Raw genomic sequence first — 143,554 nt, forward strand, 5'->3', positions numbered from 1 at the left:
TCTTCTTGACTTCAGTGTGCTTGATGTTGTCAGCCTGAAGGATGCCCAGGTATTTGTAGTGATCTTCTTCATCCGGACTCCATTGGGTATCTTAATTCCTTCAGTTTTCACTATTTTTCCCCTGTTGAAAGTAAAGGGGACACATTTGTCCAGTCCAAACTCCATTGCAATATCTTGGCTGTATATTTGGACAGTGTTGAGCAGCGATTCCATTTCAGATGGTATTTTTCCATACAGCTTCAGATTGTCTATGTAAAGGAGATGCGATAACCTGGCAGATGTTTTTGCTTTTTGATAGCCATGGCCTGACTTGTTCAGTATTGTTGACAGAGGAATCAATGCAATGACAAACAGTAGTGGTGATAGTGAGTCTCCTTGAAAGATTCCTCTCTTGATGTTAATCTCTCCCAGTCTTTCACCCTTGACAGCAACTTGTCTTCCATTGTGCCATTAATCTTTGCACAAAGCTTCTGATGTTTCTACTGACTCCTGTTATTTCTAAGCATTTGATTATCCAGACATGTGACAGGGAGTCAAATGCCTTCTTGTAATCAATCCAAGCTACGTTCAAGTTGGTTTTCCTTCTTCCTTCTCTTACTGTTTTCCAAAATCATCTTGTCAATTAGAAGCTGATCCTTTGTCCCACTGCTGTTTGGGCAGTGTCTATCTACTGAGATGGAAAGACCCTGTTTTCAGCTAGGTGCAGGTGTTTCAACCAAAAACCATGGAGTTCATCTTCACCTGGTGCTGATCAATACTTGATCTTCCTTGTCCTTTTCTCCACCATTTCTGCTGTTATTACAAGTTCTTTCATTTCAGCTTCTCTTTTATTCTTATCCACCTCTTTTATCCAAGCTGCATTCTTGTTGTATTTCTTTGGGTTGTCCCAAAACTGTGCCCAGAACTGCACTGTTTCTTCTTTGTCAGGCGTTGACTGGTTCATTGCAGACTCTCCATTGATGGATTGGTAAAACTGTTTCTGATTCGACTGAAATTTGCAAATCTGCCTTTAGTGTGCAATTCAAGCTTCGTATCTGCTGATCTTTTTGGCTATGGCTGCTTTATTATTTCCAGTGTTTCCTTTATCTTCCTTGTTTCTAGGTGGTATTTGTTGATCAGGTATTCTTTGGTCTTTTTGTTCTTCAGCTTCGTTTCTTTCATCTGTTGTAGCTTACTTGCATCTGATGTTAGCATGCTGATCTTATTTTCCAACCTGATTTTCCATTTTGGTTAGGGTCTACTGTCTGAGATACTTCTGGCAAGGCTATGATTTCTTTGCCCTGCGTAGACCTTTGCAGTTTTCCAATTCTACTTCTGTGAATATTTTATTTTGTATTATAAATCTACATTGATCTGTTAGACTCTGTTCTGTTATTTCTGATTCTGGATGTTGTTCTTTCCAGAACTGCTGTATTCTTTTCAAATATCCTGTTCTCATTGGAATACCAGATCCTGTTCTCATTTGTAATACCAGATCATTATTTCTTTGTCTTCAGTCTTTGTATATTTGTGATGGGTAAACAACTTTTCTTTCAGTAGTTCTGTAGCTGCTGGCCCTGATTGCTCAGCCAACAGTCCTAAGTCATGTAGCCCATTTGTCACCAGATGTCCAGGAACTGGAACACCTAGCACAATCCTTGTTAACACTGGTGATGACTGATCCAATATGGATTTCTGTAAATTACGTCTCATCATATTGTTTATGGGAGAGACACTCTTTGTCTGGATCCTCTGATGAGGCCTGTCCAGTATGGTTGAAACTGTGGCATAGTTCTCATCCTTCTCGGAGCACACAATCCCCACAATCACATTAAGGTAGTGCCTCACTGGGGATGATGATGATGATGATGATGATGATGATGATGATGATGATGGTGATGATTTGTTTGCATGATGTATATCATTATTTCAAAATAAAAAATAATAAAAATAACTCCAAAATATGTATGCTTTCAAACATGTAACATAATGACCATGCCACATTCCTAAAGAACCTGAAACAATTCTTACTATCTTGAATTCCCACTGAAAATCTCTTGGCGAACTGACAACTTTCTAGATTTTATTAATGTGTCTGCTAACCATTTCAGACTGCTAAACTGCTTGTCTTCAGGTTTTATTTACACATTCATAACTGTTAACCTTGGCTAAGAGTTTTATTCTTTCTGTCTCTGTTGCTCTTGCTCTCACACTCACTCTTGCTCTCTCCCTTACTTTTGGAGAATTGTAGTAAGGATTGGAAACAAACATTTTGGTGCTGGACATGAAGTTTTAACATTAGAACATTTACTGTTGTATTGTCTCAACTTATCCTACTATTGCCATATTTTAGGATAAAGTCCATAATTTAATTGACTTTAAATCACCCATTCTATTAAAGAGGTATATATTTTAACATTGCCAGATCCTTAGTCAAGAAAAGCAAATATTTTAAGCACAGGAGTTGGCTGAAAAAAATCATCAGCTGACATCATCTGTACTTAAAGTAATGTGTTACTGATATGCAAAATCTATAAACATTTAATTGGGACTTCTTCAGTTGAACTTGCATCCTTACCTCCTAATTACTTACTAATTTGACGAAGGATCAAGAAATTCCATGTTTTAGCCAAATTTTTTTGGAATGCTTATACAGGAGACAGATTCCAAGGGCACATGTTTCTGCTTCTTTATTTTTTAACAAAACTATTTTTTCTTTGTATTGTCGAAGGCTTTCATGGCCGGAATATGATGGCTGGTGTGGGTCTTCTGGGCTGTGTGGCCGTGTTCTGGAAGTTTTGTTTCCTAACATTTCACCAGCATCTGTGACCGGCATCTTCAGAGAGCAGGAGCACAGACAGGAACAGTTCTCTCTGTGCCCAGGATGATGTGACCCTTTTGTGGGTATTTTTTCTTTGTGAGCATGAAGTAAAAGAAGAAATGCACATTTCAATCTGTGACACCTAAACTGATTCAAAGAGTTGTCTTGATTCAAAGTATTAAAATAATTGTGCTGAACATCCCAATAAAATTCACTGCATTGTCCCTGATTCTTGAAATAGGTTGAATTAATAGAGTTTACCAAATAGTGTGGCTGCTTCAATCTAACAGATTAAAAAAAACAAACATTTCAACTAATGATAGAAAGATTATCATTTTCTTACAGATATCTGGCTGCAAATCAGAAAGAAGTTGCAAGAAATGAACCAAAATCACACTGACATAGTCTTTCATTGTCTTTCATGAAAGTCAGGATTTTATTCCATTTCAATTTTAGAGGAGGGAAATTACAAAATAGGAAAACAAAAACCAACCAGTTCAAAATACAAAGTTGTTAGTTATAAATGAAAATGTTTTAGTACAACATATTTACTTATGGCTAACTTTAACTTTTCCAATTATTCTTAGCTGTCCCTTGTTATTTAAATCAGGCCTCACCACAATAATGTAACATTTTGGGAAGAAGATAAAAGCCAGTAACCCAACACTGGAGCACAAAATGGAGAAGATATCCACGGCCACCATATATTTCCCCTTTGTGCTTAAGTATGTTGGAACAAAAGACAGCCAGACGCTGCAAAAGACCAACATGCTGAAGGTAATAAATTTGGCTTCATTAAATGTGTCAGGTAACCTCCTGGCTAGGAAAGCCACCATGAAGCTGAAAATTGCCAGGAAGCCCATAAAACCAAGGACACAGTAGAACATGATGGTTGACCCTTCATTACATATCAATACAATTTCCTTTGGCATGGAATACATGTCAACATCTAGGAATGGGGGAGAGGTTGACAGCCATACAATACAGATAATGGCTTGAATAAAGGAACAAGAAAGGACAATAGAAATGGCCAGTCTCTTCCCCATCCATTTTCTAATTCTGGAGCCTGGCTTGGTAGCCATGAAAGCTAGAATTACAATAATAGTCTTTGCCAAAATGCTAGAAACTGCCACAGAGAAAATGATGCCAAAGGTAACTTGCCGAAGAAGGCATGTCCACTGATGAGGCCGGCCAATAAATAGCAAAGCACAAAGAAAGGAGAGCAGGAGGGAGATGAGAAGGATGTAAGTGAGGGTCTCGTTGTTGGCTTTCACAATAGGGGTGTCATTGTGTTTAATGAAGAGCCAGAGCAGCAAAATAGTAGTGAGGGAAAAAGAAAGAATAAAACTGGTGAAGATGGTCCCCAAAGATTCTTCATAGGACAAATATGCTATATATTTTGGAATGCAGAAATCTTGGGCCTTGTTTGAATAGTGATCTTCTGAACATTGAAAGCAGTTGTCCATGTCTGGAGGGAAAGAAAATCAGGGGTTTATTCTATATATAGCTGTCCTAGGAAATGAGACTGAAATAATCAGATCTAATTTAGCTGTTTATCCATAAAGACATTTGCATGATGGACAACCTGAGTATCTCTGCAGATCATCAGTCATGATCACAGACCATAAGTTAGTAACCATTCCTCTACATATTATCACTCACCCTTATGATTAGAAATCTTCCCTTCCGGACAAGGAAGGCAATCATAGCAGCAAAATGGTTTCCCTTCCTTTTTGGCCTTCCTGTAACCTGGATGGCAATTGGCATTGCAAAGAGAAAGAGGCTTTGTCTACAGATAGAAGAAAGAGAAGGATGTTTTCCTTCTTGCAAAACCCACATATCTGCAAACATCCACAGCTGCTTCTCCCTTCATATATGAATCATTCATAAATGATTCATAAATGATAACTTATAATGCAGAATCCTTTAGGGAACATTGTTTTTCAGTTTTGTCTGTGTGCATCTAGAAGTTCATACACAGAGCAATACACAGATAAGCAGTGAGTCAGAGAAAAAAAAAAGTCACCTGACTTATGTAAGCACCAATTAAATGCCATTTATATGTGGTGTTTTTAATGCATTTTATTAGCATTCCTTGGTAATATTTTGTTTATTATTGATTTTCCTCTCATAATTGTACAATTAGAAATTCTTCAGTTTTGTTAGTATGATAATGAATGATACTGATATGAATAAGTATAGCTTCCAACTATTTCTAAGTCATGATTTTGGATAGAAATCATGGTTTAAATGAATGCAATCTAACAAGCATGACATCTCTGCATGGGCATATTAAGCAAGCAGAGGTCACATGTTGGTCCCGAAGTACCCAATTCCTCCATACTGGTATTCTATGTAAAAGGAAACATGTTAAATTCATATTGTTAAATTCTTTCTCCTGTGTCTTGTGATCTGACATTTCTTTCTACCTTTTCTCTGTATTTTCAGATGACTGCCTAAGATGGTTGAAGAAGAGGTATTTCGACAAATCATTCTTTTTCAACCTTCATAACTCCTGAATAGAAGAGTTACAGAGCCCTACCTGGTTAAACCAGTTTGGCCAGATTATGGTCTCCTCTGAAATGGTGAACATTTTTTCTGTGAAAGACAAGGGTTGCATGTCTCCAACTCTGACTCTAAGGAAGGAAAGGTTTGGGAATACTACCCGGTTGATAATATCAAATCCAGTTTCCATTTCTCCATTTTGATTGAAGAAAACTGTTTCCCCAACACTGTTGTTAAATGAGATGCTTCTCACAAAATGGTTGAGCTGAAGAGAGGAGATGAGATTTCAATTCATCAGGATATATTTAAGGAGATTGTTTTTTTCCGTTTAAGTTTGATCTTCCTGAAAGAGGGAGATCTGTTTCATATATAAGAAAATGACACAGGCAGAAAACAGGAATTAGAATAGTGTTCTAGTGAAAAAGGAGATTAGGATGAATAAATTCATTTTTTGAGAAGGCCTCAAGTTTTTCTTTGCTTGACATATTTGCTATGCAAGTTCACACACATCTCTAAATGGGTGTGAACTGTGCCTGTATAGTTAGGTCTCAATTCATAGGAACTCTGAGGCAAATGTCTTATTAGAGCTTTCAGTGAAGCTCTTTCTACAGCTGATCCAGCAGATTTCTACATGTAAAAATTGTTTGGCACCTACCAGAATCACTATTACAATCTCTATAGACCAACCATGGAAGAATTAAATAAAAATGCATTCTATTTAGAAACTACATCATAAGCTATGAGAAAGGGGTTCACCTGACTATCTGTAAACCAATATACTGGTGTAGGCTTTCACGGCTGGTAGATGTTGGGCAGTATTGGGTTTCAGGGTTTAGTGACCATGGTATAGTCAAGAGATTTCCTGATGTTTCACTGGCAACTGCTAGATAGCACATCATCTTGCTTCTGAAGAGTCTAGCCACAGTTATGAACCAGCTTCCCATACTGACTCAGCCCACATATACTTTTGAAATATTAAACCACATGAGCAATTTTATGAAATGATCCTCAAATACAAAGGAAGTATGGGACAAAACAAAGGAGAAAACCTTAGTCTAGAATCTCTCCCCTGAGACCCATTGACCTAACTGAAATCAGTTTGTCCAAGACATTACCTCCCACAGGTGTTGAGCCAGAAGGCTTTGGGTTGCTTCATGGACATTTGCTGTCTTTTTCAATTTAAATGAAAGCATGTCATGCAAAGCATATGCCACAGCATGTACTGCATTGTAGATGCTATAGCTGTGGGAAGTCATGCTCATTTCAAACACAGATGCTGGAAGGTTCTCCAATTTCTCCCCACCAGTGCAGGGGACCCTTGCTTGCCTGTCTCTCATGGACCCGGACAAGAAACATCCAAAGGCCTCTTCCCAGAAAATCTGAATGAAGCCATCTTCTATTTCAAAGGTAAAATTTGTCAACTGAAGAAATTCAGTAAATCTCAGTACCTCCTTTGAATGAATTGCTAAGGACAGGGCACCATGAAGGAAGTCTATGTCTTCATTCTTTTGAAAGGGGAATGATGTGAAATCCATCTGAGCTGTCATAAAGAAAACCCTTCCTTTTTCCTTTGTTGATACAGCTTCATATTTTAATATGGTGGGAAACATTCTGAGAAATATCATGGTCTCAATTTCACCATAAACAATGGATATATTAGCAATGCTTTCAATTACAACGTCATACACGTTTAACCCCTCTGCCACCATCTTATCAATGTCACTTACAGAGGTAATTACAGGAAATTTTTCAATATAATCAAAGCAGATTCCTCCCTGAGAAAATATAGGAAGTGCATCCTGAACAAATCTCTCTCCATTGTTATCATTGTCATATAATACCCCAATCCATGTCCACTGGAAATGCAACAGTAACTGGAGAATCCCATTATATTGTCTGTGTACATCTGGAAACATCTGGTGATAGAAAATAGTCTGAGTTTTCCTACTCATCTCAGAAGCTGAACCATAAGTGAACTGTAGCAAATAAAGAAAAAATGTGTTAGATAATTAATAGCTAGATAAATCTTTATTCTTTTTTTTTTCAGTGAGTGTGACTAAAATACCATTTCTTTCTTACATGAAAAAGACTACAAAATCAGCTTCACTAAACCTGTAGACTAAATGTGCTGAGAATCAGAGCTCTTGCTATTGGTGGTGTTGAACAATGAATGAAAACACTAATATAGTGCTTGAATAAACAAGGGACATTATTCCCCTTGATGTTATATCATTCATTACACATGCCATAGGAGAACATTACCTGTTTATGTTTTTAGAAAACATGCCCAAATCAAAATGCTTAATTACAGTAGAATTTAATGAAATGTGCTTTATCCTGATTAAAAAAAACAAGCACCCCAAATATGCATTGATTAACTAAAGCCAACAGTGATCAATATCTGTAGGACCATCTTGTGATGATCATAGCACATAGAAGATTAGAGCTCGGAATGTAAGAGTAGCTCATCATAAAGAGTATGAATTAATATATGAAATAAATAAATAGGTTGTTTATCACTGAAACTAAAAGAAAAAAGAATGGAGCTGAATGAGAATAGACTGATTTTATGAAATTGATGGATACGTTTGGGGAAATGAAAGTATAAATTTAACTATGAATGGAAAGGATAAAATATATGTCAAAACATATAAATTGGTGTCTTTGAGGATATTGCTCACATATACCAGAAAGCAATCCATAAATTGGTGATAATTGCATGTTATCCACCAGTGAATAATCATAATATAAGAACCAGACTTATGTTTTGCAAAACATTGTGCAACATTTTGATAGACTGAAATATAAGGAAAGAAGTTATTCTGCCAGGTGATAAGTATGGATGGGTGAGCACAAGATTAGAGAGTACAGAAAAAGTTATTTATGATGCTCTTCTATTGATAATATTGATAAAATTAAAATTCTATTGATAATATTGATAAAACGATTCTCTTCTAGTGATAAAAAGTGATTTAGTCATGCAGAGACTCAAGAACAAATGATAAATTATAGTGGTGATTGTTTGAATGTAATCAATGAGAACATACAACAGAAATGTTAAGAAAAAAATGCTTTGGAAGTAGATAAAGAGGGACAAAAAGTCTCCAACAGACTGAACTGAATTAAAATGGAAGTCATGAAATTATTTGGGATGGAGTTCAGTTGGTATAACAATGCATATGCTGAAAAGCAATAATGCCATGTTTTTGTTTGCATGTATGTATATAAAAACAAAAATATCCCCCCATTGTTTTACAGATTTGCTCATTTCTCACTAAAGGAAAATCTATGTTCTTTAGAGGTCTTCATAGTAAGTTCATAGTAAAGAGAAAGGGAGTTGCTGCATCCTTTCCTCTCCTATTTGTTCCAGATGGGGGAGAATTTGCACTTAAAGGAAAGGCATCCTTGTCACACAACTCTGCTCAAAAGAAAGTACATTTATTTGAAAACAATTTGTCCTTAACTTAAAACATGATGTTCCTCTTTATTTCTATGAAAACACTTATTCAAACATTTAATTTCTTAAATTTCCAATTCACAAAATTACCTCTCTTTTTGTATATGTCTATGCATGCTTCAATGTGAGATAGACAGACAGACAGACAGACAGTTACAGAGTTAAAACATGGGAGGAAAATCTTACTTGTGGAATCTTGTAAATGGACAGGATAGGTGCCATGTGGATACAGATTTCTGAATTAGGTCCTCCAATGACTGACACTGGATTGTTCTCTGTATCACACTTGTAGTTAGCGATGAACTTGCCTTGTGTTGAGAAGAGTTCCATCGAGGCATGATATGTCCAGCTTGCTATAAAATGACTGTTATAGATATGGAAGCCCAGAGTGAGATTGGGCAGAATCTGGGGATTTTCATTGATCTCCTTTACAGCAAATACCAAAGACAAAATGTGTTGGTAGAGCTGAGTCACCACCCTGAAATGAAAACTACATGCTGATTTGAACACATTGGTTTCAGAAAAAGAGCTGCAAGACACTTTAGTTTAACTCATAGCTTTAAATATATTGTATTCATTTCTACCATCAGATGATTACTAATGAATGTTGCTGGATACGTCTATATCGGTCTTCCCAATAATAATACTACTTTAAAGGCCACTATTTAACATCAGAAATTGCCAAGAATGCAAGTGTACTAAGTTCCATACACAATTTAGTATCAATCCTGTTATTGTCTTTGTACCTCCTGCTACAATTACATCTACATTCTATAGCTTCATCCTGTAAATGTGAAAAACACTGTATATCAGTGATAAATTCACAGGTCACCTCCACCAGGTTGTTCTCCCCCTCCCTGCCTTAATTAAGCTCATCAGTTAAAATTTAGTATCATCATCATCAGGACTGCATCTAAACAATGTTTCTCCTGGCCACAGAAGTCTTGCAAGACTGAAATAACTAAGCAATATATTATTATGATTTATTTATTTCTTAAATTTGTATGCCACCCATCTCCCCCACTGGGTGACTCTGGGTGGCTCACAATGAAAGTAAAAGCCACAAACAGTTAAAAAATAAATAATAGAAGTTCCAGGACATTATTGGTAATAAATTCAATATGTTGATGTTCATTTTAGAAAGAGTAAAAATCAGAACAACTTTAAGTCTCAGCATAAATGACTAGATGAAAGTTTAAAAAAAAATAGGGAAATTATTATTCTCCACAAACATACAGGCTTTTCATTACTTAGTAACAGATTTATTTAGCCATGCAACTGAATTACTCCAATTATTTTTAAGGAACAGGGAACCCTGAAGTAAAAAGGGATGCTTCATTAGTGAAAATGAAAATTGCTGCAAAAAACTTTTCAATCCAAAAAATTAGGAAATGGATTTATGACTACCCTTGATGAAACTTTATCAAAAATTATTATTTCATTAATATCTCATCCTCATGCAACAGGAAAGGAATACAGTAGAAAATGTGATTTTATTATGTGTGATAAGATTCCTCCAATATAATGTACATATAACAATTAATAAACTGCAGAAAAAATTATACATGTAAAACATCTGAATTTCTTCCACAGAATTAACTGAGAATTTGACCTGCTAAATCATACTAAATATGAGAATTATGAACTCATCCATATGAATGAGATTGAATAGAATGGTTTATTCCCAACCCATTATTGAATTGAAGTTTACATGCAAAACATTTTTAAACAATTTCAGTATTTATGGAAAAAGGGATAGTACAATATATCTCTGGAGAAGGAAGGAAGGAAGGAAGGAAGGAAGGAAGGAAGGAAGGAAGGAAGGAAGGAAGGAAGGAAGGAAGGAAGGAAGGAAGGAAGGAAGGAAGGAAGGAAGGAAGGAGAGTTAGTATGACATAAGACAAAATATTCTTTGTCCATCCATAGACAAAACCAACACCAATCCACAGAACTCAACTTCTGAATAATTAAAGTTTTAGATACATGAGCATCTTACTCAGCATCATAGAATAGGTCAGTAGAAGGCTTTTCATGAAAGTTTATTGTGTTTGAAAATATATAGATCTGAGACAAAATACCAGCAACAATGACATCTCCTGATTGATAGTATTTATGAAGAATTGGAACAGGATCACCAACAATGCAGTTCATGTCAGGAATCTCACAGAGTACCCAGGACAACAATATTAAGACCAATACAGAAAGCATTGTTAATTTGCATGATATAATTCCTTCTTTGCAGTCTTTCATCTGTCCTCTTTTTTCCTTTAATAAATCCTTGGCTGAATAGCCCAGCCTGACTTGAATGACCACTTGGTTGGTTTATGACACCCTTATAATGCATTAAAGAGCAACACCAACAAATATATATATACACCTTTTCTACATTATAGAGCAAATAATGACATTGTTCTTCTGTGGTAGGTTTCAGTTTTGCCGATGGTTACTGAAGCTCCCTTGAGACTTAGAGATGAAGCAAAAGTAATTGGGGTTAATTTGATAATTGCCAGAAAAATAAACACCTGTTCAGGATTACAGGTCCTATGAGATGTCACAGGAATATATTCATCATCTTTCATCAAAAGTCATCTCCATCCACATTCCCTGGATTAGGAAAAGGCCCAAAGGTCTTTAGAAATGAATGAATGAATGAATGAATGAATGAATGAATGAATGAATGAATGAACAATTTATTCCTTAATATTCCAAATGGAAATTTGGGGGTTTTCATTTTGTTTTCATTGGGATTGGGGTGAAATGAATCTCTCATCATCTGAAGTGTGACAGAAATGAGACATTAAGCAGTAACTCAGTTGGGTATACACAGTAGTGAATCAAGCATATAGTCTACAAGAAATTATAGAATATGGCCAAGCAGAACTTATTTGCTCTTGTTAGTTTGTTTTAGATGCACCATCTAAACAGACTGCATTATAGTTTATTGGTAATCTGATCCTCAGTTTATATTATAGCTTTTTATTTTTGATACTGCTTTTAGTTAAAGGGAAGGAAATACTTTATGGAGAATATATGCATCTCAGGATTAAATTTTGGGATTCTTGATATTCTATCTACAGTACATTTATTGGTGACTAGAAGCCTCTTATGGACCTTTTGAGTAAAAAATGAAAAAAAATGAACTTGTGATTTATGGTTTTGATGATTAGACAGGATAGATTATAGAAGAGTAATATGATGTAATTTGAGAGAGAGAGGTTAAACAATATTTGTATTTATTAACTGCTATGAAGAATATTGGAAGCTACTTCTTTATATCCTTTTTCTTTCTTTTCTATCTTTCTTCAACTTCTTTTTCTTTTCCTTTCTTTCTTGGCAATTTTTGCTTTTTCTTTGATTTCTTTCTTTTTCTTTTTCTTTTTCCTTTTCCTTCCTTACTTTATATTAGTTTGTATTAGTTTTTATCTTCCTGTTTAAAAGTTCTAATAAAAATGTTTGTGTGTTTGTGTCTGTGTGTATAAAGACTGGATATGGGTACAAGTTCAAGAGTGGAATCACCATCAGCCACCTCCTCTACATGGATGGCATCAACTTGTATGCTAAAATTGAACAAGACATCGACTCACTGATCCACCTACATGGATCTACAGTAAGGGCGTTGGGATGTCATTCGGACTGGAGAAGTATAGTAAGGCAAGGGTGTTAGGATTTTCTCATGGGAAGAAGTGCATCTCATCATCTTCAAAAATGGATTGTTATGGCTAAGCAAGTCATGTGAAAATTTTTATTGTCATTGTTATTGTAATTGTGCACGTATACTACTATTTACTGCCACCTATTGGCGTATGTATGCTAGTTACTCAAGGGGTGGCAATAAAATGGGAGGATTATATGCCCAGCCTCTCAGTAGAGTTTTAGCCACCATGTAGTCAGTTTTTATGGGTTATGTAGTAGTAACTAATAACCAAGTAGTGTACCTCTTCTCTGAGAGTTTGTTTAGCTAGAGACTTTGTTGTACCTGTGTGGTTGTTAAGTCTTGGATGCTAAATACATGAGAAGAAGTGTTTGTCCCTATATTTTGTATGAGACTTGTATTTTATGGAGTTTTGCATTTTTATCAATAAACAACCAGATGTTTTATATTTTCTGGCTGGATTTCTTTGGAGAACAAGAAATGGACATTGCATTTTGTAAATCCCTCATGCTGATGTGTATTTTTGGTAATTTCTGGGAGTAACAGAGGGAAGGTAGTTGAGACTGATGGGGTGGAACTACCAGGGGGCCACATAGCAGAGGCCACATAGCAGACATAGAGACCAGCTACAAATACCTCGGTATCCCACAGTCACATGGGAACCACAATGAGGAGGCAAGGAAGACAGCAACATTCAAGTACCACCAAAGCATACGACAGGTCCTGAAGAGCCAGCTTAATGGGAAAAACAACATCAATGCCATTAACACGTACGTCCTGCCAGTATAATGAGCTGGCCAAAGGGGACGTGCAGACTGCTGATGTGAAGACCCAGAAGCTCCTCATAATGTACGGAGGTTTCCACCCCAAGTCCAATACCCAGAGATTGTACACCAGCCACAAAGAGGGCGGGTGGGGTCTGATGAGTGTCAAAGCCACTGTCCTGGATGAAACCCGAAGCATCCAGGAGTACATCAGGAAGATGGCACCCAAAGATGAGCTGCTGATAGAATGCCTCAGGCAGCAGCAGACATGGGAGGAAGTTCAAGCAGAGGAAGACAACCCCTTGAATGGGATGTACCATCAACAGATAGCTGAGGTGGCTGACACTGGGGAATCCTATCAGTGGCTGGAAAGGGCTGGACTAAAAGAAGCACTGAGGCACTGATCAAAGCAACCCAAAAAGAAAGCACTAAGCACCAGATCCACAGAAGCAGGGGTCTACCACAGTAGACGGGACTCAAGGTGCAGAGTGTACAAAGAGGCCTCAAAGACATCCAACACATAGTGGCAGGGTGTAAGATGCAGGCAAGGACAGCATATACTGAACAGCACAACCAAATAGCTGGCATATGGAAACATCTGTACAGTATATGGACTAGATGCTCCCAAATCAAGATGGGAGATTCCACAGAAGGTCATGGAGAATAACAAAGCTAAGATCCTGTGGGACATCCAGATCCAGATGGACAGGCAGGTACTGGCCAATCAACCAGACATCATGGTAGTAGGCAAGGACCAGAAGACAGTGGTGTTGATAGATGTATCAGTGCCAAGTGAAGGAAGGAGTATCAGGAAGAAGGAGTATGAGAAGCTGGAGAAGTACCAGGGTCTGAAGGAGGAACTAGAGAGGATGTGGAAAGTCAAGGCCAAAGTGATCTCAGTGGTGGTAGGGGCACTTGGGGCTGTGACTCCTAAGCTGGGAGAGTGGCTCCAACAGATCCCAGGAACATCAGAGCTCTCTGTCCAGAAGAGTACAGTGCTGGAAACAGCTAAGATACGTAGAAGATAGATTGTGGAAAATGGAATGTGAGATTGTTTTCAAAATCATGGTTTGAAGCCTTCCCTGAGTGAGAGAATACTCAGGACCCATGAGAAGTTCTTTATGACCATGCAGATTTCAGCAACATCTCAAGTGACAATTTAGGAGGAGGGCAACTCACCTGGTCACCAATGTGTCTATTCACCAAAGTGAATAAATTGTGTACAATAGAGACTTATGTTTTCCAAAGAATTAAACACTCAATTCTCAGATACAGAGTAGAAGCTAGAAGAAGGAAAAAACAAAATAATGCTCTCTTCACTACATGTCCACACCTCACTGCACATTTTTGAGATTTGCTCAATACCCAAAGAGCTAGGTTAATGGAATCAGACTCTCAGGCATCTTGGCTAGGTAAGTAGCTTTACTGCAGGCAAAATTACAATAATGTAACACAGATGATTTTCCAGCTGCACTGCACAAATGTCAAAGGCTTTGTGCATGTCTCACACTGGAATTCTAAACTAAGTCCTCTGATATTTCAGAGAGCAATAGACAATAGTTACTTAGACAATATTTTAGACTATTTTAGTATTAGACAATACTTAGACAATATTTCGATGCCTTTGGGAGGCACACAATTAGAGTTCTATCAGACCTGGAAAATGCCTTATTATCTTCATTAACTGAAATATTGAAAATAAATGTGAACATTTTTGGAGCATTCATATCATTCTGCAAAATAATAAATATAATAAAGATTACCTATATTGTACAAAAAGAACTTTGATTTGTCTTGGTGAGATGCTATGTGCCATAATGATGAGGTGATGGACTTTGAGGAGTTGTTTCATAATGTCTCATTTCCTCTTGCCCCGTTTCCAAGGGGACCTGCATTTGCTATTGGTAAAAGCTATTCAGCATATAACCATTATCTCTTCATGAGCAAATGCTTGCTGTTCAGTTCAGGTATAAGCAGGATGATAAAACATTTGGGGACAAAGATGCAACCCAATAAGCCAGCACTGGAAGATAAGATGGAGAAGATCTCCACAGCCACCATATATTTTCCTTTGGTACTCAAGTAGCTGGGAACAAAGGACAGCCAAACACTGCAGAAGACAAACATGCTGAAGGTGATGAATTTGGCTTCATTGAAACTGTCAGGGAGTTTCCGAGCTAGAAAAGCGGCAGAGAAGCTGATAATGGACAATAAGCCCATAAAGCCCAAGACAGAGTAAAACATGGTCACCGATCCTTCATTGCATTCTAGTACAATCTCCTGAGACATTGAGTGCTTATCAAGGTCTGGGTATGGTGGGAATGTCATTAGCCATGAGGCACAAATGGTGGCTTGAACTAGAGAGCAGGAAAGAACAATGGAGCTCACCATTCTTTTCCCCACCCATCTCCTCAGTTTAGACCCAGGCTTGGTGGCCATGAATGCTAGGACCACCACAATGGTTTTCGCCAGCAAACCAGAAACCGCCACTGAGAAGATCATGCCAAAGGCTGGTTGTCGAATAAGACACACAACATGATTGGGTCTCCCAATAAATAGTAAAACAGAAAGGAAAGAGAGCATAAGGAAGATGAGGATAATGTAGGTGAGGTTCCTGTTGTTGGCTTTGACAATGGGAGTGTTCCTGTGTTGAATGAAGGTCTTGAGTACTAAAATTGTGATCAAAGAACAAGAAAGAGCACAAACAGCCAAACTCATCCCCAGTGGTTCTTCATATGATAAGAAAGTTATAATTTTGGGCAGGCATGAATCTTTGTTGTCATTTGGGTATTGATCTTCAGGACATGGAGAACAATCTTGTGTATCTAAAAGCAACCATCCAAAATATGTTTATAATCTGTTACACTACTCAACACATGGCTCTATTTATAGAATATGGCCATGAGGTCCTTAGTCTGAGATATGAATATGAAAATGAAAATGAAATCAAAGAAACAAATCAGTTAACATGAGCGAATTTTATTTTGCCAAAGACAATTACTACCTACTAAAGTGGGTCAGCTTATGGCCCACTTTCTTTCATCCAGAAGGAAAAAAAATACCCATGCTAAATTATCCCATCATCCCAAATTGTCTATCCCTCCAAGAGAGGTACCGAGGGCGTATTGGAAAGCTCTGGTGCAGAGGCCTTACAATTAAGCTCAGATCCAAACTTATTCTCTCAATACTAAATGGTGTTTGGCATCATATCCATTGTCAGGTAGTGGTTAAAGACTTTCAACTAGGAATTTGGACACTGTGAGTTCAGACTGATTGGAGTAACCTGATCTGTAATAAGAAGTGGCATTTATATGAAGATTTATTCCATTCTGGGTAGAAAAATTTAAGCTTTGAGATTTCACCATTGTCTTCTCAGGGTTCTCTACTGGCTACCCTTCAAGGTAGATCAGAAAAGGAAACCAATGCCATGTAGCTCAGTAGTAATTTTACTATAAAACTATAATAACAGAATCTCTCAAACCTGAATGTACTTCCCCCTCCCTCTCTTTATCTTTGTGAACTAGGAAGAGGCTGGTCTTAGACATTTACTCAAATTAGTTTCTTGCCCCTGACTCAGGCCCCTTTTATCTGGCCATTGTCTTGATAGCAGCTCTTCGTCCTGTCCCTCAAGACCCTTCCCTATGCCCTCTACACCTGATAAGACTTTTTCCTACATCTCTCCTCCCCCCATGTTTATAGCTAAATTCAGAATGTCTTTCTGAACTCATATTACTTTTGCCTTATGAAAACCTGCACAACTGAAGAGATTACATATCAAGGCACACGTCTGTTCACAAGTTGATCCACTCCCATTACTTTTTTTTCTTTCTAAAGCCTCTGGTATCTCTTACCCTCTTCAGTTGAAATCTTCCCTTCTGGACATGGACGGCAATCGTAACAACAAAATGGCTTCCCTTCCTTCTTCGTCTTCCTATACCCTCTCTGACAATGATCATTGCACAAGGAAATAGGATGTACCTATTTCAAAAAGAATAAGAATAATGCTTTACCATTCAGATGGAGGGATAGGTAGATGGATAGACAGACAGAGAGAACTGTGAATTACATGATGCTGGAGAATCAACATTTCAGAGTGGATAAATGACAAGTGCTGACAACACGTACTACTTAAATCATGCAAGAGTAATTATTTGGCAACTGACTATTGGAATTCCAATATTTTTGGAATATTTTAAATGTATGATCAATATTTTGGTCAGATCTAAGTATTTGCAGCTTTTGTCTTGAATACATTTCTCTCATACTACCTTCCAATTGCTCAAAAGTAACATGCCGCCCCTCCCCAGCAAATCTACCACAAAGAAATAAAAGAGTAAAGTTGTCAAGGGTCATAGGACAGGGCACTGGAATATTCAAAATTCAGTGTAGTTTACCATATGACGTACACAGAGTGTTTCAGATCAGTGAAAATTTACAACACAGTTTGATACTCATCAACTCAAGTGCTATAGACATCAGGATCTGGTCATGATGGCTAGGGCAAGATGCGAACTATAGTTGCGGACTTGCATTACTGGAAGATAGCACAGAATAGGAAAAAAGGGCATAAGATCTTTATTCTTTATTCCAAAATCATGGCTACAATGGCCCTGATATGATTTGCAGAGTATAGTTCAGCTCAAGAATTTAAGGCACAAGTCCAAGTCTATAACCTGATTAAACCTTTCAGGCCACGTGATGAAATTCAGATGGATATTGAAAGCTTTGTCTGGAGGAGCAAAAGGGTCTATCCTTCCTACTTTCACCTTAGAAAATGACTGGTTCGGAAAAGTAACCCAGTTGATAATATCAAGTCCACCAATAAATTCTCCATGGCTATCAAAGGAGATCTTTTCACCCACACTATTGTTGAAGGAGACACTTCTCAGAAAAGAGTGAAACTACATTGGGGAGAGACAGAAAGACAGAAATCATAAAGGGTGGATAAATTTATTGTATTTCCAGTAAGACTCAATTTGATAGGTAGGAACTAATAAGATTGCTCTATCCTATTTTTTCTCTAGTTGCTTAAACAGTAACCACAAAGCAATCCACATTTCACCTGAAATGAATTGTGTTATTTCAAATGTGAGATGATGAAAACCAGAATTTTAGCCTGGGTGAAGTGAATCTCCTGATTGCCCTTTCAAGGAGTCTTTTCCTCCATGGATGAGTTTTCAGTCCTTGTTTACGAAGTCTCTATGCTTCTTCTAGCCTTTCTGCCTAGGAAATATTGTGACATGATGGTCCTTCTTTATTTTGTTGACATATTTTAAAAGTGTTCTGGTGAGAAATATGTTGCAATGTGAATCACTGATTGTAGGAATCCTGGAAATCCTCCGTAGACATATGTTAATGCTTGTGCTATCCAGTCTAAAGGAATCAGAGCATTGCCCCATGAATTTGAATGTTCTTTGTAAGGATACTCAGAGGGCAGTGGACCTCCTGTTTCCTAGCAGGTGGCATATGGGATATCTTTTTCACCTTGGATTGTTCTTCAGTCTTTGCTCAGGTGTTGTGTGTCTGTTCCCTGGAAGCATGATTTGTTCATGCAATGTATGTGCCATTTTTTTTCATCTATGTGTAGAGAATTTTATTTATTTATTTGTTTGTATGTTTATTTTACAAATTTATATGGCTGTCCATGTCACAAAAACTGACTCTGGGCAGAGTACACCAATGAATTAAAATAATAGATATATAAAAACAATTATTATTAAAAATATAGAGAGTCATTATATCCTTTTCCTAGAAAGCATTTGGCAGATTCCTGATTGGGAAGTCTGGGACAGGACAGTGAAGAAAGTGTAGGCAATTCAGTGGGACTTTCTGCTGGGCAGGGAATATGCAAGGAATTGTTCTACTCTTCAGCAGGTCTCTGAGAAATGTCTGAATGGGAGGAACAGAGATTATTGGATGTTTCCTGATTCAGAGAAAAGATAATATGAAGTTGGTAGCCCTAAATGAGACATGCAGATGAAAGGTTGAATTTTTATTTCTGAATGCAAAAAGAGAAAGATATGATGGAAGTAAGGGAAGAATGAGAAGAAATGAAGTGATCAGTGATTAATTAACTGATCTGGGAGAAAGGCTAAGACTAAACAATTTTATATTATTTTGTATTGACAGACTCTGTACTGAGAATAATTGCAGTAACATTAGAAATGTACTGGTTCATAATGGGAAAGTGCAGCACTTTTTCCATGCAGATGATGCTGTGTTTTTGAATGAGAGCAAATATTTACAGGAGCTTCAAAGAAGAGAAGACGATGCAATAAGGGATCTGGATGTGAACTTTAATACACCAAGAAACTAGATCAAGTCGATGAATAAATGTAGCTGAGAAGAATGGATACTAAAGAGGAACAAATCATTCAAGACATTAGGATAAAGATACAGTTAAAGGCAAGTGGAATGGGTTATTTACAAAAAGGTACATGGTAGGGTTAAGAATGCATGAGTGCTGAATAAATGTATATTAAATAGAAAGAAGAGGGATAACTGACAAACAAGTACTTTGTCACCTACAAAGAATGAATGAGGAGGGAATGAAAGAGAAGCAGAAGGAAGAGTGAATGAGATCAGTAGAAGGGATAGGCTTCTGAGAAAATCATGGTCGGCTGGACTTGATCAGGTCCACAAAAAGGGCGAGGGGAGAGATTTCCAAGAGTGAATGGCTGTGTAGGGAGAGAGGGATGGATGTAATGGAAGTGACGATGGCTGCTAATAATTTATGGGGTATAGAAAAATATGGAGAGATATAGTTAAAGGTCTAAGGATAAACTAGGTTTAGCTATGTCTGCCTTTCTTTAAATGATGTGGTTTACTAGTGCCTATTCCCATTTCTATTTTTACATTTTCATAACAGTTCTTTCCAAGAGAAGGAAAGGCATGATGGATATGGACAGGACTGTATGTATGCAGTTGTACATAGATACTTCTGCTTGTATGTATGAGTATGTATGTAATTGTATACTGTGTCTTTTAGGATTGTACTGTGAATACTGAGTGTCTTTTGCTGATGGAATAAAAGAAAAGGACTAGATAGATTTCCTTGGGGAGAATTTTTCAAGATTTAAGTGAGAATTTGCAAATACAAATATAGAGTTTTTCTGAAGTTCTCTGTTCTAGACATTACCTGCCATGGTTGTAGGTCCTGAAACTTCTGTTTCCCCAAAGCCATCCAATCTCTTCGCTTGGATTTAGAGGAATGCATTGACTCCAAAGCATGTGCTACAGCATAGACAGCATTGTAGAGATTGTAGCTGTGGCCACTCATGCTAATTTCAAAAATAGAAGTAGGAAGAGTCTTTAATTTCTCTTCTCCAGTACAAATGCTCTCAGATCCTTTATTCTTTTTAGAGTTGAGGAATGAGCAATCAAACACCTGCTCCCAAAAGTCTCTGATGAATCCATCCTGTGGTTCTGTGGTTGGATTTCTGCTTTGAAGAAATTCCTGGAATCCAAACACCTCCTTGGACTGAACGGAGAGCGATAAAGCACCATGGATGAAACTTATATCCCAGGATCTATGAACAGATATTGATGCAAAATCCATTTGTGCTGGCATGACCCAGATTTTTGTCCTCACTGGTATGTCTTCCACTTCTGAAAAACGGAGAAACGATTTTAAAAATACCATAGTCTGAATTTCGCCATACACAATTATCACATTGGCTGTGCTTTTCATGACAACTCTGTATATTTCGAGTCCTTTATCCATCATTTCCATAAAATCACTGTAAAAAGATGTTTTTGGGAACCATTCCATAAAATCAAAGCAGATTCCACGTTGAGAAAACATGGGGAGAACGTCCCATACAAACCTCTCCCCTACTTCATCTTTCACAGAAAGAACTCCAATCCATGTCCATCTAAAATGTAGCAGTAACTGGAGGATTCCTTTGTTTTGTACAGACTCATTGGGGAACATCTGTTGTAAAAATACACCTTGGGTTTCTGTATTCATTACTGGAGCGGAGCCATATGTAAGCTAGAGATTTTTAGCAGAGCAAGACAAGACAAAGCAAAATGTGTTAGTGTGTCCCTCTCTTCGTTGGAATAAAAGTACATTTTGTAAATGTTATTGCTGCTTTCTAAACATCAACCATTGCATATTTCTTCCAGGAGGCAGGTAGATTCAGGAAGATACTGCCTGGAGCAGTTTCTGCAGAAGATTTAAGAGCCTGGAGAAACATGCAACTGTTTCAATATTCATAAATAGGCACTTTTTTCCATTATAATATATATTGTGAACCGCCCCTTTTAAAGGATTCAACAAACCCCTAAAATCTATCCTCATACTGAAATATTTCCTTTGGTACTTGAATGAACCTTTTCCTAACTCCCAAACACAGTGCTTCCAATGAATTGCAAAGGAATATCATGTGAACTAGAGATGATCTATGAACCTGGGAATACCTGTGGAATTTTGTAGATAGACAGTATGTTCAACATGTGGAGACAGATGTCAGGTCCTCCAATTGCTGCTATAGGAATGTTCCCCAAGTCACACTTGTAGTTTGGGATGATTGTACTGTTCATGAAAAGAAGTTTCATTGAGGCAAGGAAGGTCCAGCTTGGACTGAAATTACTATTATAAATCTTGAACCCAAGGGTGACGTTTGGCAAAAGTTGGAGATTTTCATTGATCTGCTTTACCGCAAACACTAGGGCCAGAATATATTGGTAACTCTGAAAAAAAAACCTGTCAAGAAAAATAAATTCTTTGTTCAAGAGTGCAACACATCTTACATTTCATTTCTACATTCTGTTATTTCATAATGTGTATTAGTATATAGCATTTGGCTGTCATTGAAAAATAAAAGAGAAAATAAAATTGGCAAACATGACATTAAATTTCTCTGCATTCCTGAAAAACACTGGCTGTCATTTGGAAGCCATATTTTATTTAAGGTAGAGATGGGTTCAAGTTCCTCAAACCAACCTCAAGCAGTGATTTTCATCCAAGGCAGAGGCGCTATTTTGGTACCCTTGAACTCAGTGCAAACAGTGACTTCTGAATATGGATCTTTAGATTTCAGTGAGAAGGAAACCCAAGTAACTAAATCTTGAGACATATAAAGCTACTCCAGTAAGTCTTGGTTAGGAACAATACATTAGAATTGTTAGAAGTAGATCTTGGCCTTATTCATTCATGGATTTTTGTGGCATTAGCACATCTGTTAGAATGTTGTGTTTGGGAACAAATCACACTGCCAGTTGAACAGCCATAGAAATCAATAGCAGAAGCAATCAATAAAATAGAGATTAACTATCCCATTAATGAAGATGAAGATGTATCTGGATACAAAGTATTCTACTATTTCTAAATAAATTGCCCTTTGTGTCATGTGAATTAATTGTGGGGTAAAAATCTTATGAGGGAAGAAATGAAGAACTTACATCACTTCATCTTGAAGTTCATCAGAAGGGTGACGGTCAAAGAGAATTGGATTGGAAAAAGTATAGACTTGAGAAATAATGCTGGCAATGGTCATATCTCCAGGCTGAGAGTATTTGTGAAGAATAGGAAGAGTATCAGCAACATTGCAATTAATATCAGGAACCTTGCACGCTGCTTGAGGAATTGATCCCAGTACCAACACTAGAAATAACACTAGCTTGCATAAATGTTTTGCCCTGCGTGCCAGTTGGCCATTCTCCATTGTCATGTGGCTGCTTTGAAGCAGCACAGCTGGATGTGATTTGTTCAGCTGTTTTAAAAGCAGAAATCAACAGTTTGATACATCAATAATCGAAATGTCAAGTTCTTTGCCTGTTTGCCTTCTCTCCTTATCATTAAAAAAATTGGTCTGCAGTTTTACCACGCATTGCCTAAAGCCGCTAGAAATTCACTCTAGAATGCAGACAACAGAGTTGGATGGGGAATAATTGAGGAAATCATCCTACAGCCAGAGTGTGAGCATGCCTGGATACCATGTCCTGGTGAAATCATTCGGCTCTATTAAGGCAGGTCTTTATTGTCCATTTAACAGTGATCCAGCTGGCAAAGCACTTGGATTGTCATGAGGAACAGTAATCACATCTTATCCCCTTGGTTTGTCTGTCCTGTGCGATTTGGAGCAGGTGCATGGTGAATCATAGCTAATTTCATAATTGTAGAGGAGATAACCAGATGCCCAACTTTTTCCAACATTCCAACTAATAAAATATTCAATATAATTGTCATTAAAGCTTCTCAGATCAAGAAGCAATGATTCATATCAAGCTAGAATAGTGGTAGAATTGGCTCAGCGCGGCTGGCTGGGTTTCCTAGCAGTGCCGCACTGGCTGAACCTGAGATACAGATTGTTGGTTTTCTTGCTAAGTGATTTTTACCACCTGAAGAGTATGTTGAAAAAGGAGAAACTGTGTTTTTGACTTCTTCTCTACACACATAACTGCCATAGCTGAACACCATCCACAAGCTTTGGAAACCATCAATAAACCAAGATTGTGTTTGCAACAGTGCAAATCAGAACAACCATTACTGGGCAAACATACATACTTTTATAAATGTTTCTGGTGTTTTGTAACTATCAGTTTTCTACATCTCCCTAAGAAGTCATCTCCAGGGTTGGAATCAGGGGATTTTAAAGTGGAGCCATTCACATTATTTAATGAAGTCAAGGACTGTTTCCCGGCATGCAATTGGATCCGATCAGGAACAGGATGAACTTCAAAGAGAGCTCTCAGCCTCTCCCAGAACCCACCAAGGAAAACAGCAAGCCAGTAACATGGGTGGATCATTGTGTCAGAACCAAGAGCTACCTGTGTGCTGTATGTTAAACATTTTCTTACAATCTTTGAGCAGGTAAGGAAGATACTCAAAGATGCTGATAAAATGTTCATACATTTTGGAGGACAGTCCTTCTCCAGTTATGGGATACAAACAAAAATTAATATGAAACCCTCTCTCCCCTAGATAGTAGCACATTAGATGCAGGAATGATAATGCAGGAAAAAAATGAAATATATGAAGACAGGGCTGTGAAAAGCTTCTCTTATTTATGTTTCAAAGATCTAGCGAAAAGGAACATTGTCCAGCACCTACAAAGTCCTATCAACTCATCCTGTTCAAGATGGTACTTTTATTGAGCTTTTTTAAAAATTGAATACATTGAATCCAATTGAATCCTTTGGAAATGTTACCCCACATTGAACCAATTGGGGAAGATGGCACCCAAAGAATCTACCGAGTCCAGGAATTATGTTTCAGAGCCTTCTCTACCTGCAGAGGAGCGGGAATGATGAAATATGGATGTATTGGTCCCATGTCTTGGCTACATTGAAGTTTCCATTTTTTCAGCCTCTGATCTTTTGGGAGCTGGGGCTTTCCTGCAATCCAGACCCATAGCATTTAGGACATCTTTGTCCAAAATTCTGCCCTCCCCCACAACTATGATGGTTTCTAGATTTATAGGAAGAAGGAAAACTTATTAGGTCATTAATGTGTAATGTGGAGAGATGCTAACGATGCAAACCTAGGACTTCTTTAAGCCAGCACAAGAATTAAATTCTGATTTCTCAGATTTAGAGTTTGAGGGTAGACATGGCAGTGAATGAATGAATGAATGAATGAATGAATTAATTAATTAATTAATTAATTAATTAATACTATCTTCCTGTCCCATCCAAATCATGCAACAAATGCTGGAGATTCAATCCTTACTCAAGCAGACATGGATTAATGAAATTAGACTCTTAATTATCTTGCCAAAAAAAGTACTTTTATTGCAGGAAGCACAAGAATTAAACTCTGAATCCTCAGATTTAGAGTTTGAGGCTCGAGATGGCAAGGAAGGAAGGAAGGAAGGAAGGAAGGAAGGAAGGAAGGAAGGAAGGAAGGAAGGAAGGAAGGAAGGAAGGAAGGAAGGAAGGAAGGAAGGAAGGAAGGAAGGAAGGAAGGAAGGAAGGAAGGAAATAATACAATCTCCCTGTCCCATCCAAACTGTGCAACAAATCCTTAAGATTCAATCCTTACCCAAGCAGACCTGGATTAATGGAATTAGACTCTGAACTATGTTGCCTAAATAAGCAGCTTTCCTGCAGGCAGAATAAAACCATACAGGAGTTTTGATTTTTAAAAGGCAGTACATAATATTAACAGCCTTATATAGATGCATCACATTTCAGCTTTTTCCGCCAACATTCTTTCCTCAAGACACATTAGAAATCATTTGAGGGGCTTTTGTGGGACTGGATCTATGAAGTCATAACAGTACTACCTACAAGCTGCCTTAAAGGTGTCCGTTCCTTAAAATATTGAAAAAAACATGAATATATCACAGAGCTATATTCAAAAAATTCACATTATTCACAAAGATAACAAACACAATAGAATTCATCAAAATGTGTGAAGCATTTTGATCTGTCTTGACGAGTTACTTTCTGCCATTATGACGGGGTGATGGACTTTGAGGAGGTGTTTCATGATACCACATTTCCTCTCACCCCACTTCCATTTCCACTGGCATTTGCATTTCCGATTGGTAGCAGTGACTGAGGATTTCAATACTACTTCTTCATGAGCAAATGTTTGCTGTTCAGTTCAGGTCTAAACAGGATGATAAAACATTTGGGGGCAAAGATGCAACCCAATAAGCCAGCACTGGAAGATAAGATGGAGAAGATCTCCACAGCCACCATATATTTTCCTTTGGTACTCAAGTAGCTGGGAACAAAGGACAACCAAACACTGCAGAAGACAAACATGCTGAAGGTGATGAATTTGGCTTCATTGAAACTGTCAGGGAGTTTCCGAGCTAGAAAAGCAGCAGAGAAGCTGACAACAGCCAAAAAGCCCATAAAGCCCAAGACAGAGTAAAACATGATCACCGATCCTTCATTGCATTCTAATACAATCTCCTGAGACACTGAGTGCTTGTCAAAATCCGGGTATGGTGGGAATGTCATCAGCCATGAGGCACAAATGGTGGTTTGAACTAGAGAGCAGGAAAGAACAATGGAGCTCACCATTCTTTTCCCCACCCATCTCCTCATTTTAGACCCAGGCTTGGTGGCCATGAATGCTAGGACCACCACAATGGTTTTGGCCAACAAGCAGGAAACCGCCACTGAGAAGATCATGCCAAAAGCTGGCTGTCGAAGAAGACACACAATTTGATTGGGTCTCCCAATAGATAGCAAAACAGAAAGGAAAGAGAGCAGGAGGGAGGTGAGGATAATGTAGGTGAGGTTCCTGTTGTTGGCTTTGACAATGGGAGTGTCCTTGTGTTGAATGAAGGTCTTGAGCACTAAAATTGTCATCAAAGAAAAGGAAAGAGCGCAAAAAGCTGAGCTCATCCCCAGTGGTTCTTCGTACGATAAGAAAGTTATAACTTTGTGGAGGCATGAATCTTTGTTGTCATTTGGGTATTGATCTTCAGGACATGGAGAACAGTCTTGTGTATCTAAAAGAAATCACCAAAGTTCTGTTTATATTGTGTTACACTAATCAACACATACCTACTATTACATGGCCAGAACGTGGCCGTGAGGGGCCATGAGGGGCTCAGCCTGAGATATGAACATGACAATGAGATCAGACAAACAAATCAGTTAACATGATGAATTTTATTTTGCCAGAAACAATACCCAGAGCACATCGGAATTGAAGGGTCAGCTTATGACCCACTTTGTATCATCCGGAAGTAAAAAAAAATACCCATGCTAAATTATCCCATCATCCCAAATTGTGTGTCCCTGCGACAGAGGTACCTAGGGATAGTTGAACAGAACCAGAGTATTGGAAAGCTCTGGTGCAGAGGCCTTACAATTAAGCTCATATGCAAACTTATTCTCTCAATACTAAATGGTGTTTGGCATCATATCCATTCTAAGGTATTGGTTAAAGCCTTTCAACTAGGAATTTGGAGACTGTGAGTTCAAATTCATTAGAATGACCTGATCTGTAATAAGAAGTGGCATTTATATGAAGACTTATTCCATTCTGGGTAGAAAAATGTAAGCCTTCATATTTCACCATGGTCTTCTTGGATATCACCTACTGGCAACCCTTCAAGGTAGATCAGAAAAGGAAACCAATGCCATGTAGCTCAGTACTACTTTTACTGTAAATCTATAATAACAGACCCTCTCAAACCTGAATGTGCTTCCCCCTCCCTCTCTTTATCTTTGTCAACTAAGAAGAGGCTGGCCTGACACATTTACTTAAATTAGTTTCTTGCCCCTGAATCAGGCCCCTTTTATCTGACCAATGTCTTGGTAGCGGCTCTTCCTCCTGTCCCTCAAGACCCCTTCCTATGCCCTCTACACCTGATAAGACCTTTTCTTACATCCTTCCTCCCCCATGTTTATAGCTGAATTCACAGACTGTATTAAGTCATATTGCTTTTGTCTTATGAAAACCTACACAACTGAAGAGATTACATATTGAGGCACACATCTGTTCACAAGTTGATCCACTCCCATTATTTTTTTCCTTTTTTAAAAGCCTCTCTACATGGTATCTCTTACCCACTTCAGTTGAAATCTTCCCTTCTGGACATGGACGGCAATCATAACAACAAAATGGGTTCCCTTCTTTCTTGGTCTTCCTATACCCTCTCTGACAATGATCATTGCACAAAGAAATAGGGTGTGCCTATTCCAAAAAGAATCAGAATAATACTTTAGCTACAGATGGAGATGGATAGACAGAGACAACTGTGAATCACGTGCTGCTGGAGAGTCAATATTTCAGAGTGGATAATGTCAAGTGCTGACAACCCCTACTACATAAATAATTATTTTTTTAAAGAGTAATTATTTGGCAACTGACTGTTATAATCTCCAATATTCTTGGTATATTTTAAAAGTATGATCAATATTTTCATCATCATACATCACATTAAATATATGATCAATACTTAATACAAAAATTAAGTATTTGCAGGTTTTGTCTTGAACAAATGTCTCTCATTGTAGTTTATAATTGCTCAAAAGTATGATGCAGCCCCTCCACAGCAAATCTACCACACAGAAATTAAAGAATAATGTTTAGTGTCAAGAGTTTGTAGAGCAAGGTGCTGCAATATTAAAATTCAGTGTAGTTTACAATATAAAGTACATGTAGTGTTTCTGATCAGTGAAAATTTACACTGCAGTTTAATACCCATCAGCCCAAGTGCTGTAGAAATCACGGTCTCCTCATCATGGCTAGGGCATGTGGTGAGCAAAAGCTGCAGACTAGCATTACTGGAAGATAGAGGAGTATAGGAAAAAAAGGACTTAAGATCTCTATTCTTTATTGCAAAGTCATGGGTACAATGGCCCTGATATGATTTGCAGATTATAGCTCAGCTCAAAAATTTAAGGCACAAGTCCAAGTCTCTAACCTGATTAAACCTTTCTGGCCACGTGATGAAATCCAGATGGATATTGAAAGCTTCATCTGGAGGAGCAAAGGGGTCTATCCTTCCTACTTTCACCTTAGAAAATGACTGGTTCGGAAAAGTAACCCAGTTGATAATATCAAGTCCACCAATAAATTCTCCATGGCTACCAAAAGAGATCTTTTCACCCACATTATTGTTGAAGGCAACATTTCTCAGAAAAGGGTGAAGCTAAACTGGGGAGAGAAAGAAAGAGAGAAATAATAAAGGGTGGGTAAATTTACTGAATTTCTAGTAAGACTCCATTTGATAGGGAGGAACTGATGAGATTGCTGCATCCTATTTAATCACCAGTTGCTTAAACAGTAACCACACAACCATTCACATTTCAGCTGTAATGAGTTGTGTTATTTCAAATGGGAGAGGATGAGAACATTAATTTTTGCCCGTGTGCTTCTTCTGGCCCATCAGCCTAGGAAATATAGGGTCACTTGATGGTCCTTATTTTCTTTGCTCACATGTTTTAAATGTGTTCTGGTTATGAATATGTTGGAATGTGAATAACTGATTGTAGGAATCCTGGAAATCCACCATGGATATATGTTAAAGGCTGTGCTATCCAATATAAAGAAATGAGAGAATTCAACCATCATCTGTAATGTCCTTTGTAAGGACATTCATTGACCGGAGGGCACTGCACCTCATGTTTCCTTTTTCACCTTGGATTGTTCTTCAGTGCTTGTTCAAGTGTTGTGTGTCTGTTCCCTGGAGGCATGGCTGTTTCAAGCAGTGTAAGTGCCATTTCTTCCATGTAGTGCATGTGTAAGGGATTTTATTTATTTATTTATTTATTTACTTACTTATTTGCTTATTTATTTATTTCTCAAATTTATATGGCTGTCCATCTCATGAAAACTGACTCTGAGCAGCATACAACAATGAATTAAACCAATAGATACATAAAAGCTGTCATTATTAAAAATATAGACAGTCATTCTATCTTTTTCCTAGAAAGCCTTTGGCAGATTCCTGATTGGCAGGTCTGGGACAGGACCGTGAAGAAAGTTTAGGCAATTCAGTGGGACTTTCTGCTGGGCAGAGAATATGCAAGGAATTGTTCTACTCTTCAGCAGAAGAAGAAATGTTGAGAAATGTCTGAATGGGAGGAACAAAGTTTATTCGATGTTTATTGATTCAGAGAAAAGATAATATGAAGTTGGTAGCCCTAAATGAGACATGCAGATGAAAGGTTGAATTTTCACTTCTGAATGCGAAAAGAGAAGGATATGATGGAAGTAAGGGAAGAATGAGAGGAAATGAAGTGATCAGTGATTAATTAAATGATCTGGGAGAACGACTAAGACTTAACTATTTAATATTATTGTGTATTGACAGACTCTGTACACAGAATAATTGCAGTAACATTAGAAATGTGCTGGTTCATAATGGGAAAGTGCAGCCATTTTTTCCCTGCAGATGATGCTTTTCTTGAATGAGAGCAAATATTTGCAGAAGCTGCAAAGAAGAGAAGACGATGCAATCAGGAATCTGGATGTGAACTTTAATAGACCAAGAAACTAGATTGAGTTGAGGACTACATGTAGCTGAGAAGAATGGATACTAAAGAGGAACAAATCATTCAGGACGTTAGGATAGAGATAAAGGTTATATGCAATGAAATGGGCTCTTTAAAAAAAGAGGCACGGTAGGGTTAAGAATGAATGAGTGCTGAATAAATGTGGATTAAATACAAAAGAGAGGAAGAAGTGACAAACAAGTCCTTTGAAATGGTTTGTCACCTAGAAAGAATGAATGAGAAGGGAACGAAAGAGAAGCAGAAGGAAGAGTGAATGAGATCAATAGAAGAGGAAGCCTGAGAAAATCATGGTCGGCTGGACATGATCAAGTCCACAAAAAGAGCGAGTGGAGAGATTTGAAAGAGCAAATGGCTATGTAGGGAGAGAGAGAGGGATGGATGTAGCAGAAGTCAGGATGGTTGGTAATAATTTATTAGGTGCAGAAAAATATGGAGAGGTATTGTTAAAGGTGTTAGTATAAACTAGGTTTAGCCTTGTCTGCCTGTCTTTAAAATGATTTGGTTTACTAGTGCCTATTTCTATTTCTATTTTTATATTTTCATCACAGTGCTTTCCAAGAGAAGGAGAAGCATGGTGGATATGGACAGGACTTTATGTATGTACCAACATACTTCTGCTTGTATGTATCTGTAAGTATGTAATTCTTTACTGTGTCTGTTAGGATTGTACTGTCAATACTGAGTGTCTTTTGCTGATGGAATAAAAGACAAGGACTAGCGAGATTTCCTTGGAGAGAATTTTTCAAGATTTAAGTGAGAATTTGCAAATACAAATACTAGAGTTTTTCTGAAGTTCTCTGCTGTAGACATTACCTGCCATGGTTGTAGATCCTGAAACTTCTGCTTCCCAAAACCCATCCAATCTCTTCGCTTGGATTTAGCGGAATGCATTGACTGCAAAGCATGTGCTACAGCATAGACAGCATTGTACATATTGTAGCTGTGGCCAGCCATTCTAATTTCAAAAGTAGAGGTACGAAGAGTCTCTAATTTCTCTTCTCCAGTACAAATGCTCCCAGTTCCTTTATCCTTTTTTGAGTTGAGGAATGAGCAATCAAACACCTGCTCCCAAAAGTCTCTGATGAATCCATCCTGTGGTGCTGTGGTTGGATTTCTGCTTTGAAGAAATTCATGGAATCCAAACACCTCCTTGGACTGAACCGAGAGCGATAAAGCACCATGGATGAAACTTATATCCCAAGAGATATCAAAAGATACTGATGCAAAATCCATTTGTGCTGGCATGAGCCAGATTTTGGTCCTCACTGGTATGCCTTCCAATTCTGAAAAACGGAGAAATGATTTTAAGAATGTCATAGTCTGAATGTCACCATATACAAGTATCACATTGGCTGTGCTTTTCATGACAACTGTGTATATTTCGAGTCCTTTATCCATCACTTCCATAAAATCACTGTAAAAAGCTGCATTTGGGAACCAATCCATAAAATCAAAGCAGATTCCACATTGAGAAAACCTGGGGAGAACATTCCATACAAACGTCTCTCCTGCTTCATCTTTCACAGAAAGAACTCCAATCCATGTCCACCTGAAATGTAGCAGTAACTGGAGGATTCCTTTGTGTTGTAAGGCCTCATTGGGGAACATCTGTTGTAAAAATATATCTTGGGTTTCTTTATTCATTGCTGGAGCAGAGCCATATGTGAGCTAGGGAATTTTAGCAGAAGAAGACAAAACAAAAGAAAGTGTGTTAGTGTGTCCCTCTCTTGGTTTGTATAAAAGTTCATTTTGCAAATTTTATTGCTGCTTTCTAAACATCAACCAAGCTCAAACCCCATGCTTTCAATTTATGATTTTTGTAGTATGTATGTGTTAAAGTAGTAATAGGATCTGAACATCCATTAGCCAATCAGCAGCTGTTCTCGATGTACTGATGACCTCTGACATATACACTTTTACTTTACTTTCTTCATTCTTTTTTTCCATGTATCTTTGGTATATTCAGTCCCACAGGTATTTTCCTCTTTCATGAGACTTCCTCCTGATATCAACCTCAAACACTTTGTGGACTTATCTCTGCTCAAGAACAGACGAGCCTTTTGAATTGTTAAAAAAAAAAAAAAAAAGCCTGATCTGTTTCAGGAATACTAGGCATTGTTTCTCTGGATTAAGATCAACCAGGTATGTTCCAAGCCACTAGAACGGTCAAAGTCCATTTTACCCATTGTGGCAACTTTCACTACTTTCCTTCACTGCCCTGAACAAGATTCTTCTTTTTAAAATTCTCTCTAGTGTTATTATTTCATGCAAGGTGTTTTACCCATATCTACTCCCTCTCCCTTCTCCTATCAACACTATGTCATAGGAGAATCTACACTATCTTCTATTCCCAGGCCCACAACTGAAAGCACAACACCACAAGTTAATGAAGTGCTTGTGTGAGTGTGTTACAGGGCACACATTTTGTGCAGGAGGCTTCAGCTTGACATGTGAGCCAAATAAGGGTGACTGAGGAAGCAATCAACTGGAACACTGTTTTCTTGACATTTTACATGTATTCTTAATTGATCTTTTGGTAGAGGAACACTCTTGATATTTTCCACTGGCACTTTATCTAAGTTCTTGACTAAAACATTCTTTTATCACCAGCAGACTTTTTCTTCTGTTAAGAAAGCTTCAACTTTGGAGAGTAACAGCTTCAACGTGAACTGGAAGAACAGCTAAGCGATATTATATAAGCCACTGACTGATTCAGAAATAGGGTCATTATATCAGGCCTGCAAAATAGAACATAAGAGAGCAAGAAATCCTTTTGTGGTCCCTACAACTCCTATGATAAGCTAAGAATGAGGATTTGGAGACCCTTTTTGCAAATTATGTATTGGGAGATTACAGATGAAAAATGAGCACCTTCAGGGTTGCAAATGACTAAGGCCATTTTCCTCCAAAGAACCCCTGAACCACCTTTCCCAAATGGAGACTGTCCGACACACACCAGCAGACACAGACATTGATCCAGTGTGTGTTCTTTACCTCTAATTTATATTAATGAAATAACTTGGGAAAATAACGGGTGGTATCCACTTCTGTAAACACTCATTTCTTCCAGGAGGCAGGTACACTCAGGCAGATAGTGCCTGAGGCAGTTTCCACAGGAGCTATAAGAGCCTGGAAAAGGATTCAGCTCTTTTAATGATTCATTGAGAGGCACTTTTGTCCTGTATATTATACATTGTGAACCACCTCTTTTAAAGGATTCAATGGATCCCTAAAGTCTATCCTCATAATAAAATATTTCTCATTTTATTTGAATTAACTTTTTCCTATCTCCCAAACACAGTGCTTCCGATGAATTGCCACAGAATATCATGTGAATGAGAGATGTTTCTGTGATGCTGGGAATACCTCTGGAATTTTGTAAATAGACAAAATGTTCAACATGTGGAGACAGATGTCAGGTCCTCCAATTGCTGCTATAGGAACGTTCCCCAAGTCACACTTGTAATTTGGAATGAATGCGCTGTGCATGAAAAGAAGTTTCATTGAGGCAAGGAAAGTCCAGCTTGGACTTAAATTACTATTATAAATGTTGAACCCGAGGGTCAAGTTGGGCAAAAGTTGGAGATTTTCATTGATCTGCTTTACCGCAAACACGAGAGCCAGAATACATTGGTAACTCTGAAAAAAAACCCTGTCAAGAAAAATAAATTCTTTGTTCAAGAGTGCAACACATCTTACATTTCAATTCTACATTGTGTTATTTCATAAAATATATTAGAATATTTTATTTGCATGTTATTTAAAAAGAAAAGTGAAAAATAAAATAGGCAACACACAACATTGTATTTCTCTGTATTCCTGAAAAACACTGGCTGTCATTGGGAAGCTGAATTTTATTTAGGATACAGATGAGTTTATGTTCCTCTAACCAACCTCAAGCAGTAATTTTTATCAAAGGCAGAGGAGCTATTTTGGTACCCTTGAACTCAGTGCAAAAAGTGATTCCTGAGTATGGATGTTCAGATTTCAGTGAGAACTAAACCCAGGTAACTACATCTTGAGCCATATAAGGCCACTCCAGTAAGTCTTGGTAAGGAACAATACATTAGAATTATTGGAAAAGGATCTTGGCTTTATTCATTCATGGATTTTTGTGGCATTGGCATATCTCTTAGAATGCTGTGTTTGGCAACAAATCACACTGCCAGTTCAACAGCCATAGACATCATTAGCAAAAGCGATCAGTAAGATAGAGATTAACTATCCCATTAATAAAGATGAAGATGTATCTGGATACAAAGTATTCTACCAGTTCTAAGTAAATTGCCCTTTGTGTCATGTGAATTAATGGTCAGGTAAAAATCTTATGAGGGAAGAAATGAAGAACTTACATCACTTCATCCTGAAGTTCATCAGAAGAGTGACGGTCAAAGAGAATTGGATTGGAAAAAGTATAGACTTGAGAAATAATGCTGGCAATGGTCATATCTCCAGGCTGAGAGTATTTGTGAAGAATAGGAAGTGTATCAGCAACATTGCAATTAATATCAGGAACTTTGCAGACTGCTTGAGGAATTGATCCCAGTACCAACACTAGAAATAACACTAGCTTGCATAAATGTTTTGCCCTGCGTGCCAGTTGGCCATTCTCCATTGTCATGTGGCTGCTTTGAAGCAGCACAGCTGGATGTGATTTGTTCAGCTGTTTTAAAAGCAGAAATCAACAGTTTGATACATCAATAATCAAAATGTCAAGTTCTTTGCCTGTTTGCCTTCTCTCCTTATCATTAAAAAAATTGGTCTGTAGTTTTACCACGCATTGCCTAAAGCCGCTAGAAATTCACTCTAGAATGCAGACAACAGAGTTGGATGGGGAATAATTGAGGAAATCATCCTACAGCCAGAGTGTGAGCATGCCTGGATACCATGTCCTGGTGAAATCTTCGGCTCTATTAAGGCAGGTCTTTATTGTCCATTTAACAGCGATCCAGCTGACAAAGAACTTGGATTGTCATGAGGAATGGTAATTGCATCTTACCACATTGGTTTGTGGGTCCTGTGCGATTTGGAGCAGATGCATGGTGAATCAAAGCTAATTTCATAATTGTAGAGGAGATAACCAGATGCCCAACTTTTTCCAACGTTCCAACTAATAAAATATTCAATATAATTGTCATTAAAGCTTCTCAGATCAAGAAGCAATGATTCATATCAAGCTAATATAAAAACTATTTTTTAAAAAGATGTTAAGCACGAATATAGAGAGAACTATCTGAGATATCTTGGTGATTTGTAAAAGAGACATTTTTCATTTCTGCCATGTTAAAAAGAAAATATGGCCATTATTAATTAACTAAAATGTATTTATTTAACCCTATTAACATAACAAATAACCTTGAAAAAAAGTTAAAAATAAAACTACACTAAAACCTAGATGGAAAGGACTCTTTAGAAACAAGGATTTTCTATCCCATCATAAACCTTTGTTAAATGCAAATTAAATCTTTTTGTGTGGATACCATTTTTACGACCTCATCAATCATCCAAACATGGATCATTGTAACAAAAATCTTTAAATGGCAAATCCTTTATTTATTGGATGGTGCATCACTGGTGTTGGATTTGATTTTTTTTAAAAAAAAGAGAAAAGTCCATTATATCTGAAATCTATTCAACCATTAGTCCCTCACATGTAGGCCTTAGTATTCATATCTAAAATAACTTATTTGCAACTTGCTTAAATAATTTGAATGCAGTGGGAATGTTTTGCTAAAGAAATGGTTCCCTGCAATGATGAAAAAAGAGTCAGGAATGAATAATTATGGACAGAACTCCAAAGTGATTGACCACAATGAACGAAGGACATTGAGATTCTTTAGCTATACAGAGCATGAAGCAGGACCAAATTGCGAAGCAAATATGTAAAAGAGGAGCAAATGGGTCAAGAAGAAAGGAAAGATGGAGCTAATGAGGTTCTCAAAATGAGAGAGGAGAGAAGTTTGAAGGACAAAAAGCAGTGTAGGAAACAGTGAATGGATGTGGTGCAAGCAAAACTGCTTTGCTATTGTGGAAGGTACAGAAAGACATAGTGAATGGTGTCCCTGTGAACTCTTTCTCTTACACTAGTTCCAAAAAGATACCCATTGCTTCTAGTTCTCTTGCTTTCTGATCAGTGGAAAAACTTTTTTTTAAAAAAAAACATTGTAACTTAGGCTAGTGTGTCTTCTTATTCAAACTGTTTTGGATCGACTTACTATGTAACATTTGTAAAAGGTTTGGCTTTTGCTCTTTGCATACCTCAAAACCAGGGATTCACTGGAATTTGCCAGCCTTGGAATGATCACATAATTATATGGAACCTCTACAGACTGTTGGTTTTCTTGCTAAGTGATTTTTACCACCTGAGGAGCATGTTGAAAAAGGAGAAACTGTGTTTTTGACCTCTTCTCTACACAGATAACTGCCCTAGCTCAACATCATCCACAAGCTTTTGCAAAGCATCTAATAACCAAGAGTACGCTTGCTAAGGGGCAAATGACCAAACATACAGTATATACTTTGATAAATATGTCTGGTGTTTTGTAACTATCAGTTTTCTCATCTCTGTAGGAAGTCATCTCCAGGGTTCGAATCAGGAGATTTTGAAGTGGAGCCATTCACATTCTCTCATGAAGTAAGGCACTATTTCCAGACATGCAATAGGATCAAATCAGGTAGAGGATGAATTCAAAGAGAGGTTTCAACCTCCCCTAGAGCCCACCAGGGAGAAGGAACCGGCCAATAACATTGGTGGATCATTGTTTTAGAACCAAGAGCTACCTGTGTACTGTATGTTAAAACTTTTCTTACACTCTTTCAGCAGGTAAGGCAGATGCTCAGAGATATTGATAAAAATTTTCATACATTCTGGAGGAGAGTCCTTCTCCAATTGTGGAATCCAAATAAAAAGTGATGTGAAACCCTCTCTCCCCAAGGCACTACCTCATTAGATGCTTGACTGATAATGCAGGAAAAAAGAAATTTATGTAGACAGGGCTGTGAAAAGATTCACTCATTCATGATTCAAAGATCAAATGAAAAGGAACATTGTCCAACACTTAAAAAGTCCTATCTACTCATCCTGTTCATGACAGGTACATTTACTGAGCTTTTTATTGAATTTAAAAATTCAATCAAACTGAAACCTTTGCAAATGTTACCCCACATTGAACCGATTGGGGAAGATGGCACCCAAAGAATCTACTGGGTCCAGCAATCACATTTCAGAGCCTTTTCTATCTGCAGAGGACCGGGAAGGGCTAAATATTGATGCATTGGTCCCATGTCTTGGCTATACTGCATTTTGGATTTTTCCAGCCTCTGACCTTTTGGCAGCTGGAGCTTTCCTTAAACCAGATCCATAGCATTTAGGACATCTTTTTTCCAGAATTCTTCCCTCCCCCAAAACTGGGATGGTTTGCAGATTTATTGGAAGTAGGAAAACCTAATAGGACATTAATGCGTAATGCGGAGAGATTCTAACAAAGCACACATAGGACTTCTTTAAGACAGCACAAGAATTAAATTCTGATTTCTCACATTTAGGGTTTGAGGTTAGAGATGGGGGAAAAAATAAATAAAACAATGCTATCTTCCTGTCCCATCCAAATTGCAGCACAAATCCTTGAGGTTCCATCCTTACCCAAGTAATTCTGGATTAATGGACTTAGACTCTCAATTCTCTTGCCTATATAAGTAGCTTTATTGCAGGCAGAATCAAATCATACAGGAGTGATGATTTTTACAATGCAGTACATAATACTAATATCCTTATATAGATGCATGCTTCACATATAAGCTTTTTCCTCCAACATTCCTCACTCAAGAGAGATTAGAAATCACTTGAGGGGCTTTTGAGGCACTGGATCTATGAAGTCATATTAGTATGAATTCCAGCTACCTTAAACAGCTCCATTCCTTAAAATATTGAAAGAAAATTGAATATATCACACAGCATGAATTCAAAAATTCACATTATTCACAGAGATAACAAATAGAATAGAATTCATCAAAATGTGAGAAGCACTTTGATTTGTCTTGATGAGATACTTTGTGCCATAATGACAGGGTGATGGACTTTGAGGAGGTGTTTCATGATATCACATTTCCTCTCACCCCACTTCCATTTCCACTGGCATTTGCATTTCTGGTTGATAGCAGTAATTAAGGATTACAATACTACTTCTTCATGAGCAAATGCTTGCTGTTCAGTTCAGGTCTAAACAGGATGATAAAACATTTGGGGGCAAAGATACAACCCAATAAGCCAGCATTGGAGGATAAGATGGAGAAGATCTCCACAGCCACCATGTATTTTCCTTTGGTACTCAAGTAGCTGGGAACAAAGGACAACCAAACACTGCAGAAGACAAACATGCTGAAGGTGATGAATTTGGCTTCATTGAAACTGTCAGGGAGTTTCCGAGCTAGAAAAGCAGCAGAGAAGCTGACAATGGCCAAGAAACCCATAAAGCCCAAGACAGAGTAAAACATGGTCACCGATCCTTCATTGCATTCTAGTACAATCTCCTGAGACACTGAGTGCTTATCAAGGTCTGGGTATGGTGGGAATGTCATCAGCCATGAGGCACAAATGGTGGCTTGAACTAGAGAGCAGGAAAGAACGATGGAGCTCACCATTCTTTTCCCCACCCATCTCCTCATTTTAGACCCAGGCTTGGTGGCCATGAATGCTAGGACAACTACAATGGTTTTGGCCAGCAAACAGGAAACCGCCACTGAGAAGATCATGCCAAAAGCTGGCTGTCGAAGAAGACACACAATTTGATTGGGTCTCCCAATAAATAGCAAAACAGAAAGGAAAGAGAGCAGGAGGAAGATGAGGATAATGTAGGTGAGGTTCCTGTTGTTGGCTTTGACAATGGGAGTGTCCCTGTGTTGAATGAAGGTCTTGAGCACTAAAATTGTCATCAAAGAAAAGGAAAGAGCGCAAATCGCCGAGCTCATCCCCAGTGGTTCTTCGTACGATAAGAACGCTATAATTTTGGGCAGGCATGAATCTTTGTTGTCATTTGGGTATTGATCTTCAGGACATGGAGAACAGTCTTGTGTATCTAAAAGAAATCACCAAAGTTCTGTTGATATTGTGTTACACTAATCAACACATACCTACTATTACATGGCCAGAACATGACCATGAGGGTCCATGAGGGGCTCAGCCTGAAATATGAACATGAAAATGAGATCAGACAAACAAATCAGTTAACATCAGCAAATTTTATTTTGCCAGTGACAATTCCCACAGCACTACAGTATTGAAGGCTCAGCTTATGATCCACTTTGTATCATCCAGAAGGAAAAAAAATAGCCATGCTAAATTATCCCATCATCCCAAATTGTGTGTCCCTGCGAGGGAGGTACGAAAGGATAGTTGAACTAGACCAGAGTGTTGGAAAGCTCTGGTGCAGAGGCCTCACAATTAAGCTCATATGCAAAGTTATTCTCTCAAAACTAAATGGTGTTTGGCATCATATCCATTCTAAGGTAGTGGTTAAAGGCTTTCAACTAGGAATTTGGACACTGTGAGTTCAAATTGATTAGAATGACCTGATCTGTAATAAGAAGTGGCATTTATATGAAGATTTATTCCATTCTGGGTAGAAAAATGTAAGCTTTGAGATTTCACCATTGCTCCTTGGATATTGCCTACTGGCAATCCTTCAAGGTAGCTCAGAAAAGGAAACTAATGCTCAGTACCTCTTTTACTGTAAATCTATAACAATGGAATCTCTCAAACCTGAATGTGCTTCCCCCTCCCTCTCTTTATTTTTGTGAACTAGGAAGAGGCTGGTACTCAAATTAGTTTCTTGCCCCTGACTCAGGCTCCTTTTATCTGACCATTGTCTTGAAAGCAGCTCTTCCTTGTGTCCCTGAAGACCCTTCCCTATGCCCTTTACACCTGATAAGACTTTTTCCTACATCCCTCACCCCCCATGTTTATACCTGAATGTATTTCTGAACTCATATTACTTTTGCCTTATGAAAACCTATACAACTGAAGAGATTACATATCAAGGCACACATCTGTTCACAAGTTGATCCACTCCCGTTACATTTTTCCTTTCTAAAAGCCTCTGTACCTGGTATCTCTTACCCTCTTCAGTTGAAATCTTCCCTTCTGGACACGGACGGCAATCGTAACAACAAAACGGCTTCCCTTCCTTCTTGGTCTTCCTATAACCTCTCTGGCAAGGATCATTGCACAAAGAAATAGGGCATGCCTATTTCAAAAACAATAAGAATAATACTTTACCATTCACATGGATGGATGGATGGATGGATGGATGGATGGATGGATGGATGGATGGACAGACATAGAGAACTGTGAATTTGTAGATGCTGGAGAATCAACATTTCAGAGTGGCTAAATGACAAATGCTAACAAAATTTACCTGTTTAATAATCAAAGAGTAATTATTTGGCAACTGACTGTTGGAATCTCCAATATTACTGATATATTTTAAATGTATGATCAATATATTGTTCAAATCTAAATATTTGCATCTTTTGTCTTGAACAAATGTCTCTCATTGTAGCTTACAGTTGCTCAAAAGTACCATGCAGTCCATCCCCAACAAATCTACCTCAAAGAAATAAAAGAGTAAAGTTTACTGTCAAGGGTCCTAGGAGAGGGCACTGGAATATTAAAATTCAGTGTAGCTTACAATAAGAAGTACATGTAGTGTTTCAGATTAGTGAAAATTTACAACACAGTTTGATACCCATCAACCCAAGTGCTACAGATATCAGGATCTGGTCAAGATGGCTCAGCCAAGACTGGAGCTATAGCTGCAGACTAGCATTACTGGAAGATAGCAGAGTATAGGAAAAAAGGGCATAAGATCTTTATTCTTTATTCCAAAATCATGGCTACAATGGCCCTGATATGATTTGCAGAGTATAGTTCAGCTCAAGAATTTAAGGTACAAGTCCAAGTCTCTAACCTGATTAAACCTTTCAGGCCATATGATGAAATCCAGATGGATATTGAAAGCTTTGTCTGGAGGAGCAAAGGGGTCTATCCTTCCTACTTTCACCTTAGAAAATGACTGGTTCGGAAAAGTAACCCAGTTGATAATATCAAGTCCACCATTAAATTCTCCATGACTATCAAAGGAGATCTTTTCACCCACACTATTGTTGAAGGAGACACTTCTCAGAAAAGAATGAAGCTACATTGGGGGAGAGACAGAAAGAGAGAAATCATAAAGGGTGGGTAAATTTATTGTATTTCTAGGAAGACTCAATTTAACACAGAGGAACTGATAAAATTGCTCCATCCTATTTCATCTCTAGTTGCTTAAACAGTAACCACAAGCAATTCCCATTTCAGCTTGAATGAGTTGTGATATTTCAAATGTGAGAGGATGAGAACCTGAATTTTAGCCTGGGTGAAGGGAATCTCCTGATTGCCCTTTCAAGGAGTCTTTTCCTCCATGGATGAGTTTTCAGTCCTTCTTGAGGAAGTCTCTGTGCTTCTTCTGGCCTTTCTGCCTAGGAAATATTGTGACATGATGGTCCTTCTTTTCTTTGCTCACATATTTTAAAAGTGTTCTGGTGAGAAATATGTTGCAATGTGAATCACTGCTTGTAGGAATCCTGGAAATCCTCCGTAGACACATGTTAATGCCTGTGCTATCCACTCTAAAGGAATCAGAGCATTGCCCCATGATCTTGAATGTTTTTTGTAAGGATACTCATTGACCGGAGGGCACTGGACCTTCTCTTTCCTAGCTGGTGGCATAAGGGATATCTTTTTTGCCTTGGATTATTCTTCAGTCCTTCTTCAGGTATTGTGTGTCTCTTCCCTGGAAGCATGGTTTGTTTCTGCAATGTACAGTATGTCCCATTTATTTCATCTTTGTGTAAAGAATATTATTTACTTATTTCTTGATTTATTTTTCAAATTTATATGGCCTCCCGTCTCCCAAAAAGTGACTCTTGGTAATGTACAACAATGAATGAAAAAAATAGACACATAAAAGCAATCATTATTAAAAATATAAACAATCATTATATCTTGCTCCTAGAAAGATTTTGGCAGATTCCTGATTGCCAGGTCTGAGACAGGATAGTGAACAACATGTGGGCAATGCAGTGAGATTTTCTGCTGGGCAGGGTATATTCAGGTTATTGTTCTACTCTTCAGCAGGTCACTGAGAAATGTCTGAATGGAAGGAAGAATGATCATTGCATGTTTACTGATTCAGAGAAAAGATATAATGAAGTTAGTAGGGCTCAATGGGGCATGCAGATAAAAGGTTGAATTTTCATTTCTGAATGTGAAAAGAAAAGTATATGATGGAAGTAAGGGAAGAATGAGAAATACTTTATGTATGTATAAACATACTTCTGCTTGTACCTATGTCTATGTATGTAGTTGTTTACTGTGTCTTTTCGGATTGTACTGTGAATTCTGCGTGCCTTTGCTGATGGAATAAAAGAAAAGCACCAGATAGATTTCCTTGGGGAGAATATTTCAAAATTTAAATGAGAAGTTACAAATATAAGTACTAGAATTTTTCCTGAACTTCTCTGCTTTAGACATTACCTGCCATGAGTGTAGGTCCTGAAACCTCTTTTTCCCAAATGCCATACAATTACTTCGCTTGGATTTAGAGGAATGCATTGACTGCAGAGCATGTACTACAGCATAGACAGCATTGTACATATTGTAGCTGTGGCCAGTCATACTAATTTCAAACATTGAAGTAGGAAGAGTCTCTAATTTCTCTTCTCCAGTACAAATGCTCTCAGATCCTTTATTCTTTTTTGAGTTGAGCAATGAGCAATCAAACACCTGCTCCCAAAAGTCTCTGATGAATCCATCCTGTGGTGCTGTGGTTGGATTTCTGCTTTGAAGAAATTCATGGAATCCAAACACCTCCTTGGACTGAACCGAGAGCGATAAAGCACCATGGATGAAACTTATATCCCAGGAGATATGAAAAGATACTGATGCAAAATCCATTTGTGCTGGCATGAGCCAGATTTTGGTCCTCACTGGTATGTCTTCCACTTCTGAAAAACGCAGAAATGATTTAAAATATGTCATAGTCTGAATGTCACCATACACAAGTATCACATTGGCTGTACTTTTCATGACAACTATGTATATTTCGAGTCCTTTATCCATCACTTCTGTAAAATCACTGTAAACAGTCACACCTGGGAACCATTCCATAAAGTCAAAGCAGATTCCATGTTGAGAAAACATGGGGAGAATGTCCCATACAAACCTCTCCCCTGCTTCATCTTTCACAGAAAGAACTCCAATCCATGTCCACCCAAAATGTAGCAGTAACTTCAGGATTCCTTTGTTTTGTACAGACTCATTGGGGAACATCTGTTGTAAAAATACATCGTGATTTTGTTTATTCACTACTGGAGCAGAGCCATATGTGAGCTGGGGATTTTTAGCAGAACAAGGCAAAACAAAAGAAAGTGTGTTAGTGTGTCCCTCTCTTGGTTTGTATAAAAGTTCATTATGCAAATTTTATTGCTGCTTTCTAAACATCAACCAAGCTCAAATCCCATGCTTTCAATTTATGATTTTTGTAGTATGTATTTGTTAAATTAGTGATAGGATCTGAATATCCATTAGCCAATTAGCAGCTGTTCTGGATGTACTGATGACCTCTGACATATACACTTTTACTTTCCTTTCTTCATTCTCTTTTTCATCTCTGTTTGGTATATTCGGTTCCACAGTTATTTTCCTCTTTCATATGACTTCCTCCTGATCTCACCCTCAAACCCTTTATGGACTTTCCTCTGCTCAGGAACAGATGAGCTTTTTGAATTATAAAAAAAATGCCAAATCTGTTTTAGGAATACTTGGCATTGTTTCCCTGGATTAAGTTAAACCAGGTATGTTCAAAGCCACTAGAACCACCTAAGCCCTTTTTAGCCATTGTAGCAACTTTTCACTGTTTGTCACCACATCTTGACCAAGGTTTTTCTTTTCAAAATTCTCTGTGGAGTTATTATGTCATGCTAAGTGATTTACCCATATTTGCTGCCTCTCCTTTCTCCTATCAACACTATATCATAGGAGAGTCTACACTATTTTCTATTCACAGTTCCTCATCAGAAAGCAAATCACAAGGAATTCAGGCAGAGCTTGTGTGAGTGTGCTACAGTACACACATTTTGTGTAGGAGGCTTCAACAAGACATGTGAGCCAAATAAGGGTGACCCAGGCAGTAATCAAGTAGACAACGGTTATCATGACATTTTACATATGTTCTCAATTGGTCTTTTGATAGAGGAACACTCTTGATGTTTTCCACTGGCACTTTATCTAAGTCCTTAACTTAAACATTCTCTCCAAAATGGATTCTTTCATCACCAGACAGACTGTTTCTTCTGTTAAGAAAGATTCAGCTTTGGAGATTAATAGCTACAACCTGAACTGGAAGAACAGCTAAGTGATATTATATAAGCTACTGGCTGACTCAGAAATGGGGTCATTGCTTCAAGCATGGAAAATATGCCATAAGGGGGCAAGCAATTCTTTTGTGGTCTCCAGAACTCCTATCAGAAGCTAAGATTAAGGATTTGGAGACCCTCTGGCAAAATCCATATGGGGAGATTAAGGATAAAAGATGAGCACCTTCAGGGTTGCAGATGACTAAGGCTGTTTCACTCCAAACAACCCCTGAACCACCTTTTCCAAATGGGGACTGTCTAGAAGACACAGGCAGGCACAGCCATTGACCTAGTGTGTGTCCTTTACCTATGATTTAGATTGATGAAATGACTTGGGGAAAATAACGGGTAATATCCATTCCTGTGAATGAAATTTGTTCCAAGAGGCAGGAACACTCTGGAAGATACTGCCTGCATCAGTTTCCCCAGGAGCTATAAGATCCTGGAGAAAGTTGCAGCTGATTTAATGATTCATAAAGAGGTACTTCTGTCCTTTCTATTAAACATTGTGAACCACCTCTTTGAAAGGATTCATCGAACCCCTAAAGTCTATTCTCATATTAAAATGTTTCCCTTGGTATTTAAATGAACCTTTTTCTAACTCCCAAACACAGTGTTTCAAATGAATTGCAATGGAATATCATGTGAATGAGAGATGATCTATGAACCTGGGAATACCTGTGGAATTTTGTAGATAGACAGCATGTTCAACATGTGGAGGCAGATGTCAGGTCCTCCAATTGCTGCTATAGGAATGTTCCCCAAGTCACACTTGTAGTTTGGGATGATTGTACTGTTCATGAAAAGAAGTTTCATTGAGGCAAGGAAGGTCCAGCTTGGACTGAAATTACTGTTATAGATGTTGAACCCGAGGGTGACATTGGGCAAAAGTTGGAGATTTTCACTGATCTGCTTTACCGCAAACACCAGGGCCAGAACATATTGGTAACTCTGAAATATAACCCTGTCATGAAAATTAAAACCTTTATTAAAGAGTTTCATTTCTACATTCTGTTATTTCATAAAGTGTATTATTATATAGCATTTGGCTGTCATTGAAAAATAAAAGAGAAAATAAAATTGTCAAACATGACATTGAATTTCTCTGTATTCCTGAAAAACACTCGCTGTCTTTTGGGAGCCATATTTTGTTTAAGATAGAGATGGGTTCAAATTCCTCAAACCAATCTCAAGCAGTGATTTTCATCCAAGGCAGAGGAGCTATTTTGGTACCCTTGAACTGAGTGCAAAAACTGATTTCTGACTATGGATGTTCAGAATTCAGTGAGAAGTAGCTAAATATTGAGTCACATAAAGCCACTCCTGTAAGTCTTGCTTAGGAACAATACATTAGAATTATTCGAAAAGGATCTTGGCTTTATTCATTCATGAATTGTTGTGGCATTAGCACATCTCTTAGAAAGTTCAGCTTTGGGAACAAGTCACACTGCGAGTTGAACAGCCATAGAAATAGAATCACAAAGAAATAAGATAAAGATTAACTATCCCATTAATGAAGATGAAGATATACAGTATGTGTATGCAACGTATTCTAGCTGTTCAAAGTAAATTGTCCTTTGTGTCACATGAATTAATGGTGGTGTGGAAATCTTATGAGGGAAGAAATGAAGAACTTACATCCCTTCATCTTGAAGTTCATCAGAAGGGTTACGATCGAAGAGAATTGGACTGGAAAAAGTATAGACTTGAGAAATAATGCTGGCGATGATCACATCTCCAGGCTGAGAGTACTTGTGAAGAATAGGAAGAGCATCAATAACCTTGCAATTAATATCAGGAATCTTGCACACTGCTAGAGGTAATGATCCTAGTAACGACACTAGGAATACCAATGGCTTGCAGAATTTTTTTGCCCTGTGTGCCAGTTGGCCATTCTGCATTGTCATTTGGCTGCTTTGAAGCAGCACCGCTGGCTGTGGTCTGCTCAACTGTTTTAAAAGCAGAGCTCAACAGTTTGGCATATCAATAATCAAAATGACAAGTTGTTTGCCTTCTTTCTTTATCATTCAAAAGTGGATTGTAGTTTTACAACAGATTGCCTAAAGGCCCCAGAAATATCCTGTAGAATGCAGACAACCCAGCTGAATGGAGAATAATCGAGGAACTAATCCTACAGCCAGAGTGTGAGCATGCCTGGATACAATGTCCTGGTGAAATCATTCGGCTCTATTAAGGCAGTTTGTTATTGTCCATTTAACAGTGATCCAGGTGGCAAAGTACTTGGATTGTCATGGGGAACGGTAATCGCATCTTACCACATTGCTTTCTGGGTCCTGTGCGATTTGGAGCAGGTGCATGGGTAATCATAGCTAATTTCATAATTGTAGAGGAGATAACCATATGCCCAACTTTCTCCAACTTTCCAACTAATAAAGTATTCAATGTAATTGTCATTAAACTCTCTCAGATCAAGATTGAATTATTCATATCAAGCTAATATAAAAAATAATTTTAAAAAATGTTAGGCAGTAATATAGAGAGAACTGTTTGACACATCTTAGTAATTTGTAAAAGAGACCTTGAGAATTTTTCATTTCTGCCATGATAAAAGAAAATATAGCTATTACTAAATTAATTAAATGTATTTATTTAACCCTAATAAGATAACAAATAATCTTAGGGAAACATTAAAAATAAAACTACACTAAAACTTAATCGGAAAGGACTCTTATGGGACACTGATTGTCTATCCCTTAACAACTCTAGGAAGGGATGATTTCCAGACATGCAATTGGATCAGATCAGGTACAGGATGAACTTCAAAGAGAGCTGTCAATCTCACCTTAAGCTCACCGGGGAGAAGGAACAAGCCAATAACATCGGTGAATCATTGTTTTAGAACCAAGAGCTACCTGTGTACTGTATGTTAATTTTTTTCTTACACTCTGAGCAGGTAAGAAATAAACTTAGGGAAATGTTAAAAATAAAACTACACTAAAACCTAAGTGGAAAGGACTCTTTAGAAACAAGGATTGTCTATCCCTTCAGAAACCTTAGTTAAATGCAAATTCAATTTTTTGTGTTTATACCATTTTTACAACCACATCCAGTATATATACATGGATCATTCTAAAAAAAAAATCTTTAAATGGCAAATCCTTTATTTAATGGATGGTGGATCACTGGTGTTGGAGCTGGATATTTTTTAAAAAAAGAGAAAAGTCCATTATATCTGAAATCTATTCAACCATTAGTCCCTCACATGTAGGCCTTAGTATTCATATCTAAAATAACTTATTTGCAACTTGCTTAAATAATTTGAATGCAGTGGGAATGTTTTACTAAAGAAATGGTTCCCTGCAATGATGAAAAAAGAGTCAGGAATGAATAACTATGGACAGAACTCCAAAGTGATTGACCACAATGAAGGAAGGACATTGAGATTCTTTAGCTATACAGAGCATGAAGCAGGACCAAATTGCAAAGCAAATATATAAAAGAGGAGTAAATGGGTCAAGAAGAAAGGAAAGATGGAGCTAATAAGGTTCTCAAAATGAGAGAGGAGAGAAGTTTGAAGGACAAAAGGCAGTGTAGGAAACAGTGAATGGATGTGGTGCAAGCAAAACTGCTTTGCTATTGTGGAAGGTACAGAAAGACATAGTGAATGGTGTCCCTGTGAACTCTTTCTCTTACACTAGTTCCAAAAAGATACCCCTTGCTTCTAGTTCTCTTGTTTTCTGATCAGTTGAAAAACTTTAAAAAAAAAACAAAACATTGTAACTTAAGCTAGTGTGTCTTCTTATTCAAACTGTTTTGGATCGACTTACTATGTAACATTTGTAAAAAGTTTGGCTTTTGCTCTTTGCATACCTCAAAACCAGGGATTCACTGGAATTTGCCAGCCTTGGAATGATCACATAATTATATGGAACCTCTACAGAGTGTTGGTTTTCTTGCTAAGTAATTTTTACCACCTGAGGAGTATGTTGAAAAAGGAGAAACTGTGTTTTTGACCTCTTCTCTACACAGATAACTGCCCTAGCTGAACATCATCCACAAGCTTTTGCAAAGCATCTATTAACCAAGATTATGCTTGCTAAGGGGCAAATGACCAAACATACAGTATATACTTTGATAAATATGTCTGGTGTTTTGTAACTATCAGTTTTCTCATCTCTGTAGGAAGTCATCTCCAGGGTTCGAATCAGGAGATTTTGAAGTGGAGCCATTCACATTCTTTCATGAAGTAAGGCACTATTTCCAGACATGCAATAGGATCAAATCAGGTAGAGGATGAATTCAAAGAGAGGTTTCAACCTCCCCTAGAGCCCACCAGGGAGAAGGAACCGGCCAATAACATTGGTGGATCATTGTTTTAGAACCAAGAGCTACCTGTGTACTGTATGTTAAAACTTTTCTTACACTCTTTGAGCAGGTAAGGAAGATGCTCAGAGATATTGATAAAAATTTTCATACATTCTGGAGGAGAGTCCTTCTCCAATTGTGGAATCCAAATAAAAAGTGATGTGAAACCCTCTCTCCCCAAGGCACTACCTCATTAGATGCTTGACTGATAATGCAGGAAAAAAAGAAATTTATGTAGACAGGGCTGTGAAAAGATTCACTCATTCATGATTCAAAGATCAAATGAAAAGGAACATTGTCCAACACTTAAAAAGTCCTATCTACTCATCCTGTTCATGACAGGTACATTTACTGAGCTTTTTATTGAATTTAAAAATTCAATCAAACTGAAACCTTTGCAAATGTTACCCCACATTGAACCGATTGGGGAAGATGGCACCCAAAGAATCTACTGGGTCCAGCAATCACATTTCAGAGCCTTTTCTATCTGCAGAGGACCGGGAAGGGCTAAATATTGATGCATTGGTCCCATGTCTTGGCTATACTGCATTTTGGATTTTTCCAGCCTCTGACCTTTTGGCAGCTGGAGCTTTCCTTAAACCAGATCCATAGCATTTAGGACATCTTTTTTCCAGAATTCTTCCCTCCCCCAAAACTGGGATGGTTTGCAGATTTATTGGAAGTAGGAAAACCTAATAGGACATTAATGCGTAATGCGGAGAGATTCTAACGAAGTACACATAGGACTTCTTTAAGACAGCACAAGAATTAAATTCTGATTTCTCACATTTAGGGTTTGAGGTTAGAGATGGGGGAAAAAATAAATAAAACAATGCTATCTTCCTGTCCCATCCAAATTGCAGCACAAATCCTTGAGGTTCCATCCTTACCCAAGCAATTCTGGATTAATGAACTTAGACTCTCAATTCTCTTGCCTATATAAGTAGCTTTATTGCAGGCAGAATCAAATCATACAGGAGTGATGATTTTTACAATGCAGTACATAATACTAATATCCTTATATAGATGCATGCTTCACATATAAGCTTTTTCCTCCAACATTCCTCACTCAAGAGAGATTAGAAATCACTTGAGGGGCTTTTGAGGCACTGGATCTATGAAGTCATATTAGTATGAATTCCAGCTACCTTAAACAGCTCCATTCCTTAAAATATTGAAAGAAAATTGCATATATCACACAGCATGAATTCAAAAATTCACATTATTCACAGAGATAACAAATAGAATAGAATTCATCAAAATGTGAGAAGCACTTTGATTTGTCTTGATGAGATACTTTGTGCCATAATGACAGGGTGATGGACTTTGAGGAGGTGTTTCATGATATCACATTTCCTCTCACCCCACTTCCATTTCTACTGGCATTTGCATTTCTGGTTGATAGCAGTAATTAAGGATTTCAATACTACTTCTTCATGAGCAAATGCTTGCTGTTCAGTTCAGGTCTAAACAGGATGATAAAACATTTGGGGGCAAAGATACAACCCAATAAGCCAGCACTGGAGGATAAGATGGAGAAGATCTCCACAGCCACCATATATTTTCCTTTGGTACTCAAGTAGCTGGGAACAAAGGACAACCAAACACTGCAGAAGACAAACATGCTGAAGGTGATGAATTTGGCTTCATTGAAACTGTCAGGGAGTTTCCGAGCTAGAAAAGCAGCAAAGAAGCTGACAATGGCCAAGAAGCCCATAAAGCCCAAGACAGAGTAAAACATGGTCACCGATCCTTCATTGCATTCTAGTACAATCTCCTGAGACACTGAGTCCTTATCAAGGTCTGGGTATGGTGGGAATGTCATCAGCCATGAGGCACAAATGGTGGCTTGAACTAGAGAGCAGGAAAGAACGATGGAGCTCACCATTCTTTTCCCCACCCATCTCCTCATTTTAGACCCAGGCTTGGTGGCCATGAATGCTAGGACAACTACAATGGTTTTGGCCAGCAAACAGGAAACCGCCACTGAGAAGATCATGCCAAAAGCTGGCTGTCGAAGAAGACACACAATTTGATTGGGTCTCCCAATAAATAGCAAAACAGAAAGGAAAGAGAGGAGGAGGAAGATGAGGATAATGTAGGTGAGGTTCCTGTTGTTGGCTTTGACAATGGGAGTGTCCCTGTGTTGAATGAAGGTCTTGAGTACTAAAATTGTCATCAAAGAAAAGGAAAGAGCGCAAATCGCCGAGCTCATCCCCAGTGGTTCTTCGTACGTTAAGAACGTTATAATTTTGGGCAGGCATGAATCTTTGTTGTCATTTGGGTATTGATCTTCAGGACATGGAGAACAGTCTTGTGTATCTAAAAGAAATCACCAAAGTTCTGTTGATATTGTGTTACACTAATCAACACATACCTACTATTACATGGCCAGAACATGGCCATGAGGGTCCGTGAGGGGCTCAGCCTGAAATATGAACATGAAAATGAGATCAGACAAACAAATCAGTTAACATCAGCAAATTTTATTTTGCCAGAGACAATTCCCACAGCACTACAGTATTGAAGGCTCAGCTTATGATCCACTTTGTATCATCCAGAAGGAAAAAAAAAAGCCATGCTAAATTATCCCATCATCCCAAATTGTGTGTCCCTGCGAGGGAGGTACGAAAGGATAGTTGAACTAGACCAGAGTATTGGAAAGCTCTGGTGCAGAGGCCTTACAATTAAGCTCATATGCAAAGTTATTCTCTCAAGACTAAATGGTGTTTGGCATCATATCCATTCTAAGGTAGTGGTTAAAGGCTTTCAACTAGGAATTTGGACACTGTGAGTTCAGATTGATTAGAATGACCTGATCTGTAATAAGAAGTGGCATTTATATGAAGATTTATTCCATTCTGGGTAGAAAAATGTAAGCTTTGAGATTTCACCATTGCTCCTTGGATATTGCCTACTGGCAATCCTTCAAGGTAGCTCAGAAAAGGAAACTAATGCTCAGTACCTCTTTTACTGTAAATCTATAACAATGGAATCTCTCAAACCTGAATGTGCTTCCCCCTCCCTCTCTTTATTTTTGTGAACTAGGAAGAGGCTGGTACTCAAATTAGTTTCTTGCCCCTGACTCAGGCCCCTTTTATCTGACCATTGTCTTGAAAGCAGCTCTTCCTTGTGTCCCTGAAGACCCTTCCCTATGCCCTTTACACCTGATAAGACTTTTTCCTACATCCCTCACCCCCCATGTTTATACCTGAATGTATTTCTGAACTCATATTACTTTTGCCTTATGGAAACCTATACAACTGAAGAGATTTCATATCAAGGCACACATCTGTTCACAAGTTGATCCACTCCCGTTACATTTTTCCTTTCTAAAAGCCTCTGTACCTGGTATCTCTTACCCTCTTCAGTTGAAATCTTCCCTTCTGGACACGGACGGCAATTGTCACAACAAAACGGCTTCCCTTCCTTCTTGGTCTTCCTATAACCTCTCTGGCAAGGATCATTGCACAAAGAAATAGGGCATGCCTATTTCAAAAACAATAAGAATAATACTTTACCATTCACATGGATGGATGGATGGATGGATGGATGGATGGATGGATGGATGGACAGACACAGAGAACTGTGAATTTGTAGATGCTGGAGAATCAACATTTCAGAGTGGCTAAATGACAAATGCTAACAAAATTTACCTGTTTAATAATCAAAGAGTAATTATTTGGCAACTGACTGTTGGAATCTCCAATATTACTGATATATTTTAAATGTATGATCAATAAATTGTTCAAATCTAAATATTTGCATCTTTTGTCTTGAACAAATGTCTCTCATTGTAGCTTACAGTTGCTCAAAAGTACCATGCAGTCCATCCCCAACAAATCTACCACAAAGCAATAAAAGAGTAATGTTTAGTCTCAAGGGTTCCTAGGATGGGGCACTGCAATATTAATATTCAGTGTAGTTTACAATATGAAGCACATTTAGTCTTTCAGATCATTGAAAATGTATAATACAGTTTGATACCCATAAATTCAAGTCCTATAGAGATCACGGTCTGCCCATCATGGCTAGGGCAAGATGGGAGATATAGCTGCAACCTAGCATTACTGGAAGATAGCACAATATAGGAAAAAAGACTTAAGATCCTTATTCTTTATTCCAAAATCATGGCTACAATGGCCCTGATATGATTTGCAGATTATAGTTCAGCTCAAGAATTTAAGGCACAAGTCCAAGTCTCTAACCTGATTAAACTTTCAGGCCACGTGATGAAATCCATATGGATATTGAAGGCCTTGTTTGGAGGAGAAAAGGGGTCTATCCTCCCGACTTTCACCTTAGAAAATGACTAATTTGGGAAAGTAACCCAGTTGATAACATCAAGTCCACCAATCAATTCTCCATGGCTATCAAAAGAAATCTTTTCACCCACACTATTGTTGAAGGAGACACTTCTCAGAAAAGGGTGAAGCTACACTGGGGAGGGACAGAAAGAGAGAAATCATAAAGCGAGGGTATATTTGTTATATTTCTAGTAAGATTCAATTTGATATGGAGGAACTGGTAAGATTGCTCCATCCTATTTTATCTTTAGTTGCTTAAACTGTAACCACAGAACAATTCACATTTCAGCTGCAATGAGTTGTGTTATTTCAACTGGGAGAGGATGAGAACCTTTATTTATGCCTGTGTGCTTCTTCTGGCCTTTCAGCCTAGGAAATATTGTCACCTGCTGGTCCTTCTTTTCTTTGCTCACATGTTTTAAAAGTGTTCTGTTGAGGAATATGTTGGAATGTGAGTCACTGATCGTAGGAATCCTGGGAATCATCCATAGACATAGGTTAATGGCTGTGCTATCCAGTGTAAAGAAATGAGAGAATTCAACCATCAACTGTCATGTCCTTTTTAAGGACATTCATTGACCAGAGGGCACTGTACCTCCTGTTTCCTAGCTGGTGGCCTTTGGAATATCTTTTTCACCTTGGATTGTTCTTCAGTCCTTGTTCAGGTGTTCTTTGTCTGTTCCCTGGAGGCATGGCTTGTTCATGAAGTGTAAGTGCCATTTCCTTCATGTATGTGTGAGGAATTTTATTATTTATTTATTTATTTATTTATTTATTTATTTATTTATTTCTCAAATTTATATTGCTGCCCATCTCACAAAAGGTGACTCTGAGCAATGAATTTAACCAATAGCTACATAAAAACAGTCATTATTCAAATATAGACAGTCATTATATCTTATTCCTAGAAATCATTTGGCAGATTCCTGATTAGGAGGTCTGGGGCAGGACAGTGAAGAAAGTGTAGGCAATTCAGTGGGACTTTCTGCTGGGCAGGGAATATGCAAGGAATTGTTCCACTCTTCAGCAGGTCTCTGAGAAAGGTCTGAATGGGAGGAACACAGATTATTGGATGTATTCTGATTCACAGAAAAGATAATATGAAGTTAGTAGCCCTAAATGAGACATGCAGATAAAAGGTTGCATTTTCATTTCTGAATGCGAAAAGAGAAGGATATGATGGAAGTAAGGGAAGAATGAGAAGAAATGAAGTGATCAGTGATTAATTAAATGATCTGGGAGAATGACTAAGACTAAACTATTTAATATTATTGTGTATTGAGAGACTCTGTACACAGAATAATTGCAGTAACATTAGAAATGTGCTGGTTCATAATGGAAAAGTGCAGCCACTTTTTCCATGCAGATGACGCTGTATTTTTGAATGAGAGCAAATATTTACAGGAGCTTCAAAGAAGAGAAGACGATGCAATCAGGAATCTGGATGTGAACTTTAATAGACCAAGAAACTAGATTGAGTTGAGGACTACATGTAGCTGAGAAGAATGGGTACTAAAGAGGAACAAATCATTCAGGATGTTAGGATAGAGATAAAGGTTATATGCAAGTGAAATGGGCTATTTAAAAAAAGAGGCATGGTAGGGTTAAGAATGAATGAGTGCTGAATAAATGTGGATTAAATACAAAAGAGAGGGACAAGTGAAAAACAAGTACTTTGAAATGGTTTGTCACCTAGAAAGAATGAATGAGGATGGAAGGAAAGAGAAGCAGAAGGAAGAGTGAATGGGATCAGTAGAAGGGATAGCCTTCTGAGAAAATCATGGGTGGCTGGACTTGATCAAGTCCACAAAAAGAGCGAGGGAAGAGATTTCAAAGGGAAAATGGCTGTGTAGGGAGAGAGGGATGGATGTAATGGAATTGATGATGCTGGCTGATAATTTATTGGGTATAGAAAAACATGGAGAGGTATAGTTAAAGGTCTAAGTATAAACCAGATTTAGCTATGTCTGCCTTTCTTTAAGTGATGTGATTTACTAGTGCCTATTTCGATTTGCATTTTTATATTTTTGTGACAGTGCTTTTCCAGAGATGGAGAGGCATGATGGATATGGACAGGGCTGTATGTACAGTATGTACCAGCATACTTCTGCTTGTATGTATGAGTATGTATGTAATTGTTTATGGTGTCTGTTAGGACCGTACTGCGAATGCTGAGAGTCTTTTGCTGATGGAATAAAAGACAAGGACTATTTCTAGGAAGACTCAATTTAACACAGAGGAACTGATAAAATTGCTCCATCCTATTTCATCTCTAGTTGCTTAAACAGTAACCACAAGCAATTCCCATTTCAGCTTGAATGAGTTGTGATATTTCAAACGTGAGAGGATGAGAACCTGAATTTTAGCCTGGGTGAAGGGAAACTCCTGATTGCCCTTTCAAGGAGTCTTTTCCTCCATGGATGAGTTTTCAGTCCTTCTTGAGGAAGTCTCTGTGCTTCTTCTGGCCTTTCTGCCTAGGAAATATTGTGACATGATGGTCCTTCTTTTCTTTGCTCACATATTTTAAAAGTGTTCTGGTGAGAAATATGTTGCAATGTGAATCACTGCTTGTAGGAATCCTGGAAATCCTCCGTAGACATATGTTAATGCCTGTGCTATCCACTCAAAAGGAATCAGAGCATTGCCCCATGATCTTGAATGTTTTTTGTAAGGATACTCATTGACCGGAGGGCACTGGACCTTCTCTTTCCTAGCTGGTGGCATAAGGGATATCTTTTTTGCCTTGGATTATTCTTCAGTCCTTCTTCAGGTATTGTGTGTCTCTTCCCTGGAAGCATGGTTTGTTTCTGCAATGTACAGTATGTCCCATTTATTTCATCTTTGTCTAAAGAATATTATTTACTTATTTCTTGATTTATTTTTCAAATTTATATGGCCTCCCGTCTCCCAAAAAGTGACTCTTGGTAATGTACAACAATGAATTTAAAAAATAGACACATAAAAGCAATCATTATTAAAAATATAAACAATCATTATATCTTGCTCCTAGAAAGATTTTGGCAGATTCCTGATTGCCAGGTCTGAGACAGGATAGTGAACAACATGTGGGCAATGCAGTGAGATTTTCTGCTGGGCAGGGTATATTCAGGTTATTGTTCTACTCTTCAGCAGGTCACTGAGAAATGTCTGAATGGAAGGAAGAATGATCATTGCATATTTACTGATTCAGAGAAAAGATATAATGAAGTTAGTAGGGCTCAATGGGGCATGCAGATAAAAGGTTGAATTTTCATTTCTGAATGTGAAAAGTATATGATGGAAGTAAGGGAAGAATGAGAAATACTTTATGTATGTATAAACATACTTCTGCTTGTACCTATGTCTATGTATGTAGTTGTTTACTGTGTCTTTTCGGATTGTACTGTGAATTCTGCGTGCCTTTGCTGATGGAATAAAAGAAAAGCCCCAGATAGATTTCCTTGGGGAGAATATTTCAAAATTTAAATGAGAAGTTGCAAATACAAGTACTAGAATTTTTCCTGAACTTCTCTGCTTTAGACATTACCTGCCATGAGTGTAGGTCCTGAAACTTCTTTTTCCCAAAAGCCATACAATTACTTCGCTTGGATTTAGAGGAATGCATTGACTGCAGAGCATGTACTACAGCATAGACAGCATTGTACATATTGTAGCTGTGGCCAGTCATGCTAATTTCAAACATTGAAGTAGGAAGAGTCTCTAATTTCTCTTCTCCAGTACAAATGCTCTCAGATCCTTTATTCCTTTTTGAGTTGAGCAATGAGCAATCAAACACCTGCTCCCAAAAGTCTCTGATGAATCCATCCTGTGGTTCTGTGGTTGGATTTCTGCTTTGAAGAAATTCCTGGAATCCAAACACCTCCTTGGACTGAACCGAGAGCGATAAAGCACCATGGATGAAACTTATATCCCAGGAGATATGAACAGATACTGATGCAAAATCCATTTGTGCTGGCATGAGCCAGATTTTGGTCCTCACTGGTATGTCTTCCACTTCTGAAAAACGGAGAAATGATTTTAAGAATGTCATAGTCTGAATGTCACCATACACGAGTATCACATTGGCTGTACTTTTCATGACAACTATGTATATTTCGAGTCCTTTATCCATCACTTCTGTAAAATCACTGTAAACAGTCACACCTGGGAACCATTCCATAAAATCAAAGCAGATTCCATGTTGAGAAAACATGGGGAGAATGTCCCATACAAACCTCTCCCCTGCTTCATCTTTCACAGAAAGAACTCCAATCCATGTCCACCCAAAATGTAGCAGTAACTTCAGGATTCCTTTGTTTTGTACAGACTCATTGGGGAACATCTGTTGTAAAAATACATCTTGATTTTGTTTATTCACTACTGGAGCAGAGCCATATGTGAGCTGGGGATTTTTAGCAGAACAAGGCAAAACAAAAGAAAGTGTGTTAGTGTGTCCCTCTCTTGGTTTGTATAAAGTTCATTATGCAAATTTTATTGCTGCTTTCTAAACATCAACCAAGCTCAAATCCCATGCTTTCAATTTATGATTTTTGTAGTATGTATTTGTTAAATTAGTGATAGGATCTGAATATCCATTAGCCAATTAGCAGCTGTTCTGGATGTACTGATGACCTCTGACATATACACTTTTACTTTCCTTTCTTCATTCTCTTTTTCATCTCTGTTTGGTATATTCGGTTCCACAGTTATTTTCCTCTTTCATATGACTTCCTCCTGATCTCACCCTCAAACCCTTTATGGACTTTCCTCTGCTCAGGAAAAGATGAGCTTTTGAATTATAAAAAAAATGCCAGATCTGTTTTAGGAATACTTGGCATTGTTTCCCTGGATTAAGTTAAACCAGGTATGTTCAAAGCCACTAGAACCACCTAAGCCCTTTTTAGCCATTGTAGCAACTTTTCACTGTTTGTCACCACATCTTGACCAAGGTTTTTCTTTTCAAAATTCTCTGTGGAGTTATTATGTCATGCTAAGTGTTTTACCCATATTTGCTGCCTCTCCTTTCTCCTATCAACACTATATCATAGGAGAGTCTACACTATTTTCTATTCACAGTTCCTCATCAGAAAGCAAATCACAAGGAATTCAGGCAGAGCTTGTGTGAGTGTGCTACAGTACACACATTTTGTGCAGGAGGCTTCAACAAGACATGTGAGCCAAATAAGGGTGACCCAGGCAGTAATCAAGTAGACAACGGTTATCATGACATTTTACATATGTTCTCAATTGGTCTTTTGATAGAGGAACACTCTTGATGTTTTCCACTGGCACTTTATCTAAGTCCTTAACTTAAACATTCTCTCCAAAATGGATTCTTTCATCACCAGACAGACTGTTTCTTCTGTTAAGAAAGATTCAGCTTTGGAGATTAATAGCTACAACTTGAACTGGAAGAACAGCTAAGTGATATTATATAAGCTACTGGCTGACTCAGAAATGGGGTCATTGCTTCAAGCATGGAAAATATGCCATAAGGGGGCAAGCAATTCTTTTGTGGTCTCCAGAACTCCTATCAGAAGCTAAGATTAAGGATTTGGAGACCCTCTGGCAAAATCCATATGGGGAGATTAAGGATAAAAGATGAGCACCTTCAGGGTTGCAGATTACTAAGGCCGTTTCACTCCAAACAACCCCTGAACCACCTTTTCCAAATGGGGACTGTCTAGAAGACACAGGCAGGCACAGCCATTGACCTAGTGTGTGTCCTTTACCTATGATTTAGATTGATGAAATGACTTGGGGAAAATAACGGGTAATATCCATTCCTGTGAATGAAATTTGTTCCAAGAGGCAGGAACACTCTGGAAGATACTGCCTGCATCAGTTTCCCCAGGAGCTATAAGATCCTGGAGAAAGTTGCAGCTGATTTAATGATTCATAAAGAGGTACTTCTGTCCTTTCTATTAAACATTGTGAACCACCTCTTTGAAAGGATTCATCGAACCCCTGAAGTCTATTCTCATATTAAAATGTTTCCCTTGGTATTTAAATGAACCTTTTTCTAACTCCCAAACACAGTGTTTCAAATGAATTGCAATGGAATATCATGTGAATGAGAGATGATCTATGAACCTGGGAATACCTGTGGAATTTTGTAGATAGACAGCATGTTCAACATGTGGAGGCAGATGTCAGGTCCTCCAATTGCTGCTATAGGAATGTTCCCCAAGTCACACTTGTAGTTTGGGATGATTGTACTGTTCATGAAAAGAAGTTTCATTGAGGCAAGGAAGGTCCAGCTTGGACTGAAATTACTGTTATAGATGTTGAACCCGAGGGTGACATTGGGCAAAAGTTGGAGATTTTCACTGATCTGCTTTACCGCAAACACCAGGGCCAGAACATATTGGTAACTCTGAAATATTACCCTGTCATGAAAATTAAAAACTTTATTAAAGAGTTTCATTTCTACATTCTGTTATTTCATAAAGTGTATTATTATATAGCATTTGGCTGTCATTGAAAAATAAAAGAGAAAATAAAATTGTCAAACATGACATTGAATTTCTCTGTATTCCTGAAAAACACTCGCTGTCTTTTGGGAGCCAAATTTCATTTAAGATAGAGATGGGTTCAAATTCCTCAAACCAATCTCAAGCAGTGATTTTCATCCAAGGCAGAGGAGCTATTTTGGTACCCTTGAACTGAGTGCAAAAACTGATTTCTGACTATGGATGTTCAGAATTCAGTGAGAAGTAGCTAAATATTGAGTCACATAAAGCCACTCCTGTAAGTCTTGCTTAGGAACAATACATTAGAATTATTTGAAAACGATATTGGCTTTATTCATTCATGAAATGTTGTGGCATTAGCACATCTCTTAGAAAGTTCAGCTTTGGGAACAAGTCACACTGCGAGTTGAACAGCCATAGAAATAGTATCACAAAGAAATAAGATAAAGATTAACTATCCCATTAATGAAGATGAAGATATATGTGTATGCAATGTATTCTAGCTGTTCAAAGTAAATTGTCCTTTGTGTCACATGAATTAATGGTGGTGTGCAAATCTTATGAGGGAAGAAATGAAGAACTTACATCCCTTCATCTTGAAGTTCATCAGAAGGGTGACGATCGAAGAGAATTGGACTGGAAAAAGTATAGACGTGAGAAATAATGCTGGCGATGATCACATCTCCAGGCTGAGAGTACTTGTGAAGAATAGGAAGAGCATCAATAACGTTGCAATTAATATCAGGAATCTTGCACACTGCTAGAGGTAATGATCCTAGTAACGACACTAGGAATACCAATGGCTTGCAGAATTTTTTGCCCTGTGTGCCAGTTGGCCATTCTGCATTGTCATTTGGCTGCTTTGAAGCAGCACCGCTGGCTGTGGTCTGCTCAACTGTTTTAAAAGCAGAGCTCAACAGTTTGGCATATCAATAATCAAAATGACAAGTTGTTTGCCTTCTTTCTTTATCATTCAAAAGTGGATTGTAGTTTTACAACAGATTGCCTAAAGGCCCCAGAAACATCCTGTAGAATGCAGACAACCCAGCTGAATGGAGAATAATTGAGGAACTAATCCTACAGCCAGAGTGTGAGCATGCCTGGATACAATGTCCTGGTGAAATCATTCGGCTCTATTAAGGCAGTTTGTTATTGTCCATTTAACAGTGATCCAGGTGGCAAAGTACTTGGATTGTCATGGGGAACAGTAATCGCATCTTACCACATTGCTTTCTGGGTCCTGTGCGATTTGGAGCAGGTGCATGGGTAATCATAGCTAATTTCATAATTGTAGAGGAGATAACCATATGCCCAACTTTCTCCAACTTTCCAACTAATAAAGTATTCAATGTAATTGTCATTAAACTCTCTCAGATCAAGATTGAATTATTCATATCAAGCTAATATAAAAAATAATTTTAAAAAATGTTAGGCAGTAATATAGAGAGAACTGTTTGACACATCTTAATAATTTGTAAAAGAGACCTTGAGAATTTTTCATTTCTGCCATGATAAAAGAAAATATAGCTATTACTAAATTAATTAAATGTATTTATTTAACCCTAATAAGATAACAAATAATCTTAGGAAAACATTAAAAATAAAACTACACTAAAACTTAATCGGAAAGGACTCTTATGGGACACTGATTGTCTATCCCTTAACAACTCTAGGAAGGGATGATTTCCAGACATGCAATTGGATCAGATCAGGTACAGGATGAACTTCAAAGAGAGCTGTCAATCTCACCTTAAGCTCACCGGGGAGAAGGAACAAGCCAATAACATCGGTGAATCATTGTTTTAGAACCAAGAGCTACCTGTGTACTGTATGTTAATTTTTTTCTTACACTCTGAGCAGGTAAGAAATAAACTTAGGGAAATGTTAAAAATAAAACTACACTAAAACCTAAGTGGAAAGGACTCTTTAGAAACAAGGATTGTCTATCCCTTCAGAACTCTTAGTTAAATGCAAATTTAATTTTTTGTGTTTATACCATTTTTACAACCACATCCAGTATATATACATGGATCATTCTAAAAAAAAAATCTTTAAATGGCAAATCCTTTATTTAATGGATGGTGGATCACTAGTGTTGGAACTGGATTTTTTTTAAAAAAGAGAAAAGTCCATTATATCTGAAATCTATTCAACCATTAGTCCCTCACATGTAGGCCTTAGTATTCATATCTAAAATAACTTATTTGCAACTTGCTTAAATAATTTGAATGCAGTGGGAATGTTTTACTAAAGAAATGGTTCCCTGCAATGATGAAAAAAGAGTCAGGAATGAATAATTATGGACAGAACTCCAAAGTGATTGACCACAATGAAGGAAGGACATTGAGATTCTTTAGCTATACAGAGCATGAAGCAGGACCAAATTGCAAAGCAAATATGTAAAAGAGGAGTAAATGGGTCAAGAAGAAAGGAAAGATGGAGCTAATGAGGTTCTCAGAATGAGAGAGGAGAGAAGTTTGAAGGACAAAAGGCAGTGTAGGAAACAGTGAATGGATGTGGTGCAAGCAAAACTGCTTTGCTATTGTGGAAGGTACAGAAAGACATAGTGAATGGTGTCCCTGTGAACTCTTTCTCTTACACTAGTTCCAAAAAGATACCCCTTGCTTCTAGTTCTCTTGTTTTCTGATCAGTTGAAAAACTTAAAAAAAAAAAAAAACATTGTAACTTAAGCTAGTGTGTCTTCTTATTCAAACTGTTTTGGATCGACTTACTATGTAACATTTGTAAAAAGTTTGGCTTTTGCTCTTTGCATACCTCAAAACCAGGGATTCACTGGAATTTGCCAGCCTTGGAATGATCACATAATTATATGGAACCTCTACAGACTGTTGGTTTTCTTGCTAAGTAATTTTTACCACCTGAGGAGTATGTTGAAAAAGGAGAAACTGTGTTTTTGACCTCTTCTCTACACAGATAACTGCCCTAGCTGAACATCATCCACAAGCTTTTGCAAAGCATCTATTAACCAAGATTATGCTTGCTAAGGGGCAAATGACCAAACATACAGTATATACTTTGATAAATATGTCTGGTGTTTTGTAACTATCAGTTTTCTCATCTCTGTAGGAAGTCATCTCCAGGGTTCGAATCAGGAGATTTTGAAGTGGAGCCATTCACATTCTTTCATGAAGTAAGGCACTATTTCCAGACATGCAATAGGATCAAATCAGGTAGAGGATGAATTCAAAGAGAGGTTTCAACCTCCCCTAGAGCCCACCAGGGAGAAGGAACCGGCCAATAACATTGGTGGATCATTGTTTTAGAACCAAGAGCTACCTGTGTACTGTATGTTAAAACTTTTCTTACACTCTTTGAGCAGGTAAGGAAGATGCTCAGAGATATTGATAAAAATTTTCATACATTCTGGAGGAGAGTCCTTCTCCAATTGTGGAATCCAAATAAAAAGTGATGTGAAACCCTCTCTCCCCAAGGCACTACCTCATTAGATGCTTGACTGATAATGCAGGAAAAAAAGAAATTTATGTAGACAGGGCTGTGAAAAGATTCACTCATTCATGATTCAAAGATCAAATGAAAAGGAACATTGTCCAACACTTAAAAAGTCCTATCTACTCATCCTGTTCATGACAGGTACATTTACTGAGCTTTTTATTGAATTTAAAAATTCAATCAAACTGAAACCTTTGCAAATGTTACCCCACATTGAACCGATTGGGGAAGATGGCACCCAAAGAATCTACTGGGTCCAGCAATCACATTTCAGAGCCTTTTCTATCTGCAGAGGACCGGGAAGGGCTAAATATTGATGCATTGGTCCCATGTCTTGGCTATACTGCATTTTGGATTTTTCCAGCCTCTGACCTTTTGGCAGCTGGAGCTTTCCTTAAACCAGATCCATAGCATTTAGGACATCTTTTTTCCAGAATTCTTCCCTCCCCCAAAACTGGGATGGTTTGCAGATTTATTGGAAGTAGGAAAACCTAATAGGACATTAATGCGTAATGCGGAGAGATTCTAACGAAGTACACATAGGACTTCTTTAAGACAGCACAAGAATTAAATTCTGATTTCTCACATTTAGGGTTTGAGGTTAGAGATGGGGGAAAAAATAAATAAAACAATGCTATCTTCCTGTCCCATCCAAATTGCAGCACAAATCCTTGAGGTTCCATCCTTACCCAAGCAATTCTGGATTAATGAACTTAGACTCTCAATTCTCTTGCCTATATAAGTAGCTTTATTGCAGGCAGAATCAAATCATACAGGAGTGATGATTTTTACAATGCAGTACATAATACTAATATCCTTATATAGATGCATGCTTCACATATAAGCTTTTTCCTCCAACATTCCTCACTCAAGAGAGATTAGAAATCACTTGAGGGGCTTTTGAGGCACTGGATCTATGAAGTCATATTAGTATGAATTCCAGCTACCTTAAACAGCTCCATTCCTTAAAATATTGAAAGAAAATTGCATATATCACACAGCATGAATTCAAAAATTCACATTATTCACAGAGATAACAAATAGAATAGAATTCATCAAAATGTGAGAAGCACTTTGATTTGTCTTGATGAGATACTTTGTGCCATAATGACAGGGTGATGGACTTTGAGGAGGTGTTTCATGATATCACATTTCCTCTCACCCCACTTCCATTTCTACTGGCATTTGCATTTCTGGTTGATAGCAGTAATTAAGGATTTCAATACTACTTCTTCATGAGCAAATGCTTGCTGTTCAGTTCAGGTCTAAACAGGATGATAAAACATTTGGGGGCAAAGATACAACCCAATAAGCCAGCACTGGAGGATAAGATGGAGAAGATCTCCACAGCCACCATATATTTTCCTTTGGTACTCAAGTAGCTGGGAACAAAGGACAACCAAACACTGCAGAAGACAAACATGCTGAAGGTGATGAATTTGGCTTCATTGAAACTGTCAGGGAGTTTCCGAGCTAGAAAAGCAGCAAAGAAGCTGACAATGGCCAAGAAGCCCATAAAGCCCAAGACAGAGTAAAACATGGTCACCGATCCTTCATTGCATTCTAGTACAATCTCCTGAGACACTGAGTCCTTATCAAGGTCTGGGTATGGTGGGAATGTCATCAGCCATGAGGCACAAATGGTGGCTTGAACTAGAGAGCAGGAAAGAACGATGGAGCTCACCATTCTTTTCCCCACCCATCTCCTCATTTTAGACCCAGGCTTGGTGGCCATGAATGCTAGGACAACTACAATGGTTTTGGCCAGCAAACAGGAAACCGCCACTGAGAAGATCATGCCAAAAGCTGGCTGTCGAAGAAGACACACAATTTGATTGGGTCTCCCAATAAATAGCAAAACAGAAAGGAAAGAGAGGAGGAGGAAGATGAGGATAATGTAGGTGAGGTTCCTGTTGTTGGCTTTGACAATGGGAGTGTCCCTGTGTTGAATGAAGGTCTTGAGTACTAAAATTGTCATCAAAGAAAAGGAAAGAGCGCAAATCGCCGAGCTCATCCCCAGTGGTTCTTCGTACGTTAAGAACGTTATAATTTTGGGCAGGCATGAATCTTTGTTGTCATTTGGGTATTGATCTTCAGGACATGGAGAACAGTCTTGTGTATCTAAAAGAAATCACCAAAGTTCTGTTGATATTGTGTTACACTAATCAACACATACCTACTATTACATGGCCAGAACATGGCCATGAGGGTCCGTGAGGGGCTCAGCCTGAAATATGAACATGAAAATGAGATCAGACAAACAAATCAGTTAACATCAGCAAATTTTATTTTGCCAGAGACAATTCCCACAGCACTACAGTATTGAAGGCTCAGCTTATGATCCACTTTGTATCATCCAGAAGGAAAAAAAAAAGCCATGCTAAATTATCCCATCATCCCAAATTGTGTGTCCCTGCGAGGGAGGTACGAAAGGATAGTTGAACTAGACCAGAGTATTGGAAAGCTCTGGTGCAGAGGCCTTACAATTAAGCTCATATGCAAAGTTATTCTCTCAAGACTAAATGGTGTTTGGCATCATATCCATTCTAAGGTAGTGGTTAAAGGCTTTCAACTAGGAATTTGGACACTGTGAGTTCAGATTGATTAGAATGACCTGATCTGTAATAAGAAGTGGCATTTATATGAAGATTTATTCCATTCTGGGTAGAAAAATGTAAGCTTTGAGATTTCACCATTGCTCCTTGGATATTGCCTACTGGCAATCCTTCAAGGTAGCTCAGAAAAGGAAACTAATGCTCAGTACCTCTTTTACTGTAAATCTATAACAATGGAATCTCTCAAACCTGAATGTGCTTCCCCCTCCCTCTCTTTATTTTTGTGAACTAGGAAGAGGCTGGTACTCAAATTAGTTTCTTGCCCCTGACTCAGGCCCCTTTTATCTGACCATTGTCTTGAAAGCAGCTCTTCCTTGTGTCCCTGAAGACCCTTCCCTATGCCCTTTACACCTGATAAGACTTTTTCCTACATCCCTCACCCCCCATGTTTATACCTGAATGTATTTCTGAACTCATATTACTTTTGCCTTATGGCTGTACGATGCCAACGCGGCGGAACTACGGAGTTTCCCGGACTTCATGCAGGCGCTCCGGGACAGATTCGAGGACACATTGAGCGCCAAGCGGGCGGAGGACGACATCCTACAGTTCAGACAGCGGGGCAAATCGGTATCGGAATATGCCCTGGAGTTCCGGAGGTTGGCCGAGAAGCTCGCGGACTGGCCGGAGTCCCTGAAGGTGAAGTATTTTAAGAGGGGACTCAACCCAGAGATCCTGGAACGGGCACTGGGGCGGGACGACCCGTCCACAGTGAAGGATTGGATCTGGCTTGCCGGAACGGCAGAATCGGCGTGGCGGCAGATCCAACAGAGCACAAGACGACGGGACCAGACGAGGGACCGGCCGAGGGAGAGGACCCCCGAGGAGAGACGGAGCGGTCGACGGCAGTCCACCGGGAGGCGAGAGGCGACCAGAGCCCCGAATCTGTGCTTCCGATGCGGAGGCAGAGGCCACCGAGCGGCGCAGTGCCCGACGGAGTGGGAAGGCGCCCCACCACGGCCCGAAGTCAAAACCCCGCGTGCGAACGGGAAAAGGACCGGTGACCGACCGCGGAAGGGGGCAGTGGCGGCGGTGACCGAGAAAGGACGCGGGGGGTGGTCGACCCCGGAGACAGCATCCTCCGGAGAGGACTCGGAGCCGGCGGGAAACGAGGCGCGCTCACACTGAACGGCGTCCCAGTGCGAGCAGGGGAGTCGAGGCGCGCGGACCCAATAGGAGACGAGGACTGCCCACCGTTCCGGGTGAGGATACACGTCCGGGGGTGAGATCCAGATGGGAGGCGCAGCTACGGGCGCTACTGGACTCGGGCTGCACCCACTGCTTGATGCACCCAGCGGTGGTCTCGGGGCTCGGGCTACAGCTGAGGCGCCTCCGGGAGCCCATTTCATTCAGCCAGTTAGATGGCACGCTGGCAGGGGGGGGGCCAGCTCAGTATTACACCAAGCCGGTCCAGATGACGATCGGGAGTCACCGGGAAGAACTGAGGTTCGTGGTGGTCCCGGTGGCCGACTACGCGGTGGTACTCGGCTTGGCGTGGCTGCGGCGGCGGAACCCACGAGTCGACTGGACGGCAGAGGCAGTGCGGTTCGGGGTCGACAGACCGGCGAGGGGCGAGAGCAGAGGGGACCGAGCCGTGGAGACGGAGGCAGCCGCAACCACCGGCGGACCAGAGGAGGGTCCGGGACACCGGGAGACGGGGCGAGAGCAGATGGGGCCCGAGACCCGGGCGGCAACAGCAGCAGCAGCAGCGCCGGGACCCCGGAGACCCGCCACGATCCCGAGGCGAGGGGAGGCAGCGGCGACTGGCGAGGCGACCGCAAAGCGAGGGGCCGGACCCGGGAACCCCCGACGGGCGGCGGAATCCCGAGGCAGTATCGAGACCTGGCGGCAGCGTTCGGGGAGAAGGAGTCCGACCAGCTCCCACCACACCGGCCCAGTGATTGCGCCATCGAGCTAGAGCCAGGAGCGACCCTGCCTAAGCCGAAAATGTACTCCCTGTCGAGGAGGGAGATGGGGGCCCTGCGCGAGTTCATAGACAAGAACCTAGCGCGGGGATTCATCCAACCCGCGAAGTCACCATTAGCGGCCCCGGTGTTATTCCGGGAGAAGAAGGACGGCTCGCTCCGTATGTGCGTAGACTACCGGGGGCTGAACGCAATCAGCACGGAGTACAAATACCCCCTCCCCCTGATGAAGGACTTGATGTCGCATCTGTCGAAGGGGAGGGTGTTCACAAAACTGGACTTGCGCGAAGCCTACTTCAGAGTTAGGATCCGCGCAAAAGATGAGTGGAAGACGGCGTTCAACACCCCGCTCGGAAGCTACCAGTTTTCCGTGATGCCGTTCGGATTAAAAGGGGCCCCGGGGGTATTTATGCAGCTAATAAATGAGGTGCTGCACGACCTACTCTACCGGGGCGTCCTGGTCTACCTGGACGACATCCTCATCTACACCGAGACCCTGGCGGAGCACGTGAGCCTGGTGCGCACGGTGCTCCAGAGACTGCTGAAGGCACAGCTGTACGCAAAGCTCTCGAAATGCGAGTTCCATCGAGAGCAACTAGACTACCTCGGCTACCGAATATCCAGCCGGGGAATTGAGATGGACCCGGCGAAAGTAAGGGATGTCCTGGGCTGGGAAGCGCCGCGAACCCGGAGGCAACTCCAAAGCTTCCTAGGGTTTGCGAACTTCTATCGTCAGTTCATCCCGAACTTCGCCCAAATCGCCCTTCCCCTAACCGACCTGCTAAAAACCAAGGGCACTGGGAAACCCCCCAAGCCCAGCATGGCACTCGCGTGGACTGCAGAATGCCAGGGGGCGTTTGAGGAACTAAAACAGCGGTTCACTGCGGAGCCGATCCTGCGCCATCCCGACCCAGACCGGCGGTTTATAATCCAAGTGGATGCATCAGACGTGGCAACGGGAGCAGTCCTGCTCCAACCCAGCCCGGAGGGGGCCATCCACCCGTGCGCCTACGCCTCCCGCAAATTCACCGAGATGGAGAGGAGGTGGATGGTGTGGGAGAAAGAGGCGTACGCGGTCAAGTGGGCGCTGGCCACGTGGAGGCATCTACTGGAGGGGGCAACTGAACCGTTCGAGGTGTGGACGGACCATAAGAACCTCGAGGCCCTGAAGACCCCGCGTAAGCTATCCCCCAAACAGGCACGGTGGTCCCAATACTTCGGGAGGTTCAGGTTCACACTGAAACACATCCCCGGGAAGCGCAACTTCTTAGCGGATGGACTGTCTCGCATGCCCCAACACGCCAGCCTACGGGAGGAGATCGTGGACTCCGTCATCCCCGCCAGCAGGCTGGCTGCAAAGGCGGTGACCCGAAGCCAGACCAAGGGGGAGCGACGGGACGCGGCGTCTGAAGTAAGGCAAGGGTTCGCGGAGGCGGCGGAGCGGGACGATTGGCTCAAGCAGAACCGAGAGGCGCTAACCGGCCAAGAGGGGTTGTGGTGGCACGAAGGAAAGCTGTACGTGCCCGAGGGTTGCCGACGGGAGGTCATGGAGAGAGCCCACGACAGCCGGAGCGCGGGGCATTACGGCTTCGTAAAGACACTCCACTTAATCCGGCGGCAGTTTTGGTGGCCCACGCTCCGGAAGGACGTGGAGGCGTACTCGGGGGTTGCCCGGTGTGCGCAACAGCGAAAGGAGCCAAAGGCAAACCTAGAGGCCTACTCCAGCCGGTAGCGGAACCCGACGGCCCTTGGCAAGAGGTCGCCATGGACTTCATAGTGGAGCTCCCGGAGAGTAAGGGGAAGACCGCCATTTGGGTGGTCACGGACTTATTCTCCAAACAAGCGCACTTTGTAGCGTGCCGGCGAGTCCCCACGGCCGAGGGGCTGGCGAGACTGTTCGTGCAACATGTCTACCGACTCCACGGCGCACCTCGACGTATCGTCAGCGATCGGGGCGGCAACTTCATCGCGCGGTTCTGGCGGGAGTTCCTGAAGCGGGTGGGGACGAAACAAGCCCTATCCTCCGTGGCGCACCCGCAGACGGACGGAGCCACGGAACGCCTGAACGGGGGGCTCGAACAGTACCTGCGCTGCTACGTGGGGCACCAACAGGACGATTGGGCGGAGCTACTACCATTCGCGGAGGTGGCATACAACAACGCCGTCCACAAGAGCACCGGGTTCTCTCCGTTCAAAGTAGCCACCGGGAGAGATTTCGTCCCCATGCCGGAGCTGCCTCAGCCGGAATCCCAGATCAACTCCCTGGACGCCTGGTTCGCCCAAATCGACGAGACCCGGCGAGCGGCGCACGCGGCATTGCAAAGAGCCAAAGCCGACTACAAGAAGCACGCGGACCGCAAGAGGCTCCCCGAGGAAAAGTGGAAAGTGGGGGACCAGGTGTATCTGTCAACCAAAAACCTAAAGACGCACCAGGCATCGAAAAAACTCAGCCCGAGGTTTGTGGGGCCGTTCCCCATTTCGGAGGTCATCAATCCGGTGACCGTCAAGCTGACGCTCCCGAAAAGCCTCGGGAAGATCCACCCGGTGTTCCATTGCAGCCTGCTAAAGTTGCACCAGCCGGGGAACGCCTGGCACAAGGCGGAGGGAGTACCACCACCCATCATGGTCGGGGGGGAGCAGCATTTCGAAATCAACCGGATACTGGACGCCCGGAGGCACAAGGGGCAGACCCAGCTCCTAGTGCAATGGAAACATTTCCCCAAGTCCCACAGCGAATGGGTGAGTAAAACCCACATAAGGGCGCCGGACCTAGTGCGGGACTTTTACAGTAAATACCCCGGGAAGCCGAAATAGGACCGAGGGGGGGGAGTTGTCGTCAGGGGGGCGGCATGTCAGGTTCGGTCAGCACGAGGCTTCAGGGAAGCACGGGGTTGCAGGGAAGCTCGCAACCAGACCACGCGGAATCCACCGGCGGTAGCTAGCGGGGAAAAGAGGAACCGAAAGCGCCGCTAATTAACGAGCCACCTGCGGCCAGCTAAACAGGAAAACCGCAGCGGAAGCTTTTAACTATGAACTGATAACGGCGCGAGCAAGCAAGGAACGGGGCCGCAGGGCAGCGAAACAAGATCGCAATGCAGCATAGAACCCGCGGGTCTGCACGTAGCAGGGAGGGACCAACCCAGCCGGAGGGGGACTGGCAATCAAGGACAATGGACTCTGACCGACCCTGCCATCATGAACGATCAGGGGGGACATTGGGGGGCCTAATAGCCCACAGCCGCAACGCGATCACGAGGCGGGAAAAAGCGCGGGAAGGGGGGAATATAACAAGTGATGCAATTGTACCAAGCCAGTCCTGGCTTTGCTTGTGACTACTACGTTACGCATGAGTAAACCTTCTTTGTGAACCACACGTGTCACGAGAGTTTCTCTGTCGAACGGGGCAAATCTCACAATGGAAACCTATACAACTGAAGAGATTTCATATCAAGGCACACATCTGTTCACAAGTTGATCCACTCCCGTTACATTTTTCCTTTCTAAAAGCCTCTGTACCTGGTATCTCTTACCCTCTTCAGTTGAAATCTTCCCTTCTGGACATGGACGGCAATCGTAACAACAAAACGGCTTCCCTTCCTTCTTGGTCTTCCTATAACCTCTCTGGCAAGGATCATTGCACAAAGAAATAGGGCATGCCTATTTCAAAAACAATAAGAATAATACTTTACCATTCACATGGATGGATGGATGGATGGATGGATGGATGGATGGATGGATGGACAGACACAGAGAACTGTGAATTTGTAGATGCTGGAGAATCAACATTTCAGAGTGGCTAAATGACAAATGCTAACAAAATTTACCTGTTTAATAATCAAAGAGTAATTATTTGGCAACTGACTGTTGGAATCTCCAATATTACTGATATATTTTAAATGTATGATCAATAAATTGTTCAAATCTAAATATTTGCATCTTTTGTCTTGAACAAATGTCTCTCATTGTAGCTTACAGTTACTCAAAAGTACCATGCAGTCCATCCCCAACAAATCTACCGCAAAGAAATAAAACAGTAAAGTTTACTGTCAAGGGTCCTAGGAGAGAGCACTGGAATATTAAAATTCAGTGTAGCTTACAATAAGAAGTACATGTAGTGTTTCAGATTAGTGAAAATTTACAACACACTTTGATACCCATCAACCCAAGTGCTACAGATATCAGGATCTGGTCAAGATGGCTCAGCCAAGACTGGAGCTATAGCTGCAGACTAGCATTACTGGAAGGTAGCAGAGTATAGGAAAAAAGGGCATAAGATCTTTATTCTTTATTCCAAAATCATGGCTACAATGGCCCTGATATGATTTGCAGAGTATAGTTCAGCTCAAGAATTTAAGGTACAAGTCCAAGTCTCTAACCTGATTAAACCTTTCAGGCCATATGATGAAATCCAGATGGATATTGAAAGCTTTGTCTGGAGGAGCAAAGGGGTCTATCCTTCCTACTTTCACCTTAGAAAATGACTGGTTCGGAAAAGTAACCCAGTTGATAATATCAAGTCCACCATTAAATTCTCCATGACTATCAAAGGAGATCTTTTCACCCACACTATTGTTGAAGGAGACACTTCTCAGAAAAGAATGAAGCTACATTGGGGGAGAGACAGAAAGAGAGAAATCATAAAGGGTGGGTAAATTTATTGTATTTCTAGGAAGACTCAATTTAACACAGAGGAACTGATAAAATTGCTCCATCCTATTTCATCTCTAGTTGCTTAAACAGTAACCACAAGCAATTCCCATTTCAGCTTGAATGAGTTGTGATATTTCAAACGTGAGAGGATGAGAACCTGAATTTTAGCCTGGGTGAAGGGAAACTCCTGATTGCCCTTTCAAGGAGTCTTTTCCTCCATGGATGAGTTTTCAGTCCTTCTTGAGGAAGTCTCTGTGCTTCTTCTGGCCTTTCTGCCTAGGAAATATTGTGACATGATGGTCCTTCTTTTCTTTGCTCACATATTTTAAAAGTGTTCTGGTGAGAAATATGTTGCAATGTGAATCACTGCTTGTAGGAATCCTGGAAATCCTCCGTAGACATATGTTAATGCCTGTGCTATCCACTCAAAAGGAATCAGAGCATTGCCCCATGATCTTGAATGTTTTTTGTAAGGATACTCATTGACCGGAGGGCACTGGACCTTCTCTTTCCTAGCTGGTGGCATAAGGGATATCTTTTTTGCCTTGGATTATTCTTCAGTCCTTCTTCAGGTATTGTGTGTCTCTTCCCTGGAAGCATGGTTTGTTTCTGCAATGTACAGTATGTCCCATTTATTTCATCTTTGTCTAAAGAATATTATTTACTTATTTCTTGATTTATTTTTCAAATTTATATGGCCTCCCGTCTCCCAAAAAGTGACTCTTGGTAATGTACAACAATGAATTTAAAAAATAGACACATAAAAGCAATCATTATTAAAAATATAAACAATCATTATATCTTGCTCCTAGAAAGATTTTGGCAGATTCCTGATTGCCAGGTCTGAGACAGGATAGTGAACAACATGTGGGCAATGCAGTGAGATTTTCTGCTGGGCAGGGTATATTCAGGTTATTGTTCTACTCTTCAGCAGGTCACTGAGAAATGTCTGAATGGAAGGAAGAATGATCATTGCATATTTACTGATTCAGAGAAAAGATATAATGAAGTTAGTAGGGCTCAATGGGGCATGCAGATAAAAGGTTGAATTTTCATTTCTGAATGTGAAAAGTATATGATGGAAGTAAGGGAAGAATGAGAAATACTTTATGTATGTATAAACATACTTCTGCTTGTACCTATGTCTATGTATGTAGTTGTTTACTGTGTCTTTTCGGATTGTACTGTGAATTCTGCGTGCCTTTGCTGATGGAATAAAAGAAAAGCCCCAGATAGATTTCCTTGGGGAGAATATTTCAAAATTTAAATGAGAAGTTGCAAATACAAGTACTAGAATTTTTCCTGAACTTCTCTGCTTTAGACATTACCTGCCATGAGTGTAGGTCCTGAAACTTCTTTTTCCCAAAAGCCATACAATTACTTCGCTTGGATTTAGAGGAATGCATTGACTGCAGAGCATGTACTACAGCATAGACAGCATTGTACATATTGTAGCTGTGGCCAGTCATGCTAATTTCAAACATTGAAGTAGGAAGAGTCTCTAATTTCTCTTCTCCAGTACAAATGCTCTCAGATCCTTTATTCCTTTTTGAGTTGAGCAATGAGCAATCAAACACCTGCTCCCAAAAGTCTCTGATGAATCCATCCTGTGGTTCTGTGGTTGGATTTCTGCTTTGAAGAAATTCCTGGAATCCAAACACCTCCTTGGACTGAACCGAGAGCGATAAAGCACCATGGATGAAACTTATATCCCAGGAGATATGAACAGATACTGATGCAAAATCCATTTGTGCTGGCATGAGCCAGATTTTGGTCCTCACTGGTATGTCTTCCACTTCTGAAAAACGGAGAAATGATTTTAAGAATGTCATAGTCTGACTGTCACCATACACGAGTATCACATTGGCTGTACTTTTCATGACAACTATGTATATTTCGAGTCCTTTATCCATCACTTCTGTAAAATCACTGTAAACAGTCACACCTGGGAACCATTCCATAAAATCAAAGCAGATTCCATGTTGAGAAAACATGGGGAGAATGTCCCATACAAACCTCTCCCCTGCTTTATCTTTCACAGAAAGAACTCCAATCCATGTCCACCCAAAATGTAGCAGTAACTTCAGGATTCCTTTGTTTTGTACAGACTCATTGGGGAACATCTGTTGTAAAAATACATCTTGATTTTGTTTATTCACTACTGGAGCAGAGCCATATGTGAGCTGGGGATTTTTAGCAGAACAAGGCAAAACAAAAGAAAGTGTGTTAGTGTGTCCCTCTCTTGGTTTGTATAAAGTTCATTATGCAAATTTTATTGCTGCTTTCTAAACATCAACCAAGCTCAAATCCCATGCTTTCAATTTATGATTTTTGTAGTATGTATTTGTTAAATTAGTGATAGGATCTGAATATCCATTAGCCAATTAGCAGCTGTTCTGGATGTACTGATGACCTCTGACATATACACTTTTACTTTCCTTTCTTCATTCTCTTTTTCATCTCTGTTTGGTATATTCGGTTCCACAGTTATTTTCCTCTTTCATATGACTTCCTCCTGATCTCACCCTCAAACCCTTTATGGACTTTCCTCTGCTCAGGAAAAGATGAGCTTTTTGAATTATAAAAAAAATGCCAGATCTGTTTTAGGAATACTTGGCATTGTTTCCCTGGATTAAGTTAAACCAGGTATGTTCAAAGCCACTAGAACCACCTAAGCCCTTTTTAGCCATTGTAGCAACTTTTCACTGTTTGTCACCACATCTTGACCAAGGTTTTTCTTTTCAAAATTCTCTGTGGAGTTATTATGTCATGCTAAGTGTTTTACCCATATTTGCTGCCTCTCCTTTCTCCTATCAACACTATATCATAGGAGAGTCTACACTATTTTCTATTCACAGTTCCTCATCAGAAAGCAAATCACAAGGAATTCAGGCAGAGCTTGTGTGAGTGTGCTACAGTACACACATTTTGTGCAGGAGGCTTCAACAAGACATGTGAGCCAAATAAGGGTGACCCAGGCAGTAATCAAGTAGACAACGGTTATCATGACATTTTACATATGTTCTCAATTGGTCTTTTGATAGAGGAACACTCTTGATGTTTTCCACTGGCACTTTATCTAAGTCCTTAACTTAAACATTCTCTCCAAAATGGATTCTTTCATCACCAGACAGACTGTTTCTTCTGTTAAGAAAGATTCAGCTTTGGAGATTAATAGCTACAACTTGAACTGGAAGAACAGCTAAGTGATATTATATAAGCTACTGGCTGACTCAGAAATGGGGTCATTGCTTCAAGCATGGAAAATATGCCATAAGGGGGCAAGCAATTCTTTTGTGGTCTCCAGAACTCCTATCAGAAGCTAAGATTAAGGATTTGGAGACCCTCTGGCAAAATCCATATGGGGAGATTAAGGATAAAAGATGAGCACCTTCAGGGTTGCAGATTACTAAGGCCGTTTCACTCCAAACAACCCCTGAACCACCTTTTCCAAATGGGGACTGTCTAGAAGACACAGGCAGGCACAGCCATTGACCTAGTGTGTGTCCTTTACCTATGATTTAGATTGATGAAATGACTTGGGGAAAATAACGGGTAATATCCATTCCTGTGAATGAAATTTGTTCCAAGAGGCAGGAACACTCTGGAAGATACTGCCTGCATCAGTTTCCCCAGGAGCTATAAGATCCTGGAGAAAGTTGCAGCTGATTTAATGATTCATAAAGAGGTACTTCTGTCCTTTCTATTAAACATTGTGAACCACCTCTTTGAAAGGATTCATCGAACCCCTGAAGTCTATTCTCATATTAAAATGTTTCCCTTGGTATTTAAATGAACCTTTTTCTAACTCCCAAACACAGTGTTTCAAATGAATTGCAATGGAATATCATGTGAATGAGAGATGATCTATGAACCTGGGAATACCTGTGGAATTTTGTAGATAGACAGCATGTTCAACATGTGGAGGCAGATGTCAGGTCCTCCAATTGCTGCTATAGGAATGTTCCCCAAGTCACACTTGTAGTTTGGGATGATTGTACTGTTCATGAAAAGAAGTTTCATTGAGGCAAGGAAGGTCCAGCTTGGACTGAAATTACTGTTATAGATGTTGAACCCGAGGGTGACATTGGGCAAAAGTTGGAGATTTTCACTGATCTGCTTTACCGCAAACACCAGGGCCAGAACATATTGGTAACTCTGAAATATTACCCTGTCATGAAAATTAAAAACTTTATTAAAGAGTTTCATTTCTACATTCTGTTATTTCATAAAGTGTATTATTATATAGCATTTGGCTGTCATTGAAAAATAAAAGAGAAAATAAAATTGTCAAACATGACATTGAATTTCTCTGTATTCCTGAAAAACACTCGCTGTCTTTTGGGAGCCAAATTTCATTTAAGATAGAGATGGGTTCAAATTCCTCAAACCAATCTCAAGCAGTGATTTTCATCCAAGGCAGAGGAGCTATTTTGGTACCCTTGAACTGAGTGCAAAAACTGATTTCTGACTATGGATGTTCAGAATTCAGTGAGAAGTAGCTAAATATTGAGTCACATAAAGCCACTCCTGTAAGTCTTGCTTAGGAACAATACATTAGAATTATTTGAAAACGATATTGGCTTTATTCATTCATGAAATGTTGTGGCATTAGCACATCTCTTAGAAAGTTCAGCTTTGGGAACAAGTCACACTGCGAGTTGAACAGCCATAGAAATAGAATCACAAAGAAATAAGATAAAGATTAACTATCCCATTAATGAAGATGAAGATATATGTGTATGCAATGTATTCTAGCTGTTCAAAGTAAATTGTCCTTTGTGTCACATGAATTAATGGTGGTGTGCAAATCTTATGAGGGAAGAAATGAAGAACTTACATCCCTTCATCTTGAAGTTCATCAGAAGGGTGACGATCGAAGAGAATTGGACTGGAAAAAGTATAGACGTGAGAAATAATGCTGGCGATGATCACATCTCCAGGCTGAGAGTACTTGTGAAGAATAGGAAGAGCATCAATAACGTTGCAATTAATATCAGGAATCTTGCACACTGCTAGAGGTAATGATCCTAGTAACGACACTAGGAATACCAATGGCTTGCAGAATTTTTTTGCCCTGTGTGCCAGTTGGCCATTCTGCATTGTCATTTGGCTGCTTTGAAGCAGCACCGCTGGCTGTGGTCTGCTCAACTGTTTTAAAAGCAGAGCTCAACAGTTTGGCATATCAATAATCAAAATGACAAGTTGTTTGCCTTCTTTCTTTATCATTCAAAAGTGGATTGTAGTTTTACAACAGATTGCCTAAAGGCCCCAGAAACATCCTGTAGAATGCAGACAACCCAGCTGAATGGAGAATAATTGAGGAACTAATCCTACAGCCAGAGTGTGAGCATGCCTGGATACAATGTCCTGGTGAAATCATTCGGCTCTATTAAGGCAGTTTGTTATTGTCCATTTAACAGTGATCCAGGTGGCAAAGTACTTGGATTGTCATGGGGAACAGTAATCGCATCTTACCACATTGCTTTCTGGGTCCTGTGCGATTTGGAGCAGGTGCATGGGTAATCATAGCTAATTTCATAATTGTAGAGGAGATAACCATATGCCCAACTTTCTCCAACTTTCCAACTAATAAAGTATTCAATGTAATTGTCATTAAACTCTCTCAGATCAAGATTGAATTATTCATATCAAGCTAATATAAAAAATAATTTTAAAAAATGTTAGGCAGTAATATAGAGAGAACTGTTTGACACATCTTAATAATTTGTAAAAGAGACCTTGAGAATTTTTCATTTCTGCCATGATAAAAGAAAATATAGCTATTACTAAATTAATTAAATGTATTTATTTAACCCTAATAAGATAACAAATAATCTTAGGAAAACATTAAAAATAAAACTACACTAAAACTTAATCGGAAAGGACTCTTATGGGACACTGATTGTCTATCCCTTAACAACTCTAGGAAGGGATGATTTCCAGACATGCAATTGGATCAGATCAGGTACAGGATGAACTTCAAAGAGAGCTGTCAATCTCACCTTAAGCTCACCGGGGAGAAGGAACAAGCCAATAACATCGGTGAATCATTGTTTTAGAACCAAGAGCTACCTGTGTACTGTATGTTAATTTTTTTCTTACACTCTGAGCAGGTAAGAAATAAACTTAGGGAAATGTTAAAAATAAAACTACACTAAAACCTAAGTGGAAAGGACTCTTTAGAAACAAGGATTGTCTATCCCTTCAGAACTCTTAGTTAAATGCAAATTTAATTTTTTGTGTTTATACCATTTTTACAACCACATCCAGTATATATACATGGATCATTCTAAAAAAAAAATCTTTAAATGGCAAATCCTTTATTTAATGGATGGTGGATCACTAGTGTTGGAACTGGATTTTTTTTAAAAAAGAGAAAAGTCCATTATATCTGAAATCTATTCAACCATTAGTCCCTCACATGTAGGCCTTAGTATTCATATCTAAAATAACTTATTTGCAACTTGCTTAAATAATTTGAATGCAGTGGGAATGTTTTACTAAAGAAATGGTTCCCTGCAATGATGAAAAAAGAGTCAGGAATGAATAATTATGGACAGAACTCCAAAGTGATTGACCACAATGAAGGAAGGACATTGAGATTCTTTAGCTATACAGAGCATGAAGCAGGACCAAATTGCAAAGCAAATATGTAAAAGAGGAGTAAATGGGTCAAGAAGAAAGGAAAGATGGAGCTAATGAGGTTCTCAGAATGAGAGAGGAGAGAAGTTTGAAGGACAAAAGGCAGTGTAGGAAACAGTGAATGGATGTGGTGCAAGCAAAACTGCTTTGCTATTGTGGAAGGTACAGAAAGACATAGTGAATGGTGTCCCTGTGAACTCTTTCTCTTACACTAGTTCCAAAGATACCCCTTGCTTCTAGTTCTCTTGATTTCTGATCAGTTGAAAAACTTAAAAAAAAAAAAAACATTGTAACTTAAGCTAGTGTGTCTTCTTATTCAAACTGTTTTGGATCGACTTACTATGTAACATTTGTAAAAAGTTTGGCTTTTGCTCTTTGCATACCTCAAAACCAGGGATTCACTGGAATTTGCCAGCCTTGGAATGATCACATAATTATATGGAACCTCTACAGACTGTTGGTTTTCTTGCTAAGTAATTTTTACCACCTGAGGAGTATGTTGAAAAAGGAGAAACTGTGTTTTTGACCTCTTCTCTACACAGATAACTGCCCTAGCTGAACATCATCCACAAGCTTTTGCAAAGCATCTATTAACCAAGATTATGCTTGCTAAGGGGCAAATGACCAAACATACAGTATATACTTTGATAAATATGTCTGGTGTTTTGTAACTATCAGTTTTCTCATCTCTGTAGGAAGTCATCTCCAGGGTTCGAATCAGGAGATTTTGAAGTGGAGCCATTCACATTCTTTCATGAAGTAAGGCACTATTTCCAGACATGCAATAGGATCAAATCAGGTAGAGGATGAATTCAAAGAGAGGTTTCAACCTCCCCTAGAGCCCACCAGGGAGAAGGAACCGGCCAATAACATTGGTGGATCATTGTTTTAGAACCAAGAGCTACCTGTGTACTGTATGTTAAAACTTTTCTTACACTCTTTGAGCAGGTAAGGAAGATGCTCAGAGATATTGATAAAAATTTTCATACATTCTGGAGGAGAGTCCTTCTCCAATTGTGGAATCCAAATAAAAAGTGATGTGAAACCCTCTCTCCCCAAGGCACTACCTCATTAGATGCTTGACTGATAATGCAGGAAAAAAGAAATTTATGTAGACAGGGCTGTGAAAAGATTCACTCATTCATGATTCAAAGATCAAATGAAAAGGAACATTGTCCAACACTTAAAAAGTCCTATCTACTCATCCTGTTCATGACAGGTACATTTACTGAGCTTTTTATTGAATTTAAAAATTCAATCAAACTGAAACCTTTGCAAATGTTACCCCACATTGAACCGATTGGGGAAGATGGCACCCAAAGAATCTACTGGGTCCAGCAATCACATTTCAGAGCCTTTTCTATCTGCAGAGGACCGGGAAGGGCTAAATATTGATGCATTGGTCCCATGTCTTGGCTATACTGCATTTTGGATTTTTCCAGCCTCTGACCTTTTGGCAGCTGGAGCTTTCCTTAAACCAGATCCATAGCATTTAGGACATCTTTTTTCCAGAATTCTTCCCTCCCCCAAAACTGGGATGGTTTGCAGATTTATTGGAAGTAGGAAAACCTAATAGGACATTAATGCGTAATGCGGAGAGATTCTAACGAAGTACACATAGGACTTCTTTAAGACAGCACAAGAATTAAATTCTGATTTCTCACATTTAGGGTTTGAGGTTAGAGATGGAGGAAAAAATAAATAAAACAATGCTATCTTCCTGTCCCATCCAAATTGCAGCACAAATCCTTGAGGTTCCATCCTTACCCAAGCAATTCTGGATTAATGAACTTAGACTCTCAATTCTCTTGCCTATATAAGTAGCTTTATTGCAGGCAGAATCAAATCATACAGGAGTGATGATTTTTACAATGCAGTACATAATACTAATATCCTTATATAGATGCATGCTTCACATATAAGCTTTTTCCTCCAACATTCCTCACTCAAGAGAGATTAGAAATCACTTGAGGGGCTTTTGAGGCACTGGATCTATGAAGTCATATTAGTATGAATTCCAGCTACCTTAAACAGCTCCATTCCTTAAAATATTGAAAGAAAATTGCATATATCACACAGCATGAATTCAAAAATTCACATTATTCACAGAGATAACAAATAGAATAGAATTCATCAAAATGTGAGAAGCACTTTGATTTGTCTTGATGAGATACTTTGTGCCATAATGACAGGGTGATGGACTTTGAGGAGGTGTTTCATGATATCACATTTCCTCTCACCCCACTTCCATTTCTACTGGCATTTGCATTTCTGGTTGATAGCAGTAATTAAGGATTTCAATACTACTTCTTCATGAGCAAATGCTTGCTGTTCAGTTCAGGTCTAAACAGGATGATAAAACATTTGGGGGCAAAGATACAACCCAATAAGCCAGCACTGGAGGATAAGATGGAGAAGATCTCCACAGCCACCATATATTTTCCTTTGGTACTCAAGTAGCTGGGAACAAAGGACAACCAAACACTGCAGAAGACAAACATGCTGAAGGTGATGAATTTGGCTTCATTGAAACTGCCAGGGAGTTTCCGAGCTAGAAAAGCAGCAAAGAAGCTGACAATGGCCAAGAAGCCCATAAAGCCCAAGACAGAGTAAAACATGGTCACCGATCCTTCATTGCATTCTAGTACAATCTCCTGAGACACTGAGTCCTTATCAAGGTCTGGGTATGGTGGGAATGTCATCAGCCATGAGGCACAAATGGTGGCTTGAACTAGAGAGCAGGAAAGAACGATGGAGCTCACCATTCTTTTCCCCACCCATCTCCTCATTTTAGACCCAGGCTTGGTGGCCATGAATGCTAGGACAACTACAATGGTTTTGGCCAGCAAACAGGAAACCGCCACTGAGAAGATCATGCCAAAAGCTGGCTGTCGAAGAAGACACACAATTTGATTGGGTCTCCCAATAAATAGCAAAACAGAAAGGAAAGAGAGGAGGAGGAAGATGAGGATAATGTAGGTGAGGTTCCTGTTGTTGGCTTTGACAATGGGAGTGTCCCTGTGTTGAATGAAGGTCTTGAGTACTAAAATTGTCATCAAAGAAAAGGAAAGAGCGCAAATCGCCGAGCTCATCCCCAGTGGTTCTTCGTACGTTAAGAACGTTATAATTTTGGGCAGGCATGAATCTTTGTTGTCATTTGGGTATTGATCTTCAGGACATGGAGAACAGTCTTGTGTATCTAAAAGAAATCACCAAAGTTCTGTTGATATTGTGTTACACTAATCAACACATACCTACTATTACATGGCCAGAACATGGCCATGAGGGTCCGTGAGGGGCTCAGCCTGAAATATGAACATGAAAATGAGATCAGACAAACAAATCAGTTAACATCAGCAAATTTTATTTTGCCAGAGACAATTCCCACAGCACTACAGTATTGAAGGCTCAGCTTATGATCCACTTTGTATCATCCAGAAGGAAAAAAAATAGCCATGCTAAATTATCCCATCATCCCAAATTGTGTGTCCCTGCGAGGGAGGTACGAAAGGATAGTTGAACTAGACCAGAGTATTGGAAAGCTCTGGTGCAGAGGCCTTACAATTAAGCTCATATGCAAAGTTATTCTCTCAAGACTAAATGGTGTTTGGCATCATATCCATTCTAAGGTAGTGGTTAAAGGCTTTCAACTAGGAATTTGGACACTGTGAGTTCAGATTGATTAGAATGACCTGATCTGTAATAAGAAGTGGCATTTATATGAAGATTTATTCCATTCTGGGTAGAAAAATGTAAGCTTTGAGATTTCACCATTGCTCCTTGGATATTGCCTACTGGCAATCCTTCAAGGTAGCTCAGAAAAGGAAACTAATGCTCAGTACCTCTTTTACTGTAAATCTATAACAATGGAATCTCTCAAACCTGAATGTGCTTCCCCCTCCCTCTCTTTATTTTTGTGAACTAGGAAGAGGCTGGTACTCAAATTAGTTTCTTGCCCCTGACTCAGGCCCCTTTTATCTGACCATTGTCTTGAAAGCAGCTCTTCCTTGTGTCCCTGAAGACCCTTCCCTATGCCCTTTACACCTGATAAGACTTTTTCCTACATCCCTCACCCCCCATGTTTATACCTGAATGTATTTCTGAACTCATATTACTTTTGCCTTATGGAAACCTATACAACTGAAGAGATTTCATATCAAGGCACACATCTGTTCACAAGTTGATCCACTCCCGTTACATTTTTCCTTTCTAAAAGCCTCTGTACCTGGTATCTCTTACCCTCTTCAGTTGAAATCTTCCCTTCTGGACACGGACGGCAATTGTCACAACAAAACGGCTTCCCTTCCTTCTTGGTCTTCCTATAACCTCTCTGGCAAGGATCATTGCACAAAGAAATAGGGCATGCCTATTTCAAAAACAATAAGAATAATACTTTACCATTCACATGGATGGATGGATGGATGGATGGATGGATGGATGGATGGATGGATGGACAGACACAGAGAACTGTGAATTTGTAGATGCTGGAGAATCAACATTTCAGAGTGGCTAAATGACAAATGCTAACAAAATTTACCTGTTTAATAATCAAAGAGTAATTATTTGGCAACTGACTGTTGGAATCTCCAATATTACTGATATATTTTAAATGTATGATCAATAAATTGTTCAAATCTAAATATTTGCATCTTTTGTCTTGAACAAATGTCTCTCATTGTAGCTTACAGTTGCTCAAAAGTACCATGCAGTCCATCCCCAACAAATCTACCACAAAGCAATAAAAGAGTAATGTTTAGTCTCAAGGGTTCCTAGGATGGGGCACTGCAATATTAATATTCAGTGTAGTTTACAATATGAAGCACATTTAGTCTTTCAGATCATTGAAAATGTATAATACAGTTTGATACCCATAAATTCAAGTCCTATAGAGATCACGGTCTGCCCATCATGGCTAGGGCAAGATGGGAGATATAGCTGCAACCTAGCATTACTGGAAGATAGCACAATATAGGAAAAAGACTTAAGATCCTTATTCTTTATTCCAAAATCATGGCTACAATGGCCCTGATATGATTTGCAGATTATAGTTCAGCTCAAGAATTTAAGGCACAAGTCCAAGTCTCTAACCTGATTAAACTTTCAGGCCACGTGATGAAATCCATATGGATATTGAAGGCCTTGTTTGGAGGAGAAAAGGGGTCTATCCTCCCGACTTTCACCTTAGAAAATGACTAATTTGGGAAAGTAACCCAGTTGATAACATCAAGTCCACCAATCAATTCTCCATGGCTATCAAAAGAAATCTTTTCACCCACACTATTGTTGAAGGAGACACTTCTCAGAAAAGGGTGAAGCTACACTGGGGAGGGACAGAAAGAGAGAAATCATAAAGCGAGGGTATATTTGTTATATTTCTAGTAAGATTCAATTTGATATGGAGGAACTGGTAAGATTGCTCCATCCTATTTTATCTTTAGTTGCTTAAACTGTAACCACAGAACAATTCACATTTCAGCTGCAATGAGTTGTGTTATTTCAACTGGGAGAGGATGAGAACCTTTATTTATGCCTGTGTGCTTCTTCTGGCCTTTCAGCCTAGGAAATATTGTCACCTGCTGGTCCTTCTTTTCTTTGCTCACATGTTTTAAAAGTGTTCTGTTGAGGAATATGTTGGAATGTGAGTCACTGATCGTAGGAATCCTGGGAATCATCCATAGACATAGGTTAATGGCTGTGCTATCCAGTGTAAAGAAATGAGAGAATTCAACCATCAACTGTCATGTCCTTTTTAAGGACATTCATTGACCAGAGGGCACTGTACCTCCTGTTTCCTAGCTGGTGGCCTTTGGAATATCTTTTTCACCTTGGATTGTTCTTCAGTCCTTGTTCAGGTGTTCTTTGTCTGTTCCCTGGAGGCATGGCTTGTTCATGAAGTGTAAGTGCCATTTCCTTCATGTATGTGTGAGGAATTTTATTATTTATTTATTTATTTATTTATTTATTTATTTATTTATTTATTTCTCAAATTTATATTGCTGCCCATCTCACAAAAGGTGACTCTGAGCAATGAATTTAACCAATAGCTACATAAAAACAGTCATTATTCAAATATAGACAGTCATTATATCTTATTCCTAGAAATCATTTGGCAGATTCCTGATTAGGAGGTCTGGGGCAGGACAGTGAAGAAAGTGTAGGCAATTCAGTGGGACTTTCTGCTGGGCAGGGAATATGCAAGGAATTGTTCCACTCTTCAGCAGGTCTCTGAGAAAGGTCTGAATGGGAGGAACACAGATTATTGGATGTATTCTGATTCACAGAAAAGATAATATGAAGTTAGTAGCCCTAAATGAGACATGCAGATAAAAGGTTGCATTTTCATTTCTGAATGCGAAAAGAGAAGGATATGATGGAAGTAAGGGAAGAATGAGAAGAAATGAAGTGATCAGTGATTAATTAAATGATCTGGGAGAATGACTAAGACTAAACTATTTAATATTATTGTGTATTGAGAGACTCTGTACACAGAATAATTGCAGTAACATTAGAAATGTGCTGGTTCATAATGGAAAAGTGCAGCCACTTTTTCCATGCAGATGACGCTGTATTTTTGAATGAGAGCAAATATTTACAGGAGCTTCAAAGAAGAGAAGACGATGCAATCAGGAATCTGGATGTGAACTTTAATAGACCAAGAAACTAGATTGAGTTGAGGACTACATGTAGCTGAGAAGAATGGGTACTAAAGAGGAACAAATCATTCAGGATGTTAGGATAGAGATAAAGGTTATATGCAAGTGAAATGGGCTATTTAAAAAAAGAGGCATGGTAGGGTTAAGAATGAATGAGTGCTGAATAAATGTGGATTAAATACAAAAGAGAGGGACAAGTGAAAAACAAGTACTTTGAAATGGTTTGTCACCTAGAAAGAATGAATGAGGATGGAAGGAAAGAGAAGCAGAAGGAAGAGTGAATGGGATCAGTAGAAGGGATAGCCTTCTGAGAAAATCATGGGTGGCTGGACTTGATCAAGTCCACAAAAAGAGCGAGGGAAGAGATTTCAAAGGGAAAATGGCTGTGTAGGGAGAGAGGGATGGATGTAATGGAATTGATGATGCTGGCTGATAATTTATTGGGTATAGAAAAACATGGAGAGGTATAGTTAAAGGTCTAAGTATAAACCAGATTTAGCTATGTCTGCCTTTCTTTAAGTGATGTGATTTACTAGTGCCTATTTCGATTTGCATTTTTATATTTTTGTGACAGTGCTTTTCCAGAGATGGAGAGGCATGATGGATATGGACAGGGCTGTATGTACAGTATGTACCAGCATACTTCTGCTTGTATGTATGAGTATGTATGTAATTGTTTATGGTGTCTGTTAGGACCGTACTGCGAATGCTGAGAGTCTTTTGCTGATGGAATAAAAGACAAGGACTACAGAGATTTCCTTGGAGAGAATTTTTCAAGATTTAAGTGAGAATTTGCAAATACAAATACTAGAGTTTTTCTGAACTTCTCTGTTCTAGACATTACCTGCCATGGTTGTAGGTCCTGAAATTTATGTTTCCCCAAAGCCATCCAGTTTCTTTGCTTGGATTTAGAGGAATGCATTGACTGCAAAGCATGTGCTACAGCGTAGAAAGCATTGTACATATTGTAGCTGTGGCCAGTCATGCTAATTTCAAAAATAGAAGTAGGAAGAGTCTCTAATTTATCTTCTCCAGTACAAATGCTCTCAGATCCTTTATTCTTTTTCAAGTTGAGAAATGAGCAATCAAACACCTGCTCCCAAAAATCTCTGATGAATCCATCCTGTGGTTCCGTGGTTGGATTTCTGCTTTGAAGAAATTCCTGGAATCCAAACACCTGCTTGGACTGAACGGAGAGCAATAAAGCACCATGGATGAAACTTATATCCCAGGATATATGAAAAGTTATTGATGAAAAATCCATTTGTGCTGGCATGAGCCAGATTTTGGTCCTCACTGGTATGTCTTCCACTTCTGAAAAATGGAGAAATGATTTTAAGAATGTCATAGCCTGCATATCGCCATGCACAATTATCACATTGGTTGTGCTTTTCATGACAACTTTGTATATTTCGAGTCCTTTATCCATCACTTCCATAAAATCACTGTAAAAAGTTCCATTTGGGAACCATTCCATAAAATCAAAGCAGATTCCATGTTGAGAAAACATGGGGAGAACATTCCATACAAACTTCTCTCCTGCTTCATCTTTCACAGAAAGAACTCCAAACCATGTCCACCTGAAATGTAGCAGTAACTGGAGGATTGCTTTGTGTTGTAAGGCCTCATTGGGGAACATCTGTTGTAAAAATCTTGGGTTTCTTTATTCTTTAATGGAGCAGAACCATATGTGAGGTAGAGTATTTTGGAAGAAGAAGAAGAAGAAGAAGAAGAAGAAGAAGAAGAAGAAGAAGAAGAAGAAGAAGAAGAAGAAGAAGAAGAAGAAGAAGAAGAAGAAGAGGAGGAGGAGGAGGAGGAGGAGGAGGAGGAGGAGGAGGAGGAGGAGGAGGAGGAGGAGGAGGAGGAGGAGGAGGAGGAGGGGAGGGGAGGGGGAGGGGGGGAGGGGAGGGGAGGGGAGGGGAGGGGAGGGGAGGAGGAGGAGGAGGAGGAGGAGGAGACAAAAGAAAACATGTTACTGTGTCTGTCTCTTGCTTTGCATAAAAACACAATTTCCAAATTGTATTGCTGCTCTCTCATTGTCAGCAAAGCTCAAACCCAGGTTTCTATTCAAGATTTTTGTAGTATTTATGTATTAAAGTAGTGATAGGACCTGTACATCCATTGGCCAATTAGCAGCTGCTCTAGATGTACTGATCACCTGTAACTCCTAAACTTTTAGTTCTCTGTCTTCATTCTAGTTTTCATCTTTATTTCATATATTAGGTTCCCCAGTTATTTTCCTCTTTCATGACTTTTCCTTCAGGCATCACCCTCAAACCCTTTACACCCCTGGGTAAGGGTGACCCAGACAGTAATCAAGCGGACACCTGTTATCACGACATTCTACATATGTTCTCAGCTGATCTGTGGTGGTATAGTAAAGAGAAAAAATTTGCACCTTCAGGGTTGCAAATGACTAGCGCCATTTTACTCCAAAGAACCTCTCAACCACCTTTCCCAAATGTGGCCTCTCTGGCAAACATATTTTACAGAAAGGGTCTCCAAATCCTTAATCTTAGCTTCTCAGAGGAGTTCTGGGGACCACAAAAGGATTGCTAACCACCTTATGCATATTTTTCATGCTTCATGTAATCCCATTTCTGAGTCAGTCAGTAGCTTATATAATATCACTTAACGGTTCTTCCACTTCTAGTTGTAGCTATCAGTCTCCAAACCTTAACAGAAGAAAGAGTCTGTCTGCCAATGAAAGAATCTATTTTGGAGAGAATGGTTTAGTCAAGAACTTAGATAAAATACCAGTGGAAAATATCAGGGAGAGTCAGACATTGATCCAGGGCGTACCCTTTACACTGATGAAATAACTTGGGGAAAATAACAGGTAGTATCCATTACCGTCAATGCACATTTCCTCCAGGAGGCAGGTACATTTAGGCAGATACTGCCTGGGGCAATTTCTACAGGAGCTATAAGAGCCTGGAAAAAGATGCAGCTGTTTTAATGACTCGTAAAGAGACATTATGAACCACCTTTTTTCGAGGATTCATCGAACCCCTAAAGTCTTATCCCCATAATAAAATATATCCCTTGGTATTTGAATTAACCTTTCCCTACCTCCCAAATACAGTGCTTCCAATGAATTGCAACAGAATATCATGTGACCTGAGAGGTATTTCAATAATCCTGGGAATACCTGTGGAATTTTGTAGATAGACAGCATGTTCAACATGTGGAGACAGATGTCAGGTCCTCCAATTGCTGCTATAGGAATGTTTCCTAAGTCACACTTGTAGTTTGGGATGATTGTACTGTTCATGAAAAGAAGTTTCATTGAGGCAAGGAAGGTCCAGCTTGGACTGAAATTACTGTTATAGATGTTGAACCCGAGGGTGAAGTTGGGCAAAAGTTGGAGATTTTCACTGATCTGCTTTACCGCAAACACCAGGGCCAGAACATATTGGTAAGTCTGAAAAAAAAACCTGTCATGAAAAGTAAATTCCTTATTAAAGAATGCAACACATGTTACATTTCAGTTCTAATTATAGACATATTATGTCATTGAAAAATAAAAGAGAAAAATAAAATTGGCAAACATGACATTGAATTTCTCTGTATTCCTGAAAAACACTGGCTGTCATTTGGGTTGTTGTGGAATTGGCATAGATCTTACAATGTTGAGCTTTGGGAACCAGTCAGACTGAGAGTTGAAGTGCCATAAGAATTGAATAGCAAAATCAATCAATAAAATAGAGATTAACTACCCCATTAATGAAGATGAAGATATCTAGTATGTGGATACGTGTATTCTAGCAGTTCAGAGATAATGACCCTTGGTGTCATGTGAATTAATGGTGGCGTAGAAATCTTATGAGGGAAGGAATGAACAACTTACAGGATGTGATCTTGAAGTTCATCAGAAGGGTGATGGTCAAAGAGAATTGGATTGGAAAAAGCAGACACCTGAGAAATAATGCTGCCGATGGTCATATCTCCAGGCTGAGAGTAGTTGTGAAAAAAGGGAAGAGGATGAAAAACATTACAATTAACATCAGGAACCTTGCAGACTGCTTGAGGCAATGATACTAGTAACGACACAAGTAATGCCACTAGGATGCATAAATATTTTTGCCCTGTGTGCCAGTTGGCCATTCTGCATTTTCATTTGGCTGCTTTGAAGCAGCACAGCTTAATAAGGTTTTCTCAACTGTTTTAAAAGCAGAACTCGACAGTTTGATACATCAATAATCAAAATGACAAGTTGTTTGCCTATTTGCCTTCTCCCATTATCATCAGAAAGTGGAATTCTAGTTTGACAAGATGTTGCTCAAAGGGTCTAGAAATTATCTGTAGAATGCAGACAACCCAGTTGGATGGGGAATAATTGAGGAAATAATTCTACAGCCAGAGTGTGAGCATGCGTGGATAGCATGTCCTGGTGAAATCATTCAGCTCTGTTAAGGCAGGTTGTTATTGCCCATTTAACAGTGATCCAGCTGGCAAAGAACTTGGATTGTCATGGGGAAAAGTAATACCAACTTACCACATTGGTTCGTGGGTCCCATGGGATTTGGGACAGATGCATGGATAATCATAGTTAATTTAACAATTATAGAGAGATAACAATAAGCCCAACTTTTTCCAACTTTCCAAATATTTAATATAGTTGTCATTAAAGCTTCTCACATCAAGAAGCAATGATTCATATCAAGCTAATATAAAAACTATTTTTTAAAAAATGTCAGGCATGAATATAGAGAGAACTATTTGAGACATCTTGATAATTTGTAAAAGAGACATTGAGAATTTTTCTTTTCTGACATGTTAAAAAGAAAATATGGCTATTATTAACTAAAACATATTTATTTAACTCTGTTAACATAACAAATAACCTTGAAAAAAAGTTAAAAATAAAAGTACACTAAAACTTAAATGGAAAGGACTCTTCAAAAAGAGTGATTTTCTATCCCTTAACAAATCTTTGTTAAATGCACATTAAAAATTTTTGTCTTTATACCATTTTTATGACCACATCAATTATACAAAGATGGATAATTCTAACAAAAATCTTTCAGTGGCAAATCCTTTATTTATTGGATGGTGGATCACTGGTGTTGGATTTGATTTTTTTTTTTTTTAAAGAAAAGTCCATTATCAATGATTCACATCAAGCTAAAATAAAAATAATTTTTTAAAAATGTTAGGCACAAATAGAGAGAGAACCATTTGAGACATACTGATAATTTGTAAAAGAGACATTTAGAATTTTTCATTTCTGCCATGTTCAAGAAGAAAAGTTACTAAATTACCTAAATTAACTAACTAAAAAATCCTTATTTCACCCTATTAACATAACAAATAACCTTAGGAAAATGTTAAAAATAAAAATACATGAAAACCTAACTGGAACAGACTCTTTAGGAACAACAATTGTCTGTCCCTTAACAAATCTTAGTCAAATGCAAATTTAAATCGTTTGTGTTTATAAAATCTGTATGACCACATAAATTACATATACATGCATCATTCTTCCAAAAAAAAACAAAAACCTTTAACTGGAAAATCCTTTATTTAATGGATGGTGGATAAATGATTTTGGAGTTGATTTTTTTTTTTTTAAACAAAAAGTCCACTTCATCTGAAATCTATTAAGCCATTGTTCCCTCACATACAAGCTTTAGTTCATTCATATCTAAAAGAACATATGTGTAACTTGCTTAAGTAATTTGAATGCAGTCGGAATGAGTTACTTAAGAAATGGTTATGTGAAATGATGACAAAAGGGTCAGGAATGAATAATTATGGACAGAACTCCAAAGTGATTGAGCACAATTGAAGAAGGACTTTGAGATTCTTTAGTTATACAGAGCATGAAGCAGGCCAAATTGCAAAACAATTATGTTTGGGAGGAGTAAAAGGGTCAAGAAGAAAGGAAAGATGAAGCTGAAGAAGTTTTCAATATGAGAGAGGAGAGAAGTTTGAAGGACAAAAGGCAATTTATGAAACAGTGTATGGATGTGGTAAAAGCAGCACTGCTTTGCTATGTTGGAAAGGCATGGAAAGACATAGTGAATTGTGTTATTTTAAAGTCTTTTCTCTTACACTATTTCCATGAAAGATACCCCTTCCTTATAGTTCTCCTGTTTTCTGATCAGTTTTAAGATTTTTTTAAAAAAAGTGTTTTTACCTTCTTGAGTACACCGTTAACTGTCCTAGCTGAACATCATCCACAAGCTTTTGAAAAGCAGCTATTAAACAAGATTGTGTTTACTAAGGTGCAGATCAGAAGAGCCATTATTGACCAAACATATATACTTTAATAAAGATGTCTGGTGTTTTGTAACTGTCAGTTTCCAGCATCTCTGTAAGATGTCATCTCCAGGGTTGGAGTCAGGAGATTTCAAAGTGGATCCATTCACATTCTTTTATGAAGTAAGGCACTATTTCCAGACATGCAATTGGATCTGATCAGATACAGGATGAACTTCAAAGAGAGGTTTCAACCTCTCCTAAAGCCCACCAGGGACAAAGAACAAGCCAATAACATCTGTGGATCATTGTGTTAGACCCAAGAGCTACCTCTGTACCGTATGTTAAAATTTTTCTTCCACTCTTTGAGCAGGTAAGGAAGATACTCAAAGATACTGATAAAATTTTCATACATTTTGGAGGAGAGTCCTTGTCCAATTCTGGAATCCAAAGAAAAAGTGATGTGAAACCCTCTCTCCCCAAGGCACTACCTCATTAGATGGTTGACTGATAATGCAGGAAAAAAAGAAATTTATGTAGACAGGGCTGTGAAAAGATTCACTCACTTATGATTCAAAGATCAAATGAAAAGGAACATTGTCTAACACTTACAAAATCCTGTCAACTCATCCTGTTCATGATGGGTACCTTCATTGAGCTTTTTATTGAATTGAATAAATGGAATCCAGTTGAAGCCCTTGGAAATGTTACCCCACATTGAACGAATTGCGGAAGATGGCACCCAAAGAAACTACTGGGTCCAGCAATTGGTTTTCAGAGCCTTCTCTATCTGCAGAGGAGGAGGAATAACTAAATATTGATGCATTGGTCCCATGTCTTGGCTACACTGAATTTTGGATTTTTCCAGCCTCTGACCTTTTGGCAGCTGGAGCTTTCCTTAATCCAGATCCATAGCATTTAGGACATCTTTTTTCCATAATTCTTCCCTCCCCAAAAACTGTGATGGTTTGTAGATTTATTGGAAGTAGGAAAACAATAGGACATTAATGCGTAATGCGGAGAGATTCTAATGATGCACACATAGGACTTCTTTAAGACAGCACAAGAATTAAATTCTGATTTCTCACATTTAGGGTTTGAGGTTAGAGATGGGGGAAAAAAATAAAACAATGCTATCTTCCTGTCCCATCCAAATTGTACAACAAATCCTTGAGATTCCATCCTTACCCAAGCAGTTCTGGATTAATGGAATTAGACTGTCAATTCTCTTGCCTAAATAAGCAGCTTTATTGCAGGCAGAATCAAACCGTACAGGAGTGATGATCTTTACAATGCAGTACATAATACTAAAATCCTTATATAGATGCATGCTTCACATTTCAGCTTTTTCCTCCAACATTCCTCACCCAAGAGAGATTAGAAAACATTTGAGGGGCTTTTGAGGCACTGGATCTATGAAGTCATATTAGTACTACCTTCCAGCTGCCTTAAATGGCTCCATTCCTTAAAATATTGAAAGAAAATTGAATATATCACACAGCATGAATTCAAAAATTCACATTATTCACAGAGATAAGAAATAGAATAGAATTCATCAAAATGTGAGATGCACTTTGATTTGTCTTGATGAAATACTTTGTGCCATGATGAGAGTGTGATGGACTTTGAGGATGTGTTTCATGATTTCTCCTTTCTTCTCACCCTACTTCCATTTCCACTGGCATTTGTATTTCTCCTTGGTAGCAGTAATTAAGATACTACTTCTTCATGAGCAAATGCCATGAAGTCAAGAGAAAGAGTCTGGCCCCTCCCTAAGGGCATGATGGTTATAGTTTCTGTCATTGGGGGGATTAGGGTTAGGGTTAGGCATGATTCTGTCTATTAGGTGCAAGCTAATAAATAATAAAGAAGCTGAACTGATTTCTGGACAGTCTCGTTGTGATTCCTGAGCTGAACCTGACATCAGGAGTCTCTTTCTCTTGACTTTGACACAGTCCAGCTGGGGGCTGAGGAGATGTTTTCCTTGGAATGTCTCCCCCCCGCCGCTCCCTGTAACCTTGAAGCTCCATTCAAGAATCCTCCCCACTCATGCCTTCCATCACAAAAGGGTAGTCACACCAAATATTGACATGATTTAGATTTTTTTTCTGTTCATTCACTTTGCATTTTCTAAATTGATAAACATAAACAATTATATATTTTTGAAAGCATTCTTACTTTACAGCATTTTTTCACACCTGCCTAAAACTGTATATTCAGTACTGTATTGAAAAATTCACATTATTCACAGAGATAAAAAATATAATAGAATTCATGAAAATGTGATAAGCATTTGAATTGGCCTTGATGAAATTGTTTGTGCCATGATAACAGGGTGATGGACTTTGAGGAGGTGTTTCATGATATCTCCTTTCCTCTCATCCCACTTCCATTTCCACTGGCATTTGCAGTGATTAAGGATTTCAATATTGCTTCTTCATGAGCAAATGCTTGCTGTTCAGTTCAGGTCTAAGCAGGATGATAAAGCATTTGGGGGCAAAGATACAACCCAATAAGCCAGCACCGGAGGATAAGATGGAGAAGATCTCCACAGCCACCATATATTTTCCTTTGGTACTCAAGTAGCTGGGAACAAAGGACAACCAAACATTGCAGAAGACAAACATGCTGAAGGTGATGAATTTGGCTTCATTGAAACTGTCAGGGAGTTTCCGAGCTAGAAAAGCAGCAGAGAAGCTGACAATGGCCAAGAAGCCCATAAAGCCCAAGACAGAGAAAAACATGGTCACCGATCCTTCATTGCATTCTAGTACAATCTCTTGAGACATTGAGTGCTTATCAAAGTCTGGGTATGGTGGGAATGTCATTAGCCATGAGGCACAAATGGTGGCTTGAACCAGAGAGCAGGAAAGAACGATGGAGCTCACCATTCTTTTCCCCACCCATCTCCTCATTTTAGACCCAGGCATGGTGGCCATGAACGCTAGGACCACCACAATGGTTTTGGCCAACAACCCGGAAACCGCCACTGAGAAGATCATGCCAAGGGCTGGTTGTCGAAGAAGACACACAACTTGATTGGGTCTCCCAATAAATAGCAAAACAGAAAGGAAAGAGAGCAGGAGGGAGGTGAGGATAATGTAGGTGAGGTTCCTGTTGTTGGCTTTGACGATGGGAGTGTCCCTGTGTTGAATGAAGGTCTTGAGCACTAAAATTGTGATCAAAGAACAAGAAAGAGCACAAATAGCCGAGCTCATCCCCAGTGGTTCTTCATATGATAAGAAAGTTATAACTTTGTGGAGGCATGAATCTTTGTTGTCATTTGGGTATTGATCTTCAGGACATGAAGAACAGCCCTGTGTATCTAAAAGCAATCACCAAAGTTCTGTTTATATTGTGTTACACTAATCAACACATACCTGCTATTATAGAACATGGCCATGAGGGGCTCAGCCTGACATATTGAAATAAAAATGAGATCAAAGGAACAAATCAGTTAACATGAATGAATTTTATTTTGCCAGAGACAATTCCCACAGTACATGGAATTGAAGGGTCAAACTATGACCCACTTCATATCATCCGGAAGGGAAAAAAAAATCCATGATACTTTATCCCATCATCCCAATGTGTGCCCCTGTGACAGCAGTAAATTAATTACTTCAGGATTGTTGAACAGGACCAGAGTATTAGAAAGCTCTGGTGCAGAAGCCTTACAATTAAGCACAGGTGCACACACAGGTGCTGTGTTTGGCCTGATACCCAGTCTGAGGTAGCAGTTAAAGTAGGAATTTGGAGACTATGAGTTCAGACTGATTAGTATGACCTGAATTGTAATACTAAATGGCATTTATATGAAGACTTATTCCAGTCTGAATAGAAAAATGTAAGCCTTGAGATTTCAGTATTCTCTTTTTGGATATCATCTACTGACAGCCTTTCAAGGTAGATCAGACAAGGAAACCAATCCCATGAAGGTCAGTGCTACTTTTCTTCTAAAGCTCTAGTAAGAGAATCTTTCAAGCCTGAATGCACTTCCCCTCTCCCTCTCTCCATCTTTGTGAGCTAGGAAGAGACCGGTCTAAGATATTTACTCAAGTTAATTTCTGGCATCTGACTCAGGCCCCTTTTATCTGACCATTGTCTTGGTAGCAGCTCTTCCTCCTGTCCCTCAAGACCCCTCCCTATGCCCTCTACCCCTGATAAGACCTTTTCCTACACCCCTCCCCCCATGTTTATATCTGAATTCAGAATATCTTTATTAACTCATATTACTTTTGTCTTGTGAATACCTTCACAATTGAAGAGATTACGTATCGAGGCACACATCTGTTCACAAGCTAATTCACTCCCATTACCTTTTTTTTCTTTTTTAAAAACCTCTGTACGTGGTACCTCTTACCCTCTTCAGTTGAAATCTTCCCTTCTGGACATGGAAGGCAATCATAACAACAAAATGGCTTCCCTTCCTTCTTGGTCTTCCTATACCCTCTAGGGCAATGATTATTACACAAAGAAATGGGGTGTGCCTATTCCAGAAGGAACAAGAATAAAGACAGAGAGAGATATAACAGACTTCACCTTTACTTAATGCTGAAAATCATCAGTTTAGTATAGATGAATTACAAAAGCTTGCAATGCTTATTAGTTTAATAACCAAAACAAAATGGCAATAGACTGTTGGAATCTGCAGTATTCTTGGTATCTTTTATTCATATAAAATAAATTTGGGTCAAATGTTATATGTTTGCCACTGATGTCTTGACAATATGTCTCCCTGTATAGCTTATTGAAAGTATCTTGCAGCCTCTCCATAACAAATTTACTACAATAAATAAAAGTGTCAAACTTCCTGTGAAACATTTCTAGGACAGGGCATTGCAATATTCAATATCCAAGCAGATTAATTAGGTAAATAAGGTTAGTGTTTCAGATTAGTGGAAAACAACAGCACAGTTTTATATGCATCAACATGTAGTTCTGTATATATATATAGCAAGATCTGGCCATCGTGGCCAGGGCACAACAGGCGTTATGCATGCAACCTAGAATTACTGGAAGATGATGCATTATAGAAAAAGGACATCAGATTGTAGTTTTATTTCAAAATTATGGCTAGAATGGCCCTTCCCTTATCTGAGGGAAGGTAGAGGATCAAATATGAAGATCTATTTTTATTTATTTATTTTCAGATTACAAAGATTACAGATTACTGAGAAAGATCTACTTAGAGATAACCATTACATGATTGTGGAACTTTGCTTCTGTCTTTCTGCAACTACAAATCAAAGGTTCATTGCTTAATCTCTAGGGTTGTGTTTTTAAGCAGACAAATTAGCAAGTAGTAGGCTGAGAGAACACAATAAGCCAAATTTGAGCCTATTTGCTTCTTGAAAGAGGATATAAATACATCAGAAATAGTTGAATGCAACTCAGAAATGAAACTAAGAAACTATTTTCAACAAGATTGGATGTTTTTTGTGTTGCTTAACTGAATCAAGACAAAAGCATATGTCTCTAACCTGATTAAAGCTTTTTGGCCATATGATAGACCCAAGATGAATATTGAAGGCTTTGTCTGGAGGAGCAAAGGGGTCTATCTTTCCTACTTTCACCTTACAAAATGATTGGTTTGGAAAAGTGATCCAGTTTATAACATCAAATCCTCCAATAAATTCTCCATTTTTGTCAAAGGAGATCTTTTCACCCACACTATTGTTGAAGGAGACACTTCTCAAAAAAGGGTGCAGCTAAATTGGAGAGAGGCACAAAGAGAGAAATCATAAAGGATGGGTGAAATCATTCTATCTATTTATTTAATTTTATAAGCCACCTGACTCTGCATGACTCTGGGTGGCTAAGGGTATGAAATAAAAGACAATAAAAACAGAAAGAATAATCGTGAAAAAAAAAATCCTGAACATCTGGAAGGACAAACACAGCAGTCAAAGAACACCTCCCACCCCAAAAAAACCACAGGATCAACAATCATTACACCCCTTCCATACATACAACATATTGCGCAGAATGGTAAATATAACCACTTATAGTACGGCTTTTAATGGGTCATGAATGCTTACAAATATTGCAAATCAGCAAATATACAAAGAGGGGAGAGTCAGAAATAAATAGTTTTTCTTTTTTTTATCCTTATTCTTATTACTTTATTTTTCCCCCTACTTTTTAGGTATGTTTGTTTCATTCATCTCTTATTTCCTTTTCTCAATATATAAACACACACACACATATACACACTAAGTAACAATACAATGGAGATCTTAATATTAAGTAATTAGTTGAAGACTGAAACTATTATTATATAACTAATACTTTGATGTGAATTGCAGTGGTTCTTTTTTAGTATTATACTCAACTTTGGATGAAAAGTCAAATTATGTCTTCAATATTGATATCCTAAACTACAGATTTAGTTCTGAATTTCATTGACAGAGAACCAGAGGAATTATAGAATGAACTTAAAGTAGCTGTTAAGGATGAATGTGAAAAGAGACTGCCAGAAATGAAGAGAAGAAGGCAAAGTGGATGTCAGAACAAATTATGGAAATTGCCAAGAAGAGAAGAGAAGCCAAAGTAAAGAAAGACAAAATTTGCAGAACAGAACTTAAAGAGTTTCAGAGACCTGTTAGAAGAGAGAAAAAGCAGTATTACAACATCTGTAAAGACACTGAAGATGGAAACAGACATGGTAAAAAAAGTAAAGTCTTTCAAAAGATTTCTGAATTCAGAAGGAGGTTTCAACCTCAAATTGGTATGCCAGAGGACACCAATGGACAGATAGTAACTGATTCAAAGGAGATCAAAGGAAGATGGAAGGAGTATATGACAGTATACACAGTAGAGATTTCAACATCCAAGATACCTTAGAAGATATTCCTTACTTACAATAACCTAAATTTAGAAGATGAAGTTAGATCAACACTCTGGTCATTACCAAGTTGGAATACCCACTGAATACCCACTGAAATATGGCAAGCTACAGAAGAAGAATCCATCATGGTTCTAACCAAGCTATGTCAGCAAATCTGGAGAATGATACAGTGACCAACAGATTGGAGGGAAGTCAATCTATGTGCTAGTACCAAAGAAAGCAGACTTTACAGAGTGTACAAACTATCATAACATATCCTTAATTTTCCATACTAGCATCTCACCCCATGCATATTTGAACCCTACATGGAAAAAGAGATGCCAGATGTTTAAGCTGGCTTTAGAAAAGTCTGAAATATTATTGCCAATACACATTGGATAATTCAGAAAGCCAAAAAATACCAAAAGTGAGTCAGTATGGGCTTCACTGATTATACAAATGCCTTCAGTTGTGTCAATCATGTCAAGCTGTTGAATGTGCTCATAAAATGGAAAGCCCAGAACATCTCGTTGTCCTCATACAAAACTAATATACAGATCAGGAAGCCACAGTATAGACTGAACATGGTGAAATGAACAAGCTCCAGGCTGGCAATAGAATGGGATAAGGCTGTATAGTGTCCCCTTATTTATTCAACCTATATGTGGAATATATATTAAGGGAAGCTGGATTGGAAGAAGATGAGTGTGATTTTAAAATTAGAGGAAGAAACATCAATAACCTGTGATATGCTAATGACCCCACCCTGATAGCAGAAAATGCAAAGGATCTGCAAGCCCTAGTACTAAAAGTCAAAGAGCACAGTGAAAAAAAATGCGACTAAACTATGAAGAAGACCAAACTAATGACAACAGGTACAATAACCAGCCTTAGAATTGATAATGAAGATATAGAAGTGGTGGATATCTTCTGTACTTTAGGATCACCATCAAGACTAGAGGAACAAGCAATCAAGAAATATGCCACAGACGCAGTAGAGCAGCCATGAAGGCCTTGGAAAAGATATTCAGATGGCATGATGTGTCTGTGCCTACAGAGATCAGAATCATGGTATTCCCTGTGGCACTCTATGGAAGCAAAAGAAGCAGGATAGGAAGAGTATTGATGCCTTTGAACTTTGGTCTTGGAGAAGACTCCTAAAAATAACATGGCAGCCAAGAAAACAAACTGATAGATCATCAAACAAGTCAATCCAGAGTCCTCACTTGAGGCACAAAGGACCAGGCTCAAATTATCCTACTTTGGACACATTATAAGAAGACTCATCTCTCTGAAAAAGGCTCTAATGCTGGGAAAGGTGGAAAGCAAGGGAAAAAGAGGACAACCAGCAGCAAGGTGGATGGACTCAGTTACAGTGGTGATGACTGCTCCATTGGGAGATTTGAAAGAACAGATTAGGGATAGATCATCATGGTGAAAATCTATCTAGGTGGTCTCTAGGATTTGAAAATGACTTGATGGCACATAATCAATCAAAACTACAATTAATATTGATAGCATTTTTTTTACTTGTCTCTTTTTACCTTCAATACGTCAAGCTTTCTAAATAATAGAATGTTCATAATTTTAATCATGTTGCATAAATATTACTACATTGAAAACTGCATTGAAATAATACAATATATTAAGATTTATAACATTACAATAAAAGGGAAAAAAATAACCATCCTACCCCAATGCTGGGAGCAAAGCCAGGTTTTCAATAACTTCCAGAATAGTGACCAGTCCTCTGGAGGGATTCTATTCCAGAGGGAAGGCGCTGCAGCAGAGAAGGTGCACTTCTTAGGTGCTGAGAAATTATGTTGTTTAACTGAAGGGGCCTGGACCAGGCCCACTCAGCCCTGATCTTACTGGGTGGGCAGAAACTATTGGAGATAGATGGTCCCTCAAATAACCAGGCCCTAAGCCATCTATAGGTGACAATCAGCACCTTGAATTGTTACTGGAAGCCAACTGGCAACTAGTGCAATGCAAAGCAGCGATGTGGTATGCCCATCACTGCCCACACCACCATATTCTGGACCAGCTATAGCTTCCAGGTGGGTTTCAACTGCAGCCCTATGTAGAACATGTGGTAGTTCTCCTGTCATGATATCCAATTACACAACTTGACCATGAATTTTTGAATTTTGAATTGAGGTCTGAAGGGCCAATACCAGTCCAAGAAAGGGCACAACTGGTGCATGAGACAAAGGCTCTCTTGGCAACAGCTCCCACCTGCTTTATGCTTTATATCCAGATTGTGGACAAGTCTTGAATGGGAAAATGCAACCCCACTGGGAGTCAATCATAGAATATCTCCAGATCCAGGGGGCCCAAACTGACATAGTCATTCGGTCTTGTCAGGACTTAGAAGAACACTTACTAAAAAAATTAACATTTACCAAAGGAACAAAAAAATTGGGTATGTGTAGAGAGCCAAGGAGATGACCTTGGAGAAACAAAGCATAGATGACAGTTGCAAACACATTCCTAAAGCCCAGGAACAGAGAAAGTGTGAGAAAAAAGCTGAGGCTGAGTCCTTCCTCATTTTCTAGAGTACAAGAGGGAAGGAGGGGAAAACTCAGTCAGGCTTCCAAGATTCTGTTTTTAAAGGAGATATAGTTCCATCCGGGATCCGGGAATCTGTTTCCTGAGCTGGCTTACCTTGAACAGCAAACACTATGTTAGGAAAAAGATAGAAGTTAGTTGAATACAAGGCAAATAATATCTTTTAAAAGGATGTATGGTAGGATTCTGAATGAATGAGCGCTGAATGAATGTGTATTAAATACCATGAGTGATCATGATCAAATAAATATTTCGAGATGGTTTACCTTATAGAGAGAATGAACAGGGACTGAATTGCAAAACAAATGCATGAAAGGAGTGGAACTGAAAGACTGAGGAAGTCATGATTGGATGGAGATGATCAGCTCCACAAAAAGAGAGAGGTGAGACATCTAGAACAGTCAACAGCAGTGCATGAAGACATGCATGTGGTGGAAGGAGTATAGTTTCCAAAAGTGAAAGTTTTAGGGAAGTATAGTGAATGGAGTTAGTGCAAACTAGAGTTAGCTGTATTTTCTTTTCTTTAAAAAAAATCTTTGATTTTCTCGTTTTTTTCTTTTTTCTTTTTTTATATTTTGCATTAAGAGTGTATGCCCAGAAATTGAACAGCATGATGGATATGAACTGTATTATATATGTATGCAGTATTGATATGAATATTTATGTATTGGTTTACTGTGTCCTTTACAATTGTACTATAAACACTGGAGGTCCTATCTATCATCTATCTATCCATCCACCCACCCATCTATTTTATAATGCCTCCCATCTACCAATGGAATTTTTTGGAGATTAAATATTCAAAAATTGACCATGTAAATGCTACAGCAACCATTTCCTTAGAAGAATTTTTCATGATTTTAAGTTAGAATTTACAACCATAGATACTATAAGTTTTCCTGAAGTTCTCTGTTTTAGACATTACCTGCCACGATTGTAGGTCCTGAAATGTATGTTTCCCCAAAGCCATCCAATTTCTTTGCTTAGATTTAGAGGAATGCATTGACTGCAAAGCATGTGCTACAGCATAGGCAGCATTGTACATATTGTAGCTGTCGCCAGTCATGCTAATTTCAAAAGTAGAAGTAGGAAGAGTCTCTAATTTCTCTTCTCCAGTACAAATGCTCTCAGATCCTTTATTCTTTTTCGAGTTGAGCAATGAGCAATCAAACACCTGCTCCCAAAAGTCTCTGATGAATCCATCCTGTGGTTCTGTGGTTGGATTTCTGCTTTGAAGAAATTCCTGGAACCCAAACACCTCCTTGGACTGAACGGAGAGCGATAAAGCACCATGGATGAAACTTATATCCCAGTTTCTGTTAAAGGATACTGATGCAAAATCTATTTGTGCTGGCATGACCCAGATTTTGGTCCTCACTGGTACGTCTTCCACTTCTGAAAAACGGAGAAACGATTTTAAAAATGTCATAGTCTGAATTTCTCCATACACAAGTATTACATTGGCCGTGCTTTTCATGAGAACTTTGTATATTTCGAGTCCTTTATCCATCACTTCCATAAAGTCACTGTAAAAAGCCAAGATGGGGAAAGTTTCTATAAAATCAAAGCAGATTCCATGCTGAGAAAACATGGGGAGTACATCCCGTACAAACTTCTCTCCCGCATCATCTTTCATGGAAAGAACTCCAATCCACGTCCACCTAAAATTCGTCAGTATCTGGAGGATGCCTTGGTGTACCAGGGCCTCCTTTGGGAACATTTGTTGTAAAAATACACCTTGGATTTCTTTATTCACTACTGGAGCAGAGCCATAAGTGAGCTAGTGGAAATTAACAACAACAACAAAAACAAAAACAACAACTGTGTTTCTGTGTCCCTCCTTTGGTTTCAATAATGATACATTTACTGATTCTACTGTTTCTTCCTAAGTATCAGGCAAGCTCCAACCTGGGTTTCAAATGGTGATCTTTTAATAAGTATTTATATATCAGGGTTGAGATGGGGAACAGGCATGAGTTCAAGACTGATCTGAATGAAAGAGAGAGGAGCCCACAGATTACTAGGCTTGACCTCCCAGTCTTTTTCGCTTAAAGTAATTTAAGAAGCAATTTCAGCCAAGATTTATCAGACAGTTAAGTAGTTTCTGTTTCCTGCCTTCAAGCCTTATAAATAGTTTTGCATTCTTCTCCAGCAGTTCCTCCTCCTAACTGATAGCCTAACACTCTCTAATTAAAAAGTATCATTTTGTTCAGCTCTCTAATTTTTAGACTCAGAACAAATCTAAGTGAGCATCACTTACCCCATTATGATATGAGCTTAACTTATGTGTGTAATTAGCATATATGCACTCCTCTATATTACTAAATACAATTCCTACTATTCCAATCTAGATTTAGCAGCTGACTGGATTTACCGATGATCTCTGACAGGTATTTTTTGGTCTTCTTTCTTCCATCTATCCTATGACCCACCCTCTGTGTCATCTTTGTTGAACATATGGCTCTTTTGTTCTTTGGTGAGTCTTCCCCCATGTCTTACTCTCAAATAACTTTGTAGAGTATCCCCTGCTCAGGAATAGATGTGCCTTTGGATTTATAAGAGGCACCAATCTGTTTTGGGAACACCATTCACACTTTCTCTAGATTTAGAGAAAGGCCATGTTGAAAGCCACTAGAACTGTCTAAATCCACTGTCGCCATTTAACTACTAGTCATTGCCTTCATAATCAAGCTTCTTCTTCTCAGAATTGTCCCTGATGTTACTAGGCCAGCATGGGCATTTTAAGATTTCCCTTCTTTTGCCAACTTCATATCTGTTTCCTATGAATATCCAGAACTATTTCCTATGAGAATCTAAACTATCTCTTATTCCTAGCCTTGCTCAGCAAAGCGTAGAACAGAGATTTAGTTAGACAAAGCTAGCTTTGGGTGTCTGCACAGATGCAGGGATACATAAAAAGCTACTGAGATGTTGCAGCAGAGACTCATCACCAGGATGTTTCAGAATCATACTATTGATTATGAATATGAGAGTGTTACAGCATACATATTGATTGCAGCAGGCGTTAACATTATATGTGGGCCAAATGCAGTGAGGGTAACCCAGGTAGGAATCAACTGGACACTTGTTATTCTGACATCTTACAGATGCTCTAAATAGGACCTTTGGTGAAGGAACACTCATGATATCTTCTGCTGGCACTTAATCTAAATTCTTGGATAAGTCATTCTCTCTAAAACAAGTGTTTGGGGGAAGAAGGAGGAAAAATTAGCACCTTTCGTCTTGCAGATACTAAGGACATTTTAACCCATACAACTCCTAAATCGCCTTCCCCAAATGGTGCCCCTTCCTGTCACAGACAGGCAGACATAGTGGCCATCATATACTTTGGACTGATATTAATGAAACCTAGGAGAAAATAACAGTATCCATTTCTGAAAATGAATGATAATCGCTATTTTGTTTCAGAAATATGAAGCCATTTATAGATACTGTAGAAATCCTTTAAAACTTGTGCTTCAGAATGGAAGGATTTTTAAAGCCCTAATGCCTAGTAGCATATTAAAAGATTTCCCATGATCCTGTACTTCACCTTTCCCATTTCCCAAGCACACAAGGGCTTCCATAGAATCATGACAGAGTCTCATGTGAACTGAGAAATATATATATTCTATGAACCTTGGATTACCTGTGGAGTTTTGTAGAGGCACAAAATGCTTGCTATGTGGAGGCAGATGTCAGGTCCCCCAATTGCTGCTACAGGAATGTTCCCAAAGCCACATTTGTAGTTTGGGATGAATGTGTTGTGCATGGAGAGAAGTTCCATCGAGGCCAGGAAGGTCCTGCTTGGACTGAAATTGCTATTATAGATGTTGAACCCAAAAGTGAGGTTGGGTAAGATCTGGAGGCTTTCACTGATCTGCTTTACAGCAAACACCAGGGCTAGAACACACTGGTAACTCTGAAATATAACCCTGTCATGAAAATAAGAATAAGAATAAGAATAAGAATAAGAATAAGAATAAGAATAAGAATAAGAATAAGAATAAGAATAAGAATAAGAATAAGAATAAGAATAAGAATAAGAATAAGAATAAGAATAATTATTATTATTATTTCTTAAAGAGTGTCACACTTGTTAGTTTTCAGTTCTATATAGCATTATTTGATGAACTAAAAAAATAATTAAATCAGCAAACATGACTTTAGTTTTCTCTGCATTCCATAAAAAAATTGGCTTTGACTTGGAATCTACACTTTCTTTCAGTTTAGATGAATTCATGTTCCCCAAATCAACTTCAGAACAGTTATTTCCATCAAACTACAGCAGCTATTTTGGTAGCTTGAAGTGAGTGAAAAAAGGGACTTCTAGCTATAAGACCTTTAGATTCAGTGGGTATTACAAACAGGTAACTTAAACTGGAACCATATAAACATTCCAGTATCTTTTGCTCAGCAACAATGAATTAGAATAGTTAGACATAGTTGTTGACCTCATTTGTTCATTAATTATTGTAACATTAGCATATCACTTAGAAAACAGACATTTGGTAACAATAATAATAATTACAAAAATCACACTGTGAGTTGGGCAGCCAGAGAATTGAATAAGTAACTAACTGAGTAGTTGACCAAATAAGAAAAGAAGATCTAATATCCTCTTACTGAAGATGAAGGCATATGTGAATGTAATATATTCGGATAGTTTGAACTAAATCACCCTGTGTGCATGTGAATGACTGTTGGGGTAGAATTCATTTCACAGAACGAATGATAAACTTACATCACTTCATCTTGAAGTTCATCAGAAGGGTGACAATCAAAGAGAATTGGATTGGAAAACGTGTAGACTTGAGAGATAATGCCAGCAATGGTGATATCTCCAGGCTGAGAGTACTTGTGAAGAATAGGGAGAGGCTCAATAATATTGCAGTTAACACCGGGAAGCCTGCACACTGCTTGAGGCATTGATACTAATAATGACACTATGATTGCCACCACCTTGCATGAAATTCTTCTGCTGTGTGCCAGTTTTCTCTTCTGCATTGGCATTCAGATGTCTTTGCGTAGCACAGTCTGATATCACTCAACGCTGTGATAGAATCTTGTTTGATTTATTTGCCTCTTATGAACATCTGGCAGAAATTGGTTTATGAAAGCAAATAGAAATTGATTATGGAAGAACACCAACAAGCAGGGTGGAACAAAGTTTTATAAAAGACATAATCCTATATCTATAGTCTGAACATGCCCCAATAGAAAGTTCTGACCCGCTTGGCTGGAGACAAAATGTCTTCTTCATCAGTGGTGAAACTGACAAAGCATTCAGTACCTTCAGACTCAGCTTTGATTGTTATGGTGAATAATAGCATCAACTTGACCCTAGGGATCTGGAAAAGATATACTGGGAATCATAGGTAATTTGATAATTATAGAGAAGTTAATCATATATCTAAAGATTTTCATCTCTTTAGCTAAGGAAATTAGTAACGTGTCTTGAAAAGCAGCTTCTCATGTTCACTTTAGAAGGGAAGAGAATGGTCTACCACAAAGGGGGAGAGTATTTTAAAAATATAAATATTTAGACAAAAACACAGAGATAGAAAAATGGAGAAGTAGAATGTGTGATCTTTGTTAATTTGATACAGGTAAGACGCGCTTAGTGCGAGTTCAAATAATGTGATATTCAGTTTAGTGCAAATTGTAAATAGATTTTTTTTTTAATCTGTGCTCAGTCGTTACCGACTCTGCAGTGACTGCTTGGATGAGTCCTTGCAGTTTTCAAGGCAAGGTGTTTCGGAAGTGGTTTGCCAGAGCCTCCTTCCTAGAGCAGAGCCCAGGAGGTGGAGTTTCCATTGCTTTGCGCCCTTTTCGGGCGAGCGCGGTTTTGCGCTTACCGGCAACTGCTCCTGACTCCTTTTGCAAGGGGCCGCCAGCATTTTTCCTCCCACCGGAGTGAGAGTACCCATTTATCTACTCACGTGAGTTTTCGAACTGTTGGGTTGACAGGAACTGGGGAGGAAACAGGAGCTCACCCTGTTAACGCGAAGGTTGGACTCGAACCACTGAAGCGTCGAACATTTCTGGCCGGCAACTTTCAGCGTCATTAAGCCGCTGCGCCACTACATCCCCCTATTGTAAATCGATACTAGGTCGCATTTAATGGTACCCAAAATTCAATTAATGCAAAGGTAGCGCATGTACAATTGAGGCTAGTGCATGAGCAATTGCAATTGGGTTTTTAGATGCTGCTAATCTTCATGTGTGCAAAATGGAAAAAAGGAAGATTCTGTCAGACAAAAACAGTACAAGTTTAAAAAAGAGGGTCACTATTATGTTAGAGCAAAAATTTGATGTAATTGAATGACATGAACATGGTCATAGCAATGCTAAAACAGGACAAGATGTTGGAATGCCTGAATCTAATATATACATAAAAATTTTTTAAAAATTCCCCTCTAACCCCTATGGGTGGTACGTGTCTTCCTCAATCTTGGGCCCTCTATCAGAGGCCTGGGAGTCTGAGGGCTCTGCGCTGTATCTTAGCTGTTCCTAGCACTGCACTCTTCTGGACAGAGAGCTCTGAGGTTGTTCCTGGGATCTGTTGGAGCCACTCTCCCAGCTTAGGAGTCACAGCCCTGAGTGCTCCTACCACCACTGGGACCACTTTGGCCTTTACTTTCCACATCTTCTCTAGTTCTTCCTTCAGGGCCTGGTACTTCTCCAGCTTCTCATACTCCTTCTTCCTTCACTTGGCACTGATACATCTATCAACACCACTGTCTTCTGGTCTTTGTCTACTACCACAATGTCTGGTTGATTGGCCAGTACCTGCCTGTCCATCTGGATCTGGATCTGGAAGTCCCACAGGATATTAGCTCTGTTATTCTCCATGACCTCCTGTGGAATCTCCCTTCTTGACTTGGGAGTGTCTAGTCCATACACTGTGCAGATGTTCCTGTACACAATGCCAGCTACTTGGTTGTGCTGTTCGGTATATGCTGTTCCTGCCTACATTGTACACTCTGCCACTATGTGTTGCACTGCCTTTGAGTCCTCTTTGTACAATCTGCCCTTGGGTCTTGTCTAGTGTGGTAGATCCCTGCTTCTATGGATCTGGTGCTTAGAGCCTATTCTTGTGCTGCTATGATCAGCACCTCAGTGCTGTCTTTTAGTTCAGCCCTTTCCAGCCACTGATAGGATTTCCCAATGTCAGCCAGCTCAGCTATCTGTTGATGGTACATCCCATTCAAGGGCTTGTCTTGCCATGGTATGTCCTCCACTTGAACTTCTTCCCATGTCTGCTGCTGCCTCAGACATTCTCTTAGCAGCTCATCTTTGCGTGCCATCTTACTGATGTACTCCTGGATGCTCCAGGTTTTGTCCAGGGCAGTGGCTTTGACACTCATCAGCCCCCGCCCGCCCTCTTTGGGTCTGGTGTACAATCTCTGGGTGTTGGACTTGGGGTGGAAACCTCCATACATTGTGAGGAGCTTCTGGGTCTTCACATCAGCAGCCTCCATATCCTTCTTTGGCCAGCTCACTAGTTTTTATTTTGCTTTCTATAACTAATCTGTGACTTTGTTCACCATAATTTAAATTATAAGTATATTCTTTTTCCCCTTCATGGATAACTGTCTTGTCGTGGAGAAGGGACTTGCGTAACTCAGTGAAGCCATGAGCTATACCGTGCAGGGCCACCCAAGACGGACAGGTCATGACAGAGAGTTCTGACAAAATGTGGTCCACTGGAGAAGGAAATGGCAAACCACTCCAGTATCCTTGCCAAGAAAACCCCATGGACAATGTTAAAAGGCTAAAAGATATGACGCCAGAAGATGAGCCCCTCAGGTCGGAAGGTTTCCAATATGCTACTGGGGAAGAGCGGAGGGCATTTCCAAGTAGCTCCAGAAAGAGTGAAGCGGCTGGGCCAAAGCCAAAAGGACGTTCAGCTGTGGATGTATCTGGAAGCGAAAAGAAGGTCCGATGCTGTAAAGAACAATATTGTATAGGTACCTGGAATGTAAGATCTATGAACCAAGGCAAGCTGGATGTGGTCCAACATGAGATGACAAGATTGAACGTCGACATCTTGGGAATCAGCGAATTGAAATGGACGGGAATGGATGAATTTAATTCAGGTGACCATTATAACTACTACTGTGGGCAAGAAACCCTTAGAAGAAATGGAGTTGCACTCACAGTCAATAAGAGAGTGGGAAAGGCAGTAATGGGGTACAACCTCAAAAACGACAGAATGATCTCAGTGCGTATCCAAGGCAAACCATTCAACATCACAGTAATCCAAGTCTATGCCCCAACTACTGATGCCGAAGAAGCTGAAGTTGACCGGTTCTATGAAGACCTACAACACCTTCTAGAACTAGCACCAAAAAAAGATGCCCTCTTCATCATACAGGATTGGAATACTAAAGTAGGAAGTCAAGGAATAATCGGAATAACAGGCAAGTTTGGCCTTGGAGCACAAAATGAAGCAGGGCAAAGGCTAATAGAGTTCTGTCAAGAGAACAAGCTAGTCATAGCAAACACTCTTTTCCAACAACACAAGAGACGACTCTACACATGGACATCACCAGATGGTCAATACCGAAACCTGATTGATTACATACTTTGCAGCCAAAGATGGAGAAGCTCTATACAGACAGCAAAAACAAGACCAGGAGCTGACTGTGGATCAGATCATGAGCTTCTTACTGCAAAATTTAGGCTTAAATTGAAGAATGTAGGGAAAACCACTAGACCACTCAGGTATGACTTAGATCAGATTCCTTGTGAGTACACAGTGAAGGTGATGAATAGATTTAGAGGATTAGATTTGGTAGACAGAGTGCCTGAAGAACTATGGACGGAGGTCTGTAACATTGTACAGGAGGCAGCAACTAAAACCATCCCAAGGAAAAAGAAATGCAAGAAAGCAAAATGGCTACCTGATGAGGCTTTACAAATAGCTGTGGAAAGAAGGAATGTGAAAAGCAAAGGTGAAAGGGAAAGATATAAGCAACTGAATGCAGATTTCCAGAGAATAGCAAGGAGAGATAAGAAGGCCTTCTTAAATGAACAATGCAAAGAAATCAAGGAAAACAATAGAATGGGGAAGACTAGAGATCTCTACAAGAAAATTGGAGATATGAAAGGAACGTTTAGTGCAAAGATGGGCACGATAAAGGACAAAAAAGGCAGGGAGCTAACAGAAGCAGAAGAGATTAAGAAGAGGTAGCAAGAATACACAGAAGAACTATACAAGAAAAATCTTAATGTCCCTGATGTCCATGCTGGTGTGGTCACTGACCTTGAGCCAGACATCCTAGAGAGTGAAGTCAAGTGGGCCTTAGGAAGCATTGCTAACAACAAAGCTAGTGGAGATGACAGTATTCCAGCTGAGTTATTTAAAATCCTAAAAGATGATGCTGTTAAAGTGCTGCACTCAATATGCCACCAAGTTTGGAAAACGCAACAGTGGCCACGGGATTGGAAAAGGTCAGTTTACGTTCCAATTCCAAAGAAGGGCAATGCCAAAGAATGCTCAAACTATTGCACAATTGCACTCATTTCACATGCTAGCAAGGTTATGATCAAAATCCTACAAGCTAGCCTTCAGCAGTACGTGAACCGAGAACTACCGGATGTACAAGGTGGGTTTCGAAGAGGCAGAGGAACTAGAGATCAAATTGCCAACATTCGCTGGATCATGGAGAAAGCACGAGAATTCCAGAAAAAGATCTACTTCTGCTTCATTGACTATGCAAAAGCCTTTGATTGTGTGGATCACAACAAACTGTGGCAAATTCTTAAAGAGATGGGGGTACCAGACCATCTTACCTGTCTCCTGAGAAATCTGTATGCAGGCCAAGAAGCAACAGTTAGAACCGGTCACGGAACAACTGATTGGTTCAAAATAGGGAAAGGAGTACGACAAGGCTGTATACTGTCACCCTGTTTATTTAACCTATATGCAGAGTACATCATGAGAAATGCCAGGCTGGAAGAATCACAAGCCGGAATTAAGATTGCAGGGAGAATCATCAATAACCTCAGATATGCAGACAATACCACCCTAATGGCAGAAAGTGAAGAAGAACTAAAGAGCCTCTTGATGAGGGTGAAAGAGGAGAGAGGGAGAAAGCTGGCTTGAAACTCAACATTAAAAAAACTAAGATCATGGCATCTGGACCCATCAATTCCTGGCAAATAGAAGGGGTAGAAATGGAAGCAGTAACAGACTTCATTTATTTGGGCTCCAAGATCACCGCAGACGGAGACTGCAGCCATGAAATTAAAAGACGCTTGCTCCTTGGGAGAAAAGCTATGGCAAACCTAGATAGCATATTAAAAAGCAGAGACATCACCTTGCCGACAAAGAACCGCATAGTGAAAGCTATGGTTTTTCCAGTAGTAATGTATGGCTGTGAGAGCTGGACCATAAAGAAGGCTGAGCACCGAAGAATTGATGCCTTTGAACTGTGGTGCTGGAGAAGACTCTTAAGAATCCCCTGGACTGCTAGGAGGTCAAACCAGTCAATCTTAAAGGAAATCAACCCTGATTGCTCATTGGAAGGACTGATAATGAAGCTCAAGCTCAGATACTTTGGTCACCTAATGCGAAGAGAGATCTCTTTGGAGAAGACCCTGATGCTGGGAAAGATCGAAGGCAAAAGGAGAAGAGGACGGCAGAGGATGTGATGGTTAGATAGCATCACTGAAGCAATGAGCATGAAACTGAGCAAACTCAAGGAGGCAGTGAAGGACAGGAAGGCCTGGCGCGATATGGTTCATGGGGTCACGAAGAGTCGGACACGACTTAATGACTGAACAACAACAAAATTCTTTTTATCCTTTATCATAATATTATACCCATATGTGTGTGTGTGTGTTTAAAACTTTTCATTGCCTATTTCTGTCAAGCTGGAACCAATTACCATATTTTCTATCACTTTGAAATATCACTTTGAACAGTGCAAATTCAAATAATGTGACCATTTCATGGGACTCATTAACTGCATTAATCAAAATCTACCTGTAATTATGCAATAAAAATGACATAGCCAAAATTCTTTACTGCATTACAGAAGGAATTATGTTTATCACAATTCAGCAGTAGTGTATGTGTTTGTGTATCTTCCCTGAAACCAGAGGTCTTGAGGCAACCTAGACCAAATAAATAAATTGGAAAGTAGGACTTTCCATTCCCTCAGATTTTATTTTATTATTTTAGGCCTGGGGAAAACCCTCAGGTTGGCCTAGACCTTTGTTTTGAGAGAATCTTCTGTTCATGGTAGGAATGACAGCACCAGAACGATTTACCTTCCTTCTTCATCTTGTGAATTGAGACATGGCTGATTTATAACTATTACTCCAGAAAAAAGTTAAAGAATATGGAAGATACAGAAAAGAAAACAGAGAAATTCAGTATTTTGACTAAAACCAACTTCTGAATACGTAGTTTGCTGCTACAATATAATGCTATCATGAGGTTTGGAAAGCATCTTTTGATCAAGAGGATGCTTTCTCACGTGCTAATCAGAGTGATCATCTCTGACCAAAATGTTCATGCTCTAATATTAAGTGTCGTTCTCCTGGCTAGAAGGCAGAAGACATTTCCAGTGATTTGAAGTGGAGAATGTTGATAATCTAAATGCATGCACTCTAACAGAGCAATTATGGATCACTGCCATTTCTTAAAGCTGGTGGGATAGAAAGATGGTAAAATCTTACCTCAATGATATTTTGTGCAATAATTATGTGAGCATACAGTAACTGTAAAAAAAAACCAAAAAAACCCCTACGTTTTGGATTAAATCTGAGAGGAGAAAGTAAAAAGAAAGAAAACTGGTGGGACATATGAAAAATAGCAGAAATTCAAGTGAGTTTAAGAATAATTGATTGGGATCATGTCCAAGGATCTACAATGGATTTTCACAAATATATGGAAATGAACAAGGACATGGGTGACACTGGATTCCAAATTGTCTTTTCCATCAAATATTTTTTTATTATACAACAGAACCCTGGACATCAGACATTCTTCTCCCTGTATATAGAGCTAAATTACCTTATAGATTCTGCAATTTTAATTTTTCTTGAATAGGAAGTATTGGTTCAGAAATTCAGGATTTTAAGTCTGATTTCCCCCTATGTGAGTAGTCTGTAGCTAAATAACAACAACATAAGCAAAAATATCTATTATCAATTTTGTCTTGCTCATGTCACCTGGAGAAGAGAGAAGATACTGCTATCCACTTAAAGATGAATGAACCAGAGCTATATAGAAGGTCTGGGCAGCAGGATCCAGAGTAGGACTGGGAGAGGATCTACTTCATGCCACAGGATCTATTGCAATGCTGTTCGGATATCCATGGTGGTTTCCCTGTCATGCATCTGTAATGTAATGATCCAATTGTTGTTGTTCAGTTGTTAAGTCATGTCCGACTCTTCGTGACCCCATGAACCATATCGTGCCAGGCCTTCCTGTCCTTCACTGCCTCCCGGAGTTTGCTTAGTTTCATGCTCATTGCTTCAGTGATGCTATCTAACCATCTCATCTTCTGCCGTCCCCTTCTCCTTTTGCCTTCAATCTTTCCCAACATCAGGGTCTTTTCCAAAGAGTCCTCTCTTCGCATTAGGTGGCCAAAGTATCTGAGCTTGAGCTTCATTATCAATCCTTCCAAGGAACAATCAGGGTTGATTTCCTTTAGGATTGACAGGTTTGACCTCCTCGCAGTTCAGGGGACTTTTAAGAGTCTTCTCCAGAACCACAGTTCAAAGGTAGCAATTCTTTGGTGCTCAGCCTTCCTTATGGTCCAGCTGTCACAGCCATACATTGTTATTCGAAAAACCATAGCTTTGATTATGCAAATCTTTGTGGGCAAGGTGAAGTCTCTGCTTTTTAATATGCTAACTAGGTTTGCTATAGCTTCCCTCCAAAGGAGCAAGCGTCTTTTGATTTCATGGCTGCAGTCTCTGTCTGTGATGATCTTGGAGCCCAAGTAAATAAAGTCTGTTACTGCTTCCATTTCTACCCCTTCTATTTGCCAGGAATGGATGGGTCCAGATGCCATGACCTTAGTTTTTTTAATGTTGAGTTTCAAGCCAGCTTTCGCACTCTCCTCTTTCACCCTCATCAAGAGACTCTTTAGTTCTTCTTCACTTTCTGCCATTAGGGTGGTATCACCTGCATATCTGTGATTGTTGATATTTCTCCCTGCAATCTTAATTCCAGCTTGTGATTCTTCCAGCCTGGGATTTCTCATGATGTACTCTGCATATAGGTTAAATAAGCAGGGTGACAGTATACAGCCTTGTCGTACTCCTTTCCCTATTTTGAACCAATCGGTTGTTCCATGACCGGTTCTAACTGTTGCTTCTTGGCCCGCATACAGATTTCTCAGGAGACAGGTAAGGTGGTCTGGTACCCCCATCTCTTTAAGAATTTGCCACAGTTTGTTGTGATCCACACAATCAAAGGCTTTTGCATAGTCAATGAAGCAAAAGTAGATGTTTTTCTGGAACTCTCGTGCTTCCTCCATGATAGAGCAAATGTTGCCAATTTGATCTCTAGTTTCTCTGCCTCTTCGAAACCCAGCTTGTACATCCGGTAGTTCTCGGTTCACATACTGCTGAAGCCTAGCTTGTAGGATTTTGAGCATAACCTTGCTAGCATGTGAAATGAGCACAATTGTGCAGCAGTTTGAGCATTCTTTGGCATTGCCCTTCTTTGGAATTGGAACGTAAATTGATCTTTTCCAATCCCGTGGCCACTTGCATTTTCCAAACTTGCTGGCATATTGAGTGCAGCACTTTAACAGCATCATCTTTTAGGATTTTAAATAACTCAGCTGGAATACTGTCATCTCCACTAGCTTTGTTGTTAGCAATGCTTCCTAAGGCCCACTTGACTTCACTCTCTAGGATGTCTGACTCAAGGTCAGTGACCACACCAGCATGGACATCAGGGACATTAAGATCTTTCTTGTATAGTTCTTCTGTGTATTCTTGCCACCTCTTCTTAATCTCTTCTGCTTCTGTTAGGTCCCTGCCTTTTTTGTCCTTTATCATGCAAATCTTTGCACAAAACATTCCCTTGATATCTCCAATTTTCTTGAAGAGATCTCTAGTCTTCCCCATTCTATTCTTTTCCTTGATTTCTTTGCATTGTTCATTTAGGAAGGCCTTCTTACCTCTCCTTGCTGTTCTCTGGAAATCTGCATTCAGTTGCTTATATCTTTCCCTTTCACCCTTGCTTTTTGCATTCCTTCTTTCCACAGCTATTTTCAAGCCTCATCAGACAACCACTTTGCTTTCTTGCATTTCTTTTTCTTTGGGATGGTTTTAGTTGCTGCCTCCTATACAACGTTATGAACCTCCATCCATAGTTCTTCAGGCACTCTGTCTACCAAATCTAGTCACCTAAATCACTGTCACTGTGTACTTACAAGGAATATGATTTAAGTCGTACCTGAGTGGTCTAGTGGTTTTCCCTACATTCTTCAATTTAAGCCTGAATTTTGTAGTGCTCATTACAAAAGCTCATGATCTGAGCCACAGTCAGCTCCTGGTCTTGTTTTTACTAACTGTATAGAGCTTTTCCATCTTTGGCTGCAAAGTACATAATCAATCTGGTTTTGGTATTGACCATCTGGTGATGTCCATGTGTAGTCGTCTCTTGTGTTGTTGGAAAAGAGTGTTTGCTATGACCAGCTTGTTCTCTTGACAAAACTCTATTAACCTTTGCCCTGTTTTATTTTGTACTCCAAGGCCAAACTTGGCTGGTATTCTGATTATTTCTTGACTTCCTACTTTAGCATTCCAATCCCCCATGATGAAAAGGACATCTTTTTTTGGTGCTAGTTCTAAAAGGTGTTGTAGGTCTTCATAGGACCGGTCAACTTCAGCTTCTTCAGTATCAGTGGTTGGGGCATAGACTTGGATTACTGTGATGTTGAATCGTTTGCCTTGGATTTCCACTGAGACCATTCTGTCATTTTTGTGGTTGTACCCCATTACTGCCTTTCCCACTCTCTTACTGACTATGAGTGCAACTCCATTTCTTCTAAGGGTCTCTTGCCCATGGTAGTAGATATAAAGGTCACCTGAATTAAATTCACCCATTCCCATCCATTTTAATTTCCTGATTCCCAAGATGTTGATGTTCAATCTTGTCATCTCATGTTTGACCACATCCAGCTTGCCCTGATTCATAGATCTTACATTCCAGGTACCTACACAATATTGTTCTTTACAGCATCGGACCTTCTTTTCACTTCCAGATACATCCACGACTGAGCATCCTTTTGGCTTTGGCCTAGTCACTTCACTCTTTCTGGAGCTACTTGGAATTGCCCTCCACTCTTCCCCAGAAGCATATTGGACACCTTCCAACCTGAGGGGCTCATCTTCCGGTGTCATATCTTTTAGCCTTTTGACATTGTCCATGGGGTTTTCTTGGCAAGGGTACTGGAGTGGGTTGCCATTTCCTTCTCCAGTGGACCACATTTTGTCAGAACTCTCTGCCATGACCTGTCCATCTTTGGTGGCCCTGCACGGTATAGCTCATGGCTTCACTGAGTTATGCAAGCCCCTTCGCCATGACACGGCAGTGATCCATGAAGGAGAATGATCCAAAGGCAGGCATATTTTTATAGCCCATGCTGCATTATGTTCACTGAAACATGACTAGGAACATGGAGTGAAGGAGGGCCATGAACAGCTGGAATTTTGTAAGTGAGATTAAATAATGCTTTCTATTTGCCATCCCAAATTAACCTACTGTGCTCACTTTTTCTTGTAATAACTTTTGCTATCCTGGCCGTGCAGCTTCCTTAGAACAGAGTGAGAACAGGATATATATCCAGTAGCCTCAGTTCAGACTCATATGCCTCCCCATTTATTCCAGTGATTAAGCAGGGTCAATGTGATATATATATACATAATCAGATATTATCATATATATGGATATGGATATGGATATGGATATGGATATGGATATGGATATGGATATCACTAGAGTTTGAGAAGTATTTATTTATTTATTTATTTGTCAGATTTATATAGCTGCTCATCTCACAAATGTGATTCTGGGTGGTGTACAATAAACAACCAATTAAAAGAATTAAAACAATAGCTAGAAAGAGTATGGACTATTGTTTTAGAACTCTGAATTAACAAACCTCTCCAATTATTATAAAAACATACCCTGCGGTCTTTGTCCTTGGTGTGCCCACTGGGTACAAAAATCCTAAATTGGCTTAAGATTAGCTAGGACACCTGTTAAAGGGTGGTCAGGAAGAGGAACAAAACAAGGGTACCTCTCCTGATCCCAGCCAAAAATCAGCCTTACAGAAAAATTTGCAGTGGGACATAGGGGGTCAGACAGCAATAAAAATAGTTAGGGGCACTATACTTTTTAGTATAGATTATAAAAGGAGAAGGAGAAGGAGAAGGAGAAGGAGAAGGAGAAGGAGAAGGAGAAGGAGAAGGAGAAGGAGAAGGAGAAGGAGAAGGAGAAGGAGAAGGAGAAGGAGAAGGAGAAGGAGAAGGAGAAGGAGAAGGAGAAGGAGAAGGAGAAGGAGAAGAATACACACATTCACTAAAAGGACAGGACAATAGCATGCCCACATCTCGGAGATTTCCCCTTCCCCCACCTACTGCAGATGCTGCCAGGTAAAGATCAGAGCTCAGTTGCATTGCTGGACTGGTTAAGCACCATCTGTGGGAGTTTGGATTCCCGCTTCAGAAAATACAAAACAGCAACAGAGAATGCTATTTATTTCATCAGCTATACCTAACAACAACATTCTCCCAAAAGAACTGTTTCCAAGCATGACAAAATGTCTAGGTACATATACATGATCTGAGGCAAACAGACAAAGGTTTAAAACTTTCTTTTCATTAGCTGATGCTTATTGTTCAGTTCAGGTCTTATCACAATGATAAAACACTTGGGGAAAAAGATACACACCAGTAAGCCAGCACTGGAGGAGATCAAGGAGAAGATCTCCACAGCCAACATATATTTTCCCCTTGTGCTTAGGTAGGTTGGAACAAAGCACAGCCAAACACTGCAGAAGACCAACATGCTGAAGGTGATAAATTTGGCTTCGTTGAAACTGTCTGGTAACTTCCTAGCTAGAAAAGCAGCAGAGAAGCTGACCACGGCCAGGAAACCCATAAAGCCCAAGACACAGTAGAACATAGTGACTGATCCCTCACTGCACTCCATGATGATTTCTTCAGACATTGAGTGCACATCAAAATCTGGGTATGGTGGGGAGGTTATCAGCCATGCAGCACAAAAGCTGGATTGAACAAAGGTGCAGGAAAGAACAATCAAACTGGCCATTCCTTTCCCCACCCATTTCCTCATTCTGGAACCAGGTTTGGTGGCCATGAATGCTAAAACCACAACAAAGGTTTTTGCCAAAACACAAGAAACTGCCACAGAGAAAATGATACCAAAAGCTGGTTGTCGAAGGAGACACACAATCTTATTGGGTCTCCCAATAAATAGAAACACACAAAGGAAAGAGAGGAGGAGGGAAACAAGGAGAGCATAGGTGAGATTCTGGTTGTTGGCTTTGACAATGGCAGTGTCTTCATTTTTAATAAAGATTGTGAGCACCAAAGTTGTCATTAAAGAAAAACAAAGAGAAAGAACAGTGAGGCTAATCCCCAAGGGTTCTTCATAGGACAAAAAGGTGATCTGCTTTTGAATACATTTATTCCTGTCAGGGTTTGGATAATGATCATCTGGACATAGAGAGCAGTCATCCATGTCTGAAAAAGAACACAACTGTGGTTATAGTGGATTATGCACAGTGTTACATCTATTGGCTTAGTTTGGAATCTTACTTGTAATCTTATTACCTTTCTCCTTTGATATTTTCCCCTCTGGACACAAAAGACAATCATAGCAGCAAAACGGTTTCCCTTCTTTCTTGGCCTTGCTGTATCCTGCCTCACAAGGATCATTGCACAAAGAAAGAGGTGATGTCTATCCATAAATGAAGAAGAATATTTTAAGATATAAGGGGAAAAGGAAGCATTTCAATCTATACTGTCACTGGGAAATCAACAAATTATAAAGGGATTGATAAACAGGATTTAAGTTGCATGATGACATTTTGAGAGGTAATTTGTCTGCAACTGTTTTATTACATAGCTACCATTACTGGAGTCCATGGACTTCTATAACCATCATCTTCACCCTCAGTACAGACTCCCTCTGCTGTGTAGGGCATGATAGTGTTATAATTAAGAATTAATCTTCTTAATTACATGTCACCAGATTGAAGAAATCTAGTAGATACAAGTGCAGCTTTTATATCAAAGCTTTGGCTCCCATTGCCTAATGAAAAGTACTTAGAAGGCCAAAGTTTTCTTTTTTCCAAACGGTGCAACATTCTATGACAAATATTTGAAATGTAAGCATTTCTATAGAAATGCTATGGTACTTTATTGTCCCCAGGGCATTTGTACTTAGGTTAGCTCAGAGATGATGGTATTGTACTTCCATCAATAAAGATAATATGTTATGGTATATAAATGAAGGCAGAACAACCTACATTCAAACATCTAACCTGATTAAAGCCTATTGGCCATGTGATGGAATCCACAGAGATATTGAAGAACTTGTCTGGTGGAGCTGTGGGATCTATCGCTCCAATTTTGATCCTAAGAAAGGAGTGGTTTGGGAATGTGATCCAGTTGATAATATCAAATCCACCAATGAACTCTCCATTCTTATCAAATGAGATCTTTTCACCAACACTGTTGTTGAATGAGATACTTCTCAGAAAGGAATGAAGCTACAGTACAGATGGGAGGGAGGGAGGGAGCGAGGGAGGGAGGGAGCGAGGGAGGGAGGGAGGGAGGGAGGAAGGAAGGAAGGAAGGAAGGAAGGAAGGAAGGAAGGAAGGAAGGAAGGAAGGAAGGAAGGAAGGAAGGAAGGAAGGAAAATAATGAATTCATACTGGTTGTTACTTTGTTTGCCTTTATTTTGCTTGTACACCAGCATCAAACAAATAACAACAATCATTCCAAAATAGAAATAGAAGAAAAATATATCAGTAAATTAAAATTAAAATTGATTAACACAGCATTGCAAAATAAGAAATATTAAAAAATGAAAAATCTATAAAATACCAATCTGTAGTCTATACATTACAAGTAGTTAAGCCAGATGACCATAGATAAATATATAAGAAATAGTAGGATGAATAAAGGTGTAACAGTTTAAAACTATCCATACTTGTCATGAGCCTTGTACTTACTGTAGCCCTATACTAGGATTTGATTCAAACTATTGCAATTACAATCCAACAAACTAGAAGCAAGATAATACTGTCAGAAAACGACAGACACGGGTTCGGTTGTCCAGTAGACAGAAGTTTTTTTATTGGGCACGTTTGCAAAGCTGGGTCCCTCCCGCAGCAATGGAGGAACCCCGAAACAAGGTCTGACAGGTTTTTATACCCCCTATCTGTCCTCCCCCTCCTACGAGGGCTTGGCTCACAATCTCACCCTTTTTTACCGCCCCGGAGCGCCGCTAATTAACCGCAAAACCGCAGACATTCCACTTTCCTAATCCAATCAGCGCAATACACACTGCAATACCCACTTGACCCAACAGCCGCCCCCTGCCGTTTCTCTTCACTCTGGTGCGAACGTGCCTCCTGCCTACAGTATTTCCTCCCTCCTGCTGCCCCCCCAAGGCTGCCCCATGATGCACAGCGCTCTCCCCTAGCAAACATGGTTCGTTTGAGGCCCTCACTTCTCCCTGCCTTCTCACAATACCAAGATAAAACATGGTATAACTGGATTGGTATATGTACATTTTAAAAAGAGAGGAAAAAGAGACTATGAGATATATTGAGTTATGGTAACCTAGATGGTGCTCACGATCACATCACTTGGAGGAGTCATTTTCATTCAATCCCAGCTCAGATACAGAACTGGGCTACAATGTCCAAAATGCTTTTCTCTTGAACAGCTAGCAAGAGACTAAGGTAATCAGCCTCTCTCCTGCCCCGCTATTCTTTAATGAATGGGGAAGTATCCATATCTATAAAGGGAATAGGGAATGGCCTTGAAAGACAGGAGGAAGAGCTCCTACCAAGGCAACAATCCCCTCCCTGGTTCACATGAAGATAAAGTGAGGGAGGGCAAGAAGCACATTGAGACCTGCAAGATTCTGTTATAATAAAATAAGTCTTGAGGTATATGGCATTGTCTTCTTAGTCTGGTCTAATTTTGGGGCTGGCAATATCTCAGAGCTTTCTATAACAAAGGTAGTGCAAAAGCATAATTGCTATTCTTTTGGTATGTTACAGAATCTTCCTTCCAAAGGTTGGAAAGGAGGGCATTACCAGGGGCAAGTGTAAAAGCTCTTCTAGTGTTTTTAGGGGCTATATTTTACAGAAAATGCTCATAATGCTCATTATTATTTGAAATTATCAGGTGAATTAACAATTTCCATGAAGTTGTTAAACCAGATCCATTAATTATAATCACAAACTGTGTTTTTCTCCAGCATATTGTACTTCTTCCTTCACTCTCATTTATTGGGCCTTAACAAATGGAAAACAGGAGTAGCTATTACTGTAATAATGAAAACAAAGACTATAAAAAGAAGACATGCAATATATTTTCTTTTTCATTCTCCAATAAAAATATAGTATAATGGATTTGAGTTAGAGGAAGATAGAGTCTGATTTCATTTTCAAAAAGAACTTCTAAGTATAGACGTTCAGTAGTGGGAACTGATGAGGAGAACAGCAATGACCTTTATTTTACTGGATGTGTTCAAGTGGAGTCAGAATAGAATAGCTATCTGTGGGGACAGCTGGAACTTGAAATCCTGCACTGAAGAGGGGGCTGGTTTTGATGGCCTAAATGTCCATTTTGAACTGTATGATTCTCTCCTCCCAAGGAAGTATGTATGTCTGGCCAGAGAGGACTCAGAGTAACATCCTGCCATGGTCCTCTCTTCATAAAGGAGATAAAAACAGCTTCACTCCCTCCCCTGTTTCTTTCATAACCTTCCTAGAAGCATACAAAGCTGTTCTCTTTCTGCTCTTTTCATGTGCTATAAAACTTTGCTTCTATAGTTGTGAATATCTGCCTATAGAAGTGTAATTGAGCCTCAATAGAAGCACCATGAAGAGGTGGTTGCACTAGACCTAAAAGAATGGGAACATTTTAGCATCTTGAAATTTTGGGGGAGAAGGGATGTCTCACTAATATTATCAGTCCTTTCTCCTCCATTCGTGGTTTGCATGAGAACATCTTCATCAGAGAATGCCTTGCAAAGTAGGCATGATGGTACTTTGAGCAATCAAAGAGTGTGTCTCACTGTTGTTGTTTTCCCCAGAGGCCAGAATCTTATGGAATCTAAGATTGCTATGGTTAATTGAAGCTTTTTAATCGAACTAAATGAAAATGTTCCAATCAAAGCATCTAGAACAAAAGGCTGCCAAGTCTCTGGAGCAACACATCATGTGGAAGGAGTGAATCACCTCTTTCCCTTTACTTACAGAATAAACATTATGGCAGTTAACTTGATGGACAGAAGCATATTCTAAAGGATATGCTTATAATTTTGTAGAATGCTTTTTATAATTTTAATATGAGCATACAAATATTTTACTTGGGTAAATCATTACTACATTTCATTTTTAGACCAAATCTTAATGTTCTTAGAGAATTCTTGTTGATATTAATGGACAGACATTGCAACTACAGGTATGGTGAAGGTTTCTGGATTCCTCTGCTTAAGATCTTACCTGCCACAACACTTGATTCTGAAACTGTTGCCTTCCTTTTTTCACTGATGTTCTTTGCCTGGACCTGGATAAATACAGAGATTGCAAAGCATGTGCCACAGCATAGACTGCATTGTAAATATTGTAGCTCTGGCCACTCATGTGTGTTTCAAACACAGATGTAGGAAGGGTCTCAAGGCTCTCCTGTCCAGTACATTTTTTCTCAGACTTCTCTGTTTCAGGGTTGGAAAACAAACACTCAAATGCCTGTTCCCAGAAATCTTTTCTAAAATGATCGTGCTGGTTGTTGGTTGGATTTAGATTTTCAATAAATTCCAGAAATTCTTGGACCTCTGTTGTGTGGACTGCAAAGGATAAAGCACCATGCAGGAAATGGATGTCCCAAGATTTATGAAAAGAAATTGAAGTGTAATCTGTCTGAGCTGTTATAAGCCAGATTTTTGTCTTCTTTGGTATATCCTCCACTTCTGATAATTGCAGGTATGTTCTCAGAAGAGATATGGACTGAATTTCTCCATATAACATTATCACATTGGCTGTGCTGTTCATGAGGACGTGGTATATTTGGACTCCTTCACCAATTACTTCATTATAATCAATGTAAAAAGCTACATTTGGGAACTCTTGTATGAAATCAAAGCAGATGCCATGCTGGGAAAACATGCAGAGCACATCCTGTACAAATTTCTCTCCTTTGTCATCATTCACAGCCAGAACACCAATCCATTTCCACCTAAAATACAGCAACAGCTGGAGGAGGCCCCTGTGTTGGTTGGATTCATTTGGAAACATTTGTTGGAAGAAAACAGCTTGAGTCTCTTTATCCATGGCTGGAGCAGAGCCATATGTCAACTAAAGAAAGCAAGAACATTGGCAGTAGAGGAGGTCTATATGAGCCTCTGAAAATGTGTATAGGCATTTGTGTATTTGTCTTTGAGCTTGTATACTGAACCATTGTCCAAATAGTCATGTTTATTTCCAAAATCAGCCTAGGATTCAGTTTTTGGAGTCGAATGAATGAATGAATGAATGAATGAATGAATGAATGAATGAATGAATGAGTGTGTGTGTGTGTGTATTGTAGAAGAACTCTCATTGTACTAATTTTATTTTTAAAAAATGTAAAAGAAAAGATTAAACTTGAACCTGAATTCAGTGGCTAGAATTATGGAATATTTAACCTTGCCAAATATACCCATAATCTGCTCAGACATATTACTGGTGGTAGGGTGAGATTAATTATGTCCTTTGGCCTGGGAGGAGGATGTAAGGGCTGGGAGTGGACTGGGGGGAGATGAGGAAGCAGGCAGAGCCATGTCAGTGGTAATGGGCAGAGGGAGATATGGGGGGGGGAGGTCCAAGGGTCCACATTTGTGGACACCGGGACTGCTCTTTGAAAGTGGTTCTGCTGTCCAGCTCTTGGTTTCTACCCTCTGTGCCTGGCAACCAGATCTCTGGTCAGCCTGGACTTTGGCTATTGCTTTTGAATGGTCATTGTATAAGAAAGATGCCCTCATCCATGATTTTATCTTGGAGGAGGGCCCCAGCCTGGCATGTCTTACTAAGACCTGGTTGGGCCCAGGCAGGGGGGATCTCCTCTCAGAAATGTGCCCACTGAGGTTTTGGGTTCTGCATCAGCCAAGAGGGTCCTTCTTACCCTACCCACATTCCTGCTGCTGGCTCAGCTGCCTTTTATCTGACTGTTCCTTTGGTTGTGTCTCTTTCCCTGCCTCCCAAGGCCATTCCCATATACCATTACAGGTCCACAGATAACTGGATGTGAAGTGCTCTGGCTGAAATTGGGCTCAGGGGAACAGCTGGGATTGGTGCTGGTGTACCACCTTCCCTGCTGCTCAGTGGCTTCCCTGCCTGAGCTGATGGATTACATTGCTCAGTTGGCAATAGAGTCTCCAAAGCTGCTGGTCTTGAGGATTTCAATTTGCCATCCAGTGATGTTGAGTCCAGGTTTCTTAAAGGTCTCAATAATTTATCTAGAGAATAGATAGAGCGGAGAATTAGCCAGGATGCTTGACTGGATTAGCACAGGACCAGCAGCAGCAGCAGCAGCAGCAGCAGCAGTCGTCATCGTCATCGTCATCGTCATCATCATCATCATCATCATCATCATCATCATCATCATCATCAATTAAATTTATATTATCATTTCAAATCTCTGGTTTTCAAGGAGCATTTCTTTTTCCATCTTCTCCCCATCTTCTTTCAATCAATGTTCTTGATGATTTTTCTATTTCTGATTAACTTTTACCTTTATTTGGAGTTAAATTAAATTAAACAGCTAATTTCCCAAAATTAGGTCATTAGATTATTCTGTACTTTTATTATTAACCCAGGATAATATCTGACTTCTTGGATTTCATGTTTTTATCTGTGGTAATAAATATTCACTGAATTACAAGAAATAGCTGATTGTGTGGCAGTCGGGTTCAGTTCATTAACATGGACTATCAGCTGTCTTTAAAACATCTTTAAAGAATATCTAACGAAAGGTTGTATACAGTCTGAACCATGTTCTTTATCATAAAAGCAAAAACACCCTAGGCTTGTTCAGGTACTACCATCTAACTTCAACACATCTTACCTGAGGAACTTTGTAGAGGCACAGAATAGTTGCCATGTGGAGAGAGATGTCAGGTCCCCCAATGACTGCAGCCAGATTTTTGGGGACACCACAATTGTAGTTAGGAATGAATCTGCTTTGAGTATAAGGAAGCACCATTGAGGCAAAGTAAGTCCAACGTGGACTGAAATTGCTATTATAAATGTGGAAGCCCAGCGTGATGTTGGGCAGGATCTGAGGATTTTCACTGATTTGCTTTAGAGCAAACACTAAAGCCAGGATGTGCTGGTAATTCTGAAACAATATTCTGTAACCAAAAAAAAAAAAAAAACCATAATAGATAAAGAAGGGTCTGCTTCAAAATATGGCATCTTCAATCTTTCAGTACAAAAGTTTGTTGAATGCATTTTAGTGTTATATATTTACTACTCAGCTAGGATCCTGGAAAATGCAAAGCAAAATTACCAGCACATAAATACCACTCCAGATCCTGGGGTTTTCTGAATACAAGATAAACCCTGGCTAAAGGTTGGAAGCATTATTTCTTAATGCATGAGAAACCCCAGCTTTTTAAGAATGGCTTATATCCAGAAGAAAGTAGCTACATTTTGGTACGTGGAAAATTAACTAAAAAAAGTTAATCATAGCTAATATAGGTCCCCCAGATTTTAGTGGGAGTTACATCTTCAGAAATTTTTCCACTTCATGTGGAAACTGAAACATATCTTATAAATAGATCAAGGCATCATGTTAGCTTTTGTTATTATAGGAAAACATTTTGAGCATCATGTTATTAAATAGCAGGTGCACAGCCTGAAAATAAATCAAAGATGCACTTACATAAGTCCATCCTGAAGTGCCTGAGAAGGATGTTGACTGAAATCAATGGGATCAGAAAATGTTGAGAATACAGAAATAATGCCAGCGATGTTAACATCTCCAAGCTGATGATATGTGTGACGAATAGGAAGAGGCTTATCATGGTCACATTGAACCCTAGAATCTTTGCACACCACTTGAGGCATTAATGTTAACAGTGACTCTATGAATGCTAACTTCTTCCATGAAACTCTTCTCTCTGTATACAAATTCCCCTGTTGGCAACATGATCTTTGAATGTCTCCAGGTAGCTCAGACTGACCTAACTTCTTCAGGTGTTTTTCAGACTGAAACAGAGAGTGCAACATACTATCGAATCAACTCACAGAGCTTTGGGGCTTCCAGCCATGGGCTATTATGTCACGGGGAATGTTAATAGCATCCTTCAGGGTCAATTCATCCTTTTGCTCTGGAGTCCCATAGGATCTGGAAGAGACAAACTGGCTAATTTCATAATGGTAGTGAGAGAGACACCCAGCTAAAGATTTTCAACATTCACAATACCAAAGTTAAATTGTCAGGCCTCCTGAGGTAGGAAGGGATGAGCCACAAGGAAAGTGTGAAAATCTTTATATTCCTAAATAAAGTTACAATCTGATGTAGATATATGGATAGCTAAAGTCATTGAGATAGATAAATAGATATTATAGATCATTTTGATTTCACTATTTCATTACTTTATTACTTTATTTATTGTTTTAGTCAGTTACCTATTGGTGACTTAAATTCAGTTTTGACTCTTGTCAACCACCTAGATAAATCCCTGCAGTTTTCCTTGCAAGATTTTGGGAAGAGGTTTGCCGTTACTTTTTTTTTTCCTAGAGATAAGGGTGAGTGCCTGGACCTAGTTCATCCATGTTCTCCTGGTTTCAAGTGTGGTCTCTTGACCATTACACCAAATTCTCAGATAGAGAGAGAGAGAGAGAGAATAAAGGTGGGATTGACGTAGCACAAAACATGCTGAGACAAAGACAGGTTCAGTGGTGGATGGATACATATTTCCATGCAAACACAAAGACAAACAAGTAGGACAATAGGTTAATACTTGGAATAATCAGATTAAATCCTGGTATCATTCTTTGCCCCTTCATGGATCACTGCCTTGTCGTGGCGAAGGGGCTTGCGTAACTCAGTGAAGCCATGAGCTATACCGTGCAGGGCCACCCAAGACGGACAGGTCATGACAGAGAGTTCTGACAAAATGTGGTCCACTGGAGAAGGAAATGGCAAACCACTCCAGTATCCTTGCCAAGAAAACCCCATGGACAATGTTAAAAGGCTAAAAGATATGATGCTGGAAGATGAGCCCCTCAGGTCGGAAGGTGTCCAATATGCTACTGGGGAAGAGCGGAGGGCATTTCCAAGTAGCTCCAGAAAGAGTGAAGCGGCTGGGCCAAAGCCGAAAGGACGTTCAGCTGTGGATGTATCTGGAAGCGAAAAGAAGGTCCGATGCTGTAAAGAACAATATTGTATAGGTACCTGGAATGTAAGATCTATGAACCAAGGCAAGCTGGATGTGGTCAAACATGAGATGACAAGATTGAACGTCGACATCTTGGGAATCAGCGAACTGAAATGGACGGGAATGGGTGAATTTAATTCAGGTGACCATTATATCTACTACTGTGGGTAAGAAACCCTTAGAAGAAATGGAGTTGCACTCATAGTGAATAAGAGAGTGGGAAAGGCAGTAATGGGGTACAACGACAGAATGATCTCAGTGCGTATCCAAGGCAAGCCATTCAATATCACAGTCATCCAAGTCTATGCCCCAACCACTGATGCTGAAGAAGCTGAAGTTGACCGCTTCTATGAAGACCTACAACACCTTCTAGAACTAGCACCAAAAAAAGATGTCATTTTCATCATAGGGGATTGGAATGCTAAAGTAGGAAGTCAAGGAGTAATCGGAATAACAGGCAAGTTTGGCCTTGGAGCACAAAATGAAGCAGGGCAAAGGCTAATAGAGTTCTGTCAAGAGAACAAGCTAGTCATAGCAAACACTCTTTTCCAACAACACAAGAGACGACTCTACACATGGACATCACCAGATGGTCAATACCGAAACCTGATTGATTACATACTTTGCAGCCAAAGATGGAGAAGCTCTATACAGACAGCAAAAACAAGACCAGGAGCTGACTGTGGCTCAGATCATGAGCTTCTTACTGCAAAATTTAGGCTTAAATTGAAGAATGTAGGGAAAACCACTAGACCACTCAGGTATGACTTAGATCATATTCCTTGTGAGTACACAGTGAAGGTGATGAATAGATTTAGAGGATTAGATTTGGTAGACAGAGTGCCTGAAGAACTATGGACGGAGGTCCGTAACATTGTACAGGAGGCAGCAACTAAAACCATCCCAAAGAAAAAGAAATGCAAGAAAGCAAAATGGCTGTCTGATGAGGCTTTACAAATAGCTGTGGAAAGAAGGAATGCGAAAAGCAAGGGTGAAAGGGAAAGATATAAGCAACTGAATGCAGATTTCCAGAGAATAGCCAGGAGAGATAAGAAGGCCTTCTTAAATGAACAATGCAAAGAAATTGAGGAAAACAATAGAATGGGGAAGACTAGAGATCTCTTCAAGAAAATTGGAGATATGAAAGGAACGTTTAGTGCAAAGATGGGCATGATAAAGGACAAAAAAGGCAGGGACCTAACAGAAGCAGAAGAGATTAAGAAGAGGTGGCAAGAATACACAGAAGAACTATACAAGAAAGATCTTAATGTCCCTGATGTCCACGCTGGTGTGATCACTGACCTTGAGCCAGACATCCTAGAGAGTGAAGTCGAGTGGGCCTTAGGAAGCATTGCTAACAACAAAGCTAGTGGAGATGACAGTATTCCAGCTGAGTTATTTAAAATCCTAAAAGATGATGCTGTTAAAGTGCTGCACTCAATATGCCACCAAGTTTGGAAAACGCAACAGTGGCCACGGGATTGGAAAAGGTCAGTTTACGTTCCAATTCCAAAGAAGGGCAATGCCAAAGAATGCTCAAACTATTGCACAATTGCACTCATTTCACATGCTAGCAAGGTTATGATCAAAATCCTACAAGCTAGCCTTCAGCAGTACGTGAACCGAGAACTACCGGATGTACAAGGTGGGTTTCGAAGAGGCAGAGGAACTAGAGATCAAATTGCCAACATTCGCTGGATCATGGAGAAAGCACGAGAATTCCAGAAAAAGATCTACTTCTGCTTCATTGACTATGCAAAAGCCTTTGATTGTGTGGATCACAACAAACTGTGGCAAATTCTTAAAGAGATGGGGGTACCAGACCATCTTACCTGTCTCCTGAGAAATCTGTATGCAGGCCAAGAAGCAACAGTTAGAACCGGTCACGGAACAACTGATTGGTTCAAAATAGGGAAAGGTGTACGACAAGGCTGTATACTGTCACCCTGCTTATTTAACCTATATGCAGAGTACATCATGAGAAATGCCAGGCTGGAAGAATCACAAGCCGGAATTAGGATTGCAGGGAGAATCATCAACAACCTCAGATATGCGGACGATACCACCCTAATGGCAGAAAGTGAAGAAGAACTAAAGAGCCTCTTGAGGAGGGTGAAAGAGGAGAGTGCAAAAGCTGGCTTGAAACTCAACATTAAAAAAACTAAGATCATGGCATCTGGACCCATCAATTCCTGGCAAATAGAAGGGGTAGAAATGGAAGCAGTAACAGACTTCATTTATTTGGGCTCCAAGATCACCGCAGACGGAGACTGCAGCCATGAAATTAAAAGACGCTTGCTCCTTGGGAGGAAAGCTATGGCAAGCCTAGATAGCATATTAAAAAGCAGAGACGTCACCTTGCCGACAAAGATCCGCATAGTCAAAGCTATGGTTTTTCCAGTAGTAATGTATGGCTGTGAGAGCTGGACCATAAAAAGGCCGAGCGCCGAAGAATTGATGCCTTTGAACTGTGGTGCTGGAGAAGACTCTTAAGAGTCCCCTGGACTGCTAGGAGGTCAAACCAGTCAATCTTAAAGGAAATCAACCCTGATTGCTCATTGGAAGGATCGATAATGAAGCTCAAGCTCAGATATTTTGGCCACCTAATGCGAAGAGAGATCTCTTTGGAGAAGACCCTGATGCTGGGAAAGATTGAAGGCAAAAGGAGAAGAGGACGGCAGAGGATGAGATGGTTAGATAGCATCACTGAAGCAATGAGCATGAAACTGAGCAAACTCAGGGAGGCAGTGAAGGACAGGAAGGCCTGGCGCAATATGGTTCATGGGGTCACGAAGAGTCGGACACGACTTAACGACTAAACAACAACAAAAATCATTCTTTGTGATTATAAGTAGGAAATAAGTTTACAGTTGTTGTAAATGGTACCTGGCTATTTTTTGATGACAAAGAATTTGAATAAACCTGTTTCAACATCCTACATTTGACCAGAAAATAAACTTTGTGAACAATTATTTATTTATTTAATTCAAATCAGAGATATCCAATTATAAGTAATGATCCACTTAATGGGGAAAAAAAAGAGACATGTTAGAACTATCCATTTGGAAACATAGCTAATGGGAGTAGCCATCACAGATTGAATAGGAAGCCATTCTCTTCCAGATCACCCCTGTTGGATGAAAGATGGGCATGGAATGGCTGAGAGGTCATGGAAATTATGGCCTATGGATCAAAACTCAATGTCACCCTTTATTATATGAAGGTATTATGGAATATAGTTGATTGAAAGTAACATTCACAGGAAACCATTTCTATCTTGGTCTCATCTCCAAAACTGGAGCAAAACTTTCAGTTTCCAGATGTCATCCAAATGAAATCTGTCAGTGACGGTCTACCACACTGTACTATTTCACAGCACAAAAAGAGACAGAAGACAGGTTAGTGAATTCAGCTCTTCATTCAACTCCTCTTCATGCTTTCTCTCCAATGACAGGCTCTAGCTTCTATTATCGTCCAGTTGGCTTCGTCTTCAGGGATAGGGTGCTTGACAGGCTTCAGCAATTCCTTAACCTGCACCTAGGGCTGCTATTTTAATTCTTCTTGAGTAGAACAGTTAGATTTGGAATTCAAGGTTATAGGCCTGTTTTTTCCTCATGGATGTAACATGTTAATAACCATTAATGAAATAAGATATGTCTTGCTGTGGGGAATGAACTGTCTGATGCATGAGTGAAAACTGGAAGAGAAGGAAAGGACTCTTGATGAAAGAGCCAGAGATATGTGTATGTTCTGACCAATAGATATACCTAAGTTCAGATCAATAAATACACCTCAGCTCTGACTCTATCGTGGGCAGAGGGCGATCAATCAGATTAGGAAGGGAAATTAATAATTCCATTTCATTTCTCTTGTTGAAATAACTAGCCTTGCTCATCCTTTTCTCTATTGTACGCTAACTACTCACTACTTGTGCCCTACTCACTAAAGCTAGAGCTGAAAATCCTCAGGATTCTGGCTCACTTCAAGACTCAAGACATGACATCCTAGTTCTCCGAGAAAGACATAATGGCATGTGGGAGTGACTTTGGGAGACAGGGAGAAGAGACACAGCCAAGGGGTAAAAGGCCAGATAAAAGGCAGCTTAGCCCACAGCAGGAATGTAGGTGTGGCAAGGGGGATGGGGGGAGAAATATACTTTCAGATTTGCAAGATTCTGTTAATGTAGCCTTACAATAAACTAGAAATAGCTCAGCTGTGTGGGTTCCCTGTCTGGTCTACCTCACAAGGCTGACACGCTCCTTCCTAGAAAACAGGTTGCATTTCTCTCCTCCCTCAAAACAAACAAACAAAAAAGTTACACTTCCCTCTTCCATGAAAAAAAAGATTGCATTTCCCTCTTCCCTCCAAAAACAATTTAAATAATATCTGTTGAGTTTTGGGCTGCATAAGGTCCATGATGGTTGTTAAATTTACAATAATTTCAGTTTTAACATTAATAAAAATTAAACAGTTTAATCCATTCAGAATACATCCAGAATAGAAGGAAAAAATGGGGAAAAACCCAGTTATGTGGGATTGCATCAAATGCCACTTTCAGAGCTATAAAAACAGCATAGAGAACACCTCCAAGAAGGTTAGAATACTGCACAAAGAGGTGGCGAAGAGCAATGTACTGATCTGGAATAGACGCTGACCTAAAACTGGCTTGCTTCTTTCCTGAAATTCTTTCCTGGATCATCCAATCAGTGAGCTTATAAAAATATGTTTAGCATAGAATTTGCTAATTATGGTTAGTAAGCTGAAAGGATGCCAGCTAGCTGAACTGGATGTGTCACCTTTTTTGTATATTGGCATACTAACAGAATTGGTCTATTCCTTGGTGATCTGCAGAGAGGCGTTAATGTTATTGATTAAGGGGGACAAAACTGTAGCCCACTAATCAGGTTTTTCTTTTAACATTTGTGGGATGTTCAAGTCCCCTCCAGGAACTTTGCCCCCCCTTTTTTTTCACAAGTTGGTCTGCAGTAGCAACATTCTTCATCCTTCTTTCTTTAACTTCTAACTCTCTTTTTGCTACCTAAAATCACTGATTATCTGCTTTCCTGCCCTCCTAAATTGGCAAGATGGGGACAGGGAAAAAGAAAGGCACTCAATCGAACTAATGTCAGTGAAATCTTGTAGTTTTTAAACTTCAGAAGATTCACAGTTAGGGATCCCAGATATCTGAACAGGCAAAGGAGGACATGGACAATTGGAAAGGAGAACAAATGGGGGAAAGGAGGACACATTAACTCTTTAATTTTATTGCAATCCACAATAAAAATTACTGCAAAAATTGCCAAAAAATATTATTTAGGCCTCAACATACATTAAACTCCTTTTTCCAGCATCACAAAGACTGGTTTTCCAGTTACAATATTTTTCCAATAAATCTTTATTTTCAGGAACTTATGCTAGCAATAATCTAGAATGGACGACTTGCTTTTCAATTTTTATCATAAAAAGATATTATCAGTCACGTGATGTACAGGCTACAGTGATCATAGATTTGAAGGGGCTGGATTGAAGTTGATTGCTGGAATCAGGAAATACAGGTAGTCCTCATTTAGCTACCACAACTGAGACTGGCATCTTGGTTGTTAAGTAAAGCGGTCACTAAGTAAGACTGTGACTGTTATTATGATCTTACCTCAGTTTTCCTTCGCTTTACAAACCTGAAAAGGTCATAAATGCAAGGATTGGTTGTAATAACACTCTTTCATCACTGTCATAAATGAGGCAGTCACTAAATGAGGACTACCTGTGAATTAAATAACTAGGCTGTCAATTTAGGCTGTCAAGTCTGTTGACAGAAAAAGGGAAATAGTTACTTGCTAAAGAAAAAGTTACTTGCAAACTTTATCACAAGTATAAACACATCTGGTAGCTATTAACCCCTATAAGATTACAAACAAATATCTCTTCTTCCCCTAACCCATTCCTTATTTATAAACAAATCCAGAAGACATCAGCTTTTCAAGACTGGTATCAGCAAAAGGTCCATAAGGGGTTGCTAGAACTTTATAAGAAGATGCCTTATTTTAACCTTGATCAAATAAGCCAACTTTCCTTCCATTTACTTCTAAAAAACTAAATCTTTAATTCATTGAAATAGAGTTGTAGGATTTAATCAGACTTCAATTCATTTTGTCCTATCACAAAAGTTTCTTTGGGGCTTTAACAAGCCTCTTTTCTAAATCAGGTAAAAAGACATTATCCAGGCCATTTTCTGTCTTTATCATTTGTATTTTCCCTTTAATTTTTAAAACTACAGAAAGCTTCTTTTGTATATCCAGTAAATAGTCCTTATCTGGGATGTTCTCTTGGTCTCTCATTTGTATTTCCACTCTAAATGCCTTCCCTGTCTTGTAACCCACACTTTTTTTTTAAACCAATCTTTCTGATTCTACGATTTTTGCATCAAGTATGATTTGTTTCACATCTGTGATTTCTTCATTAATATTTCTTAAACATAGTCTATCCATAAAACAGACATCGTTACTGATATTATGGATATTATGGCTACTACTTTCTGGCCTCATTCTTTGAAGATCTCCTTTAATATTTCAAATGTTACAATGCTTTTTGTTATTTTGTATATTGCAATACAGATCAAAATGAAAAGCACATTGATACTTTTTTTCCCCTTTTTGCCTGGAATCTTTAGTCCCCTCTAGTGTCAAATTTAAATCATAAAGTCTCTCATCTCTGTTATAACTTACAGTACATGAACTAATTTTGGTTCCCACCAAAACCTCATTATTTTGTATAGCTGGTTCCAAAATCGTATGATACAAGTTTCAATGTTAAAAATGTGTAAGGACCCTTAACCTGTTTATAACTTTCTTTGTTCAAAATCTTATTTAGCTTTTTGTGTTTATTACAAATCCTTCAAGTTCTTAAACTTATAGTTAATTTTTCTTTTGTTCAGAAATGAAGATAGATTCACTAGATGGCTTTTCAAACTTGTGGTTCTGCAAATCTCTCATAGATTTCAGATGGTTAGATAAGCAATTTCCAAAAGAGATAAGAAAGTGAGGTTAGCAAACTTAGTGCCCTTTAAAAGGCTCTACCATGGTTGTTAGCCTGATAACTGATGCCTTTGTATCCCAGTACTCAAATCTAAACAGACAGATTTTTAAAATGTTCTTTTCATTAGCTGATGCTTATGGTTCAGTTCGGGTCTTACCACAATGATAAAACACTTGGGAAAAAAGATACACACCAGTAAGCCAGCACTGGAAGAGATCATGGAGAAGACCTCCACAGCCAACATATATTTTCCTCTGGTGCTTAGATAGGTTGGAACAAAGCACAGCCAAACACTGCAGAAGACCAACATGCTGAAGGTGATGAATTTGGCTTCATTGAAACTGTCAGGTAACTTCCTAGCTAGAAAAGCAGCAGAGAAGCTGACCACGGCCAGGAAACCCATAAAGCCCAAGACACAGTAGAACATGGTAACTGACCCCTCACTGCACTCCATGATGACTTCTTCAGACATTGAGTGCACATCAAAATCTGGGTATGGTGGGGAAGTTGTCAACCATGCAGCACAAAAGCTGGATTGAACAAGGGAACAGGAAAGAAGAATGAAACTGACCATTCTTCCACCCACCCACTTCCTCAATCTGGAACCAGGTTTGATGGCCATGAATGCTAGAACCACAACAAAGGTTTTGGCCAACACACAAGAAACTGCCACAGAGAAGATGAGGCCAAAAGCTGGTTGTCGAAGAAGACACATAATTTTATTAGGTCTCCCAATAAATAGAAACACACAAAGGAAAGAGAGGAGGAGGGAAACAAGGAGAGTGTAGGTGAGATTCTGGTTGTTGGCTTTGACAATGGGAGTCTCTCTGTGTTTAATGAAGATTGTGAGCATCAGGTTTGTCATTAAAGAAAAACAAAGAGAAAGAACAGTGAGACTAATTCCCACGGGCTCTTCATAGGACAAAAAGGTGATCCGCTTTTGAACACATTTATTTCTGTTGGGGTTTGGATGATGATCTTCTGGACATAGAGAGCAGTCATCCATGTCTGAAAAAGAACACAACATGGGTGGGGATAATGCTTATACACAGTCTTGTATCTAATAGCTTAGTCCTATTGTATTTGGCATCTTCCTACCCTTCTCCTTTGATATTTTCCCCTCTGGACATGGAAGACAATCATAGCAGCAAAATGGCTCCCCTTCTTTCTTGGCCTTGCTGTATCCTGCCTGACAAGGATCACTGCACAAAGAAAAAGGTGATGCCTATCCATAAATAAAAAATAGTATTTTAGGATATAGAGGGGAAAGGAAGTGCTTGGAGAGATACTGTTACTGGGTAATCAACAAATTAAAGAGGAATTGATAAGCAAGCTTGAAGTAGTATAAAGACATCCATTTGAGATGTAATTGATCTGCAAGTGAGTCATTAAATATCTACAAAAAGTGACAATAATACAACAAAAAAGATGAAGAACCTGCATACCATTATACTAATTGTAAGTAGTCACAAATCTATATATATATTTAACTAATGCAACTATTATTCAGATGCATACAGTATATATTTCCAATACATTTATATGACTATCACTTTTTAACCTCTTATATTTTGTACAGATGAGTCCCAAATTTCATTATATTTAACCATGCAAAATTTATGTCTGTAGGGAATGTGCTCGTAAGTGGCAAGCACAATCAGGTCTTCAATCCACTGAGTGAATTGGGCCATACATTTATCTTTCAAATGCTGCAATATTAGTCTTTTCAATGACCATACCCCAGTGTTTTGTTTTTCTTTTTTCTTTTTTCTTATTAATTAGAAAGCAATTACAAAAATTACAAAAAACAAAAAACAAACAAACTGGGGAGAGATGGTTCTTTAAGTAACCTGGTCCTAACCCATGAAAGGCTTTACAGGTAACAACCAGCACCTTGAATTGCACCCAGCAGCAAACTGGCAACCAATGAAGCTCACAGAGTAATGGTGTTACATATGCTGAATAACCGGTGCCAGTTACTACCCATGCTAAAGCATTCTGCACCCGTTGAAGCTTCTAAATTCTACTCAAATGCACCCCCATGTATAGCTCATTGGTGTAATCCAAGGTCATGCGGGCATGAGTAACAGTGACAAATATTTCTATACAAAATATTTGAAATGTAAGCAATCATACTGAGTTTTTCCCCTTTCCCTGGGGATTTGTACATAGCTCAGAGATGATGCTATGAAACTTGCGCAAATAGAGAGATTTTTTTATGCTACATAAATGAAGGCAGACCAGTCCAGATCCATACATCTAACCTGATCAAATCCTTCTGGCCATGTGATGGAATCCACAGAGATATTGAAGAACTTGTCTGGCGGAGCTGTGGGATCTATCGCTCCAACTTTGACCCGAAGAAAGGACTGGTTTGGGAAGGTGATCCAGTTGATAATATCAAATCCACCAATGAATTGTCCATTTTTATCAAAGGAGATCCTTTCACCAACACTGTTGTTGAGTGAGACACTTCTCAGAAAGGAATGAAGCTAAATATGGAGGCAGAAAGAGAGAAGGGGAGGGAGGGAGGGAGGGAAGGAACATTCATACTGGATATCCCTTTGTTTATTTGTTTGTTTTTTGGTTGTAGACTACCACCAAAGAAATAATATAACAATCATACAAAAACAGAAGTAGCAGAAGTAAAATATCGTATTTATAAAATTAAATCAAAATGTATAAACATAAAATTACAAAATAAAAACTAAAACCAGTGAAAAATGTCTAAAATAATAATTTATAGTTAAATGCTATGCATATTGAAGCTAGATGACCACAGATAAACATATAAGAAATTCTAGGATATATAAGGCTATAAGAGTTTAAAATTATCCTTACTTGTAATGAGACTTATCCTTGCTGTAGCCCTATTTGGGTTTGATTAGAATTTTTGCAATTATAGTGCAAAATCTGGAAGTGAGATAATACCAAGATAAAACTAATATCTGGAAGCTTCAACTGGTGCAAAATGCAGCAGCATGGATAGTTATGTGTGCCCTTAGGGTGGTACATGTTATACCTCTGCTCCGCAAGCTGCATTGGTTGCCAGTTTCCTTCCTGGTTCAATTCAAGGTGCGGATTTTGATCCTTGAAGCCCTCAGGGGCCAGGTTACCTGAAGGACTACTTCTCCTCAATTATATCTGCCCATTCCATCAGGTCTGGCAGAGAATTATGTTTGGCAGGTCCCAGGAGGTGGGCCTTCTATGCTGTGGCTCCCGCCTTGTGGAATCTTCTGCCCCAAAAGTGAGATTAGCTCCATTCGTCTTAAAATTCCATAAGTCCCTCAAGACCTGGTTGTGTGATCGGGCCTGGGGGTCCCAGGGGACAGTGGAGATTTTGCAATGGCTCCCTTATTAATTTTATTGCCTCCTGTTTTATGTGATTTTATAGTTTTTTATCTGTAATTGTTTTTATGTATTTATTCTTTTTAATTGTTGTACGCTGCCCAGAGTCACTTTGTCTGAGATGGGTGGCTATATAAATACAATGAATGAATGAATGAATGAATGAATGAATGAATGAATGAATGAATGAATGAATATAGAAGAGTAGCAGTTAGTCAAATATATTATAATAATGACAATAGAAAATATAAAAGGAGCACATCCAATATATTTTCTGTTTCATTTTAGAGTGACAACATTGTATAATGGATTTTAGTTACACAAAAACAAACTCTCTTTTAATTTTCAAAAATATCTTCCAAGCATAGAGTAAGTCCAACAGTTGGAAGTGAGCAGAACGGCAATGCAGGTGTGCCTTAATAGAAGGTCCATGAAGAGGTCCATGAGGAACATCGTCATCAGGAAATGCCTTCAAAAGTGAGCATTATGGTACTTCGAACAATCAAAGTATCTACAACAAAATGCTTCCATGTTTCAGCACATTCTGTGGAGAGAATGGACCACTTCCTTCCTTTACTTATAGGCAATTAGCTGATCGATAAAACCATATTCTAAAGGATGGGGCTATAATTTAGTAGAATACCTATTTAAAATTTTAATGTGAGGATATATATATTTCAGTTGAGTAAGTCATTAGTACATTTTACTTTTTGACCTAATGTCAGTGCCCTTAGAGAATATTGTTTCTTAGAGTTTATGGACAGATGTTGCAACTGCAGTTATGGTGAAGCTTTTTGCATTTCTCTGCTTAAGATCTTACCTGCCACAACACTTGATTATAAAATTGTTGCCTTCCTTCTTTCACTGATGTTCCTTGTCTGGACTTAGATAAATACAGAGATTGCAAAGCATGAGCCACAGCATAGACTGCATTGTAAATATTGTAGCTCTGGCCACTCATGCGTGTTTCAAACACAGATGTAGGGAGGGCTTCAAGCCTCTCCTGTCCAGTACATTTTCTCTCAGACTTCTCTGTTTCAGAGTTGGAAAACAAACAGTCAAATGCCTGTTCCCAGAAATCTTTCCTAAAATGATCGTCCTGGTTGTTGGTTGGATTTAGGTTTGCAATAAATTCCTGGAAGTCTTGTATCGCCTTTACATTAACTGCAAAAGATAAAGCACCATGAAGGAAATGGATGTCCCAAGATTTATGAAAGGAATTTGAAGTGTAATCTGTCTGAGCTGCTATAACCCAGATTTTTATTTTCATTGGTATATCCTCCACTTCGGACAATTGCAGGTACGTTCTCAGAAAATTTATGGACCTACTTTCACCATATAAGACTATGACATTGGCTGTGCTGTTCATGAGAAGGTGGTATATTTGGACTCCTTCACCTATTACTTCATTAAAATCAATGTAAAAAGCTACATTTGGGAACTCTGCTATGAAATCAAAGCAGATGCCATTCGTGGACAACATGGGGAGCACATCCTGTACAAATTTCTCTCCATTGTCATCATTCACAGCCACAACACCAATCCACGTCCACCTTAAATAGAGCAATAGCTGGAGGAGGCCCTTATGTTGGTGGGATTCATCTGGAAACATTTGTTGGAAGAAAACTGCTTGAGTCTCTTTATCCATGACTGGAACAAAGCCATATGTCAACTAAAGAAATCAAAAAGATATGAAATAGAAAAAGTCCATGTGAGCCTCTAAATTGTGTGCACACATTTGAGTCTTTGCGTCCCTTTGATTTTATAGACTGAAACATTGTCCAAATAGTTGTGTTTATTTCCAAACCTCTATCCAGGTTTAGGTCTCCTGTGTCAAGAAATATTATTCTTGTAACTTGTAGTATCCTTATAACTCTGTGCTTTTCTCCTGGAGGAATATAGAGAGTTACTAGACTAGAAGTGTAGGAAATTTCCCAAGGCTTAGAAGACAAATGGACCTCACTGCAAGAAGTGAAGGTTCACCAAGTGCTGGGTTCATCCATCCTGAGTTCTTTCTATTAGTTGGCTATATACCTGCAGGCTTATTCTTCTCTCTATCTACCATCTCGATATTATTGGGACTTTTCAGAAAACTTGAATTACAAGAAATGGATGATTGTTTGGTAACTGCGTTCAATTCATTAACATGGATTATCAGCCATCTTTGAAGCTTCCTTGATGAGTATCTATCAAAAGGTTGTATGCAATTTTAACCATGCTCTTTATCATTAAAAGGTAACACTCTAGGCTCTTCAGGGACTGCAACACAGCTTCAACACACCTTACCTGAGGAACTTTGTAGATGCACAGAACAGCTGCCATGTGCAGAGAGATGTCAGGTCCCCCAATGACTGCCGCCAGAGTTTTTGGGACCCCACACTTGTAGTTAGAGATGAATCTACCTTGAGAATAAGGAAGCATCATTGATGCAAAGTAAGTCCAGCTTGGACTGAAGTTGCTGTTATAAATGTGGAAGCCCAGAGTGACGTTGGGCAGGATCTGGGGATTTTCATTGATCTCCTTTAGTGCAAATACTAAGGACAGGATGTGCTGATAATTCTGAAATGATATTCTGTAACAAAAAATAAATAATACATTAAGAAAGGTCTTTTATTGCATTTTCAATCTTTCAGCACAACATTTTGTAGAATATTCTTTAGTATAATACATTTACTCTTCAGGTAGGATCCTGGAAAATGGACAGCAAAATAGTAGCACATACATAACACCCCCAAACCTGGGGTTTCTTGAATGCAAGACAAACCTGCTCTTGAGGCTGGCAGCAGTATTTCTTAATACTTGATATAGGACAAGCATTAAATCCAGCATCTTAAAAATGGCTTAGATCAAGCAAATAGCTACATTTTGGTGCCAGTATTTTCAACTAAAAAAAACTAATCACTGCTAACATAGGTCCCACAGATTTCAGTGCTAGTTATATCTTCCTAAATGTGTTCATATCCACATTCTATATTTAGAGAGAAACAGTTATGATTTGTTCTAATGCAGCTTTGGCCCTTTTTCCACTTTATGTGGAAACTGATATTTAGCTGTGAAATGTATCAAGGTATCCTGTTTCTTAGAACGGTGTTTCTGGAGCTTTTGTTATTATGGCTAAGAGGAAAACATTCTGAGCATCCTGTTATTGAGTAGCAGGCACAGAGCTTGAGAATAAATCAGAGTTGTACTTACAAAAGTCCATCCTGAAGTTCCTGAGAAGGATGTTGACTGAAATCAATGGGATTAGAAAATGTCAAGAACACAGAAAAAATGCCAGCAATGCTAACATCTCCAAGCTGATGATACGTGTGATGAATAGGAAGAGGCTCATCATGGTCACATTGAACCCTAGAATCTTTGCACACCACTTGAGGCATTAATGTTAACAGTGACTCTATGAATGCTAACTTCTTCCATGAAACTCTTTTTTCTATATATGAATGCCCCGGTCTGCAACATGATCCTTGAATTTCTCCAGGTAGCTCAGACTGACCTGACTTCTTCAGGTGTTTTTCAGACTGAAACAGAGAGTGCAACATACTATCGAATCAACTCACAGAGCTTTGGGGCTTCCAGCCATGGGTTGTTATGTCATGGGGAATGTAACAGCATCCTTCAGGATCAATTCATCCTTTTGCCTTGGAGTCCCATAGGATCTGGAAGAGAACAAACTGGCTAATTTCATAATTATAGTGAGAGATACACCTAGCTAAAGATTTTCAACATTCACAACACCAAAGTTAATATGTCAGGCCTCCTGAGGCAGGAAGGGATGAGCCACAAGGAAAGTGTGAAAATCATTATATCCATGGATAAAGTTACAATCTGATGTAAACAGATATTGTAGATAATTTTTATCTCATTATTTCATTATTTCATTTCCTTCCTTCCTTCCTTCCTTCCTTCCTTCCTTCCTTCCTTCCTTCCTTCCTTCCTTCCTTCCTTCCTTCCTTCTTTCTTTCCTTCCTTTCTTTCTTTCTTTCTTTCTTTCTTTCTTTCTTTCTTTCTTTCTTTCTTTTTCTTTCATTTATTTGTGACTTCATGTCAATGTTGGCTCTTGGCAACCTCCTAGATTAATCCCTGCAATTTTGGGAAGGGGTTTTCTATTGCCTCTTTCCTTGGACTGAGGGTGAGTGCCTGGACTGAGGTCATTCATGGCCTCCTGGTTTCAAGTCTGGTGCCTTAACCATTACACCAAACTCTTAGATAGATAGATAGATAGATAGATAGATAGATAGATAGATAGATAGATAGATAGATAGATAGATAGATAGATAGATGAATAGATGAATAGAGGTGGGATGAAGGTAGCACAAAACATGTAGAGACAAAGACAGATTCAGAGCTGGATACAATCTTGCACACACACACACACACACAGAGGTAAACAAATAAGACAATAGGTTAATACTTTTGAAATAATGAAATTAAATCCTTGGTATCAACCTCACTCCTTCTGATTATATGTAGGAAACAAATGTATAGTTGTTGAAACGGTACCTGGCTATTTTTGATGAGAAAGAGTTTGAGTAAACCTGTTTCAACACCCTACATTTGACCAGAAAACAAACTTTGTAAACAGTTATGTGTTTATTTCATTCAAATCAGAGATATTCAATTATAAGTAATGATCCAATTAATAGGAGGAAAAAGACATGCTAGAATTATCCATTTGGAAACATAACTAATGGGATTAGCCATGAGAGGATGAACAAGTAGCCATTCTGTTCCAGATCACCCCTGTTGGATGAAAGATGAGCATGGAAAAATGGAGCAAAACTGTCATAATTTCCAGATGTCATCTCAATATAATCTGTCAGTGAGAGTCTAGCATACTGTACTGTTAAACAGCACCATGAGAGACAGAAGACAGGTTAGTGAATTTAGGTCTTCAATCAACTCCTCTTCATAGTTTCTCTCCAATGACAGGGTCTAACTTCTAGCATCATCCAGTTGGCTTTCGTCTTCACGGCAATTCCTCAATTTGCACCAAGGGCTGAATTTATTTTTAACGCTGCTATTTTAATCCTTCTTGAGTAGAACAATTAGGTTTGAAATTCAAGGTCATAGGTCTGTTCCCCCCCTTCCCAGGGATATAATATGTTAATAACCATTAATGAAATAAGATATGTCTTGCTGTTGTGATGGAAGTGTCCTATGCATGAGTGAAAATTGGGAGAGAAGGAAAGAACTACATACTACTTATTGATGAAAGAACCAGAAATACATGTACGTTCTGACAGATAGATAGATAGATAGATAGATAGATAGATAGATAGATAGAT

At 39.3% G+C, this 143,554-nt stretch overlaps 11 protein-coding genes across 11 annotated transcripts; all 11 read right to left on the reverse strand.

Annotated features, from left to right (window-relative positions):
- Positions 1-3,348: 3,348 nt before the first annotated feature.
- LOC148215302 (vomeronasal type-2 receptor 26-like) lies at positions 3,349-9,092 on the reverse strand. Its single transcript, XM_088144057.1, has 5 exons — positions 8,949-9,092; positions 6,421-7,281; positions 5,466-5,570; positions 4,463-4,589; positions 3,349-4,268 (listed from the first exon to the last, which is right to left on the reverse strand). The coding sequence occupies exons 1-5, from the start codon at positions 9,090-9,092 to the stop codon at positions 3,349-3,351; spliced, it is 2,157 nt and encodes a 718-aa protein (XP_088000183.1).
- Positions 9,093-15,107: 6,015 nt separating this feature from the next.
- LOC112543078 (vomeronasal type-2 receptor 26-like) lies at positions 15,108-21,863 on the reverse strand. The gene is made up of 5 exons (XM_088144097.1): positions 21,600-21,863; positions 20,317-21,171; positions 17,852-18,079; positions 17,030-17,156; positions 15,108-16,003 (listed from the first exon to the last, which is right to left on the reverse strand). The coding sequence occupies exons 1-5, from the start codon at positions 21,735-21,737 to the stop codon at positions 15,108-15,110; spliced, it is 2,244 nt and encodes a 747-aa protein (XP_088000223.1). The 5' UTR covers positions 21,738-21,863.
- Positions 21,864-25,697: 3,834 nt separating this feature from the next.
- Positions 25,698-34,560, reverse strand: LOC112543077 (vomeronasal type-2 receptor 26-like). Its single transcript, XM_088144121.1, has 5 exons — positions 34,466-34,560; positions 33,480-33,594; positions 30,927-31,781; positions 27,660-27,786; positions 25,698-26,593 (listed from the first exon to the last, which is right to left on the reverse strand). Exons 1-5 carry the CDS (start codon positions 34,558-34,560, stop codon positions 25,698-25,700), a joined length of 2,088 nt encoding a protein of 695 aa, XP_088000247.1.
- A 3,731-nt stretch (positions 34,561-38,291) lies between these two features.
- On the reverse strand, positions 38,292-46,465 carry LOC148215303 (vomeronasal type-2 receptor 26-like). The gene is made up of 6 exons (XM_088144122.1): positions 46,203-46,465; positions 45,243-45,528; positions 42,685-43,539; positions 41,078-41,305; positions 40,228-40,354; positions 38,292-39,187 (listed from the first exon to the last, which is right to left on the reverse strand). Exons 1-6 carry the CDS (start codon positions 46,463-46,465, stop codon positions 38,292-38,294), a joined length of 2,655 nt encoding a protein of 884 aa, XP_088000248.1.
- A 3,851-nt stretch (positions 46,466-50,316) lies between these two features.
- LOC148215304 (vomeronasal type-2 receptor 26-like) lies at positions 50,317-60,935 on the reverse strand. Its single transcript, XM_088144123.1, has 6 exons — positions 60,872-60,935; positions 60,235-60,544; positions 59,280-59,565; positions 56,724-57,578; positions 52,253-52,379; positions 50,317-51,212 (listed from the first exon to the last, which is right to left on the reverse strand). Exons 1-6 carry the CDS (start codon positions 60,933-60,935, stop codon positions 50,317-50,319), a joined length of 2,538 nt encoding a protein of 845 aa, XP_088000249.1.
- A 3,410-nt stretch (positions 60,936-64,345) lies between these two features.
- On the reverse strand, positions 64,346-77,413 carry LOC148215305 (vomeronasal type-2 receptor 26-like). The gene is made up of 6 exons (XM_088144124.1): positions 77,151-77,413; positions 76,196-76,481; positions 73,639-74,493; positions 72,037-72,264; positions 71,191-71,317; positions 64,346-65,241 (listed from the first exon to the last, which is right to left on the reverse strand). Exons 1-6 carry the CDS (start codon positions 77,411-77,413, stop codon positions 64,346-64,348), a joined length of 2,655 nt encoding a protein of 884 aa, XP_088000250.1.
- A 3,845-nt stretch (positions 77,414-81,258) lies between these two features.
- Positions 81,259-89,553, reverse strand: LOC148215306 (vomeronasal type-2 receptor 26-like). The gene is made up of 4 exons (XM_088144125.1): positions 89,459-89,553; positions 88,760-89,045; positions 83,195-83,321; positions 81,259-82,154 (listed from the first exon to the last, which is right to left on the reverse strand). The coding sequence occupies exons 1-4, from the start codon at positions 89,551-89,553 to the stop codon at positions 81,259-81,261; spliced, it is 1,404 nt and encodes a 467-aa protein (XP_088000251.1).
- A 4,682-nt stretch (positions 89,554-94,235) lies between these two features.
- Positions 94,236-106,141, reverse strand: LOC112542957 (vomeronasal type-2 receptor 26-like). The gene is made up of 6 exons (XM_088144126.1): positions 105,957-106,141; positions 104,862-105,147; positions 102,138-102,992; positions 97,296-97,523; positions 96,176-96,302; positions 94,236-95,137 (listed from the first exon to the last, which is right to left on the reverse strand). Exons 1-6 carry the CDS (start codon positions 106,139-106,141, stop codon positions 94,236-94,238), a joined length of 2,583 nt encoding a protein of 860 aa, XP_088000252.1.
- An 11,920-nt stretch (positions 106,142-118,061) lies between these two features.
- On the reverse strand, positions 118,062-119,117 carry LOC112543104 (vomeronasal type-2 receptor 26-like). Its single transcript, XM_088144127.1, has 2 exons — positions 119,054-119,117; positions 118,062-118,963 (listed from the first exon to the last, which is right to left on the reverse strand). The coding sequence occupies exon 2, from the start codon at positions 118,959-118,961 to the stop codon at positions 118,062-118,064; it is 900 nt and encodes a 299-aa protein (XP_088000253.1). The 5' UTR covers positions 118,962-118,963; positions 119,054-119,117.
- Positions 119,118-119,354: 237 nt separating this feature from the next.
- LOC148215307 (vomeronasal type-2 receptor 26-like) lies at positions 119,355-126,573 on the reverse strand. Its single transcript, XM_088144128.1, has 4 exons — positions 126,389-126,573; positions 125,570-125,855; positions 122,971-123,822; positions 119,355-119,414 (listed from the first exon to the last, which is right to left on the reverse strand). Exons 1-4 carry the CDS (start codon positions 126,571-126,573, stop codon positions 119,355-119,357), a joined length of 1,383 nt encoding a protein of 460 aa, XP_088000254.1.
- An 8,454-nt stretch (positions 126,574-135,027) lies between these two features.
- On the reverse strand, positions 135,028-141,646 carry LOC148215308 (vomeronasal type-2 receptor 26-like). The gene is made up of 6 exons (XM_088144129.1): positions 141,462-141,646; positions 140,556-140,841; positions 139,090-139,941; positions 137,186-137,413; positions 136,020-136,146; positions 135,028-135,929 (listed from the first exon to the last, which is right to left on the reverse strand). Exons 1-6 carry the CDS (start codon positions 141,644-141,646, stop codon positions 135,028-135,030), a joined length of 2,580 nt encoding a protein of 859 aa, XP_088000255.1.
- Positions 141,647-143,554: the final 1,908 nt, after the last annotated feature.

Source organism: Python bivittatus, unplaced genomic scaffold, assembly GCF_059951505.1.
Source record: "Python bivittatus isolate LINGU-HERP-01145 unplaced genomic scaffold, Pbiv_v1 ctg000430_np1212, whole genome shotgun sequence".
Taxonomy (NCBI): domain Eukaryota; kingdom Metazoa; phylum Chordata; class Lepidosauria; order Squamata; family Pythonidae; genus Python; species Python bivittatus.

Bases quoted from the DNA above. Each gene is read 5' to 3' on its own strand.
- LOC148215302 (XM_088144057.1), bottom strand. From the start codon at position 9,092: ATGGAACTCTTCTCAACACAAGGCAAGTTCATCGCTAACTACAAGTGT. The intron at 7,282-8,948 runs GTAAGATTTTCC...TATTTGCTACAG, and splicing joins CCATTTACAAGATTCCACAA to TTCACTTATGGTTCAGCTTC. The intron at 4,269-4,462 runs GTGAGTGATAAT...CTTTCCCTCCAG, and splicing joins GAAGATTTCTAATCATAAGG to ACATGGACAACTGCTTTCAA.
- LOC112543078 (XM_088144097.1), bottom strand. From the start codon at position 21,737: ATGAAACTTCTTTTCATGAACAGTACAATCATCCCAAACTACAAGTGT. The intron at 21,172-21,599 runs GTATTCCCAGGT...AAAAATCTCTAG, and splicing joins CTATCTACAAAATTCCACAG to CTTACATATGGCTCCGCTCC. The intron at 16,004-17,029 runs GTAAGAGATACC...GGTTGCTTTTAG, and splicing joins GAAGATTTCAACTGAAGAGG to ATACACAAGATTGTTCTCCA.
- LOC112543077 (XM_088144121.1), bottom strand. From the start codon at position 34,560: ATGACCATTGCCAGCATTATTTCTCAAGTCTATACTTTTTCCAATCCA. The intron at 31,782-33,479 runs GTATTCCCAGCA...AAAATTCCCTAG, and splicing joins CTATTTACAAAATTCCAGAG to CTCACATATGGCTCTGCTCC. The intron at 26,594-27,659 runs GTAAGAGATACC...GATTTCTTTTAG, and splicing joins GAAGATTTCAACTGAAGTGG to ATACACAAGACTGTTCTCCA.
- LOC148215303 (XM_088144122.1), bottom strand. From the start codon at position 46,465: ATGCAGAATGGCCAACTGGCACACAGGGCAAAAAAATTCTGCAAGCCA. The intron at 40,355-41,077 runs GTTAGAGACTTG...TTTTTGAAATAG, and splicing joins GGCCTGAAAGGTTTAATCAG to GCATGCCCTATTTCTTTGTG. The intron at 39,188-40,227 runs GTAAGAGATACC...GATTTCTTTTAG, and splicing joins GAAGATTTCAACTGAAGAGG to ATACACAAGACTGTTCTCCA.
- LOC148215304 (XM_088144123.1), bottom strand. From the start codon at position 60,935: ATGAAATTAGCTATGATTACCCATGCACCTGCTCCAAATCGCACAGGA. The intron at 60,545-60,871 runs GTAAGATGCGAT...CTTTTAAAACAG, and splicing joins AGGACCCAGAAAGCAATGTG to TTGAGCAGACCACAGCCAGC. The intron at 51,213-52,252 runs GTAAGAGATACC...GATTTCTTTTAG, and splicing joins GAAGATTTCAACTGAAGAGG to ATACACAAGACTGTTCTCCA.
- LOC148215305 (XM_088144124.1), bottom strand. From the start codon at position 77,413: ATGCAGAATGGCCAACTGGCACACAGGGCAAAAAAATTCTGCAAGCCA. The intron at 76,482-77,150 runs GTAAGTTCTTCA...TTTTCATGACAG, and splicing joins GAACTTCAAGATGAAGGGAT to GGTAATATTTCAGAGTTACC. The intron at 74,494-76,195 runs GTATTCCCAGGT...AAAAATCCCCAG, and splicing joins CTATCTACAAAATTCCACAG to CTCACATATGGCTCTGCTCC.
- LOC148215306 (XM_088144125.1), bottom strand. From the start codon at position 89,553: ATGACCATCGGCAGCATTATTTCTCAGGTGTCTGCTTTTTCCAATCCA. The intron at 83,322-88,759 runs GTATTCCCAGGA...TTTTTGAAATAG, and splicing joins CTATCTACAAAATTCCACAG to GCATGCCCTATTTCTTTGTG. The intron at 82,155-83,194 runs GTAAGAGATACC...GATTTCTTTTAG, and splicing joins GAAGATTTCAACTGAAGAGG to ATACACAAGACTGTTCTCCA.
- LOC112542957 (XM_088144126.1), bottom strand. From the start codon at position 106,141: ATGCCTCAAGCAGTGTGCAGGCTTCCCGGTGTTAACTGCAATATTATT. The intron at 102,993-104,861 runs GTAATCCAAGGT...AATTTCCACTAG, and splicing joins GCCTCTACAAAACTCCACAG to CTCACTTATGGCTCTGCTCC. The intron at 95,138-96,175 runs GTAAGAGGTACC...GATTGCTTTTAG, and splicing joins GAAGATTTCAACTGAAGAGG to ATACACAGGGCTGTTCTTCA.
- LOC112543104 (XM_088144127.1), bottom strand. From the start codon at position 118,961: ATGGATGACTGCTCTCTATGTCCAGATGATCATTATCCAAACCCTGAC.
- LOC148215307 (XM_088144128.1), bottom strand. From the start codon at position 126,573: ATGCCTCAAGTGGTGTGCAAAGATTCTAGGGTTCAATGTGACCATGAT. The intron at 123,823-125,569 runs GTAAGATGTGTT...TGCTTTCTTTAG, and splicing joins GCCTCTACAAAGTTCCTCAG to TTGACATATGGCTCTGCTCC. The intron at 119,415-122,970 runs GTAAGATCTTAA...TGCCCTACACAG, and splicing joins AGAATCAAGTGTTGTGGCAG to CAGAGGGAGTCTGTACTGAG.
- LOC148215308 (XM_088144129.1), bottom strand. From the start codon at position 141,646: ATGCCTCAAGTGGTGTGCAAAGATTCTAGGGTTCAATGTGACCATGAT. The intron at 137,414-139,089 runs GTAAGATCTTAA...CTCCATATTTAG, and splicing joins ATAATCAAGTGTTGTGGCAG to CTTCATTCCTTTCTGAGAAG. The intron at 136,147-137,185 runs GTTAGATGTATG...ATTTATGGATAG, and splicing joins GGCCAGAAGGATTTGATCAG to GCATCACCTTTTTCTTTGTG.